This window comes from Melanerpes formicivorus, unplaced genomic scaffold (genome assembly GCF_026170545.1).
Source record: "Melanerpes formicivorus ecotype bairdi unplaced genomic scaffold, bMelFor1.0.p_v2 SCAF_35, whole genome shotgun sequence".
NCBI lineage: Eukaryota > Metazoa > Chordata > Aves > Piciformes > Picidae > Melanerpes > Melanerpes formicivorus.
The window spans coordinates 8,354,537-8,460,055 of record NW_027142387.1 but is presented as its reverse complement, the minus strand read 5'-3'; the positions used below and the strand labels follow the sequence as shown (position 1 = coordinate 8,460,055).

Here is a 105,519-nt window from a genome sequence, read left to right as displayed (position 1 = left end):
ATCTTACACTCACTTGTTCTGTTCAGCTGAAAATGTTCAAAATAAGCCAACACTGAGAGTCTGGCAAGATTCAGGCCCTTGCTAATAGAGCTTTTTAGCTAGCTGCTTAGAGTTTTGCTACATCATTTCAGTTTCATCATCTGCTTCCATTTCCTGGGCTGTAATTAGGAATCTTACATCTTGACACAATCTACTGCTCCAGCTCTCTCTTCAATATTGTGTGTGTGTGTGTGTATAATTAGATGCTTTTTGAGATTTAGTTTGCAGAAATATGCCAGCATCCCTAGACCACATTTTTCAGCTTGTGTAAAGTTATGTAGTTATGGGGTGGGTTTTTTTTAAGGGTTCACATTGCAGAAAGCTTTAGGTTTGTCCTGAGAGCTGGTTACCTAACTGTCCTTTGTGCCTTTGGAAATATCCTGTGGGGTCCCATATCTACTTTTGTAATTATTTAAAACAGTTTGGAGCTGAGCCAACAAGGTTCATTACAAGCCACTTAACCAGGTTCCTCATGTAAATTTCAAACTTCTGTATAAACACAAGGCTACTGAGAGCTAAGACAATGTTAGAAAACCAAATTTCCTTTGGACCAGTCACAATCTGTTCTGAATTTTAAAATTCCAACCAGAAATGGAGCACAGTTCATTATTTTTATAACATGTTAATTTTTCATTCTCTTTGTGTGGTACCAAGCGTATGAGAATCCAAAGCACTGTACTAAAACTCGGTGTTTCTCCATGACTCTCCAGTCAATCTAAAAATTATATAGGTTTTACAGTTTGGAAACACAGCCTAGAAAAGGTGATGGGGAAGTTTAAGGAAATGTTATCAAAGCAGGTGAATGGGTACTCTTACAGCACAATGCTAATGCAGGGAAGGCTAAAGTGACTTTTATAGTAATGGGGGGAAAGGTAAACTTCCATTTAATGTGTTCTTTTTATCACAAATCCAAACAATCTGTGAGGAAAGGGCTAGAGGAGATCACTAAATATATCAGAAGGCTGTTAGGTAAGTCACAGAAACAGCCTGTTCTCTGAATTGGGTGTGCAGCTGACCACACATCTCAGGAAGACCACTGCAGAATTGGAGGATTCAGAGAGGAATGAGATAAATAAAAGAAAAGACTTTTACAAGGGGAGATGGAAAATACTGATACTGCTTTGCTTAGAAAGGAAATGAACAGAAGAGCTACAGTAAGGGCATTTCAATTCTTCCTCCTAGTAGAACCCTGTCTACAAACTAGTGATATTGGGGTTGTAATGCTCAATATGAGTATCAAACAGGTAGAATTAAGAAAACTCCATGGTTATGGTCTTAAATTGAGGGACTGGGGATCAAGCTGAAATCCGTATGTGACCTGCAACAAGCTCCTGTACAGCTTTTTACATCTTCCCCTGGTGCCGGGCACGGTTAAGCACAGAAAAGCATACAGAGCTCACCCAGTAACACAATTTCTTTGCTCCTTTAGTCAATTGACACAGCCTGTGAAAATGTGAAAACAGGCATGTTCCCAAGGCTATAAACTGGAATCGTTAAAATGAGGAAATTACAGTTAGAACACCACTCAAGTCTGACTAACTTTCATTCCTGAAAAACAAAACTTAAAAGTCATTCGTAAGGCATCCTGCCTCCCCCATTCAGTGCAGTCATTTCTTCTAGCTCTTTATCTCCAAAATGCCTTGGATAAAACCTGCAGGAACTAAAAATAACAGCATGAGCTCATCTCCATGCTCTAGTCAATGAGTTGAGTAATGCAGACCTTATGAAAATGTACATTTAGAGCCCTTTTGGATCAGCTGCATAACACAACCCATTAAACACAACTCTACTCATCTAATTTCATTATTTTCAGCAGACTGGAGCTTCGAAATTATGAGCTCCACTAATGAATATCAACCACAGGGAAAAATGGCTATTACTGATTAAATCTTAGCTGAAAACACCTAAGATGAGATGTTTGTCATTACAGGTGCAGGTTGGTCATAATTTAAGTCTATGTTAATGCAAAATATTCAGGGCCTATTTGTGTTCAAAGAGCCAATAGGCAGAAAATTGAATTATTTCACACTGATACACTATTGCTGTCTAGTGATAGGGTTAAAGAATATCTTTATGGAAAAGCATACAAGATAATAAGTTTAAATAAGGCCAGAATAGTAAGTTCATATCTGTATGCTGAAACATACATTGTTTGCTGGAATTTTAAAAGCCCTTTTTTTCACTTTTTTACAGAAAAGGAGAGAACAAGCCTTACAAAGCAATCATTTCCTTGCCACATAACATTTTTAATTCTTCCTGACAAGAAGGGTCTTACAGAGTTTCCTTTCTCAGTCACAGAAGGTAATTTGAAACAAATGAAAAATTCATGTTACAAGGATAGTGAGGTGGGTGTTGGTTTCTCCTCCCTAGTAACAAGTGATAGGACAAGAGGAAATGGCCTCAAGTTGCAGCAGGGGAGGTTTAAGTAGGACATTAGAGGAAACTTCACTGAAAGGGTTCTCAAACTGGAACAGGGTCCCTAGGGAGGTGGTTGAATCCCCATCCCTGGAGGTGTTTAAAAACCCCAGAGATGTGCTGCTACGAGACATGGTTTAGCCTTCGACCTGGTAGAGTAAGATAGTGGTTGGACTCAATGATCTTAAAGGTCCTCTCCAGCCAAAATGATTTCATGATTCTATGATATGCCAGCTATACCATCACAATAGTGATGTCCATCCATGCCAATTACCAGCACTTCTGCCAATCAGTTTCCAGTCAACTAGAGTACAAGCTTTATAAAAGAAAAAGATACTGCCCTCTTTGTAGTTCTCTACATTACAGCCACACTTGCTTGACACACTAAGGATCACCATTTCTTTTGACAGGTTTTTTGTTTGATATTCTAGCTTCATGAGTCAAGCTCTGGTTTCACTTAGAAACATCCCTGAAACAATGAAGCCAATTCATTTCACATTTCTACCAACATAACAGAAAAAAAAATTGATGTGATGAAAGAGGAAGCACGTAGCAGTGTTTACACATTTCTACAACACTTAAGGATATGTATATTTTATGATGGAGTTTGTTCTGTGCTTTAAAGCAACATGATATAAGGTAACTTTGTGCTGTGTTCTTCAAAGGCTGTACGCAGCTGACACGATTGTAGCATTACAAGTAAAATCCTGGCATGACTGAAGCTGGTGGAAAGACATTCCTATTACTGCTCTTTGGAAATCTATCACATCAGACTATACCTGGGTGCAGTAGAGCCATTTTAGGATGCATTATGTGGTAGGTGTTCTGCTTCATATCTTGAGTGCCAGGTAGGGCATAGTGGTGCTCAGAGATGTGAACCATGTCATTGATTAATAGTTCTATCAGACAGGAATAATGTTACTACATTTAAAGCACTTCATCATAATTAAGTCATACTGCAGAAGAGATACCAGACATTTCCTGTCCTGAAGTAAGTCTGTATATGCATTTACTACTTAAGACACACACACATATACTGAGGGGCCCAGAACTGCACACCTCTAGTACTGTGTCCAGTTCTGGGCCCCTCAGTTTAGGAAGGATGTTGACTTGCTGGAACGAGTCCAGAGAAGAGCAACAAAGTTGGTGAGGGGTTTGGAACACAAGCCCTATGAGGAAAGACTGAGGGAGCTGGGGTTGCTCAGCCTGGAGAGGAGGAGACTCAGGGGTGACCTTATCACTCTCTACAACTACCTGAAGGGAGGTTGTAGACAGGCAGATGATGGTCTCTTCTCCCAGGCAGCCAGTACCAGAACAAGAGGACACAGTCTCAGGCTGCGCCAGGGGAGGTTCAGGTTGGATGTTAGGAAGAGGTTCTATACAGAAAGAGTGATTGCCCATTGGAATGGGCTGCCCAGGGAGGTGGTGGAGTCGCCGTCATTGGAGGTGTTCAGGAGGAGACTTGATGGGGTGCTTGGTGCCATGGGTTAGCTGTTTGGGTGGGTTGGATTGGTTGATGGGTTGGACACGATGATCTTGAAGGTCTCTTCCAACCTGGTTTGGTTTATTCTTATTCTAATATTAAACAGCACATCAGCCTCCTTCTCTGGTCTTTCAAGATGCCCCTATACAGCAGCTTTCCTCCCAAGTGTATCAGCTGTTTCCTCCAATTTGGTGGCAGCCATGAGCGTGGTGAGGGTGTTCCATCCCCATCATCCAGATTACTAATATTTAAGGGGCTCAAATTCCATTTTCACTTAGCCACAGTGAATCTATTTAGTGAAATTTTGCACTTAACTACCTTCTCATTAGTAGCATACACCATTGAAGCACCACAAGCAACATGCAGGAAATCTACTCATAGAATGGTTTAGGCTGGAAGGGACCTTAAAGATCATCAAGTTCCAACCCCCCTACAATGGGCAGGGATACCTTCCACTAGACCAGCTTGCTCAAGGCCTGATCTGACCTGGCCTTGAACACCTCTATGGAGGGGGAATTCAAGTTCTCCCTGGGCAAACTGTCCCAGTGTCTCACCACCCTCACTGCCAAGAATTCCTTTCTAATCTCCAGTCTAAATCTGGTCTCCTCAAACTTCAATCCATTCCCTCTCATTTTATCACTACATGCCCTTGTAAAAAATCCCTTCCCAGCTTTCTTGTAGGCCCCCTTTAGGTACTGGAAGGCTGCTCTAAGGTCTCCCCAGAGCTGCTGCTTTCTTTTCATCTTTAGGTATGGGGAATACACACACATGTGACAGGAAAAAAATAAATATTGACTCTCTGCAATAGTACAGATTGTCTCCTGAGACAAATGATTTATGCTGTTTCCAGAAGAGGAAGGGAGGAAAAAGTAATTGTTGAACAAGAGATGCACCAGTATTTTGATTAAGAAATACTTTCTGTATATAAAATAAGACTTCAACCTTTTTTTTTTTCAGTTCAACTCAATAATATTCCTATGGTGGAGTGTTTTCAAAAGCATAGTATGAAAAGGTTTGGAAAAGAGAATTTTCAATAATAATTGATACTTCCCAACACTTTAAAGAGAAATAAATCTGCCTTGCACTTTAGAAAACAATGTGGTTTGCTTTTCAAGTGGAAAGATGTACTGAAGTTAGATTAACAATACTTTCAGAATAGCAGCCCCCATGACTCCTCCTGGAGCAACTGAAGAAAGAAACAATAACAGATCATTAGTACAGATGATTTCCTCAGGGTATTAGAAGATGAAAATCCACAAATGTTCTGTTCCTCAGTTTAAGCAATGCCACATTATAAAAATAACATAAAGTCCTTGAGTCCTAAGGAACTGAAAAATATCTTTGACCTCAATGTGGTTTAAGGGCAAAGAGATTACACAGTTTTGGATGATCTGATTCAACCTGTCAAAATCTCAGAGATTATTTAAAATGTAGTGCTTGTGTTTAATTCCATTCTATCACTAAGAATTCTTTGGCATACGTCACAGAAGCTTATCAATCACAATGACTTCATGTTAGAATAAAAACCTTTATTAGAATAAACCAAACCAGGTTGGAAGAGACCTTCAAGATCATCGCGTCCAACCCATCAACCAATCCAACCCACCCAAACAGCTAACCCATGGCACCAAGTACCCCATCAAGTCTCCTCCTGAACACCTCCAATGATGGCGACTCCACCACCTCCTTGGGCAGCCCATTCCAATGGGCAATCACTCTCTCTGTATAGAACTTCTTGCTAACATCCAACCTGAACCTCCCCTGGCACAGCCTGAGACTGTGTCCTCTTGTTCTGGTACTGGGTGCCTGGGAGAAGAGACCATCATCCGCCTGTCTACAACCTCCCTTCAGGTAGTTGTAGAGAGTGATAAGGTCACCCCTGAGTCTCCTCTTCTCCAGGCTGAGCAACCCCAGCTCCCTCAGTCTTTCCTCATAGGGCTTGTGTTCCAAACCCCTCACCAACTTTGTTGCTCTTCTCTGGACTCGTTCCAGCAAGTCAACATCCTTCCTAAACTGAGGGGCCCAGAACTGGACACAGTACTCGAGGTGTGGCCTAATCAGTGCAGTATACAGGGGCAGAATGACCTCCCTGCTCCTGCTGGCCACACTGTTCCTGATGCAGGCCAGGATGCCATTGGCCCTCTTGGCTGCCTGGGCACACAGCTGGCTCATGTTCAGCCTACCATCGACCAGTACCCTCAGGTCCCTCTCTGCCTGGCTGCTTCTTTTCAAGCTAGTATCAAAATAATAAATTAAATATATATAAATTAAATAGCTTAAATTACTTGCAGTTTGGACTGTTGAGGGTGCTCAGTAGGAACCTGAGATACCAAGCCATAGTACTGCTCCATAACAAGACTCATACCTTCAGAAAATGCAGTAATTGAGCATTTTTATATAGAAATATTTATATACATGAATGGTTGAAAGGAAACTGAGCACTGTAGTTGCCTGCAATAGTTAAGGTGCCACAAGATTTATGTCACAGAATCACAGAATGTTAGAGGTTGGAAGGGACCTCCAGAGATCATCCAGTCCAACCCCTCTGCCAAAATCAGGATCACTTAGGGTAGTCTGCACAGGAATGCATCCAGGTGGGTTTTGAAAGTCTCCAGAGGAGACTCCACAACCTCTCTGGGCAGCCTGTTCCAGTGCTTCATCACCCTTACTGTAAAGAAGCGTCTCCTCATGTTGACGTGAAACCTTTTACATTCAAGTTTGTATCCACTGGTCCTCATGTTATTACCGTGCATCACGGAAAAGAGATTGGCCCTATCCACTTGACGCCCACCCCTCAGATATCTATAGACATTGATCAGATTACTTCTCAATCTTCTCAAGACTAAACAGCCCCAGATCTCTCAGTCCCTCTTTATAGGAGAGATGCTCAAGTCCCTTAATCATCCTCATAGCCCTCCATTGTAGTCTCCACAGCAGGTCACTGTCTCTCTTGAAAAGGGAACCCAAAACTGGACACAGCATTCCAAATGTGATCTCAACAGGGCAGAGCAGAGAGGGAAAGGAACCTCCCAAGACCTGCTGGATGTAGCAGAATTATTCTCACACATCTGAGAATCTACAGTTCACAGCATAACAGCTGTTAAGATTGGGTTTTTTAATAGACTTTCATCCTCCTAACAGATGAAACATCTCCAGGAGAGCTTTAAAAATGAGGTGACTCATATTCTTAATGGGCAAGAACATTTTACCAATATAATTGTGTTGAGATTTGCTTTTTTAGATGCAACAACTCTCACAAATGCATCAAAAAGAACATGGCAACACCCATGAGCTTCAGCCTGTAATATTGCCTTATTATCTGCTAAAGAATTGTACTTAGTAGAGAAAGTGCCATTCAGTGCCTATTACTACCATGCAAAGCTGTTCTATTCTGTTGATATAACCTCCTCCCAAGAAGTCTTATTTATTAAACACTGTTTCTGTTAGTATCCTGTTCCCTTCTCATTCTCCAACTCTGTGAAAAAAGCCATATCAATTTCTAGTCTCTGAAAGCACTGGAAGGAAGGTGAGATGGCTAAAGGAAGCACTAAATCATTGCAAGACCCCTTGGCCAGCTCTACTATAGGCTTTTTTTGACAAATTATTTTTATCTCATCTTCATTTATCATTTATGAAGTGGAAAGAGTGATCCATGTTTTTTCTCTCATGTTTTGTATATTCTTTCAGACTGTAAACTTCTTGGGGACAGAAATTATTTGCAGCATGTGTTCATAGTGGCCAAAACTACAGAGGTTGGCTTTGTGTTGGGATTATTTGATAATACTGTTGCAGACTACAGCAAAATAAATTCATAGCATACTGCAGGGACTGGATTGCTTACCCAACTCCACAGTAGATGAAGTTAACCTCAATTCATTTCAGAATACAACTGATGACTTAAGGTAGTGTGTGTACTTAAATTAATATTTTCAAGAAAATGCTTAAAAGGGGGATTTGTTTTTCTATTGTTGTTCTCCAATGGAAACCAGAGCACACTGTCACCATGTCAGTTCTCACCTTGCTACTGTCTGCTTATCTTTATTAGGGATAAAGCTGTCTCTTGAATGTCTTTCTAATTCTGTGGTGAAATTCCACAAATACCAACTCCATCTAAACAATGGATTAACTAACAGCCCTTTTGATTGAGGATGTCAGGTATGAAAAATAGATGGTCACTCCACGTGCTCCATTCCTATCATTCAAATGAAAAGTGTTGACAGGACAGAGCACTTTGGGTACTCTTTGCAAGAGTATCCAAGGAGTCTGATAATGACAATAAGGGAGAGAAATAGTGTGGGATAGTGGAAGAAAGTACAATAACAGCAACACTCAGTGTCAACCAGGCAAGAGGAAAGAGAAGTATTGCACAGATCTCTGATGATGAATTGCCACAAAGAGTATCTTACTCTCCACTTAGATAGCAACATTAAAAGTCAGAACTTTGGACAACACCTAGAAGTGAAACCAATCCTGAACACAGAAGAATCCAGGCAAGCCCTCTCCCGCTCTTGACAGTTTCCCATTTTCTTCTTTGAATTTCTGTCTTATTACTTAAAGAAATATAAGAACTTTGGTTTGGAGGGGAAAACACACACACACACACGCATGTGTTAAGATTTTATTATATAGATATATATAGACAAGAAAAGCATATCCTGCAGTATGCTATAGTAGCAAAGCGACAGAGTAAACATGACTGAAAGGTGAGTCTCACTGAATCAACATGTGATTCCAATCTTTACTGTGATTCCAATCTTTGCTTGTCCTTTTACAAGCTAAATGCAGCTGGGACAAAGTGTAACACAAGGCTCGGCTGCAGGAAAGATCTCACAGGAAGAGGGCTAATATTTATTGCTAGCTCACTCTTTCAAAAGCTCTTGGTTTGTGTGATCTGGAGCTTGGAAAATGAGTTCTCTACCATGAAATGTGACATTTCCAGCTGTGGTGTGGTTAATAGCCATACCTTGGTGGGCTGCTGGGGCAGCTGGGGCAAAGTGTAACACAAGGCTCAGCTGTAGGAAAGTTCTCACAAGAAGAGGGCTAATATTTATTGCTAGCTCACTCTTTCAAAAGCTCTTGGTTTGTGTGATCTGGAGCTTGGAAAATCAGTTCTTTACCATGAAATGTGACATTTCCAGCCGTGGTGTGGTTAATAGTCATACCTTGGTGGGCTGCACATTATCTTCACTTCAATCTTGCAGCAATTTTGATGATGTCATCCAAGCAACCTCAGTTTGCAAGAGGATGTGGAGTTCTGTAAAACAGCAAAAGATGGACTTCTTAAAGCCAGTGGATCAATTGCTTAGTTGATTTAAGCAACTCAGAGTACTTGGTGCCAAAACGGAGTGGGGAAATATTAGTAACAGAATGGATGTAGCACCATGCTTCAGGGTGTTTCATGCATCCAGTTAGCTTTGCCAAACACTAAGCTTGTGACAAGTAGTAAGTGCACCTTATTTCATGCACCACTTGCAATAACTGTTTTCTGCAGTTACATTTCTGTATTTCTGCTGCACTAAAAATACCTCCATGGAAGATAAGAGAGGTGCTAGAACAGGCAGATGGCACTTGCTTATATTTATAACATGCATGTCTGGTGATAAACTAGATGAAACATGGTAAAAGATTAAGAAATGTCTGCGCTATAGTGAGGAATAAAGGTTTAAGACTTCTTTTTTATTTGAGGTTATATAGTAAACAGCTAACATTTTCAGATGTGAAACTGGACAATGCTAGAAATTGTTTGCAGCTTGCAAATGTTTGCCTCATGTAACCTAGAAATGAGCTAGCCTAAGTCACTCACTCTAGGTATATTTACATACATGCATAATGGTATAAAAACAGCTCCACGATTACAAAAGTATGATGTTCTTCAGAATCAAAGTTTATTCAGAATTGCTTGCTCTCATACCTTACCCTGGCACAACTAAGAAAAATAACACTTTCAAGCTTACCTAATAGAAGCTCCCCTCGTGACTTAGCTAAAGTACCTCCTTCACAATGCTGTGAGGTTTTCTTTTTCACCCTCCTCTATGAGATTTGCACATAAAAATCCCATTAAAAGACACAATGAATTCTTCATGTTCAGTTATGAAGAAACTACCAAAAAACAATGCCAGACTTGGCTGAAGAGATCCCAGATCCTTGTCCGCTGCAGAGAGATTTTTTTTCCGCTTATTAGCACTGCTTCCCTTTGGAGAGGTCAGAAGTAACTCTATGGGTATTTCTTTCTCTGGAAAACAAATAATAACTGGAACTAACGCAACTCATCAGGCCATACCTCTAATGCAAGCATTTACATCTCTGTCATAGTCAAGGAAACCAATATCCAAAGGATGGCTAATCTCATAAGAAACTAGAATCAGATAAACCACACCCAGAAATGCATCTTTTCTCTCTCTGCTTCAAAAAGAGCTCTACACAACCAACACAGTGTAATAGTGCCTACAGGACAGCATCTAGAGGCAAACAAGATATCTAACGTGATGTTTCCTCTACCCCAAACTTCCAGCTGCTGAAGAGTGTTTCACTTTTCTATGCATGATTGAGGACCCCATTAAAAGATTGGTCAGGTGTTGGAATAGGCTGCCCCGGGAGGCGGTTGAATCCCCATCCCTGGGTGGACTTAAAGGCCCCAGAGATGTGGCGCCGAGGAACATAGTTTAGCGCCATACTTGTAGAGTTAGGAAATGACCTTAATGATCTTAAAGGTCGTTGCCAACCTAGTTCTATGATGCTGTATTTCCACTACCCTGATGGACTATTTACGGCAGCCCAAACATTTTAGTACTTCATTGACGGTCCCTGGGAGACACTTGCAGGCTATGGTTCAGAGATTTTGATCGAGGCAATGACAGGAGCCCCAGAAGGACCCAAGACCAGGGAGACTTTCTCCCCGCTTTCCCTTCAGGCCTTCCCTCACAGCACGTCCGGGGAGGGACGAGGAAACACGGCACGGCCGAGCTCAAGGCCAGGAAACTGCCTGTCCGGCTGACCTGGCAGCCGCCGCCCTCCCGTGCCGGTGGCTGGGCGGGCGGTGGCGGTGGCGGTGGCGGCGGCGGCGGCTCCGCCCCGCTGCGGGACCCGCCCGCGTCAGCAGAAGCGCCTCCGTTCGCCGCTGTGACGCCGGTGGCGCTGGAACACCTGGAGGGGTGGCGGCAGCGCCTCCGGCTCGGCCCTCCCCTCCTCCGTGGACAAGGTGAGTGCGGGAAGGGGGGGGACTCCTTGGGATCGGTGTCAGCTCGCGGCGGGGAAAACAGGTTCCGCCAGCAGCTGCTGCGACCGGTGCCGGGCAGCGCTGGGTGGGCGCCGCCTCCCCCGCGGGCTGCCCACCCGCCGCTGGGGGGAAGGAGGCGGCGCGGCGGCTGGGCCTGCGGCGCTGGTTCCCGGCAGGGTTTGGCCGCGGTTGCAGCCGGGACCGGACCTGTCAGTTTTATCAAGAGGTGAAATTAACAAGGCGCAAGATGGCATCTGCCCCTCCTTTTTGCCTTCGTTCCCCCTTGCCGCCGTGCGCTTATCTCGCCATGATTTACCCGTTTCTGCCTCGCTTCCTCCCGTACATCCTCTCTGGCTCTGTGCCCGCTGGAAGCGGGGAGGTAGGGCAGGGAAACGGCCGCTTCTCCTCAGCGGCTTCCGCCTCGGCTGCCAGGCTCCGGGCTGAGGCGCGGGCTGTCCGGCAGCGTTTGTACCTGAGGGCTGGCGGGGTTGAGGGTCGCGGCAGGGCCTCCTGCGCTAGCTAGCCAGGCGCCCAGGCGATGACAGCTGGTGAAATTCGATTTAAAGCTTGGGGGGTTTTCTGGTGAAAGATTGATCTTGATAATCAGATTTTTTTCTGCATCCATCCACCTGACACATGAATGTTTCGAATGTGCTCTGGTCGTCTAAAAGAAGGAGGAAAATAGAAAATTGTTTGAAAATTAATTGAAACACCAGGTCAGTTTTAGTGAAGGGAAAGGGTGAAGGGCAATGTGCTCTGTTTTCCATCAGTATCGTTGTGTGTATGTTCATCACCAAATGTAAGCAAGCCTCCTATTCTGTGCTGCTATACATGGTGCTGATAGCCTCAAGGTCCTGCATGGACCCTCTCAGAATGGAAATTCAGGTTCTTAGTTCAAATGTGTAAATATGAAACTGAATTGAGTAATCTCAGGGCTATGTCCTTTAATCCCCTACCCTCAAGTTACATTGTATAGATATTTTGGAAGTATGGCATTGGAGTTGTTCTTCGTGTTTGCTTGATTGTAATATTTTATACCTGCCTGCAAGCTTTGCTTTAAAGCAAGTAATATTATACCTGCCTGCAAGCCTTGCTTTAAATAGCTTTTGACTGTTTCCAGGAAACACCTGTTCATTGAGGACTCCTCAAATCCCCCACGTTTCATTCTATAATTATTTTTCAGTTCCTAGATGGTCTCAAAAAGCAGCTGTGGCTGGTGTTCTACAGCAAGCTGCTTGGAAATAAACTGTTCTCACGTTTTGGTCAGGCAAGGCAGCTGTTGTAAGAAGGAAAAACAAACAAACAAACAAAAACACCCCACAACAACAACAAAAACCTGTGTTGGATCACTTTTCCAAAGTACTGGTAGAGAAAACAGTGGGCTAGATTTTTGAGGCCACAGTGCAGGCTGCATTTGGTTATGGTAACTTTTCTGGTAATCCACTTTTTTTCCACTTTGTCTGTCAAAGGGTTCCCAAGGAGCAAGTGGAAGTACCACTTGTCAGCACTGGTCCAGAAGTTGTAGTTCTTGGTAGTACTTAGCATGAAGCCCTATGAGGAGAGGCTAAGGGAGCTGCGATTGTTTAGCCTGGAGAAGAGGAGGCTCAGGGCAGACCTTATTGCTGTCTACAACTACCTGAAGGGTGGTTGTAGCCAGGAGGGGGTTGGTCTCTTCTCCCAGGCAACCAGCACCAGAGCAAGAGGACACAGTCTCAAGCTGTGCCAGGGGAAGTTTAGGCTCGAAGCGAGGAGAAAGTTCTTCACAGAGTGAGTTGTTAGTGGTTGTAATGGACTGCCCAGGGAGGTGGTGGAATCACCATTCCTGGAGGTGTTCAAGAGGGGACTGGACGTGGCACTTCGTGCCATGGTTTAGTAGTCATGAGGTCTTGGGTGACAGGTTGGACTTGATGATCTTTGAGGTCTCTTCCAACCTTATTGACTCTATGTTTCTGTAACATCTCACGGAGACATTAGCAGTTTGTTAATCTTTCTTTTATATTGCTGTTGGAATAGAGTAGCCTGTTGGCTTAAACCGAACAACTTAATCATTGGAGATTTTTGTTAATACCACTGAAGAAGGAATTTAGTATAAAGCCACATAGATCTTTTGTCTGCTACGCTGCCATAACTGGTGTAACCAGTCAGGTTTTTCCCATGGCATCTCTACAGGAACGTGATGTGGCAGGTAAATGCTGCCAAACCTTGGTCCTCCAAAGATTCTTTATTGTCAGTAATTCATGAGTGAAACATTGTCATTCCCAGAAATGTTCAGTGGACTCAAGAGTTAGATGCCAGTAAGAGGAATTCACCACCTTAACTGAGAAAGGCAGTGGTGATGTTTGTGGGAGATTCAAGCACACACATTACTGGAGATTTGCAGGTTCAAGAAGGTCAGTTATGACTGTGTGGAAGGGGGAAGGCTTCTTTAACATTTTTCTTTCACATGATTGTTATTGAGATGTGGAGGGAATTGCATAGTGCAAAGTAAAATTCCTGCTGACCCCTGCTAGAGGATTGGATTGTTTTTTACTCTCAGAAGAGTTTTAAACCCACCCATCTTGCCTCTTCTTCTCTGTTAGGGCTGCTAAGTTGTTCTGACAAATTCCTAAGTAAGATTTCCTGGAATAAATGAATAATAACAGCACTTTCAAATAGTATTGAAAACTCTTGGTACAAGTTGGCAGGAAAAAAATTGTGCTGATATCTCAGCTAAACTAGACATCAAGAAACGTCTTCAAAGACTCTTTAATACTTTTCAGAATCTCCTTCAACAGTGTTGCTCTGAAGTAGTTGATTCAAGATGTTTTACCACTTCTCAAACATAAAATTACTCTAAGGACAAAAACTGCCACGTGATGCAAAGCATTAAAAATACAAAAGCCTGGAGAGTGAAGAGTGTTAAACAAAGAACCAAGCAATCAAGAACAGGAGAAGCATTTGACCTTTTAGTTATTGCTAGTAACAATAGTCTCAGGGTAGTTTTTCCCGTGGCTATTGTTAGCCATGGCAAACCGAGGGGCATTTTGACCCTATTATGCAATCATTTACGTCAACCTTGGGAACTGTCTGTTCTGAGTCACTGAAACAGTACTCAGGTCTTTCTTGCATGTAGCTTCATAGGGATCACTGCTACTCTGGGAACATTCTGCTGATGTGTCAGTATCTGAGGACAGCAATGTAAAAGCTGAGTGGACTATACATCTGTCAAGAGTATACAGCCTGTTTGGATCCTGGTGTTTACTCAAAGGGCCGTGAAAGATCACCCTGGCATTGTTGTTGTGCATGCTAAAACTGTTCTGTTAATCAAATCTCTTATCCATGGATATAAAATGATCTCCTGAGGGGATCTAGAGAAAATTATTATCCCCTGTTCCCTCCAAACGCATTGTTTTCCCTCGGGTCTAATAGCATTCCTTCCTGGCTTCTGCATGGGTGAAAAGTGGGGAGGGAGGCAGAAATTTGAGTGTTCATTGTTAGCAAGTAGGGTAGCTAAAAGAGCCATTAGTTTGATCTTTTAAACCCATATTTGTGCATATTTAGTGTAGTATACATGTGAAAAGACTTTTATGGGGGTTTTGGTACATCCATTGCTTTTCTCATAGGTTCTGCAAAGAGAAGGTTTCCTAAGATTAAGTTTTTAGACCAATTATAGGTAGAACTTGCCCCCAAAACCATCTTCATGTCATCTTTTCTAATTTGTGCACTGTAGGTGTTCCATATGGCATTTTCTTTAATAGATTTCAGCTAGTAAGTTTAAAAATACTGCATTTTAAACTAAGAGCACAAATGTGTGTTACAAAACAATTTGATAGTTGCTTCAGACAAATGAAGCATTTCAAATGAGATTAAATGCCGGATTGCCTATATCCCCAGCTTCCTGTGTTTGCAGAGTGAGGTTAGACCTGCCTCTTAGTGTCATATAGTCAAATTATTCTTCCATAAAACACACACAGTGCTTATGGTACTCAGGTTCTTTCCCAAGGAAGTGTTCTTCAGAAATACAAGTGGAACACTAGCAGTTGAGTAAAAGGTATTACCTGAGGGCAAGTTGATACTATGTGCTGTTCAGATACTATTTCACAGTAAGCACCTGAAAAATCAGTATAATCTAGAAAAGACATGGAAATTTAGTTGTATGTGTAATTAAATATCTGTGTCTTTATGGAAATTCTGAAGTTCTGCAGGCAAATTATCTCAGAGGGTGATTGTTTGCCCCTCAGTCTTCCAACTGTGAGTCTGCCAGCATTTATTGACATATTTTTGTTCTGAGGCTGGATGTACTAGGTCTTGACTACATGTGCCATTCTTATCAGTGTTTTTCAGCTAAACCATTGTTTTTAGGAGTTGGCTATTTTGCTCAAAAGAAAACAAAACAAAGCAAACAGCTTCAAGTGTAATTTCAATGTGTGTTACACTCTTGAAAGGAGGTCACTTAATGCTTTTAAGTTTGACATGATAGTTTTTGGAAAAAATGCAGATTCCCAAATTCATAGATTCACAGAATGGTTTAGGTTGGAAGGGACCTTAAAGATCATCTAGTTCCAAACCCCTTGTCATGGGTCCACTAGACCAGGTTACTCAAGCCCTCATCCTACCTGATCTTGAACACCTCCAGAAAGGAGGCATCCGTGACCTCCCTGGATGACCTGTTCCAGTGTTTCACCACCCTCACTGTAAAAAATTTCTTCCTAATCTCAAATCTCCCCTCCTCAAACATCAATCCATTCCCTCTCATCACTACCAGCCCTTGTAGTAAGTCCATTCCTGAGTTTCTTGTAAGCCCCTTTCAAGTACTGGAAGGATGCTCTAAGGTCTCCCTGGAGCCTTCTCTTCTCCAGGCTGACAAGACCCCACTCTGACAGCGCATATAACAGGCATATAGGACCAAAGAGACAGAAAAGTGGTTTTTTAGAGAGGAATATTAACAGTTGACTTGGTCCTTGAACTTCATGGGAGCAAAACCAGGTTTTAAAAATCAAGGTGTCATAATGCCAAATTTCCAGTGTTTTCAGGTTGGTTAAAACTTTAGCTGCTTGAATACTGAAAGGCATTGCAGACCAGATGGATCAATACTCTTAAGTTCTAGGTGTGAGCAATGAATTTGCAATGTGCAAATTTGCTTTGTTTATCTGCCACTGTTTTCTGTTAGTCTTGTGTGTATCAGAGTCAGGAATATAAAAGTAAAATACTAAATGATAGCATAAGAAACAGGACCCTGGACATCATCCTCTGTTTGGACTACATCAGGAAATGAAGCACAATAATTTGCTATGTTAATTATGTATTCTGAAACATTAGAAGCATAATAATTATTTTTGGAATCAAGTAATTCTTAACAGTACTCTGTGCTGTAGTTTTTGGTCATCTGTCCTTCATAGAGTGTAAGAGTCGGCATAAAACTCAGTGAAACACAGGTCGATATGTACTTAATGTCAGTAGTACTGCTGCTCATTTTGTTGCATGTACTGTTTGCAGACAAGTGCCAGGGTAGTGCTACAACATGACAGAAAGAAGATCCCAAACATCCAGATTTCTTCAGACCTTGTGTATGGTTTCTAATGGTGTGAGTCCTTATTCATGCCATCTTAGTCATTTAATATACCTGCTTGTATTACTGTGGTTTGTTCTCCACACAATTTACTAGCTTGAAAAAAAATACAAAGAGGGGGAAAGGTGTGTGTTATGTTGGCTCAAGCTGCCTCCTCCAGACTCAGATTTATCTGATACTTTTATGGCTTTGAATACATGGTTGGAGTTTTTCTTCTGCATGTTGAATTTTGTTATGTGTTTGGCTTTGTTTGGGTTTTATTTTTATTATTTATTTTCATTTTTATCCTTTGAGAGATTAAGACTAATAAATAGAATGGAATAACTGAACTTTTTACTGCAGTGTCTCATAAACCTCCACAGGGAGGAGAAAGAAATGGAAGAAGTTGTGTATCAATATGTTAGTTCCAGAGGTGCTTGCAGTGAAAGAAAAATTTGGTTCCAGTGGGCTTGAGGGCTGTGGCTGTGTCCCAAGCACAGTGTGTTATTCTGCATGCTGCTGAATCTTTTTTTCTCCCAGTAATGTGACAGACCACCATGAAATCCCAATTCTAAGAGGGGTGGAGCAGTGTTCTTACTGCATTATTTGGCTGTATGATTCAGGTGCTTCATGCAGAAACCATCATTTCTGCATGCCCAGAGGACAGTGGGGAGGCTCTGGTTCAGGTACTCAAGAGTTGCTTTTTGAAGGGTCTATTCACTATCTGTACAGGGACCTAGTATTGAGACGCTTATGTGATAATTTAGACACCCCAGTTAGATAATTGGGGTCAAAGAGCATGAATTTTCTTTTCCCCTCAGCATCTCCCAGGTGTATGAATATAGCAGGAGTCCCTCTCCGTGACAGATATTTTTTTGAAGAACATATGAAACTTCTTTCTAGATGGCAGCCCCTTATAAGATTGCAGTATTTCTTCTCTTGAGAAGCTGTGGATATCTTGAGATAGCTGTGGATAATGTGGTAAAATAGATGCTTCTCAGGAGAAGTAGCAATGCTGTGGATCTGTCAGAGACACAGAAATGGGCAAAAAGTTGTAGCAAATGGAAGGAACTGCTAATGCAGTGTTTGCTGACCAATTCTGCAAACTTTTGAATTAATAAACAAGTGCATCAGGGAGTAGTCTAACAGAATGAAAATATGCCTGGATTTAAAGCTAAGCATGGATGATTCTGCAGGATTAGAACATTAGTGATGAATCTTAAGAGCTTTAGAGGAAAAACTAAGTCTTGTCCTCTGTCATATTGATATTGTTTAAACTCTAGATTCATTTTAGCTGAATTACAGTGGCAGCTACTCATGTGGTTAAGAATAGGAATACTTGTAGATCTGTATAATCTTGATGCTGCATGCTTATATAGGCAAAAACTTCACTTTTCACTCTTTTCCTGCACTGACCATATGAATAATTCAGATAATAGGCTGCTTTATTCCCTTGTGCTTAGGAAAGGCAAGTAAAACATGATTTGAAGCTCCTGGTCTGTGTGCTTGTAGACATGCAAGAGAAGATATAATTGTGCCCTTTCTAATCTTCATCTTGCAATGAGACTGCCTCTTGCTGTGGAGGCTCATGTACTTCAATCAGTTTGATCGCAGCTTCCAGTGAGCAGTATGGAGGAGATAGTCATCTGCCAAGAGATGCTGGAGGCACAGATGGCATTGATTCCCTTTACCTAAGCACATGTAATTCCCTTCAGAGTGTTTTGCATAAATGGAACAGTCATTCTGAACTTTTACAGGTATAATTGTTTAATATTCTTCTTCTTGTTACCGAGCACCACTGTGCTGTTATGGTATTGTATGTTGCTTAAAAGAGTATTAATTTTAGTAAAACTACAGTGCATGAATCTGCCAGGATTTTTAGGATGAATGGACTCTGAATTTGAAGAACCACAGAACATAACAGCTGCTTTGAAAGGACAATAAACTGAGAGGACAGTGCTGTCCATTAAGTGCAGACTCCTCTGTGTCTCTTTTGATGAACCCATTACTTTCACATATGGGTTGCTGAATCCTGATTCTGCCTCCCATTCAGTTCCCTTTTGTTGTTTCTGGATGCACCTCAAAAGAATGTGTTGCTCAGTCTACTGCCTGCCTACTTAACTATGCTAGGTCATCTTTGGGTGTTAAATTTGATCTGTAGATCAGCATTATAGTGGTTTTGCAAGGATTTCAGCTCGTCTGTTACTTCTGAGAAGCTGTGATTAGACCAACAGTTTGTTGACCGGTCTTTGCAGCTGAGAATACCCCTATTTGCCATCTTACTGCTTTCTTCTATAACTAAACTAAGAGCACATTAAGAGCTGTGTGACCAATGTTCAGCCAAGGAGAGATTTGAATTAGGAGGAAAGATTTTATTTTTTCTAAATTAGAATTTCTCATAGCCTAGGAGAGCATGAAGATCTGAACTTCACCTTGCCACATGACACTTCTTACATTTAGGCTCACTGGAAAGGAAACCTGAGTTACACTGATAGACAGGACTCTTTATTTTCAATGTAGGTGTTGGAAAGAAGGCATTCATACTTCTTTTTCTTATGAATAATCTTCAGATACTACTTGTATAAAATTTTGTAGCTCTTGAGAAACCAGACAACTTAATGCTGTAACAAAATGCAACATAATAAAGCTGAAAAAGAGGAGAAAGCATGTACAAATGTCGTATAGAGCAAAAGCTCAAAGGTGAACCGAGGGTATGATGGAGTGTATACTGCCCAAAACAAAAGCATTTTGATCTTTGCATAGAAAAATGTAGATGGTGTATTCAAATGGTCTTGGACAATACAGAGAATCAGATTTTCCATAGGAATAGAAATGCCATTCATAGACTCATATAATTTTTTAGGCTGGAAAAGATCTTTAAGATCATGAAGTCCAACCATTAACCTAACACTACCAAGTCTGCTGCTAAACCAGGTCCCTTAGCATCACGCCTCCATGTTCTTTAAACACCTCCAGGAATGATGATTCAACCACTTCTCTGGGTAGCCCATTCCAGTGCCTGACAACCCTTTCTGTGAAGAATTTTTTCCTAATGTCCTACCTAAACCTCCCCTGGCGCAACTTGAAACTGTTCCCTCTCATCCTCTCTCTTTCTACCTGGGACAGCAGACCAATCCATCCACCTCACTTCAACCTCCTTTCAGGCAGTTGTAGAGAGTAAGGAAGTCTCCCCTGAGAGGTGCTCCATCAAGTTTCATTTTGGCTTCATGCCTACTAAAATACCTCAGTAAGAAGATAGTGTGATGCAGTATACTAGAAATAGTGTGGAGTTCTTTGTGCATTCCAGGTGTTTTGGCTTTTTATGGAAATAATTTGTAGGTAGGTAGCCTACAACTCAGGTAAACTCTGCCATAGATGCAGAGGTGCCATAGTTGGCTGTTGGCAGGGCCATCTTGATTCCAGCGTGTTTTGTTAGCTGTGGCAGAGCACTGTGTGAATGCAGCTGTACGGCTCCTGAAGCCAGGCTGAGCCTAGAAACAGTTCAGCTGTATTTCAGTGTCCAGGTAGATCGACTCTCTCAGGTTCTCCGTGCTCTCAGGTTGCAAGCACAGAGCTTTGGTGGTTCCTCGGAGGGTCTGCTAGGACCTGCTGGCTTGTGAACCCAGTCAGTTCTGTATGGAGAGGGATGTTTCAGCACTGTGGTCACTTGTTGTGAAAGGGCCAGCTCAGGATAAATGCTGAAACCAAGGTAGCATCTGTCTGTCTCAAGGAATCACTTGCGAAATTACTGGGGCTGAGTGTGGACTTCAGGAAACCTCAGATCCAGCAGTGTGCAGCAATTAACGTGCATTTGTGCTGTAGCTTTCCCTAGCTAGAGAGAGCCTGTGTTTGCTTCCCTTCCCCCCTTACATCTAGAGTGTCCCTACCTTTTGTTTGCCGAGATAAAGGCTAGCTGTCATGGAGATCACAAATGCTGCCTAACTCTTTATCACCAAAGATAATGGAAACTTTCCCATACAAAGGATTTCTGGGGTGCTGAATGCTTTTTTTAATTGAAACCTTTTTTTTTTTTCAGTCTTAATACACTGGGAAGTAAAAAGGAAAACAAGTCCCTTAGAAGAGCTGGTGAAGGGCCTCAAACACAAGTCTTATGAGAAATGGCTGAGGGAAGTGGGGTTGTTTAGTCTTCAGAAGACAAGGCTGAGGGGAGACCTCATCACCCTCTACAACTACCTCAGATGGGCTTGGAGTGAGGTAGGAGTTGGTCTCTTCTCACGTGAGGCAAGTGACAGGACAAGAGGAAACAGCCTCAAGTTGTGGCAGGTTGGAGACAGAAAACATTTCTTTACAGAAGGGATTGTCAGGCACTGGAACAGGCTGCCCAAGGAAGTGGTGAAGTCACCATCCCTGTAATCATTTAAAGGATGTGCAGATGTGGTGCTTAGGGACGTGGTTTAATGGTAGTAGCTTAGCAGTGGGGGTGGGATTGTAAGCTCTAGGTGAGCAGTTGGACTTCATGATGTCAGAGGTGTCTTCCAAGCTTAGCAGTTGTTCTATGGTTCTCACTCCTTGTGGCAAATTAAGCTTCTTTTTATGTATAAACCTGTATGATAAAGTAGGTAACTTTAAAAGTTTGACTGCAGTTTTTTGGGAAGGTATTGGTGGACTCTAGTTAGTGTCACACGCTTTCACTGTAGCTGCAAAGAGCAAGACTCTTGTTACATGTTCAGGCCGTTTATGCCTTGTTCTTTGAAAGCATAATAGAGTTCAAAACTTAAAGTAGTCAAAGGTGATGTGCTTATCCCTTGGACTCCTTCTTCAGCCTCAGGGCCAGCCTTTCACAAGTGTAGGGATTCTTTGTTAAATGGTTATGAAGTCCTTTTAGTTCCTGGATACTTCCCTGGGCTGTTTCCAGTCCTCTTTTATTAACATCTCTCACTTTAAGTGGATAGATTTATGACTTTGGGATTTCTCTAAAAGAATCTTGCTGCTTTCAGCTATCCCAGATGCTTTTAATAATGTCTTCTGTTACAGTTGAACAAGTATCTTAACTATCTTTGGCTCTTGGACTTGTAGCAGACAGTAGCAACACATGAAGTTAGAGATTATAAAAGAATGTAATTAAATGATGGCGCTGTTAAATGGCTGCGAGGACAGTTTATGTGTTATGTGCAGCAATATCTGGTGAATGAACTCTGTCAATGCTTTTTAAAAATCAGCTGTGAATGAAAATAAGGAAGAAGAGAAAAAGCCAAAAATATTTAGAATAAACTTTATTTAGAATAAACCAAACCAGGTTGGAAGAGACCTTCAAGATCATCGCGTCCAACCCATCAATCAATCCAACCCACCCAAACAGCTAACCCATGGCACCAAGCACCCCATCAAGTCTCCTCCTGAACACCTCCAATGACAGTGACTCCACCACCTCCTTGGGCAGCCCATTCCAATGGGCAATCACTCTCCCTGTACAGAACGTCTTCCTAACATCCAACCTGAACCTCCCCTGGTGCAGCCTGAGACTGTGTCCTCTTGTTCTGGTACTGGCTGCCTGGGAGAAGAGACCAACATCCGCCTGTCTACAACTTCCCTTCAGGTAGTTGTAGAGAGTGATAAGGTCACCCCTGAGTCTCCTCTTCTCCAGGCTGAGCAACCCCAGCTCCCTCAGTCTTTCCTCATAGGGCTTGTGTTCCAAACCCCTCACCAACTTTGTTGCTCTTCTCTGGACTCGTTCCAGCAAGTCAACATCCTTCCTAAACTGAGGGGCCCAGAACTGGACACAGTATTGTCGATAGCTCTTAGAAAGAAAATGTACTGTACTTTTGTGTGTGTTTGTGTGTGGGCATAGTGCGGTGTTATTCTGCTGTTCATTTACACCACTCTTGTGTGAAGTCTTCTGTATTAAACCAAAGGTAGCACTCGTATTAAACCAATGGCAGGCAGACTTGGCTGTTCCGGGCTAATGGTTGTACTTGACAATCTTAAAGAGCTTTTCCAACCTAAATAACTCTGTGATTCCGTGTGGATCACGGAAGTGAACCTCAATGATCACACAGTTGTCCTGAGCTCTTCCTGAAGAGTGGAGTGTACAGTGTGTACAGTGCCTTACACTTGTTCCCTGGCTTGGTTGTTACCATTTTGTTCCACGTAACACACGCATTATTCCATCTAGAAAGACTGGTCTTTGCTTGCTGTCAAACCCAGTATGCTGTAGGATGACTGAGTCATGGATGTGTATACAAGCTAAATCCTAGGTTCTTATCTCACTTGCACACACCCATGGTTGACTTAAGGAGGACAAGTATTAAACTGCTGAAGCCAAGCATAAAGTTGTTAGAAAACTGAAGTTAATGTTGCCTGTGGCTTGTGGCTCTAGAAAGTACAGCAAAGCCATGACTGATGCTGTCCATTCTGGTGCTGTAACACAACCAAACTTCAGAAGCTTGATTGTTCTTCTTTGACTATTGTTTAGCTGTTGGCTTTTACCTTTAAACTCTAAGACAGAGCTGTGATTTTACTCATGGCCTCTCCTGCAGAGTTTATGAGCACTTCACAAAAATGCCAGTTTGGGAAGATTTCCTGCTTTGATAGAATGTTGCAGCATTTACCAGGATGTTTCACAGGAGCTTTGCCAGGAAGTTTTACAGGTACTGACAGCACAGAAACTGGAATCAGAAATCTGGGATTTGTGTCCATTCATATCCAAATGGAAGTGTATTTGCTTCACAGCTGCAGGAGGCACTCAGGCTGTTTGTATTCCCTTGTTCAGGCTCCTGCAATGTGTTCCAGTTCTTTTGCCGCTCCAGTGGTAATAACTATGCTGTCTGTAAGCAGCACTGTGCTGGATATGTTTCCAATGTCTCATGTCCCCAGTGCAGCCCCTTTTCTCCTTCACCCAGATCAGTGCCAAAGTTCAGTTTCAGCACCATTACCTCCCTAGCTGCTTTTTCCATTACTCAGTCAATCAGCTTCACATCTTAGTGCAGCCCCTTGGTGTGTCCACCTGTGCCTGGTCTTACCCAAGGCCATTTCCCAGCAGCACCATCTGACCAGCTTCTTTTTGGTTGCATCTCTAGTGCTTCTGTTCACATGCTGCCTGTGTGCTGGACAACAAAGTCCTCTCCAAAGGCAGCAGAGGAGAAGTTCCTTGTTTATAAGGTGGGAAGTGGCGTGTGTGCCATCTGGGCATCTCAAAGTATAGTGAGAGACTTGAGTATCCAAGCTGGAGATACTAACTTACAAAATCTAAAGTCTAAATGCTTGCAAAACATATTCTGTCCCCGGGCATTGTGGTGTCTCATGGAAAAATCACTTGGTGGTTACATGTTGCATCTGTGGCTCAAAACAAGATGTAGCTGATGTTTAAAAAAAAAGAAAAGTGGCATATGGGTGGGAAAAGTAGCTGAACTTTGCTCTGTCTAAACTGTGGCAAGAAATGCTTGACAGAGGAAGGTGCTTGGCATGGACAAAAGTAACTGAATTTGTGCCAGGTAAATTTGGTTTTGCCTGGAGAAGCTGCTGACGTATTAGGACATTGAGGTGCTGGAGTGTATCCAAAGAAGAGCAACTAAGCTGGTGAAGGGCCTTGAACACAAATCTTATGAGGAATGGCTGAGTGAACTGGGGCTGTTTAGTCTGGAGAGGAGGAAGGTGAGGGGAGACCTCATCACACTCTACAGCTCCCTGAAAGGAGGTTGTGGTGAGGTAGGGTTCAGTCTCTTCTTGCATGCAACAAATGACAAGAGGAAATGGCCTCAAGTTCTGGCAGGGGAGGTTCAGGTTAGATATTAGGAAAAAAATTCTGCTCAGAAAGGGTTGTCAGGCATTGGAGTAGGCTGTGCAGGGAGGTGATGGAGCCACCATCCCTGAAGGCGTTTAAAAGACACATGGATGTGCTGCAGGATGTGGTTTAGTGGTAGTGGCTTAGCAGTACTGGTGGGATTGTGAGCTCTAGGTGAGCAGTTGGGTTTGATCTCAAAACCTCAACAATTCTGTGATTCTATGACATAGTAAATGGCAACAACAGTGTCACCACTGAAGTGTGTTTGTCAGATTTAAGGGAGACGTGTTACACGAAGAAAGTATTTGGTTCTGTCAGAACATAGTAAACAAGATGCTACAGTGTGGTAATTTTCTGTGCAAAAAGGGAGGGGTTTTCTAGTCTCTAACTTGAAAATTAGGGATTAAAGATGTTTGTATTAACTGATAATTTCTTATTTTATTTAAGAGTCTGAAGGAAACAAGAAACATGGAAGGTCACAAATAGTAAGTACCTTGATCATTTTTTTCTTATTCTGAAGAGCTAATGGTGTTTGGTATGCTTCTCACTGCCTGAGTCTATCACACATTATGTTTTGGTGTTGAGTGTATGAAGTCACTGGTGCACATTCTGTTGGAAAAGAATAAACATTGAAAATAATGAAAAAGTGCCAAAGAATGGAGAAAAGAAGTGAATTGACTAGATAGAAAAAGAACATGTTATCAGTGCCCTGCTTGATGGGAAGAAGTTTATCAGCTGTTGTACTTCAAGAGCTTTATCGGTGGTCATCTACTTCAAAATATAGCACATTCTTTAGGCTGTATTTCTGATTATTTAACAAAACCTATTTATGTCTATGGTTACTTGACAAAAAAATCTGTTTTAAATATATTGACCAGTGAAAAGTTTCCACTGAATATTTCACAGAATCAACAACGTTGGAAAAGACCTCAGAGATCATTGAGCCTAACCTATCACCCAACACCTCAAGACTAACTAAACGTGGCTTCAAGTGCCACATCCAGTCCTTTTTGGGGATGGTGACTCCACCACCTCCCTGGGCAGTCCATTCCAATGGCAAATAACTCTTTTGTGAAGAACTTCCTCCTCACCTTGAGCCTAAACTTCTGCTGGTGCAGCTTGAGACTGTGTCCTCTTGTTCTGGTGCTGGAAGAAGAGACCAACCCCCACCTGGCTACAACCTCCTTTCAGGTAGTTGTAGAGAGCAATAAGGTCTCCCCTGAGCCTCTTCCAGGTTAAACAATCCCAGCTCACTCAGCCTCTCCTCATAGGGCTTATGCTCAAGGCCTCTCCCCAGCCTCATTGCCCTTCTCTGGACATGTTCAAGTGTCTCAATGTCCTTCTTAAATTGAGCGGTCCAGAACTGGATACAGTACTCAAGAAATAGAGCAGCTCTCCACTTGAACACACCAGTCCCAGTGCCAGTCTTGTGCAGCTCCCTTGCCAAATGGCAATAATGTGATTAGAAATCTTTCAGTATCTTCAGCATAAACAGGAGCCAGTAAATTCTCCAAATAAATTTGGAAGCTGGATTACAAAGTATAGTGGTAAAATATCATATTTCTCATATTCCTTCAGTTGGTTTATCACTCTTTGAGTAATATGTATTAATTCCAGCTTTATTTTGTGTGTGTGACCTCATATTAATAACTCATTATTATTCCTTGTGCCTTTCCCCCAGAATTTTTAGTGACCATGGCATCACATGAATTACGGTGTTTTCTTCCCTTGACCACTGAACTTAAGCTATCAGTTATTTGCACAGCTGTAGCAGAAGTTAAAGCACACAGCTAGCCAGAGCCAGACAGCTTTTTTTTTAAAAGTAATGCTGTTTTTATTGAAGTCCCTTAGTCTGTTTTCTCATTATGCAGAGAGATCTTCTTGCCATTTATTAGAGATTGTAAATTTTGTATTTTAAAGGTGCAGGTCAGTACAGGCTTCACCTCACTTGATGGGCTGTCTGTTGTCAGGGTGTGTAATGGTTTGTATGTGCAGAATTCCACAGGAAATGTATGTTTTGCGTGGATGATTTGATTTGTGCTGTAGCACCTAAAAGGCCTTTATTTTAATGGTAATGAAAGTAATAAATGAAGTTCTTGAAACTAATGCTTGGGTAAAAATAAATGGCCGTATATGTTTGCTTTTAAAGTTTGGGGAAGCCAAGAAATTCTGTGCTAAGTGCATTTTAGATTTTGTCCTTGCTCACTTCCAGTTTCATTTCTTACTGTCCCATCGATTAAGGCACTGTTTCCTAATTCACTGATTCAAAATACCTAAAGCAAAGTGACAAACCTCTGTGAAACAAACTTCCTTTTCAGATTAAGCTGTAAGTAGTAACTCTTAGGGCAGATGTGCCACCCTTTTGAGGAGCACATGTACCAGTGGCTTGTTTCTCAAATTGCTGTAGCAGCAAGTATCTCTAGATGTAGATCTGTATCTGTGTCTCTCAGTACATGACTTGATCTTTGAATGGCTTAGGTTGGAGGGCAGGGAATGCCTCTCAAATAGACCAAGCTGCTCAAGGCTTCATCCAGCCTGGCCTTGAACACCTCCAGGGAGGAAGCATCTACAACCTCCCTGGGCAGCCTATTCCAGAGTCTCACTACCCTCATACTGAAGAATTTCTTCCTAAGATGCAGTCTAAACCAACTGTCCCTCAGCTTAAAATCCTTCCCCATTATCCTGTTGCTAGACACCCTTATGAAAAGTCTCTCTCCAGCCTTCCTGTGGGATCCCTTCAGGTACTGGAAGTCATCTGTAAGGTGCCCCCAGAGTCTAGTCCTCTCTTAGCTGAACAACCCCAGCTCGCCCAGCTCATCCTCATAACAGAGGTAATGTGCAGGTTAGGTGAGAAGAAGACCTCTTGGGATAGCATCCCTGAGCTGTCTGTGTATTGTGAACAGAGCTAGTGGATGGTAACTCAGGAATGAGCCGCAACTGGTCACTTTCAAAATAAGCTCAATCTCTTTAATTCTTTGGGATTATATAATACAGCAAATTTTAGCAACTATTTATTTCCAAAGATCTGCAAAATCACTGCAACTTTTTATTTGCATACATAGGGAGAAAGCATGTACTGCAGGAATTACTAATGGGGTGACACTTCCTGAAAGAGATCAAGATTTCATTGTGAGGCTATATTTGCTATTAAATCATCTTGGAATATTTTAAGCATTGTGGAACATGGAGTTGGTCTTTAGATTGCACTTCTAAGTCTGCTACAGGATTGCAGTCTCATTTGTCAGTAGAAAATCATCCTTTAAAAACAATAAATAACCTGTTACGTACCCACAGTTGTTATGTAGTCGTTGCATTCCATAAAGGTAGGAGCTACCTACCTTCCACAGAGCATGTTGTAGAGAGATGTGTTCTTCTAATTCTTTATTTTTCAACTGAAAAAAAAGGGAGGGCAAGAAATAGTCACATTCCATTCATAAAATGAACTTCAGGAAATTCTGACACTGCTGAAACCGCTTGAAAAATGCTGCCTTGCTTAAGCAATGCTACCTCACTTGAAACTCTCCTGTTAGTTTTAAATATACATAAAGTTAATTCCATGGGCTGTAAATCATTTCGTAATTGACTGGGAAGAATTCTTTGCAGCTGATTATTTGGCAGTACTGTGTGCTAAAGGCATTCAAATTCCATAGTAGGATGGAAATTACAACATTAATTGCTCTGTTATTAATGCATAATAAGGAAGTGCAGGTTAGAATATACTTACCTGCATGCAAATCCAATATTCTTGATGGAAATGTATTAATTTAGCATGTTAGGCTTGGGTCTTTAAGCATCTTATTGAAGTTTTGTCATTCTATTTCTTAACATTCTAGCAATTATCCAAGGGAATTTTATGACCAATATGCTCAAAGCCAAGAAAAATCTGTAGTCAATAAAATGCAACAGAAATACTGGAAAACAAAACAAACCCTTATCAAAGTCACAGGAAAAAAGGAAGATGAGCATGTTGTGGCTTCAGATGCAGATCTGGATGCAAAACTAGAGGTATGTAATGTTTACATGATGACTGTTCTCTGCTAATTGTAAAAATCTTTTCATTTCCATCAAGCCTCCAATGTGTGTGCACATACAATAACAGATACTTTTAAATCATTATTTTCTTGTAATGTATTTTCCAATTGTTGGCAAAAGTACAGGGAATAGGGTGGCATTTTGAAACACAAACCCCATGTCCCTCAAGGCTGATTTGGAACCTAACGTCTCTCATCTTTATCTTCAGGTTTAGGGGTCAGTTTTTTTCCTTTTGCTGGCACAGAGATTATCCTTTGTGCTTGTATCAGACTTATCCTTTGCTTACAGCAGTTTTAAGATTTTTTTTTTTAATACTATTCTGTAGTATATACAAATTGCTTGGGTTTTTTATACAGCTATAGCACATGTGCCAGGAAAACATGCAATGTGCCAAGGAGCGAAGTGCATAGTGCCTTTTGCTATTTCAAGCTTTTGTGCAGTTTGTAGGTTCATGGAATGGTTTAGGTTGGGAGGGACCTTGAAGGTCATCTAGTTCCAACCCCCATGCAATGGGCAGGGACACCTTCTACCAGGCCAAGTTGCCCAAGGCCTCATTCAGCCTGACCTTAACCACCTCCAGGAAGGGGGCACCCATGATCTCCACAGGCAGCCTGTTCCAGTGTCTCACCACTCTCACTGTGAACAATTTCTTCCTAATATCCACTGCAAATCTACCCTTCTCAAGCTTAAATCCATTCCCTCTCATCCTATCGCTACTATGGGGGAACAAGCCTCAAGCTGACATCTCCAATCCATTATAATAACTCATTAAAACAGGATTTTGGGTAAGTGGGTTCTGCCACGATCAATGAAGCTTTTGAAAGTGTGTAAAGTGTAACCAGAGAAGGAATCCTGTTTTGTGTGAGAAATACAGTCCTATTGTCAAAGTCTTCATTCCCACTGGGAAAAACCCACTATAATAAAGCTCTGAGAATTTAACAGCTTGAACATCTTTGACACAAAGCAAATGATAAGGGAATGGACTTACCAAGTGTAATAATCATGTTAATGTCCAGCCAAAGTACTGTGAGTTTTTTAGGAAACAAGAATTGTACATCTTCATATGCATCCAGAGATATCAGTAAAGGAAAACAAAACCCAAATAAACAACAGCCAAAACCAAAACAAAAAAACACACACACCCCCCAAACAAAAACCCCACCACTAAAGGGAAAAAACACCACACTAAAAAAAAAAAAACAAACAACCCACAACAAAACCAAACTGAATATTTTGGTTAACTGTTAGCTGTTTAGAATAGGTCTGTTTCCAAAATGCTTTCATTCATTTTCCTTTTGTAAGGATTGGTCTGTCTGTTGTTTCAGTGGACAATTTGATTGTAAGAAAAAAACACATTTTGTAAGGAAAAACTGCTTTCAAGCTGGGAGGGTGACTCATTGCTCAAGAAAACAGTGATCCCTAATAATTTCTACCAAAAATTAAGCTCTTTCTTGTGTTTTAATGGTCAGTGTTTCTTGCATATACTTAATTGTATTTTATGTGTGTTTTTGTTTCAATATCAGCTGTTCCATTCTATTCAGAGAACATGTATGGAGTTGCTGAAAGCAATTGAACTGTACCAAAAAAGGATTTGTTGTAAGTATGATCAAATACAGTAGTTAAAATGATAAGGAGGTCTGCATTGTGGAGTTATTAAACAAGTGAAAAAGTCAGAATGGAAATGGGGAGCTACTAGTTTCATCCTATTTGAAAATAGGTATCTTTCCTTGAAGACAGCTGAAGGCAGACTTGCTTATTTGCTTCAGACTTGCTTATTTGCTTGAAGATCTCCTAATTCTTAATTTCTTTTCTGATATTATGCAGTGCAAGGTGGCAATAGTTATGGGAGAATGCTTGTTTATAAGATGTTGGGTTTTTTCCTGTTACTTGCTTGGCTTGTTTAAGTGTCTTGTCTTGGAAATCCTAACTCCATTCTGGATGGTTTTCATTTTTGATGATTCATAATTGACTACGAAGAATGTTTGGTTTATCACTAGTGTTAGAATTAGGTAATTAATACTGTTAGGGTTCATTTGATAATGTTGACTTGGCTGTAACAAGTGTACAGTAATTAGTGGTTGTCATTAGCAAGAGAGAGGGACCTTGTTTGGGAAGTTTCAAGCAGCAGCTTGTGTTAAACGACCTCAAAACATTCTCAGCAATCAATATTGTTTGGTTCTTGCTGCTGTGATTCCTGCCCTGGAAGGGAGAATCCAGCTTTAGCTTTGGACACATCTTTCAATTAACTTTCTTTTGTTGAGTGTTATCCTTTCTATTTTGCTGATCCAAAGAGTGTCAGAGGTAACATTTCAGGATCTGGAAGTAAAATTGGAATGCAGAATAGTGGTTTATTGAGTTCAAGAAATGTTCCATAATAGCAGGTAGCATCTCTAGTGCAAGGATGTGCAGGTAGCATGTTCTTCCAGAGTGTGCAGTGACTCTGCAATGGATTTAACTGTTAATACTTGGGGGTGGGGAAAGACAAAAAGATTTCAAGAGATCTTTCTTTATGTTAAGCCCTTACCCTTACTGATAGTAGGAAAAAAATGGTACTGTAGAAGACAGCTACTTTGGAAGATTAATAGAGAAGGTCATAATGAAATGTTTTTGTAAGGATGTGAGATCATGAAGACCTATGGTCCAAGTTTGGAAGCAGTCAAAAGTTCAGTGTTAAAAACACTTTTCTTTTTCTTTTTTTCCCCCCTTTTTTTTTTTTTAATTTGAAATATAAGTATTTCAGATATTTGAAATGTACATTAAAAAATAGTATTTGAATTGCATAAATTGCTAGAGTTGTAAAATAATCTTGCAGAGTCATTTGAAAAGAAATGTTCTTTAAAATGAAGTCCTAGATGTTTCCATAGGAAAAATTTATTTCTGTAGTCAAGCATGAAGAATGGACCAGAGGAGAAAAGCAAGTGAATAAGCTTTGGGAAGTATAACTTAGAATGTGCTTCACTGAAAGTGTGCTACAAAGATCAGCTGAGGCAGTTCAGGTTGGCAAAAAGGATGAAAAAAAAAAAAGCACCCCACAAACCCCAAGACTAAAGATGCTATTATCAAGATTGGATCCTTTGTGTAACCTAAACAACCTAGAATAGAATAGAATAGAATAGAATAGAATAGAATAGAGTAGAATAGAGTAGAATAGACCAGGTTGGAAGAGACCTTTGAGATCATCATGTCCAACCCATCATCCAACACCATCTAATCAACTAAACCATGGCACCAAGCACCCCATCAATTCTCCTGCTAAACACTTCCAGTGACGGTGACTCCACCACCTCCCCAGGCAGTCCATTCCGATGGGCAATCACTCTCTCTATGAAGAATTTCTTCCTAACATCCAGCCTAAACCTCCCCTGGTGCCTTTTTGCACTGATGGAATCTTGTGGTTCTGGTTATGTTAACAAATATCTCCAATGAATCAGATCTTTACTACATGCAGGAATTCCATGGAATTCTTTATCTTTTCAGTGCTGCTTGGATGTAGAGTGACTTTACCTAATTGATCTTATTTCAGATTTAAAGCTGTTAGGAACCTATTAAGTAACCTGTTTGACCACTCATTTATTTTTTTGTTAGTTCTTTCTCAGGAAGAAAATGAATTGGGGAAATTTCTTCGATCACAGGGCTCTCAGGATAAAACAAGAGCAGGAAAAATGATGCAAGCCACAGGGAAGGCCCTCTGCTTTTCTTCTCAGCAAAGGTATATGTGTCATAATGTCTGAGTTGCAAAGTGCATGGCATAAATGGTAGCTGATTCATTGTTGGCATAATTCCTTTTGCCATTTGAAATGTGTGAAGGACAAAATGACAGGAAAGTTGTTATTGACCAAACCTGTCAGTGTAACTGGTTGCTATGTGGAGTTCTGCCTGATCCTGGTTTTTGTATCATGGACCTGCTAAATCTGCATATCTTCAGATCCCCGACCTGTACCTGCTCAGCTCAGTGGTTCTAAAGCTGTACAGGTGGATCTCTGTGGCCCATCTAGCAGTGGGGTTGTAAAGGAGCTGATGACAGGCCCCTCTCCTGCTTGGTGGCACTTCTCCATCTCAGACAAACGCAAAGCAGGCTTGTTGTAGAGATGTCTGGGTCCTGGAAGGGCAGGGGAATGGGTGAAGGAATGCCATTTTCTAGGCCATGAAGTCTCAGTGTGAAACTTCAAGTAGGTGGAGGAGAAGAAGTCTCAATGCTAATTTCTGCTTTAACTTTATATCTTAAAGTGCCTCAGGAGAGGATCCTCAGATTGAGTAGGAGCAAATCAGTTAAAAGATAAGGAATCCGGAGAGGGACACATGCACAAAAACCTACAGGATGTTACCCAGGGCCCTTGATGTCTCACTGCCCCTGTGTTTGCTCCAAGAGTTAGTAGCAATACCTGATGGCATTATGAGTCTTGTGATGATTTTTTTAAAACATTATTAAGACTATGGAAGTTTCAAATTCACCATCAAGAGAAGAGAAAATTCTATTCCATATTTTACAGGATTTGGGGAGCACTCTTAATACTTTACAGCTTTAGTTTTGACAGTGCAGCTGTTTGGCTCAAAATAAAACATCACATATAGAGCACTGAGTATTTCATATATTTATCTTGGGCTAGAATATGGTCACTACCACATCCAGCAACAGCCATGATCTTTAAAATATATGTGAGGCAGCTTTGAGCAAAGGAGCTCATGGTTTGCTTCTTTATAGAGCTTTACTGTTTATAGAAGTCCTAGAGTATAACATGTCTGCATAAAATTGAATTTGCCTTTAGAATGGCTGGGTAAGTATTTGTAGAATGTGAAAAATGTGAGGGGAAAATAAACCCCAGAGGCACACTAAGAAATTCACATTTTATTATATATCTTAATGCATTTTTAAGGTGTCTTTTAAAATAAACTCACATCAAAATACACTGCTTGTCTCTTTTTTTTTTTTTCTTGAGACATCCTTAAGCTTATGTTGAAGTTGAGAGAGTTCTTGTTTGCATTGCATACCAACAGCTAGCTCAGAAGCTGGAGATGAAGAAAACAAGATTTGCTGGTTACTGGAGCTAAAACTAGAAGTTCTCTTATGCCCAGGAAGCTCCTAAGTAACACATTGAACTAAGTCTACCTTGGTGTGTGGAACTGAACCCACTCCAGTGAGGTGGCTGCTGGCAACCAAGAGGGAAGAAGCAGCAGCAGTAGGAAGCAAAGCAGAAGTTGGAATAATCCTGTCTAGTTCCTAGAGATCCTATTAGGAGCTGAAGTGGTAACATAGAGAAGACAACAGTGTCCCCTACTGCCTTTCCAAAGTGCAGTTGCTGGAAGAAACATTTAAGAGAATGCTTAAATCCTTACAAAAGTTAGATGTCTTTCAAAGAAATTGTTCAGATCCCATAAATCAATAATTAAAATCAGGTTATTACTTGACATATTATTTCTTTATTTACTTGTATATTTGAAGATAGAAGGCTGTGAAGATTAAAAGGAAGTGCTTTTTGTGAGGCTTAACTTGACAGTCCTGTGGTACATATCTGGTAATGAATTGCCTCAGGTAGATTTTTGGAGTTAACTTGTGAAGAGGAGTGTTAATAGCCTATGTACAGGCAGCTTCACTAGCTCTAATACATATAGAGGTTGTATATGTATTTTAGGTTCCTGTTCCACGTGTGTCTGTAACTGGATGGTCACTACTTGACCAGGAGGATTGAAAACAAAATATTCATGCAAAATTATCCCTTTTGTGTGTATCCCCAACCAAGCTGCAGAGCCATCTGAACAGACACTAGCACTTCAAGTAACTCTCTTGGCTGTGCTTTTTCCATTGTTAGTAAAGTGTCAGTGGTTATATTGACTGTTAGCATCTTGTTGAGCAACTGTTTAACAGGTTTGTTTTCTTCCTTTCTTTCCTTCATGCCTTCCCCCAGATTAGCCCTGCGTACTCCTTTGAGTAGGTTGTATCAAGAAGTGGAGACTTTCAGATACAGGGCCATCTCAGACACATGGCTGACAGTAAACAGGATGGAACAGTACCGCACCGAATACAGAGGAGCTCTACTCTGGATGAAAGATGTCTCTCAGGAGCTGGATCCAGATCTTTATAAACAGATGGAAAAGTTCAGGAAGGTATGAAGTGTCCTGTAGTTTCCTGATGAATGACAATGAAGCATGGTTTTGATTCTTCCAAGGAAGACATAATTCAGCAGCACTAAGGATGCCATTTATCTGAATTGATCTTTCCCGTGTGACTGGATTCCAATTAATCTGATATGGAATACAGTGCCCTTCGCAGAGGGGGCTGTGAGGAAAGATACAGTTGTAAGAAACAGCATTTTCCAGTAGTCTATTAAACTCCAGCCTAAATCTGTATAATTGAAATAATATATATCTTTAAAGAAGGTTATCTAATTTTAAATACTTAGATATGGTCCCTGAATGACTGGGAGAAGAAGATACATCTGCTGTCAGCCAGGGAAGGGAAAATTGAGTTCTACAGCTACAAAGTATAGAATAACAGAACTGCTGTAGTATCTGCTGCTAAATTTTTTGGGGTGAAGTTGAAGGCCAACATTTTCAAAACTGGCTATTGCTGGATTTTGGAGAGGAGTTGCAAATTTTGAATTTATATTTAAGTTCATTATGCAGTTCAGCATGAGTCTGGGGCCATTGCTAAACACTAAAACTGCCAAGAATGCACTCTCCATAAATCTTCATTCAGCGTCACTCATGTTTCCTACACTCCTCTCCTCCCAAAGGCCTTCCAAGAATCACCTAGGTGGTGGTCTGCAGGCTTGCTGTTGGGCACAAGTATAGAATTTATTTGGATTGGTCTTGTCCCAGCTGATTCAGGAATGCTTGTGAGAACTTTACATTTGCTAGTGAGGCTCTAGAAATTATTTTGTTAAGAGACTGTAATACTCACTGTTTGCTCTTTGTACATATAAAATGGTTTAGTTGGGAAGGGACCTTGAAGATCTTCTAGTTCCAACCCTCCTTCCCATGGGCAGAGACACCTTCCACTAGACCAGGTTGCTCAAGGCCTCATCCATCCTGTTCTTAAACACCTTTGGGGGAATGGGGGGGCATTCATGATCACCTTTGGGTGACCTGTTCCAGTGTCTTACCACCATCACTGTCAAGAATTTCTTCCTAATCTCCAATCTAAATCTGCCCTCCTCAAGCTTCAATCTATTCCCTCTCATCCTACCACTACAAGTCCTTGTAAACAGTCCCTTTACAGCTTTCTTGTAAGCCCCCTTCAGGTACTGGAAGACTTCTCTGAGGTCTCCTCAGAGCCTTCTCCAGGTGGAACAGCCTCAACTGCAACCTGTTCCCATAGGGGAGGTTCTCCAGCCCACTGATCATCTTCATGGCCCTCCCATCTTGACTGTTAGGAAGAGTTAGGGTCCTAGATAGAACGTAGTGGCTTGTGCTTTGAGTAAAGGCAATAAAAACAATTACAGAAATCATGTGAAAATTGAAAGCAGAGACCTAACAACAGAAATTGTACTGAAGTGTACGTGCATCTATGCACATGCACGTGACTTGGAGACACATACCAAAGAAAAAACCCTGTTCATTGATGGCTTCAGCAATCCGTGACTGGAAGTGTTTGGAGCTGAAAGCTCTTAATTTGGCATTTTAAAAGCTTGACTAACCCATCCTAACGGGAAAGGACTGGCGTGCACCTAAGCTATGCCATTTTTTGTAAGCTGAAGTGGTGACAATAGCAATTATGGAAGGGGTGGAACAAATAAAACCCCAGCTAGTCATCTAATCTTTTTTTAATGCTTCAGTACAGGATATTCCTGTAAGTCTTGTGGCACCAGACACGTATTTTATTATGCCTTGTGGGAAATGTTTATAATGGCAAGTTCTTGCAGGTAAAATAATTGGCATGGTCCTGGCCTCAGTCAGTTGCTTATGGTATAATGTTTGATTTATTAGAAAAACACTTTAAAAAATGGAATGTTAGAATGAGTAAAGCAGTACTGGTAAGGGTCATACAAAAGTGATTTATAGCTTTCTTGCAAAACAAATGCTCTGGAAGGTATAAATTATATACATGGCAAAGTAATTAAAATAATCTATGCTTTGTACAGTGAGCTGCTGTAGTTAAAAAGTTACATGTAAAATTTCAGCCACGTTGAGTTGCTGTGCTTCAAGGTCAGCATAAATCAGGCTCTTAACAAAACGGAGTAATGAAAACGTGGAAATGCTAAGTAGTTTGAAATATTTCTAGGTCCAAAATGAGTTACATTCTGCCATCAAAAAAAAAAATGAATGTAGATTCTGAAATTCTGGGGTGTTACCTCAAACAGTTGTAAGAAAAAAACCTAAAACCAACCAACAAACAAAAAACACAAGAAAAAAAAAGCCCAACTTGGAGAAGGTCTTTTGAACTTTTTTCCCTCTGACAACTGAAAACCTTTCAGAACATTGTAATGCAGAGAACAAAAAGCTCTGTATTTTGTAGCCAACAAAGAAGTGCCCTTGGTATCCACTTCTCTACGTATCCCATCTGTGCAACAGGCATCTCCAACTGGTCTTTGAAGGTTTTAACACTTGCAGAAAGTGAACTTTTTCTTTCTTTTCGTTTTAGAGGAAAAAAAGAAAAGTCCAACATCCCCCAAAATAAAATCCTCAAGCATAATGTATCTGGATAGCTCTGGCTTGAACAAGGCACACCAGTGGGTTGGGTGTTTTTTTTTCAGTGCTTTACAAATGTAGTAGGCAAACAAAACTAATGGTGGATACTGTAGTCCTAAATAATTCAAGCAGAGGAGTTATTTTTATTGCCCTTTTGTTCCATTCTTGCTTGCAGATCTTAATTGTGCCATAGTGTGGCAGTGTAACGCTGGCTTTTAAAGGCTTATTTTGGATCTGTAACAGCAAGTCATGCTGGTTGTGTGTTGAGTAGGGTATCCTAATTAAAGATGTAAGGATTTTGGTTCTCAATACACAGTCACCAGAGAGATGTGTTGGATCTAGGCTGCATATCTAGTGATACACCAGCAAGCAGTTAACAAAGCTGATCCTATCAGAGCACTTGAAAGAAAGTTTTCTTCCGACTTCTAATTACAAAAATCCTCAGTATTACCTTAGTAACTAAACATCCTTCTTCCTTCAAGTAATCAGTGGTGGATTATTGATCTTTAATGCACATAGTGCCTCAGCAGTATTTGTATCACATGGTTATAGGACTGTTTTTCAAGTATGTAGCCTTTTATGCTTTTATCCTAAATGTATACAGATATGTTGCTTGGTTTTGGAGCCCAAAGCTAAATCAATCCAGATGGGTTTTTCATACCTTCCCTCAGAACAGCTTAGGCTAAAAGATCAATAGTTGAGTCAGTATTTTCCGAGCTGATAAAATCTGAGTGAAAACACTGGCATTTTTGTAGCTCTCTTTCAAAAACAATGAGGTAGTTGAAAGAATTTTCTAATGCTGTTCTTAGGGCATCAGTCTATGCAAAACCCAGAGATGCTGACACTTTGAAAGTGTCTCAGAACACTGCAGAACAGCCTTTGTACATTGTTGTTGGAAGATAGCCATGAGATTGTAGCTACTTGGGTAAAACCAAGGAAACAGGTGAAGTATTTACTTTTCCCTGTAGAGTTCTATAAATATTATGCAACTTCATTTTTTTTTCTTCTATTACCAATTTTTATGGACATGGTAGTGCCTCTCTGGATATAAAAGTGTTCCATCCCAAGTTCTTAGTTTGAAGTGTTGCTTGAGAGAATCTGAGCAACACCTGGGCAAAGCTGTGATAGTTAAAAGAATTTGAAAGAGTTAATACTCCATTACCAAATTCTCCACCACTGAATTTTAAGGTTCTTAAATCCAGGCTGCTTTATCTGTCGGGAAACTCTACATGATAGCGTGAGTGCTGCCATGATGTTGGAAAAATATAAACCAAATAGCCCAAGTGCTGTTAGTCCTCCAGTGTCCTTCCTCCAGCTCTGAAGAAGGTAGTTTTTCCCCCATGCATTTCCTGAGAAGGAAAATGCCAATGTGCAGACTGATAGGCTAGGATACCAGGCAACAGCCTCCTATGCGCAGCCTGCAGGAACACAGAAGACACTCTGCTGTTCAGTTTTGCTTAGTTAAGCTATCTCAGATGCTCACATGGTCCAATACAGACTCTTTCATCAAACTTAAACCTTACAGTGCTACTCAAAACAAGTGAAAAGTGGGAGCTGAAAAAGTTGCAATAATCTTTAGGCCAGCTGTAAGAACAGTCACATCTGTGAGATGGCAAGGTATATGTTATGCTACATCAATAGAGCAAATTAATACTTTCTGTATTTGTTTTTCACTTCCTCTTCTAATCATCTGATTCCCCTTCATTCTGAGGCTTGAATCAAAGACTGAGTATCTTTGTACACTCCCAGTGGCTGTGCTGGAATCCCTGAAACAAAGCTGCACTGCAGCAGTGTACTGAGAATTGGGTACCTGAAGGGTTGGGCTGTGTTTCTCCCTGTTGTCTAGTCCTGTCTGCTTTGCCAGAGCTGCTTTCCCAGGAGCTCTGCTTCTCTGTGAACCAAACGAAGCTCAGATAGGACAAAGAATTCATTGAAGCTATGTAGGGGTAAGAAGTGATGCATGAGCAGAGCAGATTGATCTGTCTGGTGTCTGTTTCTATGGTACTTGGATGTTCCAGCAATAGCATGTGAATTTGTAGAAGAGTATGTATTGGGGTGATGTGTGGAAAAAGAGTTGTGTCTTAATCAATATATTTGGTCAAAACAGGAATCTGTGAGGGCAAAAAGTGGCGTGGTTTGTGCTGGGCCTCCTTGTTCTGGAAGATTAGAATGGCCCTGCCCCACAGAGCAGAGCCCTGAACTAGCTCAGTGGTGTTAGGGAAGTGGAGAAGATCCTAACACACAACAGAGTTGTCAGTGCATTTCCCCAAAGACCCTAAATGATTATAGGCCACTTACTGCCTAAATGTTATTTAGCATGCAGCTGTTTAGAAACTTGCAAGCTTGCAGCTGTAATATTTGGGCACAGTTTAGCTCAAGGTCTTCCTAGTTCTAGAACTTTAAATACTTGAAATAGAATCAATGCCCTTAGATGGCATTTTAAAGGTAAATCTGGCAAAAGAAAAGGAAAGGCAGTGAGAAAAATGAAAGTTCAGCAAGAAGAACTCGTAATGATACAACAATAGCTTAAACTGTTATAAATGTACTAATGTAGGGAGTGGCTGGTCTGTGCAAGGTCTCTGTTAAATATCTATTAAGAAATAAATTTAAAGCTTAGTGGACATCTGGGAAATACTGAAGTTCTAAATAAATCCATTGATTAAAAGGTCAGGAGGAAAGCTCTGAAATATGCATTCATTGTAAAAATCTCTGCAAGCATGGATAAAATGCATCTGCCACAGCCTTCCAGGGAAGGCTTGGGACTTACATTGCTGCTCCCCTGCTGTTCCCTTGCCTGCCAGCATTGCGGGATATGAGTGCTTTTGGCTTGTGTGGTGATGAAGAGGCTGTACCATGTTGCAGCATCATCTGTTCTTCACCTGTCCGTTAAGATCAGTGCTGGAGGCCCTGTGGGAATGTGCTGGATGATTTTGGGGTTTCATTTCTCTCCTTAATTTAAAAACTCCTGTACAGCTGAGAAAATGCAAAAAGTCTAGAAAAGGATTAAACCCAAATATGATTCTGATCTTTGAGATAAGAATAAACTTGGTAGTTGTCCTCCTTGTAAACTTAATTTCAGTTAATGGTAAAGAAAATGGAAAGGAAATCTGTGGGCATTTAGAAGCTAACACACTGAGGAGTAAGTAAAAAATACAGGTTTATGAATAACATTACAGGTTTCTTTTTGTTGTTGTTATTTTGTGTTTTTAATCAAATTATTAAATTAGCAGGGGAAAAAAAAGAAGCACCTGCAAATCTGGGTTGTTGCACTTCCTTATGAGTGACTACTGGAAAAATTAATTTAACTTTACTAGGGAAAAAAAAGCTCTGGGAGGCTGAGAGTTGAGAATAGTGGCTGAGGGACACTAAACAAAGTTTCAGAGAATCATGTAATACAAAGATGGAAAATACCTTAAAGACCAACTAAACTCTCTTCCTGCCAGGACAAAATTGGGCATTTGTGGTATATTTTCCTACATCTAATAAACAGAATTCAGCTGGGGGTGACGCTCTTAGAAGTTTTGTGGGTATGAGTGGTGTTCTAGTTCAGTTATTAGAAAGTCAACCCAAGGAAAATGTGCTAATGCTAATTACATTTGCAGATGATGTTGAGATGGAAAGTTTTTTTTGGTTCTCCAAGGAGCAAAGTACACCAACATCTCAAAGCAGAATGTCTTTGGCTGTGCAGTCACAGTGGCGTAATCAGTAGACTCAGCTGCCATAGTTACAAACAGCAGTGTAAGTGATGTTTACAGCCAGCTATAGCTATCACTGGGTACAACTTTGGGTTTTAAAAAAATAAAGAACTGTAGACAGCAGTTGTCTCTGTTGCTTTTTAGGTGATACTTGCATATTAAAATGCAAGGTTAACTTCATCTGGAAAACTTAAAGCACTTTTACCTTAAGGCCAACATTTTTGTCACCTGTTCAGGTGAGAAAGCAGATGATGATTTTTTTGTGCTCTGGAAATGTCAGAAAGATCTGAGTAGCTTTAGCAGACTTCATATTAGATAGAATCATAGATTGGCTTGAGTGTGGAAGAGACCTCAAAGACCATCTAATTCCAAACTCTCTGTTGTGGGCAGGGACTCCTCCCACTAGAGCAGGTTGCTCAAAGCCTCATCCAGCCCAGTCTTCAACACTCCCAGGAATGAGGCATCCACAACTTATCTGGGCAGCCTGTAAAGAGCTTCTTCCTGCATAGTAAAGAGCTCCTTCCTAATGTCCAATCTAAATCTACCCTGTTTTAGTTTAGAACCGTTGTCCCTTGTTCTATCACCACATGCCTTTGTCACAAGGTCTGGGTAGCATTAGAATAGAATAAACCTTTATTTTAGAATAGAATAAACCAAACCAGGTTGGAAGAGACCTTCAAGATCATCGCATCCAGCCCATCAACCAATCCAACCCACCCAAACAGCTAACCCATGGCACCAAGTACCCCATCAAGTCTCCACCACGTCCTTGGGTAGCCCATTCCAATGGGCAATCACTCTTTCTGTATAGAACTTCTTCCTAACATCCAGCCTGAACCTCCCCTGGCGCAGCCTGAGACTGTGTCCTCTTGTTCTGGTACTGGCTGCCTGGGAGAAGAGACCATCATCCGCCTGTCTACAACCTCCCTTCAGGTAGTTGTAGAGAGTGATAAGGTCACCCCTGAGTCTCCTCTTCTCCAGGCTGAGCAACCCCAGCTCCCTCAGTCTTTCCTCATAGGGCTTGTGTTCCAAACCCCTCACCAACTTTGTTGCTCTTCTCTGGACATGTTCCAGTAGTAGACCTCACATTAGATATGAGACTTGTGGAACTATAATATCCTTTCATAATATCCTTTAGCAATGTGAAATGGTAAAATCTATCACTTTGATAGTTCTGCTTTATCATTCTTGGTTCAAAGTCTTCCTTAAAAAGAAAAAGCCCTCCCCCCAATCTGTTTGGTGGTTTAGGTTGCTCATTAGATGAATAAATGAGATTCCAGGAGATCCAATAATCCTCACTGCAAGATAGCTGTGTGCTCTAAAATTAGTAAGATGGTGTCACACTGCACTCTGAGATCCACATCTTAGTGTAGCTATGTGATGGCACAGATAAATAGATAACAGCATGTTCCTACAATATGATGAAAAGCATCACCTACACGTGTCACTTCTTGTGACCTCCATACCACCAAGCTGATGTTAGGTTTCATTCAGGTAAGGAATATCAGTACAGACATTTTTTGAGGGGAGTTCTTAATCTGAAAGCATACGGTGTTGGAAATGTTACATTTAATGTTTTACCTAGAAATTATAATGGTAAAAACCAAAACATACACACCCCCAAAAGTGTTCTTTATACCAAATTATATGTTTTGCCTTGTCAATATTGTCTCTCCTTGTAAAAGCAGATGGGGTTTCAGTGCTGAGCCTGTTTCTTCTGTGCAGTTTCTGCTGTAATGCTTTTTCCAGGCTCTCCAGTGTTAAATTCAGTCACATAAAGTAAAGAAACTAAATCATTCCAAGACACTTTGCATATAAAATTCTCAAGCATTTTAAGGCAGTTGTGAAAGATGCACCTTTTCTGAAAGCATGACCTTAAGCAGAAATGTTCTTCACAGTCTGAGTGTTTTATAGTCTTTAAATTACCACTTCAAACACCATTTGTAAGAACCAGGGTAGACAATAAGATAAAAATCAATACTTTTCTGAAGCCATTTCATGTGTATTGAATATCACTGATGATTGTTACTGCATTAAAAGCAAAGTAACAACATGTGATGGAGATGCCCTTTTAAAAGCATAATAAGGGTATGCCACTTAAAAATAGAAACAGGCTTCTTGGAACAGATTACATCATCTGAAGAGGTATTGCTTGTGGAATAGAGCTGCTTCCAGAGACTGGTGCTTGCCCTTGAGAGGTGGTTCATCATCTGTTCAGTTATTTTTAAGAAAGAAGATTCTGAGGTGAGAGTCAGTAAAATGGATGGAAAATTAAGTGCTAGAGTCCAGATTTTTTTTTTAACAACCTTGCTTCACATAACCTACCTGAAATGAGAAAAATGCTAGGTTTGGTTAAACTGTGCATTTTCAGACTCGTATTTATTTCAAGGAAAGGCAGGCAGACGCATCCTCAAAGAATTTCTATCTGTATAAGAGACAGAACTTGTAATGTTTCAAGGGAATACACCAAATATATTTTACAGATCAGTGATTTAAATCAATAATAAGGTTAAGCCCAACTTTAGTGTATTAATTATTAACTCCAGTATTAAAAGTCTCAAATGTGATTGGGCAGAAATCAAGCTCCAAGATTTTTTTTTGTCTAATAATTATGGAAGTGTTTCAGCATAAAATATGATATGAATTTATTTTTCTTAACAAAAAAAGGGGCAAGTGAACACTGTTTTAACCTAATTATTCTGCTGTGTTTTGGCCTTAAAATCAGAAAGAAAAAATGATTGCTTAGTCAGTTTCTGTTGCTCACATGAAAACTCTTGACCAGCAGACTGGTATGTGTGGGCAAAGCCCCCTAACCCATCTGGATCATTATATGAATCCAGAACCTAAATGAAGTGTAAAAATATAAACATAATAGGTTGTGAAAGGAGAAGTGAGATTTGAAGAATTCCCTCAGCCTTAATAATCTGGAAAGGCCAGGAGGATAGCTAGGGAAATATTTTTTAAAAAAGAAATGAAATACAGATGTGACCAAACTGAGAGAATTCTGCAAGAGAGAAGAATAAACAGGAAGGGAAATACAGCTGTTGGGGAAAACAGTGTTTACACAAGGGAACCAAGTTTTCCTATGGTCACCACTGCCCAGGAATTCCTCATATACTTTCCTAAAATGCCTGGGCACATCCATAATGTAGTCCATCTGCTTTAACTTCATAAGGCCTTTACTATTCAGTTGCATGCTACAGAGGCTCTGAATGCTTACAGAGATGCTGTGTTTCACATAAAGAAACCAAATTGAAGATTTAAAAAAGAAAAAGAAGAAAAAGCCAACAAACAAAAGGTACTGTTCTAACCAGGAAAAAAAAAAAAAAAAAGCTATTTCATCTCTGGTTTGAGGATATTCTGCCTCAACCCTGCTTGGATTTTGAATGTTTCGCAGTATCACAGTATCGCTAAGGTTGGAATAGACTTCGAGCATCATCGAGTCCAACCTGTCACCACAGACCCATGACTAGACCATGGCACCAAGTGCCACGTCCAATCCCCTCTTGAACACCTCCAGGGATGGTGACTCCACCACCTCCCTGGGCAGCACATTCCAATGACGAACGACTCGCTCGGTGAAGAACTTTCTCCTCACCTCAAGCCCAAACTTCCCCTGGGGCAGCTTGAGACTGTGTCCCCCTGTTCTGGTGCTGGTTGCCTGGGAGAAGAGACCAACCCCCCTCCTGGCTACAACCACCTTTCAGGTAGTTGTAGAGGGCAATGAGGTCACCCCTGAGCCTTCTCTTCTCCAGGCTAAACAATCCCTCAAGCCTCTCCTCTCCAGGGCTTGTGCTCAAGGCCTCTTCACCAGCCTTGTTGCCTTTCTCTGGATACGTTCAAGTGTCTCAATGTCCTTCTTGAACTGAGGGGCCCAGAACTGGGCACAGTTTCTTCTCTGATAGCACAGTGTGAAGTCTGAAGAGCACTACAGGAAGATTTGTTTGGTTTTTTTTTTTATAATTAGTCTTTCTGAGTTGATATTTGGACAAAATATAATTAAATTGCTTTGAGGTAAACAAGGCATTCATATTGATGGAGTTAGTGTACACCAGCCAGGAACAGCAGCAACAATGCACAGCATTCTGTACAACAGGCATCGTGTTACAAGCAAATCATGATTATCTAGGAAAACTGATTCTTAGGTAAATCATTATTAGTTAAGCAAACTAAACACCCACAAATCCATGGGCCCTGATGGGATGTACCCACAAGGAGTCAAGAAGTCCTCAAAATTCTCCTCAGTAAATGAGATAAACTGAGCTGTGTAACTACTGAATGAATAAAATCTTGGGCATAGTAGAGAGATTAGCTTTATGCTATGTTATTATTTTCTTTATGTGATCTTTTTGGTCTTTCAGTGTTCAAGGCTGTTATTACCTGGTCTCAGTTTCGTGTCTAATCGCTCTCCTTGCCAGCATCCATCTCCCTTTGCTCCACGTGTGCTGAGCATCCTTTGCTCTCAGGTTGCCTAATATGATTGACACAACTGAGTTATGATACATTCAGAGCAGTTCTTTAGCCCTGAAAGCTAATTTCTTTGGTTTTGCCATTTATTTTGGTCAGCCTGCTTTTTGCTACAAATTTTTGTGGTCATTTTTGACAGCTCCTAGACTTTCATCCCATTAACAAAATCTGTTTGTTTTCAGACTACATAAAGTGACTTGTATCACTGCAAAGAATAGTTGGATTTTATCAACTCCATCATAGTCATTTGAGGAGAGGAGATGTTCTAAGTTGTCAGGACCAACCTCTTCCCTAAAGAGGATATATGTTCATGCATGAAAAGGTGTGCTCATTTGCATTTTAGAACAGTCTATGTCCAAACATGCTTTTGTTGTAATTGCAGCTGCAGACTGACAGGTGTGTGCTCACTCCCAGAGCTACATTTGGGGCTTGTTATGTAGAAGAAATCTATCCCCAAATTCTTAAGAAATGCCATTTAGATTAATGTCATTCTGTATTCAATTAAAGAGTCTCCTGGTCACATGAATAGAAAAATCATTGGCAGTTATTTTCTTTGTATGTCTTTGCTTCAAGGTCTCCATTTGGTGTCAACACTTTGTTTTTTCCATTCAGCCTGGTAAAGCACACATCCTGGGTTTGACTCATACTGAAACCAGTTACCAACAGAAAGTTGAGGCATGTACCTAGGTTTCTTAAAGTAGAATAATGCAAACCTTCTAGTAAGGCCATATTTTTATTGCCTTCCTTTTGTTTAAATTGTTATGCCATGTTTATTCCCTCTTTTAAATAATTTGCATATTGATCCAAGCTGGAAAAATTAATAATTACTGTGAGAAACCTTTCCATCTGGAATTAGTTGAGTTATGAAGATGATCAGAAAGCTGGAGAAACTCCCCTGTGGGAACAGGCTGCAAGAGTTGGGGCAGTTCAGCTTGGAGAAGAGAAGGCTCTGGGGAGACCTTAGAGCAGCCTTTTCAGTACCTGAAGGAGGCCTGCAAGAAAAATGGGGAGGAGCATTTTACAAGGGCTTGTAGTGACAGCATGAGAGGGAATGGATTGAAGCTTGAGGAGGGCAAATTTAGACTCAAGATTAGGAAGATATTCTCACAGTGATGGTGGTGAGATGCTGAAACAGGTTGCCCAGGGAGATCATGAATGTCCCCTCCCTGAAGGTATTCAAGGCCAGGTTGAATGACGCCTTGAGAAAGATGGTCTAGTGGAAGGTGTCTCTGCCCATGGTGGAGGGTTTGGAGCTAGATGATGTTCAATGTCCCATCCAGTCAAAACTATTCTATGAATCTGTGAATGAATCTTAGTAGCTTGAGGAGCATGTTATATGCTGTAATTAGAGAGTAGCCAGGTGGTGCAAGCTCTGAGATGTAGAGCTGTGCTCATACACAGTATATTCCTGTAAGGACAAAGTGTGGATGAATTAGGAAGAGAGGCTGCATGTGCATTAGTTCTTGGCTGTCACACACCTGACTTCATGACAGCTTCTCCCTGTGATGCAGTTTGGAGTTAAACAGGTTGCCCATAAGTAGTTTGTCATGATTCTGGAGTAGAGGAGAAGACTCATGCAGCCAGCAGTGGTGTCAGCTGGGAGGCAGCTGCTGACTGCAGCCCTCCTGCTTCTCCTGTACCCTCCTTTGGAGTAGGAGCCACAGTCAGCTGGAGCTGATTTGATTTCTTTCTGCATGGCAGAAGATAGGGGAGTGGGCTCTGGGTTTGAAGAGTGGGAGAAGACTATTAGAAAGGAGAAGCCGTGAGTACACAGCCCTTTTTCTAGAGAAGGTGAAAGGTGGTGCCCATATGAAAGTGAACCGGTGCAGAACTCAAAAAAACACTCACTGCAATTTGAGAATAGCATCTATGAATTTAGCTTAAAAAATTATTTTCTCCAGGTTAAATACAAGTAAACTCCTAATTTAATCTAAATCTTGTGTAAACACTCCATTTTGGAAGTAGTAAACACTCTTAGTATCTGTTTCATTCAAAATAATGCTTAAAATAGTTTAGTTAAGCTGTAGCAAAGTGTCATGCCTTTTCCATTTCTGAGTCTGTGGGCTGAGAGGCTCTTGAATCTTTTAATCCAATGTGACTCATTGGTGTTTTTTCACTTTGCCTGATTTTTTATGTTGTGCTGTGATCTTAATTCCCATAATGACTTTGAGTGTGATTGTGAAAAATTGGAGACGGTTGCTGCTTTCAGCTTCTTAGATTTAACAAACTTTCCTTCACTTTACAGTAAATAGTGGTTGGAGTTATGAAAGCAATCTCCATCTTATATTTGAGCGTTGGTTGCATCCTGTAATTGATGGAAGTCTTTTCAAGAGCTGACGTATTTTCTGTGTTCGTTCCATTTGATGTTTTGTTGCGATGAATTCATTCCTGTTAGAGCAATTGGATTCAGATTCTGACACTGCACTGTGTTGCTCTGTTTATGAAAGCTGGTGTGAGGCTTCAGGCTAAAGATTTTGTTGCCTAGTTTTTGGCTGGATGAATCTGCTGGATTGTGCTGGGAAATGCAACTTTGATCAGGGCTGTATTCAGCTGCTGGATAAGTAGGAGTGCTTCTACAGAGGCTGTACGCTCACCAAGTTACATGCTCTGCCTGCCGGCACTGGGCCATACTAGAGGGGCAGAAATCAGGAATGAGGAGGAAAATATCTCCTTAATTCCTGGTAATTCCTTAGAAAAAACCTTCATATGTTTTCTGTTTCTGTTGGGCTGTATCTTTCAACCTGTTTGGCTTGGGTTTTTTTTTCCTCTGAAGGGACTAAATTATTTTTTAATAATGGAGCAGGAAGTGTAGTCCTATTGCTGCAGGGCAGCTGTTCAGAAAGTTGTTATTTAGCACAGAGTGCAATATTACTTGCCACAGATAGTTTTCATGCTTCAGAGAAATTTGATTTGGATGTAACAGAACTTTGCTGCTGCAAAGACGTGTTTAGATAGAGAGCTTTGCACTGCCATAGTACTTATAGTAGGGAGGAAAATACATCAAATTCAAGTCAAAAAGGAGAAAACCACATTCTCTGAAGACATCTTGTTGACTGAACAACAGGAAGACCTTTGCAATATGAATTTAGAATGTCTTTAGTTGCTGGCCTGTTCTGATTAAATATCTAACCCAGCTCTAGGGCTGCTCCAACAACATTGTGTTTTAGCAAACTACCTTCTTATAACAACAACTAAATTTAAAAAGAAGAAAAAAATCAGTTATTTATACTTTTCCCCAGAGGATTCTTGTAGACAATAGCACTGTGCAGTGCACCACTTCCCCCTTGCATTTGTCATAGAATCACAGAATAATAGAATGGTAGAGGTTGGAAGGAATCTCTGGAGATCACCTACTACAACCTACCTGGTAAAGCAGAGTCACCTATATCACATTGCACAGGAATGTGTCCAGGTGGGTTTTGAAAGTGTCCGGAGAAGGAGACTCCACAGCCTCTCTGGGTAGACAGTGCTCTGGCACCCTCACACTAAAGAAGTTTCTGAGTTCAAGTGAAACCCCCTGTGTTCTAGTTTGCACCCACTGCCATTGCGCTGTCACTGGGGACCACTGGAAAGAGCCCAGTCCCATCCTCATAACCTCCACCTGTTACCTGTTGATCAGCACTGAGCAGATCCCTTCTCAGCCCTTTTTTTCTTTTTTCCCAGGCTAAACAGTCCCATGAGTAAAAGTTTCTCTCAGCAATCCTCTAGGGCTTGAATGAAGAGAGGGGAGCATTGAGAATGCATGCTGAAAAATAAGCTAGGCCTGTCCATGGAAATCCTCTAGATTTTGGCAATCCACTTCCAAAATTCAAACCACAGGTCTAAATATATATAACATAGGTAGGTTGGAGAAGGTACTTTATAAAAAAGCAGGAATAAGGACAGGACTGGGAAGGAAGTGAGACAGTAGTGAAAAAGGAGAGAGGGGGATAAGATACATGTGTTTGTGTTTGAATAGAGGGAGGGAAAGCTGCTTGGTAGGATTCAATTGCTGTGATAGCTGTGATTGAAAGATCGGAGGATGGTACAACTAACCTTTGGTTTTTCAAAGGGAGAAGAAGGAAGAATCTTCAAGCTAGCCATAACCTTACATCCTCACAGGGGTCAGAGAGCTGCTCACATCTGCTGACTGTCAGTAGTTGTGAAGTAAGCAGTTTTGACCATGGCTAACTCATTATTGCCAGGCTGGAGTTATGTTCTCAAGGCAGTAAAATTTTTACAGGCTGAGTGCAGAAGAACTGAGGAGGGAAATGTGGCATAAATGTGACACAAGCAGCAAATTTCATATTCTGCTGAATAGAATCCACAAAGAAGTTGTTGGGGCGTGTCCCTAATCTGGCTGTTTGGTAAATATTTGTATAATACTTGTAGGAAAAAAAATCCTCTATTGGGACTTTAAAATAGCAGTAATTAACCAAGTGTACCTAATAACTTCTATTTTAAATGTATGTTTTAATACTGATGTTAAAGAACAACCAAAAAACGGCAACAAGATTCATTAAGCACTTTGCCCTTTAACATGACATTGTCCTTGACCCAGGTCCACAGACATGAATTTCAAACCAAGAAGAAAAAGGCATCTGGCCCAAAGTACTGAGGGGATAAGGACAGAGCTAGAAATTAGGAGAAAACTACATATTCAGGAGAACAGCATGAGGCAATGTGGTCCAAGAAGACAGAATCCAAGTAGTAGCTTATCTGGGATGTATTTGTATCCTGTGCACAACAGCTGCATCTCCAGTGACTGGAGATATAAACAACACCAGAGTATATGTTTGGAGCTCTAGATTAAGGAGCTCTTTTGTATTTTTAATCACAATTTCATCTCTTTTATGTATTTCCTTTCTCCTCACAGGCAGCAAATTGCTAATTGCAGCTCTGCAACTGCATTTGCAAGGTTTCTGCAACAGTTTTTGTGAAAATGTTCTGTAAAGATGTAGCTCAGCTGTCAGCCAGTGGCAGGAGTCTCTGATACAATTTTGAGCAAGCACAGATCACAGTCCACATCTGTGGCTTGAGAAACTGTAGAGGGAGTAGAGGAAATTACTTAAGATGAGCTGGTTTTAAGTCAATCTGTCTCATTATAAAAAGAGAAGATGAAGGCTTAGGGGTTGTTTTCAAGGGCATGTAGCAATGGGACAGGAGGCAACAGCTTGAAGCTAGAGAAGGGTAGATTTAAATCAGACATTAGGAAGAAGTTCCAGAATCACAAAATGTGAGGGGTTAGAAGGGACCTTGAAAGATCCAAAAGCCCAATCCCCCACAGCCAGAGCAGGGTCACCTGGAGTAGGTCATGCAGGGATGCATCCAGGTGGGTTTCAGATGTCTCCAGAGAAGAGACTCCACAGCCTCCCTGGGCAGCCTGCTCCAGGGCTGTGTCACCATCACACAGAAGTTTTTCTTTGTTTCATGTGGAACCTCCCCTGCTCCAGCTTGTGCCCATTGCCCATTGGACATCACTGAGCAGAGCCTGACTCTGTCCTCCCAGCATTGCCCTTCACATCTTTATAAACAGGAATGAGGTCACCCCTCAGGGTCCTCTTCTCCAAGTTAATGAGGCCCAGCTCCCTCAGCCCTTCCTCACAAGAGAGATGTTTTATTCCATTGATCTTCTTCGTGGTTGTGTGCCAGACTCTTTTGAACAGTTCCTTGAGGGGCCCAAAACTGAATGCAATATTCCAGATGTGGCAAAGTTCTTCACAATGAGGGTGGTGGAACACTGGAACAGATTGTCCAGGGAGGTGGTGGGGGCCCCATCCCTGGAGATACTTACGGTGAAACTTGGTGGAGCTCTGAGCAACCTGATCTAGCTGGGGATGTCCCTGCTTACTGCAGGGGCTTGGACTAGTTGACCTTTAAAGGTCTCTTCCATCCCAATGCATTCTGTGTTTCTATGACTTGTGAGTTGCTGAGGCAACTCAGTCTACACATCAGGAGTTTATCAAGAATCATAGCTTGGAAGCTTGTGCTGGATGAATTGAAATGGTAATTAAAGCACGTATTTAAATACCTTATGGTTATTATTAGCAATAAAGGAAATTGGTGGCTTTTTTTCCAAGGCATCACTTAGGTTAGGATTTATCAAACCTAACTTCAGACATCTGCTGTGTACATGTCTGCACTTAAACTAATCAACAAGAGCTCCCTTTATAGTCCAATGGAGAGAAACAGGCTCTATGTTACAATGTTAATCTGCTGATTTGTTCTGGCCTTAAACTCTCTAGCCAAACACATGGCTGCTATCTAGGAACTTAATCCAGTACAACTATACTAAACCTTCCCTGTTACATGATTACATTGTTTTCTAGGTGGATAAGGTTTTAAAAGTTGTAATTGCTAAGAGATGAAAAGTACTGAACTGTATCATCCAACCTTAAAAGATTTTTCAGGCTGTTCAGTTCCATTCTGGGAGGTGATACTGTACTGATAAATATATCTCTATAAATGTATAGCTTTTTAAGAAACTGTATTGAATTAACTTGGCTAAGTTGCACTAGACAGAGCCTAAATTAGATAGTTTAGGGTTCTTTCAATATAGCTTCTTTAAAAGCTCCTATATTTTTTTCATTCCAAATTATAATTTATTGAGTGCCTCAGGGCAGCAGGACATGGTAGAGGCAGAAGTAAAAGCTATCAGACCATGATCACTTCCCTGATGAAAACATAATTAACCCCCCCACTTGTCCTGTAGCAAAACAGAGCATCACAGGCCCAGGTGGGAATAGAAGACAAAAAATGTTCTTTTGTTTCTATTAATTTCATGGACTTGAGAAATTTTGTTGCATAACCAGTTGCGTGCTGCACAGTAATTTAGAGCTGTGCATTGTCTCAAAGCTATCATGTGTCAGTGTAAAGTGTCCACGTGAAATTCAGTTCTGTCACAGAATCCTTTCCTTGCCTGGTACACAAATATTCTCCTGTCTATAGCATCTTTATTAGCTCTTTCTGAGGGGGACTGAAGGAATGGAAGAGAGGAGCTTAAAATCCTACAGCCTTACCCATGAGTTATCACCAAAAAAACCCCAAAAGACAATACTTGGAATTTCGTGTAGAGGATTCAATTTAGCAGTCATGATGTATATATCAATATAAGCAGGGTAAAAAAACAAACAAACAAACAAAATTCTAAGCCCTTCAAGCTCTCCAAATTCTCAGATGGAGGACCACCGCTGAAAGCATAAGTTTGCTTGAATTCATGATGTCCAGGCACTCGATGGCAACTGTAGGGCTTTTAGGCTGACAGCTTTCAGTAGACTTGTGTGTGTGTGTGTGTGTGTGTGTGCACGTATATGGTTATAGTCCAATGGGAGGTTCAGAGAACATTACCACACAAGTGACAGAATGATGCAGACTGTTCATGATCATGTTGGTGTCTTCTCCCTTGTAACAAGTGATAGGATAAGAAGAAATTGCCTCCAATTGCACCAGGAGAGGTTTATGTTGGATATTATCACAGTATCGCCAAGGTTGGAAGAGACCTTGAGGATCATCGAGTCCAACCTGTCACCACAGACCTCATGACTAGACCATGGCACCAAGTGCCATGTCCAATCCCCTCTTGAACACCTCGAGGGATGGTGACTCCACCACCTTCCTGAACAGCCCGCTCCAATGACCAATGACCAATCTCCTCTTGAGATTGGAGAAGAAACTTCTTGACTGAAAGGGTTCTTGACTGAAAGGGTTCTCAAACATTGGAACAGGCTCCCCAGGGAGGTGGTTGAATCCTAATCCCTAGAGATGTTTCAGACAGACAGAGATGTGGTGCTGAGGGTCATGGTTTAGCCCCAGACTTGTAGAGTTAGAGAATGGTTGGACTCAAGGATTTCAAAAGCCTTTTCCAACTGAAACAATTCTGTGACTCTATGTTTACAAGGAAGGGATCTTGGATTATTTTATTTTGCAAATTGGACTGAGTGGCTGCTATAATTTTGAAATGTTGTGGTGGGATAAGCTTCACTGTGCTGGGACAAGAGTCACTGCCCCCTACAGGTATCCAGTAAGGGCTTGTCTTCCCAGTGCAATCCTGATTTATGACCCGTGTCCATCAAACACTTGGCTTTGTGCTTAAGTATTCCCTAACTGTGGGGCAGGCCTGTGATTTATTCAGTACTTTATGGTGTCATGAACAACGGGACCAAGTCTCACTTCAAGAACTGCTAGCATACAAATGTTAAATAATAATGAGAGCTACTACTGAAATCAAAGGCAATAGTCACAGTCAAATGAAAATGTCAGTTATCATCAGAGGCTATTGTTCTTGTGTATGAATTAAAACTATTACAGCTGTTATTTTGTCTCCCATTCTGATTGCAAAGGTAGGTGAAAATTCCTGGGTTTGAGTCAACTAATTTTTTGAGAAGGAAAACTCTGTGTAAGAATGATTCCATCATGAGAATGCAAATAGGGCAGAATAGTGAAAATAGCTAGAATGTAGCAGGTTTGAATGACAAAGTTTACCTGAGAGCTTCTGGGTTTAAGGAAACAACATTTCAGATATAATGTAACTTTTAGTAGTTCTTAGGTTGCTTCATCATAGTGGAAGGAGAGTAAAATACAAGTTAAAATCATGGGGATTTGGTTGTTCTGACTGGAAATACAAATGTTGTAATTACAGGGGACAAACTTTTTATGATCCTATAGTGACTTTATGGTCATTCTGTTTGTAGACAGCTGATGTTTCAGGTTGAGGTGTTTGATAGAGAACCATGACAGTTCTTGCTCCCAGTAAATGCAGTGAAATGCTGCTACTGCTGCATTAAATCTATACTTAAGTGCATTTCTCTGTATTATGTTATGGAATGGTACAGAACTTCTGTCTCCTCCTCTTCCCTGTCTCCTCTTCCCCCCTTTTCTTTCCTTCTATTTGCTATACTTTAGCACTTTTCTTCTATTACCTACGTTTGGTTTGAGGACTGTTGTGAACATACTGCATTCAGGAATCTGACCAGATGAATTAGAGAGCTCAATTAAATCTCTGGGTAGTTATGGCAGATAATTTGCTAGTAGATGTATGCAATTATTTGAGTGGGTATTAGATAAGATTTTGTTGGATATCACTGTGTATCAATTGAATATTTTGTTTCTCACCATGAATGCTTCAACCACTAGTGAAATGGTCATTTGGGTGACCAAAAAGTCTTTGTACTGTGTTGTTTCTTGTGATAGATGTGCCTTGATCAAGCCTGTGTATAATGAGAGTTTTCCACTTGAGGATATCAGAAAATTGTGCCAATTTGCTTTCTAGAATCTTTATCTTTTACAGTACAACTAGACTAACACATAATTCAGCTTTCACTCATCTGCCCTCTTTGCATGTGAATTTGTTGATACATTTAAACTACATGAGTGTCTTTTGCTTTACTACTGTAAGTGACTGGGGATCTGAGACACAGGCAGCAGCTCCACTCTGCTAGTCCTGCATAGGAAAAGAAGATAAAGGCAGGTGCATCTCTCCTCACACAAACAGAAGTTCTCTTTCAGGGCTGACATCGTAGCCAGTGCTTTTGTTGCTTTCTGCAGCAAGACAGATAGACATGCAATGGTAATGAAGTCCTTTATGGCCATAGATTCATAGAATGGTTTAGGTTGGAAGGGACCTTAAAGATCATCAAGTTCCAACTGCCCTGCCATGGGCAGGCACAGCTTCCACTAGGCCAGCTTGCTCCCAGCCTCATTCAGCCTGGCCTTGAACACCTTCAGGGAAGAGGCATCCATGACTTCCCTGGAAAACCTGTTCCAGTGTCTCACCAACCTCACTGTAAAGAATTTCTTCCTAATCTCCAGTCTAAATCTACCCTCCTCAAGCTTCAGTTCATTCCCCCTTGTCCCATCACTACAATCCCTTGTAAAAAGTCCCTGCCTGGCTTTTCTACAGGCCCCCTTCAAGTATGAGAGCCTTCTCTTCTCCAGGCTGAGCAACCCTAACTCTCAGCGTGTCTCCATAGGGAAGGTTCTCCAACCCTCTGATTGTCTTTGTGGCCTCCTTTAGACCCACACCAGCAGTTCAATGTCCCTCTTATGCTGGGGGCACCAAAACTGGACTCAGTACTATTGCGTCATGACTGCAAATGGGCTTAATGAAGCTTATTATGATGAGATGCAGGGGGGGGGGGGGTGCATGCACAAGAACAGGCAATCATAATCAAGCCCAAAATGGCAAATTTCAGAAATGTATCTTTGGAACACATTATGCACTTTAGATTATCTAAATTCATATCTCCAGAACAGTTGCCTTTCTTGAAGAACCGTGATGTACATCTGCTTGCCTTCAGACCTAAGAGATGTTATTTAAATCTATTGCACTGCCCAAGTAGTTCTCCTTTTCAGCTGGACATTTCTGGCTTTTAAAATTTCATCTCCTAAAATTAATTTTCATCCACGTTTCTCACCAGGTCATAAATTAAGTTTTTAATAACCAGAGCTGAAGCAGATGAACAGAAGTATGCTACCTCTTCTTTAACCATTGTCCTTACATGTTATTTCTCCAAGTTGATGGAGCAGAGATTAATGAATACAATAAACAAATACTATTCCAACCCAAGGGAGCAATTTGAGTCAATGTAGTGTCTGCGAAATGCAGACCGTACCAAAGCGCACTGAAATCAGGTTTAGTGCTGTGCAAGATGTTGGGAGCCCTCACATTGCATGTGGAAAAGCTTAGCTGCAGGCAGGATTTTGATCATAGAATCCCAGCATGCTGGGAGCTGTAAAGGACCTTTGGGGATCATCTATTCCAACTCCCCATGCTAAAGCAGCATCACCCACAGCAGGTTGCCCAGCAGGCTTTGTACCTAGCATTACCTTTTCTGCTCCCTGAGTACCCAGCACTGATCCTGAATTTAGAATAAAAACAGAAAAACCAGTGTGAAATTGTAATGGGCACTTCTCCCTCGAGCTGTAAAGTTACTACATGTTTGTGTGAGCTGAGAATCTACTTCCTTATGCTTTCTGTGCTAGATGTAGAAATGCTGTACTCTAAGGGTTTTGTCCTCAAATTGCAGCCTCTTTCAGTTTGCTTTTCATTTTCATGTAGGCTTTACAACACCCAGGTATGCCTGAAGGTGCTATGCTTATTTAATGCAAAGATATCTGCTGATTCCATCTGCTAGTAGAGTTTACCCAGAGCCCCCAACAGGAAGGTTTTCTATATTCCAGGCATTTTTTTCCCCTCTTGATTTACTTACCCCCTCCTCCTTTCAGCCTATACACACTCTATGCATGCTTTTCAAATCAACTAAGTGAGAGGTTCGATGACAAATTAGGCTGGAGGCATCTGTTTCTGCTTCAGTGCTGGAAGTGCTGAGACAAAAATATTCTGTATGTAAAGTGAATTAGTGCATTTATCCAACATTTTGGAGATGATGCTTCACCAGTTGAATTGTCCCTGAAACTGGGCTACTGCTGAAAATGAATTTTGCATGTTATGGTAGGCTAAAAAGAAATTAATAACCCAGATGCACTGGAGAGGACATAAAAAATTCCTTGAAATAGGTGGCAGATTTGTATTTTAGTAACTGAACATACTGACTAGCAGTATCATAGTATCAGTCAGGGTTGGAAGGGACCACAAGGATCATCTATTCAAACCCCCTGCCATGGGCAGGGACACCCCACACTAGATCAGGCTGACCAGAGCCTCATCCAGCCTGGTCTCAAACACCTCCAGGGATGGCGCCCCAACCACCTCCCTGGACAACCCATTCCAGGGCTTCACCACTCTCATGGTGAAGAACCTCCTCCTCACCTCCAGCCTGAATCTCCCCACCTCCAGCTTCATTCCATTCCCCCTAGTCCTATCACTACTTGAGATCCTGAGAAGTCCCTCCCCAGCCTTCTTGTAGGCCCCCTTCAGATACTGGAAGGCCACAATTAGGACACCTCAGAGCCTTCTCTTCTGCAGACTGAACAGCCCCAACTCCTTCAGCCTGTCCTCATAGGAGAAGTGCTCCAGCCCTCTGATCATCCAGTGTTTAACTGTGGCTGAGCAGTTAGTTTTTTAGGAACCTGTGCTAGCAAATGTTTGCCCTTACAATCAAGCATTCTGAAGTTGGACTTTCAAACCCTCAGGATTTAGGATTTTAACATTTCTTTATTTACTTACTTCATTAGTTTAGTCTTTTAAAATTCATTCAGATTTATCTGGCATCTCATTGTTTATCAGTCCATTGATTTAATAAGATACTGCTTTCCAGATTTATGTTTAATAAGATTTAACAAGCTACTTCTTTCCAAATTTGTGTTTAATAAGATTTAATAAGGTACTGCTTTCCAAAGTTCTATTTAATAAGATACTCCTTTCCAAATTTCTACTTAATAAGATGTTGCTTTCCAAATGGATGATTTCTTATCTATTTGTGGAATGCTGATCCATTAACATTCTACTTAGATCACAGTATAACTTAGGTTGGAAAGGACCTCGAGGATCATCGAGTCCAACCTATCAACACAGACCCCATGACTAGACCATGGCACCAAGTGCCACGTCCAATCTCCTCTTGAACGCCTCCAGGGATGGTGACTCCACCACCTCCCTGGGCAACCCGTTCCAATGACGAATGACTCGCTCGGTGAAGAACTTTCTCCTCACCTTGAGTCTAAACCTCCCCTGGCGAAGCTTGAGTCTGTCCCCCCTTGTTCTGGTGCTGGTTGCCTGGGAGAAGAGACCAACCCCTTCCCGGCTACAACCACCTTTCAGGTAGTTGTAGAGGGCAATGAGGTCACCTCTGAGCCTCCTCTTCTCCAGGCTAAACAATCTCAGCTCCCTCAGCCTCTCCTCATAGGGCTTGTGCTCAAGGCCTCTCCCCAGCCTTGTTGCCCTTCTCTGGACACGTTCAAGTGTTTCGATGTCCTTCTTAAACTGAGGGGCCCAGAACTGGACACAGCACTCAAGGTGTGGCCTAACCAAAGCAGAGTACAGGGGCACAATGACCTCCCTGCTCCTGCTGGCCACACTATTCCTAATGCAGGCCAGGATGCCATTGGCCTTCTTGGCCACCTGGGCACACTGCTGGCTCATATTCAGGTGGCTGTTGATCAGCACCCCCAGGTCCCTCTCTGTTTGGCAGCTCTCCAGCCACTCTGACCCCAGCCTGTAGCTCTGCATGGGGTTGCCGTAGCCAAAGTGCAGCACTCGGCACTTGGACTTGTTGAATGCCATCCCATTGGACTCTGCCCATCTTTCCAGTCAGTCGAGGTCCCTCTGCAGAGCCTTTCCACCCTCTAACTGACTAACATCTGCTCCTAACTTGGTGTCATCTGCAAACTTGCTGATGACTGACTCAATCCCCTCATCCAGATCATCAATGAAGATGTTGAAGAGGATGGGGCCCAGCACTGATCCCTGGGGGATGCCACTGGTGACTGGCTGCCAGCTGGATGTGGCACCATTCACCACCACTCTCTGGGCCCAGCCCTCCAGCCAACTCCTAACCCAGCTCAGAGTGTAGTGGTCCAAGCCACAAGCTGACAGCTTAGCCAGCAGTTTGCTGTGGGGGACGGTGTCAAAGGCCTTGCTGAAGTCCAGGCAGATGTTTGCATTGAGAAATTAAAAGCAGGTTGCTCCAGGTTGTTGTTTAATAAAAGGAAAAAATGAAGAGTGTTGATTCTTTTAGTGTCAATAGTACCACAAGATTTTCTTGCAGAGTATAAACCTCACAACCAGCACCTACAGTTTGGGATGCTTAGGAGTTCTGTCATCATAAGAAGCCCAAGCTGCATTTGCATCAGTGCAGTTCTCTCACAGTCAGTCAAATCCTGATACTTTCCAGACCAAGATTTTGAAGACGTTTTGTTTGTTCAGCTTTAATGAAGTTAAATGTATGAATAAAAATTTGCAGGATGGAGACCACAATCAGGTCCTGTGTCTCATGTCTTAGAGAGTAATTGCAGAGAAAGGAGAAGATTAGTGTGTATTACATCAGCTTTCCCTTGAGTAGAAAAACAAAGGTTCATTCTGATAACTTGGGCAGTATTAAGCAGATTATGCTTTGTAAGCACTAAGGTTTTATGCCTAATTCTTGAAGCCAGAAGTAATCTTAAAAAGATGTCTAATAATAATTGGAATGGAAAATGCATCTATTAGCACACACAAAAAAAGGCAAAAGGTCACGCTGACAGAGTATGTGGTGTTTCTTTCTTGGCTGCCCTGCCCTGCTGCTGCAAAATGGAGACTTCAAAATAAAATTTCAATATAATAAAAAAAAAAATTCAAGCATCCTTATTTCAGTAGTTCTCAGGACATCGAAACACTTGAGCGTGTCCAGGGAAGGGCAACAAGGCTGGGGAGAGGCCTTGAACACAAGCCCTGTGAGGAGAGGCTGAGGGAGCTGGGATTGTTTAGCCTGGAGAAGAGGAGGCTCAGGGGTGACCTCATTGCCCTCTACAACTACCTGAGGGGTGGTTGTGGCCGGGAAGGGGTTGGTCTCTTCTCCCAGGCAACCAGCACCAGAACACGGGGACACAGTCTCAAGCTGCGCCAGGGAAGGTTTAGACTCGAGGTGAGGAGGAAGTTCTTCACCGAGCGAGTCATTCGTCATTGGAACGGGTTGCCCAGGGAGGTGATTGAGTCACCATCCCTGGAGGTGTTCAAGAGGAGATTGGACGTGGCACTTGGTGCCATGGTCTAGTCATGGGGTCTGTGTTGATAGGTTGGACTCGATGACCCTGACTCAATGATCCTCGAGGTCCTTTCCAACCTAAGTGATACTGTGATACTGTGGTCATCCCTTCCCTGCTGGGCAAGAGGAACGTGTAGCGGTGGGTAACACAGCATGTATGAGTGTCAGACCTAAGGGTTTGCATTCCACATTGTGTCGTGGATCACCTCTTTCCCTTGCTGAATGTGCTAGCTTTTAAAAGAGACACTGACTGCAGGTTCAGTTAAGATAAATCCTGACATTGTTTCTTGCTAAATGTCCTTGAAGATTGCATGCAGGAAGGTGACAACTCAGGCTTTATAAGTTTTTTGTTTCTGGATTTTTTTTTCTCTTTTAAGAATTTGAGACATGAGATGGACTCCAATCCCAGACTCTTGTGGAAAGTCCTTGTGCCCACCTGCAGTTGTAGAAAATATTAATTACATTTAGTAGTGCCTTTTTGTTTTTTCCTTGTGGCTCACCATCTCCGCCAGAGTACTTATCTGCCCCAGAACTAACATCCTTTGCTCTCTCAGACTATCAGTCTACAAAGCCAGAACTGTTCTTAAGTTGGATTTTTTTCAGCAGTGCTTTGAGGTACTGAATAGGAAAGGGATTCTGGTCTCAGCTGCACCATTGTAAAACACAATTTTATCTGTGAGACATTTCCACTGACCACATTTCTCTGGATTTTCACAGCTGTAACTGACATCAAAATTTAAGTCTGAAGTTTCTCTTGATTTTTCAAAGCCCTGAAACGTCTCTTACTTAAATACCTTCCTATTGTAGTGAATCTTCTGGGGGGGGGGCGGGGGGGAAAGATGCATGTAATCTTGTGTTTTGGCTTCAGTTAGAAGTTCCTTTTTGTACAGGCACATGATTTTCTTCACAATTCTCTTTTGACTGAATTTCTAAATCCATGTACTCAGTCACTATCAGCTAAAGCAAATAAAGGATTTGAAGACCTAATGGAGGACAAAGGTGTTTTATCCAGCATTGGGTAAAGCTTCCACGCTCCTCCTACCAGTGCTCTTGTCCTCCTCCATTGCTGCTTAGTTTTGGAGGCCCACAAGCTCTTCATGCAGCTGCTGTTTTGACTGGGCAATTGTGTGTGGGATGGGACTTTGGCATGGGTAGCATGGTGTCTTGCTTGGGCTTCCACCAGGCACAAGCTAAAAGAGTAAGTGTAGAGTTATACTTTCTACAGAGAGAAACTTATAGGAAAATAATCATGTTTTGTGGTTTGGTTGTTGCCCATTTCCTTGGTAGAAAACTAAAATTTGTGTACAAACTTTGTTACAAACAAATTTGTTTTGCTAATATAGCATGAGGTTACAAAGTGTCATAAAAGTGTGTACAAAGCTGTCATTAAAAAAATAGTATCTTGGGTACAAAACACCTACATCAACTTTCTACCGTGACAACTGATCGTAAGAATGCCACTATTGTTGTCAAACATGCAACTTGTGGAACAGGGTATGTCCAGAGAAGGGCAGTGAAGCTGGTGAAGGGTCTGGAGGACAGGTCTGGTGAGGAGCAACTGAGGGAGCTGGGGTTGTTTAGTCTAGAGAAGAAGAGGAAAAGGGGAGACCTCATTTTGCTCTACCACTCTCTGAAAGGAGGTTGGAGATGGGATGGGGGCGGGGGGGGGGGTGTCAGTCTATTCTGCCTAGCATCGAATGACAGGACAGGAGGAAATAGCCTGAAATTGCACCAGGGGAGGTTTAGATTGGATATTGGGGAAAATTTCTTTCCTGGAAGAGTGGTCAGGCATTGGAACAGGCTGCCCAGGGAGGTGGTGGAGTCACCATCCCTGGAGGTGTTAAATAAGTGTGTGGACATGGCATTTTGAGGCATGGTTTAATGACCACAGTTAGGTTGACAGACTCAATGATCTTAGAGGTTTTTTCCAACAAAACAAGTCTATGATCCTATCATTCTACTTAACAGGTGGTAGAAGGATAAACTGCCAAGCTAAAACCCTTTGAAAGTGAAATTGTTTGTTCCTAAGGGGAGCTTGATATTTTTTCTTACAAGAATAAACAGAAAAATCAGTCTGTCTGAGAAGGCAAACTTGAATGAGTGAATTATTTTTTGGGTAGTATTTAAAAGTTGGTAGTATTTAAAAGTTACTTGAGTGCTATATTGTCAACAAGAGCTGCATGTTGACTTTAAAGTTTGTCTCCAACTACAGGTACACAGGGATGTCTGTGCCTGTATGTTAAGTAGTAAGCTTTCAGTTCCAGATATCCTGATCAGGCTTTGAATTGCTCTTTCTGTAAAGAGATACCAAAATCAGCATATTTCCCAGTTATTATCTTCTTACTGTGTGTTTAGTACTAACACCCATGTTACAAATGGATTAGAAAGCAACATTTCTTCACTGAACATATTAGAAAAATAGTAAGGTAGAAGGTAAAGAGCGACAGAATTCAGCACGTGTCATCCTGCCACATCTTGATTTCCATGGGGTTGTGCTATAGTGAAGTTCTATATAGACTTTAATTTTGTCTGCTCAGTTGTCCAGTTTCCCTAAGAGTTGTTTATATATGCTCTTTTATGAAAGAGGAAGGTGGGGGGGGGAATCACTACCTAAAGAACTGTCCCTTTATTTGAAGGTTCAAGCTCAAGTGCGGCACGCAAAGCTCAACTTCGACAAACTGAAGACTGATGTCTGTCAAAAAGTGGATCTTCTGGGAGCAAGCAGATGCAATCTCCTTTCTCATGTACTAACAACATATCAGGTACGCAAAGACACAGTGACCTTCCAAAGAAAGATTCCCACATGATGTGGGGGTTTTGAAGAGGTTACCATGGTGATACTCAACTAGTATTGGAGGGAAGATGTTACATTTGCCCTGAAAGCGACTTGGTGTTAAAGCTGGCATTGCACTGACATTTTCTTGTGTCTTACAGACAACACTTCTTCATTTTTGGGAAAAAACTTCACACACAATGGCAGCCATCCATGAAAGCTTCAAAGGTTATCAGCCATATAAATTCACTATGTTAAAGGTAAGGAATATATTGATATGTTTGCTGCCCAGTGATAGCAAGTAAGAGATTAAACAAGATGTAGAAAGCACACATTCATATTTTGGCCTTATATTGTCTCACAGTTTTATCCCTGCTCTGTCTTTTCATTTGGTCTCTTCTCCCAGGCAACCACCATCAGAACAAGAGGACACAGTCTCAGGCTGCACCAGGGGAGGTTTAGGCTGGAGGTTAGGAGGAAGTTCTACACAGACAGAGTGGTTGCCCATTGGAATGGGCTGCCCGAGGAGGTGGTGGAGTTGCCATCACTGGAGGTGTTCAGGAGGAGACTTGATGGGGTGTTTGGTGCCATGGTTTAGTTGATTAGGTGGTGTTGAATGATAGGTTGGATGTGATGATCTTGAAGGTCTCTTCCAACCTGGTCTGGTCTATTCTATTCTATTCTATTACAACTTTTCCATTTAATGCTCAACTGGCTAATCAGATCAAACACTGCATGTGTTTGACCTTCCAGTACATGAAGGCTACAAGAAGGATGGAGAGAGACTGTTTACAAAGGCCTGCAGTGATGGGATGAAGGGCAATGGCTTCAAACTAGAGAAGAGTAGATTTAGATTGGATGTTAGGAATAAGTTCTTTACCATGAGGGTGATGGAACATTGGAATTGGTTACCTGGGGAGGTTAGTTGAGGGCTCTGGGCAACCTAATCTGGCTGAGGATTTCCCTGCTTACTGCAGAGAGTGTTGGACTAGCTGACCTTTGGAGGTCCCTTGCAACCCAGACCATTCTATGATTCTATGTAGTGTGCAGTGACCGGTGAATATTTCAAAGGATCACACTATTCAGGGCTGCATCTATGTATTTAAGTGATAACTAGGATTGTGTTTGATTATTCATAAAGAATGATAAAAATCCATCAGAATTAGGGATTTATGTGGCTCTCCAAAATCCCACAAGTGAATTAATACTATTTTGCCTTTGCATGTTTTTAAAAACTCAAACTCTTTACCTAAAAAACACCTTATTGGACTGGGTCTGTTTAGCCCGGAGAAGGGGAGACTGGGGTGGGGGATCTCATTAATACTGATCAACATCTAAAGGGTGGATGTTGTGAGAATTGAGTCAGACTCTTCTCACTAGTGTCCAGTGGCAGGACAAGAGGCAACAGAGGGGAAGTTTAGGCTCGAGGTGAGGAGAAAGTTCTTCACTGAGAGAGTAATTCGTCATTGGAATGTGCTGCCCAGGGAGGTGGTGGAGTCACCATCCCTGGAGGTGTTCAAGAGGAGATTGGACGTGGCACTTGGTGCCATGGTCAAGTCATGAGGTCTGTGGTGCCAGGTTGGACTCGATGATCTTTGAGGTCTCTTCCAACCTTAGTGATACTGTGATACAAACTGGAACAGGAAGTTACACTTAATCATAAGGGGAAAAAAAATCCCTTTGAGGATGGTGGAGCACTGGAGCAGGCTGCCCAGAGAGGTTGTGAAGTCACCATCTCTGGAGGCACTCAAAACCCACCTGAACCTGTTCCTGTGTGATTTACTCTAGGTGACACTGCTCTAGCAGGGAGGGCTCCACTGATGATTTTCAGAGGTCCCTTTCAACCCCCACCAGTCTGTGATTCTGTGCTTGAATATAAGTATATGCAGGCTCATGGTTCCCACACCTGTAGTCAGACTTTTTAACCCTTGTTTGCTCTGGGAAATCCTGTTTACATTAACTATTGATATTTGTTGGTTCATTTTAATCCTTGAATATGGAATATGTGCAATATCTGACTGAAGCTTGAGTTCAGAGTTTTGCCCAAGTATGTAAAAATAACCACTCTGTATTTTCCTGGTCCTGCCTGCACCTGCATAGGTATTTTCTTTGTCCATTACAATTTGAGGGTCAATAAAAGAACAGGAAAAATGTGGGGGAAAATGGTTAACTTCCCAGTTATCCCCATAGACATTTTTGTCATGTAGTTATTTTGTGCAGCATTGTAACTACATCTTTGGCTGGTCCTATTTGCATGGGGGAAAAATAACATTTCTGTGAAGGAGGCCTGATGGAAGGGTTCCCTGCAGAGTCACAGGGAGGAATGAGCAGCTTGCAGCAAAGCCACAGTTCTCTTGAAGAGACAACCCAGTTTGGAAATAATGAGAAGTCATAGCCCTATGAAATGCTCATGCATATGACACATACAAGTGGGAGTTGGGGTGCATTGTGCTATATAGGTTGCAGCTACTCCAGAGCTCCTGGAAAAGAACCACCTGAAGGTACAAGGTTTCTTTCAGCCCAGACTACCAAATTTGTCTGTACATGAATATGGTCTATTTAAAGTTGTTTTCAGGAACATGGTTTGGGAGGGACAGGTTTCTGAAATCTGAAGTGCATAAAAGGAATAATGTAGGTCTGCAGAGATGCTTAATTCAGTTCTGGGTAAGCCCATGTGAGCCAGGAAAGCAACTGAAAGTGATGAAGGCATCCAGTGTGTCCAGAGAGCTGTCATTCTTCCCATGGCAGGGAGGTTGGAGTAAATGATCTGTAAAGGTCCCTTCCAACCTACACCATTCTGAGATAAAGAGCTGTTACTCCTGCACCTTAAAACATCACAACAAACCAACCAAATCAATCTCTCCTGAGGACAAAAATAAAAAGAGGCTCGTGAACTGTTCCATCTTATCCATCCTCTGAAGAATCCTGTCCTGCAGGAGAAGGCCTCATTTGCTACGAAGTGAACAAGGCTCTAAGCTTCCTTCTTGCATAGTGCACATCATGGAAGATGGGATTGAGCCAGAGCTTGTGTCCAGATTTCAGCAGGAGAGAGCTGGGCATAGTTACCATGACACTGCTTGTAATTGCCTACAGACTCACAAATTGAACTCCAAACCAGAAATAAAAATCTGCTTTATCTCCCCACCATTGCAGGCACCTGATTCACAGCCTGGGTTTAGCACAACCAGGGTCCTGCTCAGGAGCCTGGGGGAGGATGCAGGGCAGGGCAGTTCTCATAACCTCCCTATGTTAAAATGTTTCTAAGGAATTTATTTCTCTTTGCTTTGATACAAATCAATTTCAGTCTAATTTGTCTAGGCAGCCTATATCATTTCTTCATACCTATATTGTTACTTTGTACCTAAAAGTGTGATTACTTGAACAAGACACATGATGTATAAAAATATGTTGTAGCATTTGAACACCATGGAGGGAAACTTGTTCAGAAAATGGACCTGTCCTGGAACGTGCAATACCCTGGTGGTGGAGGAAGAGAGAGATTTTGAGATGTTTCTTCCCTTTTTGTACTTCCTCCAGTCTGACTTTGAAATTAGGTTAGGAATCTATGATGACAAAAGACAAGCTATATTGAGTCCACACACATGTAACGAGCACTCCCTTGAAGCAAAAAGTAGCTGTAAAAAATGGTTGTGAATATTGCACTGTGCTTGGGATGCAGCCTAACTTTGTTATGAGAATCTTAACTATTTTTATTGCTGGCCTCTTATGCTGAAGCAAAGTGATTTCCTGCTTTTGCTGAGAAATTATGCTAATCAGGAGGTAGATTTTGTACTACAGAATTTCATGGAACTCTGTACTTTCAGAAGACAGCTGCTTGGGAGTAAGACTGTGTTACTGCATTTTAGTGTTGCTCCTTAATCCTACATTCTAGAGCCTGAAAGAGATAATTTTCTCTACCACAGTTAAGTCCCCTCCATAATCTTTTTCCCCCCAATTAGTAGGTTTTGTTTGTTTGTGTTAAATCATTGCTAAAGAGATCAAAACCTAGTGGTTGCATCAGGTGAGACTGTGTTGCTTGAGAATAGATGCCTGCTGCCACTGCAGGTGCCTTATCAGGGTAAAGTCACTTCACCCAGACTTGTAATTTATGAAGGGTGTGGGACTTCCACTAGCCTTGTATCTCCTCTGCTAGACCTGGGTGTGGAATAACAATATATGTTTATGGTCAGGGAATTGATCCCTACCAGTCCTATCATATGTTCATGCCAGAGTAACAATATATTAAGAAGGAGTTGCAAGCTAATTCTATGTTGAGACTACATGGTATTATTTTTTTATGAAGCATAATAAGTGGCTGTAGCTGATCTAGGGTAAGAGAAGGTTTTGGTCTAGCTACCCAGTGAAGATTTTATGTCTGCTCTCAACTTTCTGCACTAAAAAGAGTCAGTCAAAATAAATGACTGCTTAAAATGTACATATAATAATTCAATGTGCCCAGTTCTACGAGAGTTAGCCCTTTTAGAATATTTTTCTCTATGTAATATCTTAAAAGGAATCTTTCCTAGAAGAAAATTTTGAATCTGGTGCTTGCAAATAATTTTTCCCATTTATGCTTGCAGTTCTGCTACTAGCAGCTTAATTTTGCTCATACAAATGATCTTTCCAAATTAAACTAAGCATACATGTGTGTAGGATTAGGGTCTTGTACTTTAAAACAAGAATTTAAAGTCACTGCTAATATTTGACTTAGACATGGATCATCTTACTGAAAAATTAGAAGGTGCTATGCACTGGGAAATTACTGTTTGTGTTTTGTAGTATGAGTATATTAATCTACCAGGTTTACCTCAGGAAAGAGACTCTTAAATGCCTCTCAGGATTGTTTCTGGAAAGAAAACATTGTCTTTAGAGATGTTTGCCAAACTCCCTTTAATGAAAAGCAGCCCACTTGTTTTCTTTGCTGCAGGGTATATGCTGAGAGTAATATAATTGTGCTATTGCAGCTGTATTTCCCAACTGTGAGTTTTATCCTTGATGAAAGAATGATTATTAATGTACTAACAACTCATGATATAAAAGTACCTGTTACTGTCTCCATTAGTGTAATGGTAAAGACGATGGGCTGCTGTTCTGGTAAAGCCTTTCAGGTTTCATTGCCCTGAAATTACCACCTATCACATCCATACAGATTTATTTCAGAGGCTACTTTTCATCAATAATACCTCTTCTGTCACCATCTATTTGCCTTATTTACTTAATGACATTTTAGTTGCAATTTTTTATACTTTAATGCTATAATACCAAACTTTCTGAAGAGTTCATTTGAGTCTGGAAACAATAATAGCCCTGGTAAGGGAGTCAAAAGGCATAAATCTCAGTGCATTCATTTATTTCTGTGCTTTTTACATAGTTTGGAGAACTCTGCTCAAACAGGTTCTACATCACTGTATCTTTCTGCTGACCTCTGCTGTAGTCTGGTATCCATTCCTGGTTCTGTTTGGTGCACCAAGACTTTACTCATAGGCAAGACTCTGTATAATTTTATATCAGTGTGTTTTGGGGGATTTTGTGGGGCTTTGGGTTTTTAACCTGATGGATCTTCATGGGGAACTTCTGAGACTGCCTGGTTTTCCTCTCCCCTATCAGCTGGTCCCCCAGATGAAACATACGATTCTATGATATCCAAGTTTATGTCTTCTCATTGATGTCACTCTTCTCCATGTGTGCCATGACATCCTGAGATGTATCCATGGCTCCTGTACCTGCCCTTAGCTGTGTTTCTTTGATTCTCTCAGTCAAAAGGAAGCACATTAGTTGTCTAAGAGACTGAGGGGAGCTATGAATGAGCTGAGTGTGTTGTCAACACTCTGGTTTTGTTTGCAGTCCATGTGATCTTGGCTTGACATGAAAGCAGCCAAGATGCAGGTGAAGGAATTTTGTGAGTGAGTAGCAGTCAGCTTTGCAACAGTGCCTGAATTGGAACCAGAGTTAACTCTGCAGCAGAGGATCCCCTTGTTGGCTTGGATGTTTAGTCTGAGTACTGGGAGCAAGCAAAATATCACTGGGTGGCTTTTGGTTGTAGAGACAGACAAGATGGGCAGAATGAATGACTGTGAACTTGTGCTGATAGTGTGCATGGTCTTACCCTCATTTTTGTAGTTAAAGAGTAATAAGAAAGATGGGAAGATAACTTTCTAAACATGCCAGGATCCTACCATGAGGTAAATACTAAATCCACATGAGCACTCAGAAGAGTGCTGTGAAGTTACATTTTGTGCTCTGAGCTAGCAAAGTCAGGGTGACTTCATACACCCATACACCAAATTGTGCTTGCTTTTATCTGAACTTTTCTGGATCTTTACAGCCTTGTTTAATCACTGCACATTCTAGATGGGGCTGCACATCCTAGCTGGGGCTTCTAACCCTCTTCTGATGTAATCTGAAACAGTTAAGAGAATATCATAGCTTGATTTCTACAGCTGCTGACAGTGGTGATCAAATTACAGTGGGTTCATGTTTAGAAACCAGTTGACAATGACTTTTTAACACTCAGTTTTATTTCAGATCCATTCCCTAGCTTCCTAGATCTACCTAGGTGGTAGATTCTCTACCATCCCTGAAGGTATTTAAAAGATGGCTTAGTGGTGACTCGGCAGTGCTAGGTGTTAACAGGTGGACTTAATGATCTTAAAGGGCTCTTCCAACCAAACAATTCTATTCTACATCTCAATTTATAGTGCACATCAAGATGTGGAGTAGAGGAAGATGGGGGTGGGGGGGAGGGAAATCCATTCTTTTCTGTCAGAATTTGAGGGAATATTGCCAGAATTAACTTGTTACACTGAATTCTTGCATTCATATACAGCTGCTGATTTTTATCATAATCTCCATTAAAGCTATGTCTATTTTTCTAACAGAGGAAATAGTAACTGCCATTATTATTTATCATGCTGTTTCCTTCCCAAGGTACTTGTGAACTCTATTTCTATATACTTTTTGTGGTTTGATCACAGTCTTTTAACTATGGATTTCCTCAAGTGCCCATGAAGGAAGCATCATAAAATATAGCTCCTTAAAGAAGGATGATGATTTCTCTGTATTTTTCTTGGTGAAGATGTAGAAGATTTTATTGCTGATAAATTTCTTTAATTTATACAATTAGGCAGTGGTTAAAGTAGTTCTGTTTGTTGTTCAGAGACATTACATCCTCTTGGGTGGGCTGTGTGATGCTATGCAGTGACAGCAGAGTACCACAACTGTTGCACCATCCCCTCCTGATTGCAGTGGTTATGTGTCCTATTGTGAAAGTGTCCAGGATGGTTCAAGTGCCCAAAGGAGTGCAGTCCCTATCATGCAATGCTCTGCTGCCTTTCTTTGCACTGCAGAGAAACTGTATTTGGCTTTTGTGCAAGGGTAGTGTATATTCATATATTTGTGAACTGCAGTCCAGGTCCTCTTGGAGTCAGTGAAGTGACTCCCACTGATTTTAATAGTACAAGTGCAGTCTAACCAATACCCAGTACCAGTGCAGTTAAAGGGTGACATATTTGTTCACAGGTGACCTAGCAGAGGTGGCTAGCATCCATTATTCAGGATTCAAAGAATTCAAATCCAGAATTTAATCACACTTACATGTGTGATTCTAGTCAGCACTGTTACAGTGGGCCCCCAAAAGTGGCAACCACAGAACAAGGTGAATTTCTTTAATGCCCCTATTTGTTATTGCTGCTTTTGTGATCCCTGATCTTTTAACACATAATGTATAGTTCTAGATAGAAGGCTTAACTTAGTGAAAGGAGGGGAAAAACTGCAGCTGCAGTATACAACAGGTCCATTAGTTTTGTTTCTAAAACATTAAAGTACAGGCAAATACTGAGCCAAGCAGAAATCGGAATGCCCTTTCTGGGGACTCATCTGTCCTGGTTAACAGGGAAGTGCAAACAAGACCTGGGAAAGCTTCTCTTGTAACAGATGGACTGGGGGCTCGTAACTTTTGTTCAATAGGTGAGATGAATTTAGCAGTCGTGTTTTTTTCTTCTCTGTTAAACTGTTCTGGTAAAACTTGCTACCATTTGGTTGAAACTTCAGATGCAAACCCATTAAGTTTTTGTGTTTATTAAGTTTTGCACAAACTTAATTTGATTTTCCATACAGAAATCCTGACTGATGCATAAGAAGGACAACTTGTAATGTACTGATCACTTCTGTAATGTCAAAGAGTCAATCTGTAATGCTTCATGAGTTGGCTTGTTCACATGTCCAAGTTTGGGTTATAAAAATTCTGACCATGAAACTGCACATTGTTATCTTGAAGCATAGCTTTTCAGATTGCAAAGGGACTGTAGAGTGTAGTAATATCATAGCAAGCCTCTAACTTGAATATGCATCCAACATTTTAACCCCTTCATTTTCAGATTCAGAATACAAATAGAATCTTCCCACTACACTGTAGCTACCAAGGTTGCATGAATTGCTGTGTCAGGAAAAAAGAAGTATCATAGTATCATAGTATCAGTTAGGGTTGGAAGGGACCACAAGGATCATCTAGTTCCAAGCCCCCTGCCATGGGCAGGGACACCCCACACTAGATCAGGCTGACCAGAGCCTCATCCAGCCTGGGCTTAAACACCTCCAGGGATGGCGCCCCAACCACCTCCCTGGACAACCCATTCCAGGGCTTCACTACTCTCATGGTGAAGAACTTCCTCCTCACCTCCAGCCTGAATCTCCCCACCTCCAGCTTCATTCCATCCCCCCTAGTCCTATCACTACCTGAGATCCTGAGAAGTCCCTCTCCAGCCTTCTTGTAGGCCCCCTTCAGATACTGGAAGGCCACAATTAGGTCACCTCGGAGCCTTCTCTTCTCCAGACTGAACAGCCCCAACTCCTTCAGTCTGTCCTCATAGGAGAGGTGCTCCAGCCCTCTGATCATCCTCATGGCCCTTCTCTGGACACACTCCAGCACGTCCATATCCCTCTTGTAATAGGGGCTCCAGAACTGGCCGCAGTACTCCAGGTGAGGTCTCACCAGAGCTGAGCAGAGGGGGAGAATCACCTCCCTTGCCCTGCTGGCCACACTTCTCCTGATGCAGCCCAGGATCTGATTGGCCTTGCGGGCTGCAAGTGCACACTGAGAGCTCATGTTGAGCTTCTTGACCACCAGCACTATAAGGAACAAACAGATGTGAAGAATGAATTTTCCTCATCTTAAAAATGAGACAAAAATCAGAGGCAACCCCCAAAAAAAAAACGAAAGAAGTATGCTGCCAGTGCTTGCTTTCACATGGTATAGATGGTTTTACTTAGAAATATTAGATCTTAGAAGTAGCCAAGAGTTACCTTCTTATATAAAGTCTGTTCATATGACTCAGTTTGAATGAGTGTCTTCTAACATTTCTTATTTTGCTTCTTTGAATAGTTTTGATACAACTCAAACCCATTCTCGCTTAATTTACATAGGTTCTGTAGTGTGGTTTGGCTTTAAATTATACACCTGATTCCATTTTGCTTTCTTCTCTTTATGTTGTGGTTATGATCTAGAGCTTACAAGATCCTGTGAATAAATTAACAGAAAAAGCAGAAAAGGAGGACCTGCAGATGGAGAGCACCACATCAGAACAAGATCAGCAGAGTCAGTAAGTCACAGGGCCTGTATATTAAAATAATAAGGGGTTTCATCTAGAATCTGCTTTCTGGTTGCTGAAGTCACCAAACCTAAATGGGAATCCAGACACAGCTGGTCTGATCACACCAGCTAATAGTAAGCTTAACACAGGAATTCCTGAAATGGTGTAACATGTACATGAAAGCTAATAAACTTTATGGTGAAATTAAGAGGTTTTTAAAGCCTCGTTAAACCTTTAGATGTTTGGTTTTTTCCAACTTTCCTAGCCTTCTCTGTATTTTTCAGCTTTTGCTTCATTTTTTCCTTACTAAAAGAAGCAGTAAACAGCTACACATGGGAGAAGATACACAAGCATTGTATTTCTCCCTTCAGCAGCATCTCCTTTCACCTGGGAATAGGAGATGGATTCCTGATTGCTTTGAGCAGCGATTAGTTTTTGTAATGTATACAGCATCGGTTAGTAATCCAATGAAGCAGTCGGTACTTAGTATAAAGTACATCTAAGTGAGCTGATGCTATCAAGGGTTGAGTTACCTGGAGCTCTGAGGTGAGAGGGACTTATGAATGGGCTTCTATGGGGAGAGGAGACAAGGAGAGCGAGATGCGATCCCTCCCCTATGGGACCATCAGGATTCGGTTGCGAGGGGATGCAACACTGATATAATCCTGCTGCCACCTGTTGTTTTGACTGTCCTTGGTTAAATGAAGCACCCAAAGGATCAGTTATCAAAAAGAAAAAGCAGAGAACAGCTTGACTGATTAGTGGATTTTGCTCAAGTATTTATAAGAATGGATTGTTAAAGAGTTCCATTTTCCAGTTCCTTTTCCTGGTTTAGTTTCAGAAGTACTGCCCAAAACCAGTTTATAAATTGGTGTCAGGTTTGATGCTATCCAGATCAGAAAGGACTTGGCCAAGTACCATTTGGCAGGTGGCTGTCTCCACAGAACTTCCTTGAATCTGTTGCATCTCCTGTGACAATAACAAAGAATTTCATAAACAATTGTTTTCCTCAATGGTGAATGTAAAGTTCTAGAAGAAATGCATGCATTTTACAAGATGTGTGCATGGGCACCTACCAGAAAATGCATCAGATGCCATGGCATGGTCGTATTTGGTTTTACTTCTCTATTATCTTTTCCCTTCTCTCTCTGTCATAAAACTGAGGGGGAAAATATATGTTACTGTTTTACTAAGGCTGACCATAAAAAAAATTAAAATCTGTGATTCTAGAAGAGTTAACTACACAAAGCAAAGCTTTCCTCACAACCTTTCCATTCCCAGTAAACATTCATTGTACTAGCATTTGGCCTGAATCTAACTTTCCTCTGCTCTGCCACAAGCTATCCTCAAGAACAGGGGAGGTTACTCCTCCTGTCCTGTCAGTAGAGGGTGGGTGGAATGTGCCTACACAGTCCTCTTCATCACCACATCAGGCTTGTGGCTGCTTCATCTCCTGCTGCTTGAATGGCTTTACACAAAGTCAATCGCAGTTGGAAAGTATATATTCTTCACTCAGGAGCTTACCTTCATATAAAAACTGCCCGTAAACCGCAGCTGTGGCCTTTTTTGGCCTTTTTTTCTTTGATTATCGAGACCTTTTTCATCAAAACTGCTGATGTGGTTCTTTAGATGTCTGCTGACTTGGGACAAAACTCACCTGACTGTTGTTTTTTCAATTAGTTGCTGTCAAAAAGAGAAGTGCAAAGCGGTTGGGGTTTCGATGGGATTTTTGGGGAACAGTTGTGCCTACTTTATAGTAGTTATGAAAGACCCAATCTGGAAAAGCAGACTACTTTTTATTACAGCACCTTGAAAATGGAAGGGTGGTAGGTTTTAATAGTTGGTCTTCAATCTCATTTTAGCTTTGCCAAAGAAAGAATAAACATTACCATCATACCAGCATGTACAGCAAATGAAGAGTCCATCTGATTAGTTTATTATTGATACAATTCTGTGACCAGAAAGAGTAAAATGTATTATTATTCTATAGGCTTAGAATTGCTTTCTCAATTATTTATATTTTTTTTAATTATTCTTTGCAATTAAGGTTGATTTCATTAGATGAGGAGAGCCACCCCAAGGAATCAGACTATGCAGGTATTTTATTTCCTGTTATCATAACTTCGTAACTGCTGTAATAATTGATGGGGTTTTTTCGCTTTTGTTTCTCGTGTGTTCAGCTTCACCCAGCAAATCCCTACAAGTGCATAAACCTTAAGGCCAAGAAGATCTGCTGAAATCAATCTCTTACATGTTACACGCCACTGTGTTTCATTCCAGTACTCTGAGATAGGTCAAACAGCTTGTCTTCCAAGGAGTAATTCTTACTATGGGCATGTCTTCAAGGAAAGGAGATACAGATTATTAGGTGTCAAGACAGGGAGGATGTGCCACTTACCTTGCTAGTTTGTTCCAGTGATTAGAGATGTACTCTGTTAAAAACTTGATTAATTCAGTGGAATTTCTGCCCAAATGCTAGGCAGTCATACTCAGCCACCGCCCATGATCTGATGGGTTGTTGTTACCCAGTGAAAGACAGGCTCTAATTCAAGGTGCACAGTGAAAGCATAGGAGCCAATGGACACAACTGACAGGAGGAGAAATTGTGGTTGTTTGTGTACTAGGAAAAAGAATTGTTTACAGTGAGGGTAGTGAAGTGCTGGAAAAAATTAACCTGGAGGGGCTGTGGAGTCTTCATCCATGGAGCCTGACAGAATGCATCCCCATGGAACCTGATCTAACTTCATAGCTGAGACTACTCTGACAAGGCTCTTGGATAAAATGACCCCCAGAGGTCCTTCCAGCCTAAATAATGCCATGTCTTATAATATATCTTTTTCTACTAAATTAAAGAAGAATCATTTTAATATGTGGTATTTTATCCTCCCTGAAGAGACTTTAAAGGTACTAACTAATCTGACTTCATAGCTGACTCTCAAACAAGGGATAAGATGACCCCAGAGGTCCTTCCAGCTTAAATAATGTCATGGCTTATATGTTTTTATATGAAATTAGTAGAGAATCACTTTAATATGTGGTGTTTTATCCTCTATGAAGACACTTTACAGGTGCCACATTAAAACCAAGCCTCCTCTCAATCTTCCTTTCAATGTACTAACCAAATGAAAGTCTTGAAAACATCTTTGTTTTTGAAGTTTTTTGTTTCCATTCCACTTTGCAATATCCCTTTGAAAGTATGATGTATATACAATTGGACATTTGTGATGTTGGTCTCTCCTGGTGTGTTTCTAGAAGTTAAAATCCCATTCCTGTTTCTATATCCAAGAAGTAAATCTCATTTGCTGCAACATCAAGTTAGAAGCTTGTATTTGAATTTGTTGTTTACCAAGACTGAGTTGCCTTTGGCCATGGCTTTCCAGGATCGTTCCTCCTTTCTACAGCATGGCTTTTATTCCTTATTCCTAGGGATAGAACTTACAGCTTAGTGATATTAAATTCTTCCATCTCTGACCTCAGAAACTGAAGGATTGGCTTGAATGACCACTTCTATTAGCCTGGTAGCTGTTTGCACATGTTTCTCAGGAGTGATTTTGTGTTTACTTCCAGACGACTGTTAAAGCCATTGAATAGCCATGAATATAGCACTAAACCTTGCAGATCTAAACTAGAAACACTTCTACCTTGCAATTATTTCTCCTAACAACTGGGGGTTGGTTTTTTGACATCTGTTAGTTGTCATGTTCCTAATCCATTCAATATGTTCATTATATATATTATGTAGTGTTAACATTTTAGCTGGAAGGCTATGCAGTGCAAAGTCAAGTTGTTCCTAAACAAATATCTTTACCAAATAAAGCTCATGGCTTTATCAAAGGATGAAATTAGTTGTGGTTTTTAGCTAGGTCTGCTTTCCATAAAAAACACCCTCTTATTATAGGAGTATTTATTGTACTCTTTTGCTGAATCCCATACTGAGCAGGATTCAGGTGATGGAGTAATGCTGAGCTGCTAGCTCATAGAAGTTTCACCCATTTTTGCAATTAATTAGCTCAGATCTCGTTGTGATGAGATTTTTTAATATTCTTGGATGCAATGTTCTGACTTACATTTTCTGAACAGATGTTTCCTAGAATCCCAGTTACTTATGGGCTGCAAAATATTTCACCGTTATCCATAATATAAATACCTTGTTCTGTCTCTTTCTCCATCACCCTTTAAAGGAACTGAAGTATTTTGGGATACTTCTGCCTGTTCTGCTAAATGTTTCCATCTCCATAGAGCAGTAGGTCTGTGCCATTGCTAAGATTTATTGGTTTTTCTTGAAGTACTCTGCATGTACTAAAGTAATACAGATGTAGTGCTACTAGTGGTGGAGCTGTGTTTCTTCTTAGTTTTGCTCATCAACTACTTCTAACTTCGAATTATATATCATTTGCTCTGCAGTTTCCCTGCATATTATGACTGTTTTTAAGATTGGCTCCATCATTTTTACCATTTAATTAAGGCAGCCTTTCAGCAACAGTTGAACCTTTTTCACTACAGAATTGTGGACATCTATATTCCACCTTTCATGAGATTCTCAGATTGTAGGAGTTTTTTTCCCCTCTGCCAGTCAGTTTGTGCATTGTTATAGAGTCATAGATTGGCTCATGTTGGAAGGTACCTTAGAGATTATCTACTACAACCTCCTGCCATGCCTCTCAGCTAGACTCGGCTGCTCAAGGCATCATCCAACCTGATCTCAAACACCTCCCAGGAGGAGGCATCCACAGCCTCCCTGGGCAGCCTGTTCCAGAGTCTTACCACTCCTGTACTGAAGAACTTCTTCCTGAGATCCAGTCTAACCCTGCTCTCCCTCAGCTTCAAACCATTCCCCCTTGTCCTATTGCTAGACACCCTTATGAAAAGTCTCTCTCCAGCCTTCTTGTAGATTCCTTCAGGTATTGAAATGAATTTTCCTTTTATGGAAGCATCCTGTGTATTTGTACTTGTATTTTTATGCCTGTCCTGTCTATATCTGTATAGGATGTAATCAGAGGTGGTTATGGGTACCCAGCACTTGGACTTGTTAAATGCCATCATGTTGGATGCTTCCCATCTGTCCAGCCAGTCAGGGTCTCTTTGCAGAGCCCTTCTACACTCTAACTGACCCACACCTGTCCCAACTTGGTGTTGTCTGCAAACATACTAATGGTGGACTCAATCCCCTCATCTAGGTCATCAATAAAGATATTGAACAGGATGGGACCCAGCACTGATCCCTGGGGGATGCCGCTAGTGCCCACCACTCTCTGGGCACGGCCCTCCAGCCAGTTCTTAACCCCCCACAGAGTGCTGCTGTCCAAGCCGTGGGCTGATAGCTTGGCCAGGAGTTTGCTGTGGGGGACGGTGTCAAAGGCCTTGCTGAGGTCCAGGTAGACTACATCCACAGCCTTCCCCACATCCACCAGGCAGTCACCTGATCATAGAAGGAGATCAGGTTGGTCAGGCAGGACCTGCCCTTCCCAAATCCATGTTGGCTAGTCCTGAGCCCTTGGCCATCCTTTTAAGTGCTGTGTGATTGCAAGATGACCTGTTCCATACTCTTGCCTGGCACTGAGGTCAGGCTGACAGCTCTGGAATTCCCTGGTTCCTCCTTCCAGCCTTTCTTGTGGATGGGCATCACATTGGCCACCTTCCAGTCATCTGGGACCTCTCCAGTGAGATAGGACTGTTGAAAAATGGTGTAGAGCAGCTTGGCCAGCTCACCTGCCAGCTCTCTCAGCACCCTAGGATGGATCCCATCTAGTCCCATGCACTTGTGAGTATCCAAGTGGCTCAGCAAGTCCCTAACTGCTTCCTCATGGATTTCAGGGGTACTACACTGCTCCGTGACCCCATCTACCAGTTCAGGAGGCTGGTTGCCCTGAAGTCCTCCTGCCTTACTGTTGAAAATGGAGGCAAAGAAGGTATTTAGTACCTCAGCCTTTTCCTCATCTTTAGTTACAATGCTCCCCTCCAGGTCCAATAAAGAGTGGAGGTTCTTGCTCCTCTTTTTAGCATTAATATATTTATTAAAACACTTTTTATTGTCCTTCACAGAAGTGGCCAGCTTGAGTTCTAACTGGGCTTTTGCCTTTCTAATTTTTCTCCTACATGATCTAACAACATCCTTAAACGTATCACAAGTTGCCTCTCCCCCTTTCCAAAGGCAATACAGCCTCTTTTTTTCCCTTAATTCCTTCAAGAGCTGCTTGCCCATTCAGGCCAGTTGCCTTCCCCAGTGGTTCATCTTTTGGCACATGGGCACAGCCTGTTCCTGTACCTTCAAGAGCTCCTATTTGAAGTAGGACCAACCATCCTGGACCCCTTTGTTCTCAAGGGCTGCTACCCAGGGTACTCTCTGAATTAGTTGCTTAAAGAAGCTGAAGTCTGCCCCCCGGAAGTGCTGTGATCACCCCCTTGTACTTGCCTTAGTTGGCTGAGCTCAGCCTGGAGATGGGCAGGTGTGGCAAGTGGGGATTCAAAGGAAAGTCCACTCCCCCAGGTTATGCTTCAGAAATTTGCCTCACATCTTAGAAATATTTGTATTTGTGGTCTTTCAGCTGTTGTCATCAGGCTCATTTTAAACATGAATACCAACAAGTGTTGAATCTTACAGTGACATTGTTTATAAGCAGAGTCTTGTTGTGCCAGGTGCGATTTGACATGTTTATGGATCTTGATTGCAGCTGACAATGGCAAGGATGTCCTCTCCACGTTACAAGGAGATTACAACCAGAAGCAGAACTCAGGTGAAGAGACTTAAGAAAACTACCTCTATCCATATTGATTGTCAGTGTACTGCAGATCTTCCTTTGCTGCTTTTCCTTTCTTTTTTTCCTTTCTTTTTCTTTTTTTCTTTTTGTTTTCTTTTTGTTTTTTTTATTTTTGCTTTGTTTTGCTTTTAGGTGCCATAGATGACTTACTAGACCTGCAGCCTGAAGAAAATGGTATGAAACATTTGTGTGTGTGTGTGTGTGTGTTTCATCTGCTTTTCAATTGCAGGCAACAAGTAGTTTAATCTTAACTCCTGCTTGTTTTCATAATCTGAAGGGCTGAATGAAATTAGCTGAAGTGTTTAAACAGTGTTGGCCAAAGGAAACTCAGCTTCATACACATGCAGAGGCACTAGTGCTGATGTTATAATCTGAAGTAAACCTTGGGGATAAAATGAGATGGTTCAAGGTTAGGTATACTGGAGGAGATCATATTTGTCCCTTTGAAGTAGGTTCTGTTGTAAACTTTACCCCTCCTATAACATTTCTCAAACTTCTTTGTGTTTGGGGTTTTTTTTTAGTAGTTGTATCATAACCCTTGGCAATACTCTAGTAACCACAGGATTTTATATCAGCAATGTATGAGGAACAATTGATTTAGTCATCTTAAAACCATGTAAGAGCTGGTGACTTCTTTCAGGCAGATACTTAATTAAATCTGCCATGCTCTTCTCAGATACACATAAGATTCCTTCCAGGTTCTACTCCTACCCTCATCCTTTTGTGAGGTCTGTGGCAGCTCAAGGGGATATGCTGGGTTGTTGTTTCTTCTGGATACTGCTTTACCACTAACACATGAAAGATCTAAGAGCTTTGTGTTGACTTTCCATATGCAATATGAGTATTGCCTCTAATTTCTCATTTGGTTTTCACTCATACATCTCAAGTAAAAAAAAAAACAAACAACTTTTCAACAACAACAAAAACTGTGGCAACTCAAAAACAAAGGAAAGAAGCACATTTGAAAAGCCTTTTGTGCAGTTTAGGCAGACCAAGAGTGTAATTTGAGATACTTAGGGCATTGCCTTCGTGGTAGGCAAGGAGCAGAGCATTGGCAAACACCTCAACTTTGGATTTGCCACGAGCAGTCTCTTGCGCTGACCCACATGGGGAATCACCCTTGAACACAGAAGCAGGGCAAGTTCCTCAGCTCTGTGACAGAAGCAGCCTTAACTAGTGGAAGGGTAAGGTAGTGATGACTTCTTTTCTGTGGTTAATGAAAAAGGGCAGTGCACATCTGAGAGTGGCCTTTTTTCCCTCTGGTTCTCTCCTTACTCAGTTCTACTCCTTGTTGGGCCTTCTTGATGGAGATATAGATAATGCACACATTTCTTGGCCACGCCAGTCTAGTAATGTCAGTTAGAAGGCTGTTTGGTTCTTTCTTCAGTAAAATAACAAAATCAGCCTGCAAAGAGTTGTCTGAGACAGCTGCATCAGATAAAGATGGTTGTGTCAATGTTACAATATCAGCCATTTTCCCTAATTTTACACATTTGCCAGCTTTAGGCTAATGATTATGTTTTCAAAGCCAGGCTGGACGTGGCTTTGGGCAACCTGATCTAGTGCAAGGTTTTGAAAGTCTCCAGAGGAGACTCCACAACTTCTCTGGGTAGCCTGTTCCAGTGCTTCAACACCTTTACAGTAAAGAAGTTTCTCCTTATGTTGAGGTGGACTTTCTGAACTTTGGAAAACCAAAGTTGCTTGTGTGCCTTACCACAAGTTTGAAAGAAGCATGATTAAGATAAAGCATTCTGGGGTTTAGTGATATAACATTATCAACACTGTTAACGACCCCTTGTGTCCTCTCCATACTCCTGCAGTGGAACTGTAAATGTTTCCAAGTAAAATAACAGTTGGGGTTCCTTGGTAGTTCTCCTTTCACTATCCAAATATTTTGTGAGCTATGGAAAAGGCTATGATCCTGACTGCAAGTTTCTGTTATTTTTATTTATTTTTTTAATTTATTTTTTTTTTATTAACATTTCTAAAATGGGGAAAAGTTGTTTTAAAGGAGCAATGGCTCAGAGCTTCCTTCATCAGCTGCAGTTCGGCTGCTAGAACAACTAGCAAGGGGAACCAGGAAAAAAAGTGTCCTTAGTTATTTCTCAGCAGCCTAAGAAGGGCGAAAACAAAATTACTATGGCATTGACCAGTGTAGAAATCTCACTGTGCTTAGAGTAAGCTGTTATCCTGGGGAAACAGCCCAAGAATTCAAGTGCTGCTCAGAAGGTTTATCCTGATTTGAAGCTGAATAGATCCTCTATTGCCCCTGAAAGGGGCAAAAGAATGACACTCACACAAATGGATTGTGATGGAAAGTTTAAATGTGTTTTACAGAAGCTACAAGTATAGTCACAAAAGAATCCCAAAGTGTACAGAGTCCCCTATAGCACGCCCAAAGGCCTCCCAACACTTCCCTTCTCCCCACCTGAGGGTATACCTGAAACCCCCAGGGCTCTTTCTTCCCTCCCCCACTTCTAGGCTAGTCTCAGACTGACCAGGTCTGAGACTGCTCCCCACCCCCCCCCCCCGCCTTCTCCTGGCATTAGGCTTAACCAGGCCTAAGAGGCCTTGAGATACTCCCCCAGCGTTACCCTATAGGGAGCATCTCCCACAGGGCAGAGAGGGAAGAGAGAAGAAGAGAATGACTTTGCAGGTGGATTTATAGGGCTCAGAGTATTATGGGTATGAAATAGGCTGCTTCCTGTGTCCACCCCACTGGGCAGGACACTCAGGACACCGGAGATGTAGCTTGTGTGGCAGGAACAGGAGGCACCCAACCCAAACTGCCACAAGGTCATAAAGCTCATCTTAAACATGTTCTCACAAAATTCTAGAATAATCTCCAACCCCTTTGTTTTCAATTTACACCAATCTGATGATTTTTTTTTTTCCAACAGTTTTCCATAATGCTTCAAAAAGCAACATAAAAGCAGTGCTTTGAATATCAGACCATGTATAGATTCTGATGTGCTGCTTAATAGATGATTATTTTTTTAAATGCATGCTTGTAGCTTTCTTTTTTTTAATCAGAAATTAATCTTAACAGTGGTGAGGCTATCTAAGACAATCAAGGAGTTATTTGTTACCTGAGCTACGAGCCCAGATGTCCAAGAGAATTGGGTCTGAAGGAGAAAACAAGCACGCAAAATTATTCCATCTCATTTACCATGTAAAGCCTAAACTGGATATTTTTTAAAGGTTCCTTCTTTCCTTTATTTGTCTAATTTTTTTTTTCTCTTGATTCTCTTGAGCTGAGACAGCTTCAAAGGATCCATTTGTGAGGTCCTTGGAGGCAGAACCTGGCGATAAGGATGACATGGTGTTACTGAATGAGATCCTCAATGCTTCCTCCCTGGATGAAGGGGAATTCAGCAAAGAGTGGACAGCAGTTTTTGGACAGGTTGCACTTTCTGATCACACCATGAACTCCTCAGCTGGAGATGTGGAGACCACCTCATCATCTGTGGCACCAACACCATCAGGCTATTTGCCCTCACAACTGTTAGACCAAAACATGAATGACTTGCAGTCATCTTTACATGGTAAGAGCTCATCTTGTTCTGTTAGCTTTTTGGGTTTAGAGTCTGACTTTCGCCTCTGCAGCAGCATGGTGACACTTTATGTTGGGCCATAGCTGCAGAAACCCTGGAGTGCAAGCAAAGTGTGGCCTGGAGAAAAGCATGTGAGTAGCATACTTGTTTTTCCAACCCTGCCTATCCAGTGTTAGTGAATGAAGTACCCTAAAATCTAAAGTAAGAATTACTGTCTTAAATGTTTTCATTGAGCTTCCTGAAATATTCTGTGGGCTTCTGAGATTTCTTTTTTTCTTTCCTGTAACAGAAAATCTGTTTGAGTGGGTTTTACTGTTTAAATCACAACCTCTGTCTCTGCTAAGAGGCCAGAGAACCAAAGATGATTGCTATATTTTGTCTGGGAATACTATTTTTAAACCACTTGGTGAAAACCAACTGCACTCATTCATTTTCTGGTTGTTGGTTTGGTTTCGTTTCCAAGCATCCCATACAGTTGCATGTAGGGATGTGGGTATGGTAGAATGGATTGTCATATCCTAGCAACCATACAGGTGGATTTCTGTATCATTAAGGCAGTGGAACATCTCCCTTATGAGGCTGAGGGAGCTGGGGCTCTTCAGTTTGGAGAAGAGGAGCCTGAGGGGTGACCTCATTAATGTTTATAAAGAAGTGAAGGGCAGTGTTTGGAGGATGGAGCCAGGCTCTGCTCAGTGATGCCCAATGACAGGATAAGGGGCAATGAGTGCAAGCTGGGGCATAGGAGGTTCCACATGAACATGAGGAAAACATTTTTCACTGCGAGGGTGACAGAGCCCTGGAACAGGCTGCCCACAGAGGATGTGGAGTCTCCTTTAGAGACATTCAGAACCCTCCTGGTTGGATTCCTGTGTGACATGCTCTATATGAACCTGCTCTGGAAGGGGGCTTGGTCTGGATGGTCTTTCAAGGTCTCTTCCAACACCTAACACTCTCAGATTCTGTGTGATTCTGTGATGCCTTTTGTAGGCTGGTCGATGCTCAGTTACTGTCTTTCTCTCTTTATTCTTCTATGCAGTTCATTATCTTGGTTAGTGCTGCTGAGGAGAGAGGACAGGAAAGATGGGAACTAGGGCAGAGCTTTCCTGCTGCTGTTTTGGCCTTGATGAAGGGAGAAAGGATGACAGGCTGATGATAACCAGCCAACAGCAACTACCTTTATCCTCCCCACAGTCTGGCTAGATTTCTCCTAGGCTTTTTTAAGGTGGAGATGGACCTTGCCCCTTTATGGGCTCTGTCCCAAGTCATTTGAGGAAGAGTGATGTAGCAGACCAATTCCATCCTGAAGACTCCTTCTTGGAACCCATGCAACTTGTACAGACACACATGATGTAAAATGATCTGTCATAGAACAAGAAAGATAAATTTACCTTATAATTAATACAGTTACCACCACCACACCCAAATCAAGATAGTATCACAGTATCGCCAAGGTTGGAAGAAACCTCGAGGGTCATCGAGTCCAATCTGTCACCACAGACCTCATGACTAGACCATGGCACCAAGTGCCACGTCCAGTCCCCTCTTGCACACCTCCAGGGATGGTGACTCCACCACCTCCCTGGGCAACCCGTTCCAATGACGAATGACTCTCTCCGTGAAGAACTTTCTCCTCACCTCGAGCCTAAACTTCCCCTGGCGCAGCTTGAGACTGTGTCCTCTTGTTCTGGTGCTGGTTGCCTGGGAGAAGAGACCAACCCCTTCCTGGCTACAACCACCTTTCAGGTAGTTGTAAAGGGCAATGAGGTCACCCCTGAGCCTCCTCTTCTCCAGGCTAAACAATCCCAGCTCCCTCAGCCTCTCCTCATAGGGCTTGTGCTCAAGGCCTCTCCCCAGCCTTGTTGCCCTTCTCTGGACACGTTCAAGTGTCTCGATGTCCTTCAACAAAACCACAACGGTCTACTGATTTAAATGCTTAGATGGAAAGTGGGCAAATGCCATTTGCAATGATGCAGTTTTAGGGGTATTTTCATGATGAGGTACATGCACATATGAATATGATAGAGTGAAGAGGGGCTGGAAGAGCATAGGATGTGACCACATCAAAGGTGAGCTAAAAACATCATGAGATTTACTCACTGCATGGCCAAATTGAACAGTTTGTGACCAGAAGCAGTATCTATTGAAAGGGGGGAAAGGCAAAGTGAAAAACACCTTTCATGACACAGAGACAGAAAGCAGATTTTAAGCTAATTGCTGAAAACAGCAAGAGAAATATCATGGGACTGATTTTTTTTTCCCTAGGGTTTTTACATGTTTTTAAACATAAACCTGGTTCTGAAGGAAAATTTGAGGTGTAAATGGCAAACAGGGCTGGACATCCATTCCAAGGCTGTTGTTACCACTCTACTTTGCACAAGATGCTGGCATGGGCTGTGCTGCTGGGCCTTCAAAATAACAAGTCAGATGTGTTGCATTCAGGGAATGCTGGAAATGGAAAATGCACTCTAGTTAACACGGCATTCTTGACTAAGAATAACTCTGTATTGGAATAATCAAATTTGTTAGTGTTTTCAGATGGATTTCCAAAGTTTCAATAGGAGATATTGGTAATTATTGCCATTTGAAAAGTCAGGGATTCATAGATTCATTGAAGGGTTTAGTTTGGAAGGGACCTTGAAGACCATCCTGTTCCAGTCCTGCTGCCACGGGCAGGGACACCTTCCACTAGCCCAGCTTGCTCAAGGCCTCATCCAGCCTGACCTTGAACACCTCCAGGGAGGGGGCATCCATGACCTCTCTGGGCAACCTGTTCCAGTGTCTCCCCACACTCACTATAAAGAATTTCTTCCTAATCTCCAGTCTAAATCTGCCCTTCTCAAGCTTAAATCCATTCCCTCTTGTCCTATTCCTACAAGCCCTTGTCAAAAGTCCTTTTCCAGCTTTCTTGTAGGCCCCCTTCAAGTACTTCAGAATAATCAGATGGCTCCAGTTGCTAAGCAAAATGCATTATTTCAGCTAACTTCCATAGGCTGTTTTCCTTTTCAAGGAATTGTTTGGCTTACTTTTTAACAGAGGGTGAAAATCTGCCTATTTTAGATCTTGTGGATTCTCAGCTTTCATCTTAAACTGCATTTCATTTTCCTTCACAGTGCTTCTTTCATGCTGTGATCTTATCAATAAATTTGGGAATAGAGACAGTTTTCAAATTATTTAAACTATATACTCACAGCAGTATAAACCCAGCTAAACACACAAGGGGGGAATATTAGAATATATAAATTATGGATATTTCTAAGTCTCCTATGCTTCCCCCCCAGTTGCTTAACAGTTATTCAGTGTGAGGTGCTACACTGGAGCCTTGATGGTGCATGCTTCCTGTGTGAATTTGGCCTTGAGACCATAAAGATTCTTAAAACTCACATGCTTAACTTTAAGCACATTAACTTTTCTATTAACTTCAGTGGGATTACTTACTTATTTTATGTTAAGCACGCTCATAAATCTTTGGGGCTTTGTTTTCTCTCTGCCTTAGATCTTAATCTGTAAAACAGGCACAATGCTATGCAGGTTATAAACTGTTACAGTCAGGAATTCCCAGCTCGGAGTTTTCTCTGGCTGTATTTATAGGCAGGCTCTAGCACAATGGGACTTTGAATCGCTCTAAGACTACCAGGTGCTGGTTTACAATACATATAAATGTGTGTGTGTGTGTATACACTAGAAACAAAGCATGCTCTCAGCAAATCTTTTGGATTCTCCTCCAGATACAGCTCTGTAGTTTGGTTGCCTTTCCACTGTTTTAGACAAAGCTTTCTCCGTCCTGATGTTTATGGCCTTGTTTACTTACTCACACCACCAAGGGCTCCTCTTTGTCTTCCCTACATATTCCAGATGGTAAAGGAGGCGTGCAGCTCACCATTTCCATTTCTGCATTTCCTTGTGGTAACATTTGAAGATGCTAGCTGAAAAGTAAGCTGTTTGGTTTTCTTGCTGCCCTGGCAATATTCTTTTGTCCAGTCATGTAACAAAGCCATCCTGTGGACAGGCAAACCAGGACAGGCCTATGACCAACAACTGCTTTCAAAGTGATAGGCTGCAATTTGGGTTTTTGAAAGGCAAAGTTGTCCTCTGTAGCTCACTGTGAGTGGCCCCTGAACACATAAAATTCATGAAAGTATTTAATCAAGATTCTGTGTCAGTCTTTCATAGATGAGTAAGTTCATTCCCAAAGCATTCTGTGGAGCCGTTTTCGGGTGGATGTTTTTGTAGCTGTTGTTAGGTTCTTTTTGTTTCCCGAGTGGTACTTGAGCTACCTGCATTTCAATGAACAGAGCAGCAGACCACAGCCTCTCTAGGGGACGTGCCACTTAACCAAGCCCTGTCCAGAGACTCAGAAGGAGGGCTCCAAGGATTTAACTGCCCTGTGGTGTTTGCTCTGTGGTCTGCCAGTCAGACACATCGGTGTAACCAAACATCAGTGAGTGCTGGGGGAGCCAACTCCTGATCTCACTGAAGTCATTGGGACTTGCACAGAAAGTTTCCAGGCAGCACTCCCACTCATTTCCATGAAATCAGGATTTGGCCCTATTTGCTTAAGCCTCTTAATTTATCCATCTGCCATCCACTGACATATAAAACCACTTTCTGGTGCTACATCTACAAAACCCAAAAGCATTAAGGTCTTCAGTAGCTGTCTGTAACATCCTCTGCCCTTCTGTTCTGTAACACAGCCAGAGAAAATACCAGTCTGAAGTATTAATGCCATACTTTTCATTATTAATGGTTCAAATTTGCTTGTTTGAAAGACTAAACCGTAAAAATCCTCATTGTCAGGGGGCACAGGCTAGCTCAATCACCTTTTCCTAGAACAAATGTCTGTGAGCCCTCTGCATCCATATTTTGAAAGTTTTTTGTTTGTTTCCTTAGCAGTGCAGAGGATGTTTGAGGCTTAATTTTCCTTCCTAATTCATGTGATTTTATAGAAACACTCTTCTTTCTCTTTAATAACACAGCTTGGGCTTCTGAGCTTTTGTAGTCAAGGTGAAGTTTAGAGAGTGATGAGAATAATCTGTTAGAGAGAGGATGGGTTTGTGTGACTTACGTGGCTGTTACAGTAACTGTCAGGGCACTGGGTACCAATGTCTGACAGGGGTCTCAAACAGGGGAAAAATGGGGAGAGGAAGGGCAAAGAGATGTCAGGGCTCTGGGTACCAATGTCTGACAGGGGTCTCGAAAAGGGGGCAAGGTAAGGAGAGGAAGTCCTTCAGCAGCCAAGTTGAGGCCTTGAGCAGCTGAGTGAGGTGCCCATGGCAGAGAGGTTGGAGTAGATGATCTCTGAGGTTCTTTCCAATCTAAGCCATTCTGTGATTCTATGAGAAAGAGAGTAGAAAAGGATGTGAGAGCATGAATTTGTAGCAAGGAAAAAAAGAGTGACTAAGGAAATGCTGTATGCAGTGATGATTCTCCTGCAGAATTAGATATACTAGATCCCTGAGGCGGATGGATAATTGATCAGGCCCCACTTAAAGGGGATATTATTGACATTAGAAATACAGCTTCCAGTCCTCAACGTGTGATAAAGCACAAGAATTTCACTATCTGAAGCCAGGGATAAAAAGGCTCTGTTTTTTTTCCTAGTATGCTTCCTGGCCTCATGCACTGCATTTATCATTACTCTTCTGTGGCTGTGGAATATGCACGTAAGATAAAATATATTGTGGCTATCTAGTTTCAATTTCCCCTGCTTTGTCACCTTCTCCCTGCTGAGAAGATCCTTTCAAATCCAGAACAAAAGAAAGACTCCATTTAAACCTAGCTTTAAGTTAACTCAAAGTAGTGCATCTTGAAATTCGTTCTTTAAAGTGCTTGGCAAGAAATTAGTTTTTTTTCAGAATGAGCCATTTCAAAATCAAGTGAAAAAGATTTAAGGTGTCTGTGTCTTGTTGTTGTTGAATAGTTGATGAGATGAAATGCTTTGAAACTGTAAAAGTAAAGAAAGGTGGAAAAAAAATGTTTGAGATCTGTGATATTTTTGCCCGGATGTAAGCGATATCCTTCTTCCTACAGTTATGCTTCATTCGAGTGCTGTACTGGCCCTTCTGTGAACAAATGTTAACTGTGATCAGATAAAAGAAACAAGGCAAAAAATAATCTTTTTAAACTACATTAAAGGTTTGTAAACAGTACAGCTGCCTGAATCTGGGAGGTGATGAAACTGATCCACAGCTATTCTCTTCTTAAGGACCTTGGTTGTCTGCAGCATCTGACTGCTGATTTTTTTGTTGTGTATGAGGCAACAGCCATAACCATCATCTTCTGCTCCATCCTCTGATGTGTGCATTGTGCTGCCAGACAATGGGGTGCTGGAGTTAAAGGAATTCTTCACACTAATGCTGCTGTATTCTTGAATTTTAGGATGGGCAGCTCACAGTGTGAGCCCACAGTCTATCCCACAGCCAGCACAGAAACCAGACAGCCTGAATGTGAATGCTAACAAGACGCCGGTGAAAGGTGATACACTCATGTCTTGTCTTGATGTCCTACTGATGTTTCAATACAGTGATTTTCACAACAAAACCTCATACCCCATTCAGCTTTTAATGCTGTGCTAGACAGGAGGAATTGATTTCCTAATGGGGACAAAAAAAAAAAAAAGAAAGAGCAGATATTCTGAATTTTATGTCCTACTTCCCAGTCCGACAAAACTGCTTTCTCCTAACAATGGGGAGGAAAGAGTGAAAAGAAGTTGTCAGAGATAATTTAAGCTTTTAAGTCCATACCTAAAGAAAAGACTGCCCTGCTTTTCCTTCTAAGCTGTGGCTCTTGTACCTGTCCAGGCTTCTCAGCATAATGAAAGCTGGTTTTGTGGTAGTTGCATGCCGAGAATCACTCATGAATGACTCTTACTTCAGTGTTAATTCTGTGTATGATATGTCTATGCATATTTTTTTTAATAATCTTCAGTGCTGGTACTAAGTCAAAAGAGTAATTTACTATATAATGAGGGAGCTGAAACTACAGTTTCTTTTACTACTATAATTTTGAGTCGCACAGAGTAGCATCTGCGTGCACTTTGTCTAAGCTAAACAGTGTTTTAAAGCTCTAGGAGAACATTGTGGCTAAAATACAGTCTACTGATAAGGAAGAAGAGCCCTAATTGCAAACTTTGTTGATCACTTGCATCATATCAGTAATCATCTATTTGAAACTTAATTCACTTCTTGCAACTGAGCCAAGAGTGCTTTGTCCTGCCATCTACTGGGACAAAGCCCTGCTGATTTTGACTAGGGTTTTCTGGAGAAGTGAACCAGAACATGTTGAATCCTTTTCCCCAGTTTGTAGCCTCTTCTGTGCAATCTCATTTGATCAGAACCTGTGTCAAAGATGTTGAGCACAGAAGAAAGGAGCGAGAAGGAAAATATTCCTCCTTCCCCTGACTCCCAGAATTAAAAGACTGGCACTTTTCAGCTGAACACAAAATAAGAGGGTGAGGGTGTTTCAGAAACTGTTTTGGAAATGAGTGTGATACCTTCACCAGAAAAAGGAACAGCCTTCAGCTACTTTGTGCTTATGAAAGTGGCAGATAACATCAGCCTGGTGGACACCAAGATGAAAGTGATGCCAGGCAAAGCCTAGTCCACAAATTCCTTGTGTCACAAAGAATGTTTCATGTGATGGCATGTCTCTGAGTGGAAGAGCACATCATATGGCACTAGCAATGTAATATATGTCAGCACAGGGTCACAAAAAACAAAGCAAGTGGTGATGCTGCTTCTTTATAGCAGTCAAAGTTGTCACTGCTTTAACTTGAACAACTGCCCCCTTGGAATAGGGGAGGATAGGAGACCTCTGTGAAAGCCATGTGCCAGTGTAGACACATAAATGAAAGAGAACAGCTGGTGCTAGAATATATTGCTGGTTGAAATACCATTTTTTTTATCTCCACCCAAAAATAAACCCTAATAGCAGCAACTGTACTTGGGACTGCCTATCAAAGGTACCCCCTGTCTCTCCAGCCACTACCTTCCCATTAAAACTTCATTCCAGATGAGTAATGACCTTACGTGGTCGTATACAGGAGGGACAGAATGGTCACATGAGCTGAATTTGGGCAAAGGAATTCAGTCCTGTAAGTGAGGTTGAAAGTAAAATTTGCCCTCGCTTTGCTTTTACTTTATTTGCAGGCTTGCAGGTGCACACACACACAAATAAAATGCCTCTCAGGAAACAAAGCTGGCCAGAGCAAGGTTGTTTCTACTTTTAATTAAAGTGTTCCTGTAGTTCTCCTGGCAGGCACCATATGAAATACACAGGCAGACAGATGTAAAACATCCATTCTTACTAAAGCTCCATGTTCTGCTAAAAGCAGTGTTTTAAAATGCCATCACTCCTTCTGATGTTCTTGTCAGAAGTGCCCTTAGTAATAAATTAAACAATTGCTTGGCATTTGTTTGACCCCAGTCAAACACTCAGTCAGTTTGGGTTTCAAACAGTTGACAAGTCTGTACTTTTTCCTTTTTTTTTTTCCTTCCAGAACCCACAAAGAATCCTAAAGACTTGACTGCCTGGTTCAGTCTCTTTGCTGACCTTGACCCATTATCCAATCCTGATGCTGTTGGGAAAACTGATAAAGAACATGAATTGCTTAATGCATGAGTCAGCTGCCTATGGTAACTCACATTCTTCCATTCATCAACACTGTTTTGGGGGGTTAAACAAAAACTAAGTGGGAATTAGTATGCTGTCGTGAAGCTATAAAGTATGTGCCATGATAATAAAACGGGAGGGAACGAATCCCCTTTTGTACAGGTACAGTCACTTGCTCTTGGTTTCTTTGGTTGTCTTTTTTGGTTTTGTATAAAGAGTTTGCATTTATTTTCTACATGGACTTACACTGAAAAAAAAAAAACAACTAAAAGAGGAGGTAAAGAATTAGGGCAGGTTTCTTGCCAGATTAGATTTATCTGCTGAAAAAGAAAAGTGGCTTTGCCTGAGGTGGTGAGAAGCTAACCCTGGAGTGAAATATTGCAAACCTATTTTTCTATAATGTTTCTTGAGTAAATAAATTGTACCAACCAATTGCTAAATAAAGACATAAAAAATCATGTAAGTGAGGAGGCTGCATGAGTCAAATGTCTGTCATGTATATAATCTATATTACTGCTATGTTAAGCTGTCAAGGGGATTTGTTTTGTTGGTACTCACAGTGGAAAAGAAAATCTGTGCTGAGGCTAATCGTTGAAGAGAAACACATTTGGGTCTGTGCAGCCATGGAAAATTGTGCCCTGTACTGATTTAACTTATTCAACAAACTGCTCTACATAAACAGAAGTCATGCCCTGCAGGCTGCTTTTCTGAGGCATTTCTTCATTGCACCAACAGAACTTGCACCTGTTTGCAGAAGTTTCTACTGATGGATGCTTTACCATGCCTTCAAAACATCCATATTTCTGTTTGGACTGTTTTTCATCCGGTTTCTTTCTGCAGCATGTGTTATTTTGAGCTTGTTGTGACAGAAACTCTTTAATAAAATGATTTTGACAAAAAAAACTAAGCAAAAGGAAACAAAAAAGCCCTTTTATTCCCCCCTGGAATGCTGGTGTGCTGCTGGTGGATTGGTACATAACAAGCATCTGAAAATAAAGATACCTGCCCCGTTCCTAGAGAGTGCCTTACAATTCATGTCATTCCCTCACACTCCTTCTGAACAGTAACCCAGGAGGGCAGTGAGAAAATTCTACCTCATTCTGTGGCCCTTTGCCTCCCTGTTCTCCTTTTACAGCAAAGGAAGGTAAAAAGGATGTGCCAGCAGCCACTTAAGATCCTACATTCCACATATCTGCTCTCTGTACCAGCTTTGCAACTGCCATGGGTTGAGTTGGATCTGCAGCATTTGGCCTTTTTCCATTCAGTTAATTTTCTTTCTTCATTGGTAAAGTTTTTCACTACCAGTAAAGTAACAGTTAGTTAGTTAATCCTTGCCTCTTTGCCTAAGTACCTGCATTGGAAACAGGAAAATAATGATCAATATAGAAGTTAACCAAGCTGACCAGCTTCTTGAAAGCAGCAGATCATCATTTGGTGGCTGCGCTGTATCACCATTCATGTGCTAGCTAAAATGCTCTGTGCTGTCAGTGGATGGGGGTGTTGGACTGCCTGGAATTTATCTGACTGAATCCTCTGTCCCAAACTGGAGTCTTCAAACCCCAGCCCCCCCTCCCCATAGCCTGGAACTCTCAAAGTACTTCAGTTTGTGCCAGAGAAACTCTTCAGCTGTTCAGCTGTTTCCATGTAGAATAGGAAGGGATGTTGTGGTCATCTCTTTGCACAGGTCACCAGTGCTGAGGCTGGTACCCAAGTTGTGGAAGCTGCTCTAGATGCCTAACTGTTTCTAGAGATAAAGCTGGGTTCCTTCCACAGCATATCCTGCAGTTGGGTAGTGGCAGCTCCTTGCGCAAGATAACTCTTCCCTGAGATGTATACCTTGAGCCTGAGCTCCTGACTGTGGGCTGCACTCTATGGCAGGAATTAAGACATCTACCACATGGATAAACTGGGAAAATACCTAAGGTTTACACTGGGATGCACTTACACTTAGGAGTGCTAGTTTGCACTCATAACATAGGATGTCTGCCTGAAATCCTCTTCATCTTAAACTGTAATTATCTGCAGTGCCAAAAATGTGAGGAGCTCAAGGGATAGACTGGCTGCTTTTCATCCCAGCTTTGTTACCACTGAAATCATTAAACAGATTCTTGCAACTTTAAGCAAGCCTGTGGTTGCTAAACTTGCTCTGGATTATGTTTGTCTTGATGGTTGCTAAAACACTTGTGGACAAAGCCACTCCAGCATTTTCAGTAGCTGCAGTAGTCGGGCTAGAAGCAAAGATGAGGCTGCACTGACTTCAGAACAGCTAATTAAATGTCGGGGGGTGGGGGTGGTGTTTCTGAGTCTTAAAGAACAGTTGTGTTTGTTTTTTTCCAGGTCACAGACTCTAGACTTCCAGGGTTTAAAAAAAGAAATTAAATAAAAAGCTCCTACATTGCCTGGCACCATTAAGGGCATTACAGAAGCAGATCATGGCTGCAGGGGTTTTTTTCTCCTCTTGATTGGTTCCTTGTAAGCATTGGTTCATTTAAGCATGCAAACTGTGGCTGCAGGGGTCTTTTTCCCCCCTCCTGATTGGTTCATTTTAAGCATTCATTTCTTTCTTGTAGTATGTTTGTGTTGTTTTTTAATGAACATTAACTTTGAGTTCTTAGTCTTTAGCCTGGGCAATCTTTCCACACCTCCCTTTAAAAGAAAACCCCAAATTTTAAAAGAGCCAGAGGTATTGAAAATAGAATTCGTTTTGCCTAAAGAGAAGCACTTTAAATCCCTATGTACAATGCATTGTTATCATGAATATTTTGGGAAGTTGAAAACCAGAGCAAGAAAGCTAATGCTGGGAAAGACCTTTAAGATCATTGAGTCCAACTGTTCCCTAGCTCTACCAAGCCTGGGGCTAAACAATGGCTCTCAGCACCACATCTCTGCCTCTTTGAAATGCCTCCAGGGATGGAGTTTCAGCCACCTCCTTGGGGAGCCTGGTCCAGGGTTTGAGAACCCTTCCAGGGAAGAAGTTTCTTCTAATGTCCAACCTAAACCTCCCCTGGTGCAACTTGAGGCAGTTTCCTCTTGTCCTATCACTTGTTCATAGGGAGAAAAGACCAACACCCATCTCATTCCAACCTCCTTTCAAGGAGTTGTAGATAGCAAGAAGGTCTCCCCTCAGTCTTCTTTCCCCAGACTAAACAACCCCAGTTCCCTCAGATCACAGGATGTTAGGGGTTGGACGAGACCTCCAGAGATCTTCCAGTCCAACCCCCTGCCAGAACAGGACCATAGAATCCAGTGCAGGTTGCACAGGAATGCATCCAGATGGGTCTTGAAAGTCTCCAGAGAAGGAGACTCCACAACCTCTTTGGGGAGCCTGTTCCAGTGCTCTGTGACCCTTAGAGTAAAGAAGTTCTTCCTCGTGTTGAGGCAGAACCTCCTGTGCTGCTGCTCAAGTCCTGTCTCCTTCAGACCTGCAAACAGGCATTTTTCAGGCAGAAGTCTTAATTACAAACAGTGCTCCCTTACTACTAATGAGCTGTACAGCATGTGCTTCTCCACAGCCTGAGCTGCTGGGTCACTCAAGGCCTCTGTGCCATTTGGAGGGGATGCTCTGTGGTATGCTCAGCAGTAGCTGGGACAGCAGGATAGTTCATCACCCTGGTGAAATGACAGATTGATTGTTCTTCACAGGTAAAGTTCATTGTGATTGCTTTGTTCCAGTTTCTTACTCTGCTTTAGTAGTGGGTGGTATTAAAATAAAACTAGCTGCAGGTGAAAGGCAGTGGTAACTGAGTAAGTGTCTTGATTGGGAAGCTTATTGAAAATGATATATTTGATTGTGGTGAGTTGAGGTTTCTACAAATCTAAGAACAGCTGCTTCAGGAGAATTGGGGTGTGCACCTTGGGGATGGATCAGCTCGTGGGCAGAGCTACAAGTAACTTCACTGGCCTTCTGAAGTGATCAGAGCTTCCAACAGAGCAAGATATGATTTACCTTGGTCCATTTTGCTGTTTCTGTATCCAGCATTGCATGGGCATAATGTTGATGGATTTCAAAGCAGGACCACTTGGCCATAGGCAGCCACCAGCCTTCCTGCAACACTTTCATAAATGGGCCTGCACATGCTAGAATAAAGTGGGATCTAAGCAACAAGGTGACTGTGAGTGGAAAAACAGCACTAGCAGCAGCTTTGCTCCAAGTGGGGATAGCAGGAGGCCTACAAGCCCAGACAGCTCCAGGATTTGTGTGGAAAAGCTCAGCAGAGCAGGAGGCTGACATGAGGACACAGCACCTAGGTGCTGTGCATCATGCTGCATTTTCCTGGGGCCTCTGTCACTGCCATCTGACATCTTCTGTCACATCCCACTGCAGGTGCCTGGGGTCAGGTTGGAGAAGGCCCTGAGCAACCTGATCTATTTGAAGGTGTCCCTGCTTACTGTCAGGTTAGGGGGGATAGACTCAAAGATGTTTCGAGGTCCCTTCCAACCCAAAGCATTCTATGACTCCGTGATACTGAACAAGCACCACTGAGGAATGACTGGGAGTTGTGGTGTCCGTGCTTGTTGATGAGAAATATGTGGTCTGAAATAACCCCAGGGCAAAAGAAGAAGAGCTGAAAGGTCCTATCTTCTCAGCACAATTCCCAAAGATGATTACTCAGAGTAGCAGCAAGGCACTGACATGGTAAAAGTGCAGCTGCCTGCATTTTCTGCCTCCTCACTTTTTCAAGCTCCTCTCCTGCCCACCATGCAAGTTACTGCTTCCACCCACTCGGTCCAGCACCCGTCTACCTTCTCCTCACTGGGAGGCACTGGGGCAGGCCAGCAAGGATGAGCTGGGCAGAGGGACAGAACCTACACTTACTTCATCAGTGAAGACTGGTTGCAAGAGCTGGAGATCTGCCACAGTAAGCCTTGGTTAGCCAAGGACCCAGTGTACTTCTAGGTTTTTTTCCAACACCAGAGGTGTGTGAGTAACCTGGAGCTGAGCCCCCATGCAGCCCAGGCACCCTGGCTCAGCTAACATTTGCCGTAAATCCTGCTCTGCTTTGCCTGCTTTTACAATTTCTGCTCCTTGTAAAATGTCTTATTTTTAAACAAGCCACCATATGGGAAGTCAGGAAGCAGAGCAACAACCAGGCTTGCCAACAGCCAGGCAGCAGAGGGGCTGCCTCAGCTGAGAAGCAGAAACACTGAGACAGTCTAGCACTGCCTTGGCACACCAGGCACAAGCCAGCTGCCTCCAACTGTTGGGGCTGCCGTCCTCACTCAGCGTGTGCTTAGCATGCAGAGCCTGGCTGTGATACCACCACACACACAAAGACTTCCCTGTGACAGTAAACAAGGGGACCGTGGCCAAACAGGCCCTGCAGGTTCAGCCAGCCCCAGCGGCAGCCTGGCTCTGCAGTCAGGCCATCACCCAGGTGTTCATTAACAGCACTCTCCTGAGCGTAAAATCGACTTTTCCCCTCACAGGCTGAGTAGAAACCAGTACAAGCACAGAATCACAGAATGGTAGGGGTTGGAAGGGACCTCAGAAGATCATCCGGTCCAACGCCCCTGCCCTGCTGCCCAAGCAGGATCATCTAGGGCAGGCCACACACAAATGCATCCAGATGGATCTTCAAAGTCTCCAGAGAAGGACACTCCAGAACCTCTCTGGGCAGCCTGCTCCAGGGCTCCATCACACTTACAGTAGTTTTCCCTCATGTTGAGGTGGAACTGCCTGTGTTCCAGTTTATATCCATTATCCCTTGTTCTATCGCAGGATACCACTAAAATGAGCCTGCCACCTTCTTCTTAGCACTCACACTTCAGATACTTATAAACAATAAGATCTCCTCTCTGTCCTCTCTTTCCCAGACTAAACAGCCCCAGGTCTCTCAGCCTTAATTTTCCCTGTAAATAACACAAGGTATTTACTGTACAGGAGAACACCATGTTAGACTTGCTGAAGCAGGTCCAGAGAAGGGCCACAAAAATAGTGAGAGGACTGGAACATCTCTCCTATGAAGGCCAAGAGAGCTGAGGTTGTTTTGCCTGGAGAAGGCACCAGGGATATCTTACTGTGAGTTTCAAAGAGGCAGAGATGTAGTGCTAAAAGGACATGGGTTAGCACCAGACTTGATGGAGTTAGAGCATGGTTGGACTCAATGGTCTTAAAGGTCTTTCCCAGTCAAACTGATTCTGTGATTCTATGTAAAGGGGGCCTAGAAGAAAGGCTGAGAGATTTTATTTTAACCAGGGGGGAGGCTAATGGAGAGTAATTTTGAACTGGAGAGGGGAGGGCTTAGATTGAATCTAAAGTTTTTATGATGAGGGTGGTGAAACATTGGAACTGTCTGCCCTTGGGAAGTTGCAGATGCCTCATCACTGGAAGTATTCAAGATCAGGTTGGGCAAGGCCATGAGCAACCTGACCTACTGAAAGATGTCCATGGCAGGGGTTTGGACTAGAAAACTTTAAAGGTCATCTTCAACCCAAGCCATTCTGTGAGTCTGTAATGAAGTGGGAAAGCTGCTGTTTGCCAGGCAGCAGCGTGCAACTGCATCAGCACAACTCTGCTCTACCAGAGCAAAAACTTGATGTGCCCAACTTTATAGCAATTAATCCTCAGTGCAAGGGTGTGAAGGTTTGGCAGCATGTCAATTAAAAAGGGAAGTGCGCTGTAGCTTGGAGGTGAAGGTCTGGCTGGTTCTGCCTGCCAGCTATTTACACTGCTTGCTGCTGGAATCATTATGGGGTAATGAATACCAAAAAAAAAGTTAAAAACCACAAGGTATTTCAGAAGTGACTGCAGACCTACCTAAGCTGTTCAAGAAGTTACAGTCAGGTCTTCTTCTCAAACAAAAGTCTTTCATCTAGCCCCAGAAGCTATTCTGTAGGGTATTTCTTTTCTTTTGGACTTCACAGCTCCTAGGGCGGCAGGAAGGGCCCCAGGACAGGTGCTGGAAGCCATATGCTTCCTTCATCAACAGGCTGGAGGGAAGAAAACAGTGTTAAAAGTGCTGCACCATTAAGTCATCCACCCAGTCCCCATCTAGGTGGGTGGATAACAGCTGGCTGCAGGAAATAAGCATGCTGAATGTAACAGGAGCAGGAGCCAGCAAGGACCAAACCAGAACTCCCACTGTTATTCCAAGTGCAATCCTCAGCATCAACCCTTGACACATAAAATACAGAAGTTAGCACCACGGGTCACTGCAGTAACTGCTTTGCTGTTACAGCTGCATATTTTTGTGAGCTGCTCAGGCACTCTGTGTGGTCTTCCGTGATCACCTCTGCCTTGAACTTGAGCACCAAAGCTTCAGAACACCAGAGGCTGTCAGCAGAGAGGAACTCTCATCATGGCAGGGTGAGAGATTAGTTTGAAGAATTGGAAAAGACCTGGAGAGAGGGCAGATGCTCAGCCCCTGAGGGGAGATGCTCAGCTAGCTCTGATGCCTACAAAGAATTGGTCAGAAACTTGCAGGTTAGGGTCAGCTTTGACCAAAGCTACAAGACTACAGTAAAGTTTAGGATCCTGAGAGGAAGGGAGAAAAGCAATAAGCAGGATAAAAACTTTTGACTTTTGGAGATTGGACTTTGGCTCTTTCAAGGACCTTCTTGCAAGTATATACTCAGTTTAAGAAGGACATCAAAACACTTGAGCGTGTCCAGAGAAGGGCAACAAGGCTGGGGAGAGGCCTTGAACACAAGCCCTATGAGGAGAGGCTGAGGGAGCTGGGATTGTTTAGCCTGGAGAAGAGGAGGCTCAGGGGTGACCTCATTGCCCTCTACAACTACCTGAAAGGTTATTGTAGCTGGGAAGGGGTTGGTCTCTTCTCCCAGGCAACCAGCATCAGAACAAGAGGACACAGTCTCAAGCTGCGCCAGGGGAGGTTTAGACTCGAGGTGAGGAGAAAGTTCTTCACCGAACGAGTTGTTCCTCATTGGAATGTGCTGCCCAGGGAGGTGGTGGAGTCACTATCCCTGGAGGTGTTCAAGAGGAGATTGGACGTGGCACTTGGTGCCATGGTCTAGTCATGGGGTCTGTGTTGATAGGTTGGACTCGATGATCCTCAAGGTCATTTCCAACCTTAGTTATACCGTGATACTGTGAAGTATCCCACAGTATGACAGCCCTGGACAGAAGCCTAGGAAGCCTGACTTATTTTCAAGGATCATCTGCTCCAAACTCAATCCCTCCTCTCTACTCTGCATTGTAGAAGGCTTGGGGAGAATCTTATCCATATGGGAAGAGGGAGATTGGTACTAAAAAAGATAGAGCCAGACTTTTCCCAGAGGTGCCAGAGACAATGGGCACAAACTGAATGCAGGAGATTCCATTTAAGGATCCCAAATTACTGTTTTTTTTTACTGTGAGTGTGGTCAAACTGTAACAGGTTGTCCAGGCAGGTCATGGAGTCTCTGTCCCTGGGTAAAAAGAAACCCAGAACTTATTTTTCTACAGGCGCAGTTATTGGTGTAACTGTGCTTTGTTCAAAAGCTCAGTCTTTAATTTCAGGGGAAAATAATATATAATAATATATCTATATTTTATATAGATGTATTAAAAATATGTAATAATATATATAAAAGATATAATTTTATGTATATATATAATCACACAACTTCCTCTGCTCCCAGGCTTCCAACTCATCTGCATCTGAGCTTCCAGGCTGCAGCTCAAGGCAACCAATCTAACATCAAAACCTGTTACAACCTGAGATAAAACTGCTTACTGCCTTACTGCCCCTCCTCACTGCAGGGGCGTTGGTATAGATGACTTTTAAAGTTTCCTTCCAACCCAGTGCATTCTATGATAAAACACCAAATTCTTCTTAAAAAGAAGCTCCTCTCTCTATCCAGCTTCATCTGATTGCTATTCTTTCTTCTTTTCAATGGAATAAGGCATTTCATTTGCATGTTCACTCACTTTCAGTGTAGTCTTTACTGAGGAAACACTCTCCCTTCTCAAGCAGTGTTTTCTTACCAGCCCTGCTGGAGTGACACATTATTTCTTTGACCTGCTGCACTCCAAAAAACCACCACCTGCTCTCCAGTTTGTCATGTCTCCAGAATCACAGTGCTGTGGAGAAGGTGACAGAAATCCAAACCACTGCAGAGCTGCTCAACCACCTCTGCTTTGTGGGAGACTTCATTCACGTTTGACACAAGCCAAAAAATTTTCAGGAACCAGAAATGATCTTCAAGGAGCTATACCAAATGTGTTGGGGTTGTTTTGTTGTTGTTGTTGTTGTTTTAAAGTGTTAATTCTCTGGAGATATAGACTGGAGTTTAGAAAGCAATTCCTTGGTGAGGGTGGTGAGACACTGGAAGAGGTTGTGCAGGGAGGTTGTGGATGTCTCCTCCCTGGAGGTGTTCAAGGCTGGGTTGGATGAGGCCTTGAGCAAGCTTGAGCTGGTGGAAGGTGTCCCTGCCCATGGCAGAGGGGGTTGAAATTGGATGATCTTTAAGGCCCCTTTCCACCCCAACCCATTCTATGAATCTATAAACCTCCTTTAGCCAAGCACCAGCTCTGAATGGCTGTACCAGCACATCCCAGTGAGGGATGTACTTTCCCAGCCTTCAGTATTTTTTTCCTTGCATTTATGTTGTGGAGATGCATCACAGGAGCTATGGCTAGTTCCTCTCAGTTGTGTAGCTCCAGATGCCTCTCTGCATGGCTGTATTTTGCACAAGTAGCCAGGCTGTTTCGCCACAGTAACTGGTTCCTTCTTCTACTGGTCATCTGTCATCTTCAAGCTGCTTGGATTTTACCTCAAGTAACAGATGAAGGTATTGATCCATTACCATGGAGTAAGGCCAGGAGCTAGTTTGCTAAGCCTCAGTGGTCTTTGCTTGCTATTGTAGTGTCAGCCAACATCTCTAACCCATTCAATTTCTTATGTTTATTTTGTATCACTCCAGGCTTATGTTTAAATACTACCAAGTTACCAAAGCTCTACCCTTGGACTAGTATCTGGCCCTTCCCAAGGGCTGGTTTCTCAGGAAGCCATAAATCACTTCCCTGACAGCACTGTGCTTCCTAAAACAAGCAGGTCACTCTCTGTTGCCCCCTACTCATGCTGTATGGAGCCCCTTAAGCAGCCCTCCAGTCTCTGCAGAGCCAGGAATTACTGGAAAATCCAGTGGTCAGGTAGGGGAAGATCTTTTAGTCACACAGCAGGGAAACAAAGCCAAATGACTTCATTAGCTCTTTGCTCTCAGCACGTTTCAGACTGCTTGTCTTGGCCTTGGGGAAGGCATGGGCAGTGAATAACACAAAGCACACAACTTCAAAGCATGGCTTAGGTGGAAGTGGCAGGTTACCGCAACCAGGCAAGACCAAGGTTCACAGGGGTGGTGAAAATGTTCCCTCTGGTGCAAGTTGCATCATGGCTTCTCAGGACAGCCTACATGCTTTGGGCAGAGAGAACATCCTCCCACACAAGGACAGCTCCAAACTGCTGCAGCCAAATCCATTTAGAGGATGAGGCTGTTGGGAAGGTTTTCTGACAGCAAGCCCTAGAAGCTGGTGATGAAATGGCTGCAGCCAAGTTGTTTCTGGCTGAAGCGTTGTCCTAGCAGGGTGGGATGTTGCAGCCTTTGAAGCTCCAGACTTTCACCACTTCCAGTAAACCTTCAGTTAATGTTTTTAACATAGACTCATAGAATCACTTTGTTTGGAAAAGATCTTTGAGATAATCCAGTCCAACCATCATTCCATCAAGCCACGTCCCCAGGTGCCATGCCCACACGTTTCTTGAACACCTCTAGGAATGGTGACTCCACCACCTCTCTGGGCAGCCTGTTCCAATGCCTGACCAATTTCCACTTAACACCTCTAGCAGTTCAAGAATATGAAACTCAGTCACATTTCCCCCTTGGTGGTGGGCCTGAAGCATCACCAGTTTCAGAGCAGCAGCCTGCTCAGTTCTTCAGTCACATCAAAACCTTCTCATCTTTGGGATGCAGCAAACTTCAGCTGTCCACAGAATCACAGAATCAACCAGCTTGGAAAAGACCTCAGAGATCATCGAGTCCAACCTTACTGATGATCAATACAGTCTGCTTACTGATAATAAACGCTAACTCATTCTTGGTGGTCACTGCCAAGGTGCTCTTCAGCAAACACTTTGGAGCATTTACGTTTATTTTAATATTATTCATTCTTTCTCCCTTTTAGAATAAAACAGAATTAAGCAGGTTGGAAGACCTTCGAGATCATAAAGTCCAGCCTATCAGCCAACACTATCTAATCAACTAAACCATGGCACCAAGTGCCTCAGCCAGTCTCTTCCTAAACACTTCCAGTGATGGTTTAGAAGAGAATAGAATAGAATAAACCAGGTTGGAAGAGACCTTCAAGATCATCACATCCAACCTATCATCCAACACCACCTAATCAACTAAACCATGCAACCAAGCACCTTATCAAGTCTCTTCCTGAACACCTCCAGTGATGCCGATTCCACCACCTCCCCAGGCAGCCCATTCCAGTGGGCAATCACTCTCTCTGTGTAAAACTTATTCCTGACCTCCAGCCTGAACCTCCCCTGGTGCAGCCTGAGACTGTGTCCTCTTGTTCTGGTGCTGGTTGCCTGGGAGAAGAGACCAGCCTCCACCTGGCTACAACCACCTTCCAGGTAGTTGTAGAGAGCAGTAAGGTCTCCCCTGAGCCTCCTCTTCTAAGCAACCCCAGCTCCCTCAGTCTCTCCTCGTAGGGCTTGTGCTCCAAACCCCTCCCCAGCTTTGTTGTTCTTCTCCGGACACCTTCCAGCAACTCAACATCTTCCCTAAACTGAGGGGCCCAGAGCTGGATACAGGACTCAAGGTGTGGCCTAACCAGCGCTGAGTACAGGGGCAGAATGACTTCCCTGCTCCTGCTGGCCACACTGTTCCTGATACAGGCTGTTGGATTCTGCCCATCTGTCCAGCCTGTTGAGGTCCCTCTGCAAAGCCCTTCTACCTTCTAACTGACCCACACCTGCTCCCAACTTGGTGTCACCTGCAATTTTACTGATGACTGACTCAACCCCCTCATCCAGATCATCAGTGAAGGTATTAACACGATGGGGCCCAGTACTGATCCCTGGGGGACGCCACTGGTGACTGCCAGCTGGATGTGGCACCATTCACCACCACGCTCTGGGCTCGGCCCTCCAAACAGTTCCTAACCCGGCACAGAGTGCTGCTGTCCAAGCCATGGGCTGACAGCTTGGCCAGGAGTTTGCTGTGGGGGACGGTGTCAAAGGCCTTGCTGAGGTCCAGGTAGACTCCCTCCTCCATCTGGAAATAATTGTTCTGCAAGCCAAGTGGCAATCAACTGACTCATAGCAAACAACACAAACCCAAGACTGTCAGTAGATTTACAGCACATCCTTTAGGGGTTTAGTTTAGCTTCACACAGTGAAACATCAAATGGTTTTCAACAGATAACTTGAATTTTGCCACTGCACAAACACAGCAGAGGCTACCCAGTTTCTACTGAAGATGAAAGAGGGTTGTTTTCATGCTCTAAAGAAAGAGAACCCTCATTAGATGCAGAAATAAAATATGCTAATTTTAAGCATATTTAATCATTTGGCCATTTTTAACTTCTTTTTTTTTCCCCCAACTCCTTCCTAGCACAGCATTGTGCAAAAATCAGTAGATGGAAGATTATCTTGTTCTAGAAGACACCACACAGTGGTCACAAAGATAAAGCAGTCAGCGTGGTTTTACCGAGGGGAACAGCCCTTTTTGAGGATGTAACCATAGGGACAGATGATCATAGAGCACTAATGTGGTTTATCTTGATCTCAGGAAAGCATTTAACACAGCATCCTTGCAGCTAAGCTGAGGAAACTTGGCCTGGACAATCAGTCAGTGAGGTGGGTGTGAACTGGTTGAAGGAAAAAGGCCAGTGGCCAACGTGACAGAGTCTAGTTGGAGGCCTGTGTGTAGTGGAGTCCCTCAGGGGTGGGTTCTGCGACCAGTGCTGTTCAATACATTCATTAGATGAAGGCAACAGGGCACTGTCAGCAAGCTTGCCAATGGCACCAAACTGGCAGGAGTGGTTGACACACCCAGGCCTCTGCTGCCACTGAGTCTTGGACAGGCTGGAGAGGTGGGTGGGGAAAAATTTAAAGACATACAGCAAGGACAAGTGTAGAGGCTTGCACCTGGGAAAGAACAATCCCATGGATCAGTATAGGTTGGGGACTGACCTGTTGGAGAGCAGCACAGAAAAGAGAGACCTGGGGGTCCGGTGGACAGCAGGATGACCATGAGCCAGCAAGGTGCCCTTGTGGCCAGGAAAGCCAATGGCATCCTGGGGTGGATTAGAAGCAGTGTTGTTAGTAGGTCCACAGAGGTTCTCCTCCCTCTCTACTCTGCCCTGGTGAGGCTGCATCTGGAACATTGTGTCCCGTTCTGGGCCCCTCAGTTCAAGAAGTACTTCAAGGAACTGCTTGAGAGAGTTCACTGCAGAGGCACAAAGACACTGAAGGCAGTGGAACATCTCCCTTGTGAGGAAAGGCTGAAGGAGCTGAGGTCTCTTTAGCTGGGAGGAGCCTGAGGGGTGCCCTCATTCATGTTTATTAATATGTGCAGAGCAGTGTTGGGAGGACAGAGCCAGGCTCTGCTCAGGGATGTCCAAGGATAGGACAAGGGGCAACGGGTGCAAGCTGGATCAAGGGAGGTTCCATGGGAACATATGGAAAAACTTTTTCACTGTGAGGGTGCCAGAGGCCTGGAACAGGCTGCTGAGGGGGGGTTGCGGAGTCTCCTTCTGTGGATACATTCAAAACCCCTCTGGATGCATTCCTGTGTGACCTACTCTAGGTAATCCTGGACAGATGATCTTTCAAAGTCCCTTCCAACCCCTAACATTCTCTGAGCAATATTAAACTCTAATCTCCTCCTCAGTGTTTCATCCCTACTTTCCAAAACAAAGCCATGAACCACTGCTTTTGTGTCACCCCCCACCACCACTTTTCTTCTTAACTACAATTTTTATTTAAATAAAGACAGAGGAACTTCTATACCCAAAAAAAGAGGAAAATAAAATACAAAACAAAGCCACACATTTCCTTGTGTAAAGCAATATTGTGTGAATAACTTGAATACTGTTCAAGCACAGGGGCTAGAAATAACAGTACAGCTATGTACAAAAAAAAAAACCCCAACCCTTTAAACAATATTTGACAGATTTCTACAGCTGGATGTCGGGAATACAATGGAGAGAAACAACTGCCCAAAAAAATTTACATGGCAAAGCATTAATTAAGCTTCAACACATTTGCTTCCTAAACCTTCAAATCTGCTCAGAACAAATGTGCAGTTTAATTAATATTTAGTTTCTCGTGGAAACAAAAACAGTAGTAATAAAAAGACAAGGTAATAGCACCGTCAGTGTTGTACAGGGCCCATCGCTGATCTAAAACCCACTCACTGCATCCCCCT

At 42.2% G+C, this 105,519-nt stretch overlaps 1 protein-coding gene across 3 annotated transcripts; it reads left to right on the top strand.

Moving 5' to 3' along the window:
• Positions 1-11,051: 11,051 nt before the first annotated feature.
• On the top strand, positions 11,052-92,149 carry ICA1 (islet cell autoantigen 1). Of its 3 annotated transcripts, XM_068157094.1 has the most exons (15): positions 11,052-11,135; positions 24,869-24,906; positions 28,255-28,426; positions 29,977-30,049; positions 32,039-32,162; positions 34,357-34,555; positions 62,495-62,620; positions 62,793-62,891; positions 72,133-72,227; positions 74,266-74,315; positions 78,890-78,952; positions 79,109-79,150; positions 82,231-82,521; positions 88,906-89,001; positions 91,025-92,149. In XM_068157094.1, the coding sequence occupies exons 2-15, from the start codon at positions 24,890-24,892 to the stop codon at positions 91,144-91,146; spliced, it is 1,569 nt and encodes a 522-aa protein (XP_068013195.1). In that variant the 5' UTR covers positions 11,052-11,135; positions 24,869-24,889; the 3' UTR covers positions 91,147-92,149. The 3 variants fall into 3 exon arrangements, with proteins under 3 accessions (XP_068013195.1, XP_068013196.1, XP_068013197.1); XM_068157095.1 differs by lacking the exon at positions 79,109-79,150; XM_068157096.1 differs by lacking the exons at positions 11,052-11,135; positions 24,869-24,906 and adding an exon at positions 25,596-25,612.
• The last annotated feature ends 13,370 nt before the right edge of the window (positions 92,150-105,519 follow it).

Excerpts from the sequence above, each read along its gene's own strand:
- ICA1 (XM_068157094.1), top strand. Across the intron at positions 34,556-62,494 it reads AGATGGAAAAGTTCAGGAAG|GTTCAAGCTCAAGTGCGGCA; the intron begins GTATGAAGTGTC and ends CTTTATTTGAAG. Across the intron at positions 82,522-88,905 it reads CTTGCAGTCATCTTTACATG|GATGGGCAGCTCACAGTGTG; the intron begins GTAAGAGCTCAT and ends CTTGAATTTTAG.